Raw genomic sequence first — 144,179 nt, forward strand, 5'->3', positions numbered from 1 at the left:
TTGCCTATTTCAGTGTTTCGGAGAAACATAATATCAAACGGAGTCCAAACGGAATGAAACCTTTGGGAACACGATTTTCTCATCAGATAAGACCCAGGAGACTTGGACCCTCCGTCAAGAAAGCCAGGAGGCGGTCACGAGGGTGGAGGGCGCCCCCCTAGGGCGCGCCCCCTACCTCGTGGGCCCCTCGAACCTCCACCGACGTACTCCTTCCTCCTATATATACCTACGTACCCCCAAACAATCATATACAGAGCCAAAAACCTAATTCCACCGCCGCAACTTTCTATATCCACGAGAACCCATCTTGGGGCCTGTTTCGGAGCTCCGCCGGAGGGGGCATCGATTACGGAGGGCTTCTACATCATCATCCAAGCCCCTCCGATGAAGTGTGAGTAGTTTACTTCAGACCTACGGGTCCATAGTTAGTATCTAGATGGCTTCTTCTCTCTTTTTGGATCTCAATACAATGTTCTCCCCCTCTCTCGTGGAGATCTATTCGATGTAATCTTCTTTTTGCGGTGTGTTTGTTGAGACCAATGAATTGTGGGTTTATGATCCAGTCTATCTATGAATAATATTTGAATCTTCTCTGAATTCTTTTATGTATGATTGGTTATCTTTGCAAGTCTCTTCGAATTATCAGTTTGGTTTGGCCTACTAGATTGGTTTTTCTTGCCATGGGAGAAGTGCTTAGCTTTGGGTTCGATCTTGCGGTGTCCTTTCCCAGTGACAGAAGGGGCAGCAAGGCATGTATTGTATTGTTGCCATCGAGGATAACAAGATGGGGTTTTTATCATATTGCATGAAACTATCCCTCTACATCATGTCATCTTGCTTAAGGCGTTACTCTGTTTTTAACTTAATACTCTAGATGCATGCTGGATAGCGGTCGATGAGTGGAGTAATAGTAGTAGATACGGGCAGGAGTCGGTATACTTGTCTCGGACGTGATGCCTATATACATGATCATACCTAGATATTCTCATAACTATGCTCAATTTTGTCAATTGCTCAACAATAATTTGTTCACCCACCGTAGAATACTTATGCTCTTGAGAGAAGCCACTAGTGAAACCTATGGCCCCCGGGTCTCTTTCTCATCATATCAATCTCCATCACTTTATTATTGCTTTGTTTTTTTACTTTGCCTTTTACTTTTCACTTTGCATCTCTATACCAAAAATACCAAAAATATTATTTATCATCTCTATCAGATCTCACTTTTGTAAGTGACCGTGAAGGGATTGACAACCCCTAACCGCGTTGGTTGCGTTGAGCTATTTTTTTGTGTAGGTTCGAGGGACTCGCGCATAGCCTCCTACTGGATTGATACCTTGGTTCTCAAAAACTGAGGGAAATACTTACGCTACTTTGCTGCATCATCCTCTCCTCTTCGGGGAAATCCAATGCAGTGCTCAAGAGGTAGCAAGAAGAATTTCTGGCGCCGTTGCCGGGGAGTCTGCGCAAAAGTCAACATACCAAGTACCCATCACAATCCCTATCTCCCGCATTACATTATTTGCCATTTGCCTCTCGTTTTCCTCTCCCCCACTTCACCCTTGCCGTTTTATTCGCCCTCTCTCTCTATCCTCCCTCTCTATTTGCCTCTTTTGCACGTTTGCTTTTTGTTTGCTCGTGTGTTGGATTGCTTGTTTGTCGCGATGGCTCAAGATAATACCAAATTGTGTGACTTCACCAATACCAACAATAATGATTTCCTTAGCACTCCGATTGCTCCTCTTACCGATGCTGAATCTTGTGAAATTAATGTTGCTTTGCTGAATCTTGTCATGAAATCCATTCTCCGGCCTTCCTAGTGAAGATGTCGCTACCCATCTTATAGCTTCGTTGATTTGTGTGGCATGCAAAAGAAGAAATATGTCGATAATGATATTGTTAAATTGAAGCTATTTCCTTTTTCGCTTAGAGATCGTGCTAAAGCTTGGTTTTCATCTTTGCCTTAAAATAGTATTGATTCATGGAACAAGTGCAAAGATGCTTTTATCTCTAAGTATTTTCCTCCCAATAAGATCATCTCTCTTAGAAACAATATTATGAATTTTAAGCAACTTGATCATGAACATGTTTCACAAGCTTGGGAGAGAATGAAATTAATGATACGTAATCGCCCTACTCATGGTTTGAATTTGTGGATGATTATACAAAAAATTTATGCCGGATTGAATTTTGCTTCTAGAAATCTTTTAGATTCGGCCGCGGGAGGCACTTTTATGGAAATCACTTTAGGAGATGCTACTAAACTCCTAGATAATATTATGGTTAATTATTCTCAATGGCACACTGAAAGATCCACTAATAAAAAAGTGCATGCGATAGAAGAAATTAATGTTTTGAGTGGAAAGATGGATGAACTTATGAAATTATTTGCTACTAAGAGTGTTTCATCTGATCCTAATGATATGCCTTGATTGAGAATAATAATGAATCTATGGATGTGAATTTTTTTGGTAGGAATAATTTTGGTAACAACGCGTATAGAGGAAATTTCAACTCTAGGACTTATCCTAGTAATCCCTCTAATAATTATGGTAATTCCTATAACAATTCTTATGGAAATTATAATAAGATTCCCTCTGATTTTGAATCTAACATTAAAGAATTTATTTCTTTGCAAAAGAATTTTAATGCTATGATTGAAGAAAAATTGCTTAAGATTGATGATTTGGCTAGGAACGTTGATAGAATTTCTCTTGATGTTGATTCTTTAAAGCTTAGATCTATTCCTCCTAAGCATGATATCAATGAGTCTCTCAAATCCATGAGAATTTCCATTGATGAGTGCAAGGAAAGAACCGCTAGGACGCGTGCTATGAAAGATGCCTTTATTAAAGTGTGTTCTTCCAATTCCTATGAAAATAAAGATGAAGATCTAAAAGTTATTGATGTGTCCCCTATTAAATCTTTGTTTTGAAATATTAATCTTGATAATGATGGGACTGAATATGATCCACCTTTACCTAGAAGGCGTTCTAAAAATTCGGAGTATTTAGATCTTGATTGTGAAATTGATAAAAGTGGGATTAAAAGAAATAAAACCCTAGATGATGCTAAACCCACTATATTGGATTTCAAGGAATTTTATTATGAAAATTGCTCTTTAATTGATTGTATTTCCTTGTTGCAATCTGTGCTAAATTCTCCTCATGCTTATAGTCAAAATAAAGCCTTTACCGAACATATCGTTGATGCCTTGATGAAATCTTATGAAGAAAAACTTGAGTTGAAAGTTTCTATCCCTAGAAAACTTTATGATGAGTGGGAACATACTACTAAAATTAAAATTAAAGATTATGAGTTTTATGCTTTGTGTGATTTGGGTGCTAGTGTCTCTACTATTCCCAAAACTTTGTGTGATTTGCTAGATTTCCATGATTTTGATGATTGCTCTCTAAACTTGCATCTTGCGGATTCCACTATTAAGAAACCTATGGGAAGAATTAATGATGTTCTTATTGTTGCAAATAGTAATTATGTGCCCGTAGATTTTATCGTTCTTGATATAGATTGCAATCCTTCTTGCCCTATTATTCTCGGTAGACCTTTCCTTAGAACGGTTGGTGCAATTATTGATATGAAGGAAGGGAATATTAGATTTCAATTTCCATTAAAAAAGGGCATGGAACACTTCCATAGAAAGAAAATAAAATTACCATATGAATCTATCATGAGAGCCACTTATGGATTGCCTACCAAAGATGGCAATACCTAGATCTATTCTTGCTTGTTATGCCTAGCTAGGGGCGTTAAACGATAGCGCTTGTTGGGAGGCAACCCAATTTTATTTTTATTCCTTGCTTTATGCTCCTGTTTATTAATAAATAAATTATTTATCCTCTGTTTTGGTTGTGTTTTTTTGTGTTCAATTAGTGTTTGTGCCAAGTAGAACTGTTGGGAAGACTTGGGAAAAGTCTTGTTGAACTTGCTGTAAAAAACAGAAACTATAGCGCTCACGAGAAATGCTGTCATTTTTATTTGGAGAGTTCTATTTAGTTAATTATTTTTGCAGATGATTAATAGATAAATTAATCACGTCCAGAAATTTATTTTAGAATTTTTGGGGTTCCATATCTTGCGCTAGCTACAGATTACTACAGACTGTTCTGTTTTTGACAGATTCTGTTTTTCGTGTGTTGTTTGCTTATTTTGATGAATATATGGATAGTAAAATAGTTTATAAACCATAGAGAAGTTGGAATAAAGTAGGTTTAACACAAATATAAATAAATAATGAGTTCATTATAGTACCTTGAAGTGGTCTTTTGTTTGCTTTCGCTAACGGAGCTCACGAGATTTTCTACTTTAAGTTTTGTGTTGTGAAGTTTTCAAGTTTTGGGTAAAGATTTGATGGATTATGGAACAAGGAGTGGAAAGAGCCTAAGCTTGGGGATTCCCATGGCACCCCCAAGATAATACAAGGACACCAAAAAGTCAAAGCTTGGGGATGCCCCGGAAGGCATCCCCTCTTTCGTCTACTTCTATCGGTAACTTTACTTGGAGCTATATTTTTATTCACCACATGATATGTGTTTTGCTTGGAGCGTCTTTTATGATTTGAGTCTTTGCTTGTTAGTCTACCACAATCATCCTTGCTGTACACACCTTTTTAGAGAGCCATACATAATTTGGAATTTGATAGAATACTCTATGTGCTTCACTTATATCTTTTGAGCTCTATAGTTTTACTCTAGTGCTTCACTTATATCTTTTGAGTTTATAGTTTTGCTCTAGTGCTTCACTTATATCTTTTAGAGCACGGTGGTGGATTTGTTTTATAGAAACTATTGATCTCTCATGCTTCACTTAGATTATTTTGAGAGTCTTAATAGCATGGTAATTTGCTTAATAATAATATGCTTGGTATTCAAGATTTGTAAAACTTTCTTTTGAGTGTGTTGAATACTATGGAAAAAAATTGATGCTTGATAATTGTTTTGAGATATGAGGATGGTGATATTAGAGTCATGCTAGTTGAGTAGTTGTGAATTTGAGAAATGCTTGTGTTAAAGTTTGTGATTCCCGTAGCATGCACGTATGATGAACCGTTATGTGATGAAGTCGGGGCATGATTTATTTATTGATTGTCTTCCTTATGAGTGGCGGTCGGGGACGAGCGATGGCCTTTTCCTACCAATCTATCCCCTAGGAGCATGCGCGTAATACTTTGCTTTGATAACTTCTAGATTTTTGCAATAAGTATATGAGTTCTTTTTGACTAATGTTGAGTCCATGGATTATACGCACTTTCCTTCCTTCCACCATTGCTAGCCTCTCTAATACCGCGCACTTTTCGCCAGTATCATACACCCACCAAATACCTTCCTCAAAACAGCCACCATACCTACCTATCATGGCATTTGCATAGCCATTTAGAGATATATTGCCATGCAACTTTCCACCGTTCCGTTCATTATGACACGCTCCATCATTGTCATATTGCTAGCATGATCATGTAGTTGACATCGTATTTGTGGCAAAGCCACCATTCATAATTCTTTCATACATGTCACTCTTGATTCATTGCATATCCCGGTACACCGCCGGAGGCATTCATATAGAGTCATATTTTGTTCTAAGTATTGAGTTGTAATTGTTGAGTTGTAGGAAAAATAATAAGTGTGGTGATCATCATTTTTAGAGCATTGTCCCAAGTGAGGAAAGGATGATGGAGACTATGATTCCCCCACAAGTCGGGATGAGACTCCGGATGAAAAATAAATAAATAAATAAAAGAGGCCAAAAAAAAGATAAGGCCCAAACAAAAAAATGAGAGAAAAAGAGAGAAGGGACAATGTTACTATCCTTTTACCACACTTGTGCTTCAAAGTAGCACCATGATCTTCATGATAGAGAGTCTCTCATTCCGTCACTTTCATATACTAGTGGAATTTTTCATTATAGAACTTGGCTTGTATATTCCAATGATGGGCTTCCTCAAAATGCCCTAGGCCTTCGTGAGCAAGCGAGTTGGATGCACACCCACTTAGTTTCTTTTGTTGAGCTTTCATATACTTATAGCTCTAGTGCATCCGTTACATGGCAATCCCTACTCACTCACATTGATATCTATTGATGGGCATACCCATAGCTCGTTGATACGCCTAGTTGATGTGAGACTATCTTCCCCTCTTTTTGTCTTCTCCACAACCACCAATCTATTCCACATATAGTGCTATATCCATGGCTCACGCTCATGTATTGCATGAAGATCAAAAAAGTTTTGAAAATGTCAAAAGTATGAAACAATTGCTTGGCTTGTCATCGGGGTTGTGCATGATTTAAATACTTTGTGTGGTGAAGATAGAGAATAACCAGACTATATGATTTTGTAGGGATAGCTTTCTTTGGCCATGTTATTTTGAGAAGACATAATTGCTTTGTTAGTATGCTTGAACTATTATTATTTTTATGTCAACATGAACTTTTGTCTTGAATCTTTTGAATCTGAATATTCATACCACATTTAAGAAGATTTACATTGAAATTATGCCAAGTAGCACTCCGCATCAAAAATTCTGTTTTTATCATTTACCTACTCGAGGACGAGTAGGAATTAAGCTTGGGGATGCTTGATACGTCTCCAACTATCTATAATTTTTGATTGCTCCATGCTATATTACCTACTGTTTTGGACTATATTGGGCTTTATTTTCCACTTTTATATTATTTTTGGGACTAACCTATTAACCGGAGGCCCAGCCCAGAATTGCTAATTTTTTGCCTATTTCAGTGTTTCAGAGAAACAGAATATCAAACGGAGTCCAAGCGGAATGAAACCTTCGGGGACGCGATTTTCTTATTAGATAAGACCTAGGAGACTTGGACCCTCCATCAAGAAGCCACGAGGCGGTCAAGAGGGTGGAGGGCGCCCCCCCTAGGGCACGCCCCCTGCCTCGTGGGCCCCTCGAACCTCCACCGACGTACTCCTTCCTCCTATATATACCTACGTACCCCCAAACGATCAGATACGGAGCCAAAAACCTAATTCCACCGCCACAACTTTCTGTATCCACGAGATCCCATCTTGGGGCCTGTTCCGAAGCTCCGCCGGAGGGGGCATCGATCACGGAGGGCTTCTACATCATCATCCAAGCCCCTCCGATGAAGTGTGAGTAGTTTACTTCAGACCTACGGGTCCATAGTTAGTAGCTAGATGGCTTCTTCTCTCTTTTTGGATCTCAATACAATGTTCTCCCCCTCTCTCGTGGAGATGTATTCGATGTAATCTTCTTTTTGCGGTGTGTTTGTTGAGACCGATGAATTGTGGGTTTATGATCCAGTCTATCTATGAATAATATTTGAATCTTCTCTGAATTCTTTTATGTATGATTGGTTATCTTTGCAAGTCTCTTCGAATTATCAGTTTGGTTTGGCCTACTAGATTGGTTTTTCTTGCAATGGGAGAAGTGCTTAGCTTTGGGTTCGATCTTGCGGTGTCCTTTCCCAGTGATAGAAGGGGCAATAAGGCACGTATTGTATTGTTGCCATCGAGGATAACAAGATGGGGTTTTTATCATATTGCATGAAACTATCCCTCTACATCATGTCATCTTGCTTAAGGCGTTACTCTGTTTTTAACTTAATACTCTAGATGCATGCTGGATAGCGGTCGATGAGTGGAGTAATAGTAGTAGATACAGGCAGGATTCGGTATACTTGTCTCGGACGTGATGCCTATATACATGATCATACCTAGATATTCTCATAACTATGCTCAATTCTGTCAATTGCTCAACAGTAATTTGTTCACCCACCGTAGAATACTTATGCTCTTGAGAGAAGCCACTAGTGAAACCTATGGCCCCCGGGTCTCTTTCTCATCATATCAATCTCCATCACTTTATTATTGCTTTGCTTTTTTACTTTTCCTTTTACTTTTCACTTTGCATCTCTATACCAAAAATACCAAAAATATTATTTATCATCTCTATCAGATCTCACTTTCGTAAGTGACCGTGAAGGGATTGACAACCCCTAAGCGCGTTGGTTGCGTTGAGCTATTGTTTTTGTGTATGTACGAGGGACTCGCGCGTAGCCTCCTACTGGATTGATACCTTGGTTCTCAAAAACTGAGGGAAATACTTACGCTACTTTGCTGCATCATCATCTCCTCTTCGGGGAAATCCAACGCAGTGCTCAAGAGGTAGCAACGTCCACTCCAAGTCCCCTGGATCACGTTTGTTCCAAAAATAACGCTCCCGAAGGTTTCATTCCGTTTGGACTCCGTTTGATATTCCTTTTCTACGAAACACTAAAATAGGCAAAAAAAACAACAATTTGGGCTGGGCCTCCGGTTAATAGGTTAGTCCCAAAAATAATATAAAAGAGTAAAATAAAGCCCATTAACATCCAAAACAGATAATATAATATCATGGAGCAATCAAAAATTATAGATACGTTGGAGACGTATCAAGCATCCCCAAGCTTAATTCCCGCTCGTCCTCGAGTAGGTAAATGATAAAAATAGATTTTTTGATGTGGAATGCTTCCTAACATATTTCTCAATGTAATTTTCTTTATTGTGGCATGAATGTTCAGATCCAAAAGATTCAAGATAAAAGTTTAATATTGACATAAAAATAATAATACTTCAAGCATACTAACTAAGCAATCATGTCTTCTCAAAATAACATGGCCAAAGAAAGTTATCCCTACAAAATCATATAGTCTGGCTATGCTCTATCTTCATCACACAAGATATTAAATCATGCACAACCCCGATGACAAGCCAAGCAATTGTTTCATACTTTTGATGTTCTCAAACTTTTTCAACTTTCATGCAATATATGAGTGTGAGCCATGGACATAGCACTATGGGTGGAATAGAAGGTGGTTGTGGAGAAGACAAAAAGGAGAAGATAGTCTCACATCAACTAGGCGTATCAACGGGCTATGGAGATGCCCGTCAATAGATATCAATGTGAGTGAGTAGGGATTGCCATGCAACGGATGCACTAGAGCTATAAGTGTATGAAAGCTCAACAAAAGAAACTAAGTGGGTGTGCATCCAACTTGCTTGCTCACGAAGACCTAGGGCAATTTGAGGAAGCCCATCATTGGAATATACAAGCCAAGTTCTTTAATGTAAAATTCCCACTAGTTTATGAAAGTGACAACATAGGAGATTCTCTATCATGAAGATCATGGTGCTATTTTGAAGCACAAGTGTGGAAAAAGGATAGTAACATTGTCCCTTCTCTCTTTTTCTCTCATTTTTTTATTTGGGCCTTCTTTTTTTGGCCTCTTTTCTCTTTTTTCGTCCGGAGTCTCATCCCGAATTGTGGGGGAATCATAGTATCCATCATCCTTTCCTCACTGGGACAATGCTCTAATAATGATGATCATCACACTTCTTTTTACTTACAACTCAAGAATTACAACTCAATACTTAGAACAAAATATGACTCTATGTGAATGCCTCCGGCGGTGTACCGGGATGTGCAATGAATCAAGAGTGACATGTATGAAAAATTATGAAAGGTGGCTTTGCCACAAATACGATGTCAACTACATGATCATGCATGGCAATATGACAATGATGAAGCGTTGCATAACAAACAGGGCGGTGGAAAGTTGCATGGCAATATATCTCGGAATGGCTATGGAAATGCCATACTAGGTAGGTATGGTGGAAGTTTTGAGGAAGGTATATGGTGGGTGTATAATACCGGCGAAAAGTGCACGGTAATAGAGAGGCTAGCAAATGTGGAAGGGTGATGGTGCGTATAATCCATGGACTCAACATTAGTCATAAAGAACTCACATACTTATTGCAAAAATCTATTAGTTATCGAAACAAAGTACTACGCGCATGCTCCTAGGGGGATAGATTGGTAGGAAAAGACCATCGCTCGTCCCCGACCGCCACTCATAAGGAAGGCAATCAATAAATAAATCATGCTCTGACTTCATCACATAACGGTTCACCATACATCCATGCTACGGGAATCACAAACTTCAACACAAGTATTTCTCAAATTCACAACTACTCAACTAGCATGACTGAAATATCACCATCTCCATATCTCAAAACAATTATCAAGTATCAAACTTCTCATAGTATTCAATGCACTTATATGAAAGTTTTTATTATTCCTAAAAGCAAATTACCATGTTGTTCTAGAGGACTCTCAAAATAATATAAGTGAAGCACGAGAGATCAATTATTTCTGTAAAATAAAACCACCACCGTGCTCTAAAGATATAAGTGAAGCACTAGAGCAAAAACTATATAGCTCAAAAGATATTAGTGAAGCACATAGAGTATTCTAATAAATTCCAATTCATGTGTGTTTCTCTAAAAAGGTGTGTAAATCAAGGATGATTGTGGTAAAATAAAAAGCAAAGACTCAAATCATATAAGACTCTCCAAGCAAAACACATATCATGTGGTGAATAAAAATATAGCTCCAAGTAAAGTTACCGATGAACGAAGACAAAAGAGGGGATGCCTTCCGGGGCATCCCCAAGCTTAGGCTTTTTGGTGTCCTTGGATTTACCTTGGGGTGCCTTGGGCACCCCCAATATTAGGCTCTTGCCACTCCTTGTTCCATAATCCATCAAATCTTACCCAAAACTTGAAAACTTCACAACACAAAACTTAAAAGAAAATCTTCGTGAGCTCCGTTAGTAAAACAAAACAAACCATCAGTTCAAGGTACTGTAATGAACTCATTATTTATTTATATTGGTGTTAAACCTACTGTATTCCAAATTTTATATGGTTCATAAACTCTATTACTAGCCATAGATTTGTCAAAATAAGCAAACAACACACGAAAAACAGAATCTGTCAAAAACAGAACAGTCTGTAGTAATCTGTAGGTTTAGAACACTTCTGGAACCCCAAAAATTCTAAAATAAATTTCTGGACGTGAGGAATTTATCTATTAATCATCTTCAAAAAGAATTAACTAAATATCACTCTCCAATAAAAAAATGGAAGCAATTCTCGTGAGCGCTAAAGTTTCTGTTTTTTACAGCAAGATCAAAAAGACTTTCCCCAAGTCTTCCCAACGGTTCTACTTGGCACAAACACTAATTAAACACAAAAAACACAACCAAAACAGAGGTGCCGGGGTACTAATCCACGAGCACCTATGGGACCGGCGGACCGAGTCCCTTTCGGTTCGGCGGGGGCGAGGGTCGCACGAAGAGCGGATCGAGGCGAAGCACACGAGCAGTTTACCCAGGTTCGGGCCGCACGGATGCGTAAAACCCTACTCCTGCTTTGTGGTTTGTATTGAGTTCTTGCTCGGGAGCGCGGAGTGCTACAGTACACCCCAGCAGCTAACGAAACCGAGCGTGAGTGTTCTCTTTTTTTCCCTTCGTTGCGCATGGGCCTCCTTTTATATGCTCAAGGGGTCACCGACAGGTGGCAACGTAGACAAGGGTAAAAATGGAAAGGTGTTGCAGTTGGTACAGCTACCTGCTATAGTGTATCATACCTAACCCTGACGGTAGGGGACTAGGGCATTAAATGCCTGTCTGCGTCGCCTAAATAGTGCAAAAGGGACCATCAGGGACGCCACCGCTCGCCACGATGGCAATCTTGTCAGCGCCGCTTGCCACCGCGCACCGCTGGCTGCACAGCCTCCCGCCACGTACGCCTGGAAGGGTCCCAGAGCGACACGTTGGTGGATGTGCTGGAGCGCGGGCACAGAGTGGTGGCTTGCCGCGGCAAGCGCCTTGCCGCGGTCGTTGTCTTGTCACGTCCGGGAGCTTGTCTCTCACCGGGCCTTGCCGGGACGCGTGGCGCGTCGCGGCAAGTTCCTTGAGATGCCTTGGTTGGCCTTCCCGGCAAGCTCCTCTTGCCGGGGTCTTGAGATGCCTTGGTTGGCCTTCCCGGCAAGCTCCTCTTGCCGGGGTCTTGAGATGCCTTGGTTGGCCTTCCCGGCAAGCTCCTCTTGCCGGGGTCTTGTCTCCTTGGCTTGGATAGTTTGTCCTTGAATGGCTCCAAAGGAACCACGGAGGACCTTGGCGGTCACCCGGCAAGCCTTGCCGCGGGATGCTGCTACCGCCCGTGCACAAGTTCGGGATACTAGGGTACCCCTACTCTAGTACACCGACAGGAGCCCCCGGGCCTGGGCCATACACGGTACCGAGCGCTGTTGGGCCAGGCCCAAAACAGGGCACGGGCACGCGCGGCCTGGGTTACGCCGTATCTCTCCCCGTATCCACCGCGCCCTCCCCGAACGGCACGCGTTGAATGCAGCGTCGTGGGAGAGATCGTGGGTGGTTTCTTTATTCGGAAAGGCGGAACGTCCGCCCCTTCCCTCTTTATAAGCATGGGAAACAGGAGCAGTTCACCCATTCGCCGGTTGCTACTCCAATCTCGGAAATCTCTGCCGCTCCCTCGTCTTCCCAAAGCTGAAAGAGAGCAGCGCCCCGCCCCCCATCGCCACCAACACCACCAACACCGTCGACCTCCTCCACCACTTCCGCCATGGCTCCGAGAGCCGACAAAGGGATGGTTGTGAAGTCGACCGAGGCGCAGCGGCTTGCGGCGCTGCGAAAGGAGCGGGCAATCTTCCCCCCCAAGCTCGCCGCGAGGGAGCTGAGGGAGAATTACTACCTCTTCTGGTCGACGGAGACGCGAGCGCATCCGCGCACGAAGGTACTTCCAGCCGCCGCTTGGAAAATGGCTCCAAACGGATATCCTTTCTTCGCCTTGTTCTTCTACTGCGGGCTCTGCCCGCCCTTTTCTGAGTTTTTCTGCGATATTATGAACACCTACGGGTTCCACCTCCTTGACTTCACCCCCAATGCTGTTCTGACCATGGCAGTTTTCGCACATCTTTGCGAAAACTTTGTCGGAGTCTATCCCAATGTAGCCCTTTTTCGCCACTTCTTTATGCCCCGAGTAGAGAGAGGAGAGCCTTTATCCGGCGGAATCGCCTGGATCTCGAGGGCCGGCAAGAAGGACACTTATCTGGAGGGAGAGTTCCGCGGCAAGTGGGAGGAATGGAGAGCAGACTGGTGCTGGATTGCCGAGGAGAACCCGCAGCCGTTTACCGCCCAGCGCCAAGCCCCAGTAGCACGCGGCAGCGATTGGAGTGACGTGGCCCCGGAAGATGATAGGCTGAAGATTGCCGTCACCCAGATCCAACGCCTCAGGCATGCCGGGCTCACTGTAGGCGCTGTTGTCGCAGATTTTCTTTGCCGCCGCATCGCCCCCTTGCAGGAACGGGGGAGACCCGCCTGGGAATTCAAGAATGCGGCGGATATCATGAGGCTGCGTCCAGGCCTCAACTTCAACTTCACTGTTCTGGAGCTTAACATGATGCTCCAGGAGCTGTTCAAGTACGACCCTCAACATCCTGAAGTGTTCAGGTTGCCGAAGGGTGTCGTTCCGCTGTGCAACAACTCCGCGCTCGACCGCATCCGTGCAATGATGCCGCTGCGCGATTCGCATGGAATTGTCCCAACTTGGCAAGAGCCTGCAGACAACGTCGTGCAGGAGTTCTTTGACGGCTTTGTAGAAGTGCCGGTCCGCTCCGACAAAAAGAAGAGCCTCACCCGCGACACCACCGATGCGGAGATGACACGCATCGCCACTAGGCTGGAAGAGGCGGCGGCAGCCGCAGCCGCGGGCGAATTTGGATTCACCGTGGAGGAGGCAGAGGCAGCAGAGGCGGCAAGCCGTGCCGATCGAGAGGAGCTTGTTGGCGAGAAAGAGCTTGCCGGGCATGACGTCGAGTCGAGCGAGCCCGCCGAGGATACGAGCGGCTCGCTGGAGATCAACTCCTCTTCCTCCTCATCTTCAGACAGCTCGCCACAAGCAGAGCCTCCATCCCCACCAAGAAGGCGTCTCCGCAAGGCCGGGGACGCAGCGGGGCGGCAGGCGAGTGAACAGTCGCCGCGCCGCATGACACGCTCCACCGCGGCAAGCACTGTTGCCGCGGGAGCACCTCACGCTGCTGCGGCAACTAGAGCGGGGTCCACCCGGACCATCGCTTCTGCTCCTGCCGCTTCTCACGCCGCGGCGGCAGCCGGAGCGGGGTCGTCTCAGACTACCGCCACTGTTCCCGCCAAGCGGCCAAGGGAAACTACTCCTCCGCCTCCTCGCGCCGGACGTGAGCCGGACTTCGACTTCTCCGCGTTCAGCTCCGACGAGGAAGAAGAAGAGTAAGATTCTCTTGTTGTACTTGTAGTTCTTCAATTCTTGCTGTTTTGTCTTGTATCTCATTTGCTTTACTCTGAACTTATTCCTTTTTAGGACTCTGGCCCAGAGAGCAACGAAGAGGGCCAAGGTCCCGGTGATAATCATCGAGGACGAACCCACCGCGACAGCAGGGGGTGCGTCCGAGACAACCTTGCCGGACCCGGCAACTGTTCTCCAGAGCAGCCCCCAGCGTAAGTATATGGTTCACTTTCCGCTGTTAGGCGCGCATGGATACTCTTTCTTTGCTGACATCTGACTGTTGGTTTGTGTAGGAGCAGAGCAGCCCCACCAGGAGCGCCCAGAGGCCGCCCCCGAAATGCCAAGGGAGAGTCCTCCGGCAAGGGAGAGTTCTCCGGCAAGGGACAGCACCGGCGTCCCCCGGTGGCGGAGACTACGACTGCCGAACCCAGTACAGGTAATCTTCCCTTCAAAGCTTCCCTTGGGTTCTTCTTCTTTTGGGGTATTTGCTTGACTTTTCTCCCTTTCCCGGCCGTCAGACCCATCTGCTGCGGAGCCGATGGAGACCGAGGTTGCCGCCGACGACGCCGCTGCCACCGAAGAAGCAGCCGGTGCTGACGATCCCGCCGGCGCAGGGGCCGCCAAAGCTGCCGCCGCAGAAGCAGGCGGGGGGTCTGGCGATCGCACTGACGGCCCTGAGGCCGCAGGAGCGCCAGGCGCTACGCCGACCGCCGATCCCTCCGTCGCTGTCGCAGCGTCAGGCTCTGAAGAGCCCCAGCCAGGCGTCTACTTGAAGGCCGGCGATGGCGTCTTCATCAACCTCCCCTGGGCGTCGAGCTCCAGGGAGCCGGTCGAAGGAGAGAGCTTCAACGGAGAGGTGCTCGCCTCCACTGGGCTGACGCTGGTTGACGCGCCGAGTAGTAGCAGCAGCAAGCCTGAGGAGGAGCGGCTGCTGCGGAAGCTGGTGTCGCTCTATCGTGCCCGGCAAGCCAAGCTGGAATCCCGCGAGGCACTTGTTGCGAAGGCGGGAGTGGACATCGAAAAGCGCGCGGAGGAGCTCCGGGGTCTCAACCAAGAAGCTCTCCGGTCCCTGGCAGAGGAGCGGGAGCAACTCGCCGAGGAGCAGAAGGCCTTCCTTCTCGAGAAGGCTGAAGTCGAAGAGCAACAGCGGCATGCCGCTGAAAAGCTGTCTGCGCAGGAGGGCGAGCTGGTGCAGCGGAAGGTCAACCTTGACGCCCACGAGGAGGAGCTTGCCGCGCGTGAGCGGACATTCGGCGGAGCCCTCAAGCAAGCGGAGGATGCTGTCGCAGCCGCCGAGGCTGCCAAGAAGGAGCTGGAGACGAAGGTGGCGCAGCTGGAGGCCGATCTCAAGGCGAGTGGTGAAGAGCTTGCCGCCGCCAAGGACTCCAACGCAGATCTTGAGTTGAAGCTGACCACTTTGACCAAGACGCTGGACGGCGCCAGGGAGCAGGAGGTGGCCTTGAAGGAGGAGATCAAGGCCGACAAGGCGCTGCTGGCGAGTGCTGCCGCCGCCCAGAATGCTTTTAGGGAGAATGTGGAGCACTGGACGGAGGGCCTCGTGAATGTTGCCGCAGACATTGACAGGGAGCTGGCGCAGCTGGGGATGGAGGATCTCGGGTATCCCTCCGACGAGAACCTCCAACCCAGTGCCAAGCTCATCTTGTTCTTCAAAGGCGTGGCGACGGCCCTCCAGCGACTCCGGGAGAGGATCCCAAAGCAGCTGGCCGACGAGTCGCGCAAGATCTGTGCGGGAGCTCTTCAAAAGGTGTTGGTGAAGGTGGCCTTCCGCAACCCGGGCCTCAACCTCACCAACGTCCTCAAGACCCTGCCGCCGGATGCTGATCTGGAGGCGCTCAAGACCCTTGTCGCACCCATTGTGGACAAGGTGAGCGGGATCAAGAGGATTGAGGGCGATCGCGTAGACTAGGCCGCCCGTTTTCTTCTTTTCTTGTCGTTGCTGGTCATGTTATGAGAACAATCTGTTAGAGCCGCGACAAGGTACCTTGTAATATAACTCTATTCCGGGTAATGATTGCAATGTTATTCCCTTTACTTGATTCCTCCCTTTGTATGTTTTTGCCCTACGCTTTTAGGGAACTTGCCGGTGCAGGCACCTTAGCCGCGAGCGCTGAGTGCGGGACGTCAGCAGCCTGCTGGCGGTGCCGCTACGACAAGAAACCTTGTCGCAACTAGTCGCAGCTCACTTAAGTTGTTGAGCGGACTCGAAACAAAGTAAGGGCGCAACTAGCTACGAGTTGGTTCCTCCGCGCACAGGTTTTCCATACAAAGTGCGGTCGTTCAAGGGAGATAACTTAAAAATTTTAAAAATCTGATTGCTCAAACTTTGGCAACTTAGCTTTTCTGTTGTTTGCTTCCCGGTAAGGCGAAACTTTCTTGAACGACGCCTGGTCCATACCGTTATCTTCTCCTTTCCCCCCGGCAAACTTGTGGGCGAGGGAAACTTCCTTTCCTTGAGAAAAATGAAAGAGGGAAAAATAAAGATATGGAGCCTTACGGCTCGTTATTGCTTACCGGGGAGTAGGTGCTGCACAAAGTGTCAGATCACATATGCAAAAAATAGAAAGCATGAAATTGACAAGATGTGCGGAGCATATGAGCTTTACTTATGCACGGGGTCTACGCCCGGCTTTGTACAAAGGATTACATGCAACAGCGGCAAGACTTGTACAAAAGGTGGTTGCCGGAACAGGTTCCGGCAACCGCGCCTTACGGGTAAAACTTACGAAGATGCTCAATGTTCCAGGAATTGCTCACCGGAATGCTGTCTTCGGTCTCAAGGCGGACAGCGCCAGGCCTAGTGACTCATTTCACCCGGTAAGGGCCTTCCCACTTCGGCGTCAACTTGTTGGAATTCTTGGCGGACTGAACACGCCGAAGAACAAGGTCGCCTTCCTCGAGACTTCTGGCGTTAACTTTGCGGCTATGGTAGCGGCGCAAAGCTTGCTGGTAGCGAGCAGCTCGTACAGCAGCCTGAAGACAGTCTTCCTCAAGGAGTAGCGCGTCATCTTGTCGCAGCTGCTCTTGCTCAAGCTCATCATAAGCGAGCACTCGAGGTGACCCGTATACGAGTTCCGTGGGGAGAACTGCCTCTGCTCCATAGACTAGAGCGAAAGGTGTCTGGCCAGTGGCTCGATTTGGCGTCGTCCTGATCGACCAAAGAACCACCGGCAGCTCCTCGATCCAGTTTCTTCCGCACTTGTGCAGCCTGTCGAAAGTCCTGGTCTTGAGCCCACGCAGCACTTCAGCATTTGCCCTCTCCGCTTGACCGTTGCTTCTCGGGTGAGCAACAGAAGCGAAGCAGACCTTGGCGCCAAGATCTTGGACGTACTGCATGAAGGTGCGGCTCGTGAATTGCGTACCGTTGTTGGTGATTATCCTGTTAGGGATCCCGAAGCGGCAAACAATCGACCTGAAGAACTTGACTGCTGACTGTGCTGTCACCTTCCTCGCTGCTTCCACTTCTGGCCACTTTGTGAACTTGTCGATTGCAACGTACAAGTACTCAAAGCCCCCGACTGCTCGGGGAAAGGGGCCGAGGATGTCGAGCCCCCAGACCGAAAATGGCCAGGATAAAGGGATCGTCTGGAGAGCTTGAGCTGGTTGGTGTATCTGCTTGGAATGGAACTGGCACGCTTCACACTTGGTTACTTGTGCAGTTGCATCCTGGAGGGCTGTCGGCCAAAAGAAACCTTGCCGGAATGCTTTGCCAGCAAGTGCTCTTGCGCCAATGTGGTGACCACATATGCCTCCATGTATCTCTGCCAACAGCTTTTGTCCGTCTTCCCGGTGAATACACTTCAATTTCACACCATTGAGTCTTCTTCTGTACAGTGTGTTGTCGACAAACTGGTACATACTTGACTGTCGGGCTACTCTTTCCGCTTCTTCTTGCTCTTCGGGAAGTTCTCCTGTCTAAAGGAAACGGACAATCTGCTGTGTCCATGCTGGAGCTTGTGGCTCGACAGCAAGGACTAAAGGCAAATCTGCTGTTGCGGGAACATCCGCTTCTACGGCGAGAACCTGCGGCTCTGCCGGAGCTTGACGTTCCCCGGCAAGCTTGCCGGAGCAAAACTTGTCGGGATTTTCTGCTTCAACGGAACAAACCCTAGGGCTTGCCGGAGCAGACTGCTCCTCAGTGCTCTTGGCGTTGATCTTGGGGACCTTCTTGGCGGTAGCTTCGGGAAGCTCTGCCGGAAAATAGTCACCAGAAATCAACTTCCTCTTCTTGCTCTGTCCAGTTGATGGCGTTACGGACGGTTGAGTCAGCTTGAGCACAAAGATCCCTGGTTCCACAGGTAACTTAAGTGCGGCGCACTTTGATAGGCCATCGGCAATGGCGTTCTGAGCTCTTGGAACATGCTCCATCTGTAGGCCATCAAAGTGCTCTTCTAGCTTTCTCACTTCGTCGACGTAGGCTTCCATCAACGGACTCTGATAGCTCTTGTTCACTTGGCGGACGACAAGCTGCGAGTCACCCCTGACAATGAGCTTCTTGATCCCAAGGTCTGCCGCGATCCTGAGACCGGCAAGCAAGCCTTCATACTCTGCAGTATTGTTTGTTGCTTGCTCCTTGGGAAAGTGCATTTGGACTACGTACTTGAGGTGCTCTCCGGTGGGTGCGACAAGCAGCACGCCAGCGCCGGCGCCTTGCAGCGAAAAGGCACCATCAAAGTACATCAGCCATTCTTTGCTTGCTTCCTCGACGGGGATGCTCGTTTCTAGAATTTCTTCATCTGGTGTTGGCGTCCATTCTGCTATGAATTCTGCCAATGCTCTGCTTTGGATAGTTGAAGTACTCTCAAACTTGAGGCCAAAGCTTGACAGTTCCAGTGCCCACTCAACAATCCTGCCTGTCGCTTCTGGATTCTGTAGTATCCTCTTCAGCGGAAAACGAGTGACAACTGTGATATCATGTGCTTGGAAGTAATGGCGCAGCTTTCTCGAGGCCATGAGAAGGCCGAAAAGCAATTTCTGCACGCCAGAGTACCTTGACCTAGCCCCCTGCAGAAGGGAACTGACAAAGTAAACTGGGCGCTGTACCATTCTCTTCTGTATCTCCTCGCGCGTCTGCGTAGATCCATCCTTGTCGGGACCAGAGCTTGTCGGGGAAGCCCCCTGCTTGTCGTTGGATGCGCCTGCCGTGGTTGCTGGCTCATCATCTGCCTCCCTCTCTGCTACTAACGCAGCACTAACCACTTGATTGGCTGCCGCTATATACAGCAGCAACTTCTCTTGTGGCTTAGGTGTGACAAGTGTTGGAGTGGAGGACAGGTATCTCTTCAAGTCTTGCAGTGCAGCCTCCGCTTCCGGAGTCCATTTCATTGGACCTGCCTTTTTCAATATTTTGAAAAATGGCAGGGTGCGCTTAGCAGACCTAGAGATAAACCTGCTGAGAGCAGCCACGCAACCGGCAAGTCTTTGTACATCCTTGACGCGCTTTGGTGCTTCAATCTGCTCAATGGCCTTGATCTTGTCGGGATTGGCTTCGATTCCCCGCTGAGACACGAAGAACCCGAGAAGCTTGCCGGAGGGGACTCCAAACACACACTTCTCGGGGTTGAGCTTGAGGCTGATCTTGCGCAGATTTGCAAAGGTCTCGTCTAAATCTTGAATCAGAGTTGCCTTGTCCTTACTCTTGACCACTATGTCATCCATGTAGGCTTCCACATTTCTGTGTATTTGTGGCTCAAGAGCGACATGGACTACCCTTGCAAATGTTGAACCAGCATTTTTTAAACCGAAAGGCATCCGTACGAAACAGTACGTGCCACATGGAGTGATGAATGCGGTCTTCTCCTCATCCTCTTCTGCCATGAAGATCTGATGGTATCCTGAGTATGCGTCAAGAAATGAAAGCAAGTCACATCCGGCCGTGGAGTCAACAATATGGTCAATGCGCGGCAAAGGAAATGGGTCTTTGGGACAAGCTTTGTTAACATCGGTAAAGTCGATACAAAGTCTCCATTTCCCGCTCGCCTTGCGCACGACTACAGGATTGGCCAACCACGTAGGATGGAGCACTCCTCTGACAAGGCCTGCTGCTTCCAACTTCTTGATCTCTTCTGCGATGAATTCTTGGCGCTCCACTGCTTGCTTCCTGACCTTCTGCTTGACGGGCCGCGCATGAGGACAAACGGCAAGATGGTGCTCAATTACTTTCCTGGGTACACCGGGGATGTCAGACGGTTGCCACGCAAACACGTCGACGTTCGCCCGCATGAAAGCAATGAGCGCGCTTTCCTATTTAGGGTCGAGAGTGGCACTGATGGTGAAGGTACCACCAGTGCCGTCCTCCTTGGCGGACACCTTCTTGGTCTCTGGCGGAGCTGCCATTGTCTTCTTACACTTGTCGGTGGAGCTTGATGGTGCGTCCTCGACGGCAGCGCAGCACTCCGAAGAGGTGCGCTTGCCGGAGTGGGTATCAGAACTCTTGCCGGACTTGGTCTTCTTCTTCCCCCCGGGAGCTTCAACGGCAGGTGACTTGCGATCTGTTGCGGCTGCCGCTTCCCGGTAGATCTTGTCGGCGCAGATAAGAGCATCCTTCTTGTCGCCAGGGACAGAGATGACGCTTATCGGGCCTGGCATCTTCAGCATGTTGTATGCGTAGTGAGAGGCTGCCATGAACTTGGCAAGTGCTGGACGGCCAAGTATCCCATTGTAAGGCAATGGGATATCGGCAACGTCAAAAGTGACCCTCTCAGTCCTGAAGTTCAACTCGCTGCCAAATGTTACTGGCAACATGACCTTCCCCTTCGGCTTGCTCCTTCCCGGGTTGATTCCTTGGAATGTGCCGGTCTCTTCAAGCTCGCTGTCAGGGATCTGGAGTTTCTGGAGTACAGCGGAGGAGATCAGGTTCAAGCCGGCCCCGCCGTCAACTAACATCTTAGTGACCTTGAGGTTGCAGATAGTTGGTGAAACCAACATCGGCAAGCACCCGACCGCAGTTGTGCGATCAGGGTGGTCCTCAATGTCAAAGATGATAGGCGTGCTGGACCATTTCAGAAGCTTGCGTGACTCGACAGGTGGTTCCGCCGCATTGACTTCCCGCACCCACTGCTTGAGTTGGCGGTGCGAAGTATGCAGAGAAGCACCGCCGTCAACGCACAAGACCTCTGTGGCTTTCTGGAACTCCTGCTCACTGGTCTCGACACCATCCATGTCTTCGTCGTCGTCGTCTTCATCCTTGTCGCGGTCGCGGGGAGGTCTGTCTCCTTGCCGCTGCTTGGCCTTGCCGTGGCGTCCTCCCCGGCCGGCGCGCTTCTTGCCGGATTCTCCAGCACCTCCTTGGGCCCTCTCCTTGTCGCGTCGCTCATATTCAGCCTTTTGCTGCTGGACAAGCTGTTCGACCTTCTTGCAGCTCTGGAGGTCATGGCCCTTGGTGCGGTGGATCTTGCAGTACTGCTTGTCGGTGCTGTCCTGCTTGTTGGCGACCGCCACAGCCTGGCAGTTGGTGCATGCGGCAATCTCCTTGCCGGAGCTACCAGCTTTGGCTTTCTTGGCGCCACCTTCGTTGCCGGACTGCTCAATGACTAGCACATCTTTGCCTTTCTTCTTCCTGTTGTTCCGCCGCCGGTTTTTTTTTGCCGGGGCAGCATCCTCGCTGTCAGATCCTCCTGCTCCTGTATTCTCTCCGGGGAGTTTCCTCCCTTCCTCAGCACGTGCACACTTGTCGGCCAGGGCATACAGCTCACTGACGTCTCTGATCTTGCACATCGCCAACTCCTCCCGCATCCTGCGGTTACGCACGTTCTGATGGAACGCGCTGATGACCGCGGCAGGGTGGACATCTGGGATGTTGTGTTGTACACGGCTGAATCTCTGAATGTACTTGCGCAGGGGTTCTCCTTCCTTCTGGGCGAGCAGATGAAGGTCACTCTCTTGGCCATGAGGTTTGTGGCCGCCTGTAAAGGCACCGACAAACTGATGGCATAGGTCTGCCCAGGAGGATATGGAGTTGTCCGGCAAGTGCATGAGCCAGGACCTGACGTTGGGCTTGAGCACCAGCGGGAAGTAGTTGGCAAGGATCTTGTCGTCCCGCCCCCCGGCAGCCTGCACCGCGATGGTGTAGATGCTGAGGAACTCCGACGGATGCGACTTGCCGTCGTAATTCTCTGGTACGTCTGGCTTGAAATTCTTCGTGCTGGGCCACTGGACTTGCCGCAGCTCACGAGTAAACACAGGGCAACCTCCCGCGTACGGCAAGTCGCCTGGTTCCCCTGGCGCATGCATGTCGACAGAGGGCCCAGCGCACTGGTCCGATTGACGTCGCGCTTCTCTTTGGCGCTCGATGCGAGTACGAGCGTCTTCTTGCTGCCATTCGTGAAGAACTTGGCGCTGATCGCGACGAGCTCGTGGATCCGATGACGCGGTGGAGTCGCTGTTGAGGTGGATCCGGCGAGTCGGCGATCTTGGCCTTCGGGGCGGAGAGTGCACAGTGGTTGCACCCCCACCGGTCTTGTCGCCACCGGCTCGTGCCTGGCTGACTTGCCGCGGCTGCGACGTGCTCGGCTGCCGTTGAGTGTCGCCGTTGGCGAAGCCGATGAGACTCTGAATGGTGGCCCTCCAGTCGTCGATCTTGTCTGCCGTTGGAGGGTAGTCCAGGAGCAGTTGAGCTCGCGCCAAAGCTTCTGCTGTAGTGGCGGGTGGCGGTGGCGAACGGTGCGAGGAGCGGGATATGCTCGGACTTCTAACTATGTTAGAAGGAGCAGTATCCCGTCCAGGCGACCGTGCCTCGCTCATGCCAGCATGTTGGCGTGCATGCTGGTCTTGAGCACTCCGAGATCCACCAGCTCGATCTTGGTCCAGCAAACGCATGGTACCGTGAGTACCATGACGCTGCCGGTCCCGCGCCTCCTGAGATGGGCGCGGTGCATGTACGGATGCCGAGGTCTTGGAGTGCGCCCGGTCGTTGTGGGAGCCGGCTACGCCGCCGATGGGCAGCGCAGCCTTGTCCTTGGACCTGGCAGCACCGTGAGCTCCCTCGTCGACGCCCGTTCTTCCGCCGGCGTCTGCCCCATCAGCCGTTTGCTCCGGCGGTGGTGGGTTCGGCGCGGACGGAGCAGCCGCCTCCGAAGCCTTCTTCTTCGGCGGCATGTCGATGAAGATGATGAAGATCTAGCTCGCGTGAACGCCGGATCTGGTTCACACAACCTCGACGCCCCCTACCTGGCGCGCCAAAGATGCCGGGGGACTAATCCACGAGCACCTATGGGACCGGCGGACCGAGTCCCTTTCGGTTCGGTGGGGGCGAGGGTCGCACGAAGAGCGGATCGAGGCGAAGCACACGAGCAGTTTACCCAGGTTCGGGCCGCACGGATGCGTAAAACCCTACTCCTGCTTTATGGTTTGTATTGAGTTCTTGCTCGGGAGCGCGGAGTGCTATAGTACACCCCAGCAGCTAACGAGACTGAGCGTGAGTGTTCTCTTTTTTTCCCTTCGTTGCGCATGGGCCTCCTTTTATATGCTCAAGGGGTCACCGACAGGTGGCAACGTAGACAAGGGTAAAAATGGAAAGGTGTTGCGGTTGGTACAGCTACCTGCTACAGTGTATCATACCTAACCCTGACGGCAGGGGACAAGGGCATTAAATGCCTGTCTGCGTCGCCTAAATAGTGCAAAAGGGACCGTCAGGGACGCCACCGCTCGCCATGATGGCAATCTTGTCAGCGCCGCTTGCCACCGCGCACTGCTGGCTGCACAGCCTCCCGCCACGTACGCCTGGAAGGGTCCCAGAGCGACACGTTGGTGGATGTGCTGGAGCGCGGGCACAGAGTGGTGGCTTGCCGCGGCAAGCGCCTTGCCGCGATCGTTGTCTTGTCGCGTCCGGGAGCTTGTCGCTCACCGGGCCTTGCCGTGACGCGTGGCGCGTCGCGGCAAGTTCCTTGAGATGCCTTGGTTGGCCTTCCCGGCAAGCTCCTCTTGTCGGGGTCTTGAGATGCCTTGGTTGGCCTTCCCGACAAGCTCCTCTTGCCGGGGTCTTGAGATGCCTTGGTTGGCCTTCCCGGCAAGCTCCTCTTGCCGGGGTCTTGTCTCCTTGGCTTGGATACTTTGTCCTTGAATGGCTCCAAAGGAACCACGGAGGACCTTGGCGGTCACCCGACAAGCCTTGCCGCGGGATGCTGCAACCGCCCGTGCACAAGTTCGGGATACTAGGGTACCCCTACTCTAGTACACCGACAAGAGGATAGATAAATTATTTATTACTAAACAGGAACAAAAAGCAAGGAATAAAAATAAAATTGGGTTGCCTCCCAACAAGCGCTATCGTTTAACGCCCCTAGCTAGGCATAAAAGCGAGGATAGATCTAGGTATTGCCATCTTTGGTAGGCAATCCATAAGTGGCTCTCATAATAGATTCATATGGTAATTTAATTTTATTTATAGGGAAGTGTTCCATGCCTTTCCTTAACGGAAATTGGAATTTAATATTCCCTTCCTTCATATCAATAATTGCACCAATCTTTCTAAGGAAGGGTCTACCAAGAATAATAGGACATGAAGGATTGCAATCTATATCAAGAACAATGAAATCTATGGGCACATAATTCCTATTTGCAACAATAAGAACATCATTATTTTTTCCCATAGGTTTCTTAATAGTGGAATCCGCAAGGTGCAAGTTTAAAGAACAATCATCAAATTCACGGAAACCTAGCAAATCACACAAAGTTTTTGGGATCGTGGAAACACTAGCACCCAAATCACACAAAGCATAGCATTCATGATCTTTAATTTTAATGTTAATTGTAGGTTCCCACTCATCATAAAGTTTTCTAGGGATAGAAACTTCCAACTCAAGTTTTTCTTCATAAGATTGCATCAAAGCATCAACGATATGTTTAGTAAAAGCTTTATTTTGACTATAAGCATGAGGAGAATTTAGCACGGATTGCATCAAGGAAATAAAAACTATCAAAGAGCAATTATCATAATTAAATTCCTTGAAATCCAAGATAGTGGGTTCATTGCTATTTAAAGTTTTGACCTCTTTTTTTTGAAAGCTCACTGACAGTAGGAGAGGCTCCTACTGACTTTTAAATTAACACAACACCTGGATCAGGGGAGGTGTGGCCCCATAAATACAAGATAAGCTCTGGGGTACAAAAGGCAAGTTACAACTACAACAAGAGGTAACAAAACAGACTAGAAGAAAAGATTAGGGAGGGGTAGAGGTCAGATGGCCGCCACCAATGACCTCTTCAATCCCATTTTTATCAATTTTTGCATCAAGATCTAAAAACTCTGAATCATTGGGACGCCTTCTAACTAAAGTTGACTCATCTACAGTCCCATCATTATCAAGATTCATATTGAAAAACAAGGATTTAATAGGGGACACATCAATCACTTTTAGATCTTCATCTTTATTATCATGAAAACTAGAAGAACACGCTTTCACAAAGCAATCTTTTTTAGCACGCATCCTAGCGGTTCTTTCCTTGCACTCATCAATGGAAATTCTCATGGCTTTGAGAGACTCATTGATATCATGCTTAGTTGGAATAGATCTAAGTTTCAAAGAATCAACATCAAGAGAAATTCTATCCACGTTCCTAGCCAATTCAACAATCTTAGACAATTTTTCTTCAATCAAAGCATTGAAACTCTTTTGCGAACTAATAAATTCTTTAATATTAGATTCAAAATCAGAGGGCATATTATTATAATTTCCATAGGAATTATTGTAGGAATTACCATAATTATTAGAGGAATTACTAGGAAACGGCCTAGGATTAAAATTACCTCTATACGCGGTGTTACCAAAATTGTTCCTACCAACAAAATTCACATCCATAGATTCATTATTATTCTCAATCAAAGTAGACAAAGGCATATCATTAGGATCAGTAGGAGCACTCTTATTAGCAAACAATTTCATAAGTTCATCCATCTTTCCACTTAAAACATTAATCTCTTCAATTGCATGCACCTTTTTACTAGTAGATCTTTCCGTGTGCCATTGAGAATAATTAACCATAATATTATCTAGGAGTTTGGTAGCTTCTCCTAAAGTGATTTCCATAGAAGTACCTCCCGCGGCCGAATCTAAAAGATTTCTAGAAGCAAAATTCAATCCGGCATAAATTTTTTGTATAATCATCCATAAATTCAAACCATGTGTAGGGCAATTACGTATCATTAATTTCATCTTCTCCCAAGATTGTGCAACTTGTTCATGATCAAGTTGCTTAAAATTCATAATATCGTTTCTAAGAGAGATTATCTTAGCGGGAGGAAAATACTTAGAGATAAAAACATCTTTGCACTTATTCCATGAATCAATACTATTTTTAGGCAAAGACAAAAACCAAGCTTTAGCACGATCTCTAAGCGAAAATGAAAATAGCTTAAGTTTAACAATATCATTATCCACATCTTTCTTATTTTGCATGTCACACAAATCAACAAAGTTGTTTAGATGGATAGCGACGTCTTCACTAGGAAGGCCAGAGAACGGATCTTTAATGACAAGATTGAGCAAAGCAGTATTAATCTCGAAGATTCAACATCGGTAAGAGGAGCAATCGGAGTGCTAATAAAATTATTATTGTTGGTATTGGCAAAGTCACACCATTTAGTATTATCTTGAGCCATCATGACATGAAAGTAATCCAACACACAAGCAAACAAGCGAAGAAAAGGCGAACGGAAAGAGATGGCGAAAGGAAAAGAGGGCGAATAAAACGGCAAGGGTGAAGTGGGGGAGAGGAAAACGAGAGGCAAATGGAAAATAATGTAATGCGAAGGATAAGAGTTGTGATGGGTACTTGGTATGTCTTGACTTGGCGTAGATCTCCCCGGCAACGGCGCCAGAAATCCTTCTTGCTACCTCTTGAGCACTGCGTTGGTTTTCCCTTGAAAAGGAAAGGGTGATGTAGCAAAGCAGCATAAGTATTTCCCTCAGTTTTTGAGAACTAAGGTATCAATCCAGTAGGAGACCACGCATGAGTCACCTCGTACCTACACAAACAAATAAGAACCTCGCAACCAACGCGATAAAGGGGTTGTCAATCCCTTCACGGCCACTTGCAAGAGTGAGATCTGATAGAGATAATAATACTAAGATAAATATTTTGGTATTTTTATGATATAGACTGAAAGTAAAGATTGCAAAATAAAAACTTGTATGATGGAGAATAGACCTGGGGGCCATAGGTTTCACTAGTGGCTTCTCTCAAGATAGCATAAGTATTACGGTGGGTGAACAAATTACTATCGAGCAATTGATAGAGAAGCGAATAATTATGAGAATATCTAGGCATGATCATGTATATAGGCATCACGTCTGTGACAAGTAGACCGACTCCTGCCTGCATCTACTACTATTACTCCACACATCAACCGCTATCCAGCATGCATCTAGAGTATTAAGTTCATAAGAATAGAGTAACGCCTTAAGCAAGATGACATGATGTAGAGGGATAAACTCATGCAATATGATATAAACCCCATCTTTTTATCCTCGATGGCAACAATACAATATGTGTTGTTTCCCTTTCTGTCACTGGGATCGAGCACCGCAAGATTGAACCCAAAGCTAAGCACTTCTCCCATTTCAAGAAAGATCAATCTAGTAGGCCAAACCAAACTGATAATTCGAAGAGACTTGCAAAGAAAACCAATCATACATAAAAGAATTCAGAGAAGATTCAAATATTGTTCATAGATAAATTTGATCATAAACCCACAATTCATTGGATCTCGACAAACACATGGCAAAAAGAGTTACATCGAATAGATCTCCAAGAGAATCGAGGAGAACTTTGTATTGAGATCCAAAGAGAGAGAAGAAGCCATCTAGCTACTAGCTATGGACCCGAAGGTCTGAAGTAAACTACTCACACATCATCGGAGAGGCCATGGAGTTGATGCAGAGGCCCTCCGTGATCAATGCCCCCTCCGTCGGAGCTCCGGAAAAGGCCCCAAGATGGGATCTCTTGGGTACATAAGGTTGCGGCGGTGGAATTAGGTTTTCGTGGTGCTCCTGGATGTTTGCGGGGTATGTAGATATATATAGGAGGAAGAAGTAGGTCGGTGGAGCAACGAGGGGCCCACGAGGGTGGAGGGCGCGCCCAGGGGGTAGGCGTGCCCCCTGCCTCGTGGCCTCCTCGATTGTTTCTTGACGTCCACTCCAAGTCCCCTGGATCACGTTTGTTCCAAAAAAACACTTTCGAAGGTTTCATTCTTTTTGGACTCCGTTTGATATTCCTTTCCGCTGAAATAGGCAAAAAACAACAATTTGGGCTGGGCCTCCGGTTAATAGGTTAGTCCCAAAAATAATATAAAAGTGTAAAATAAAGCCCATTAACATCCAAAACAGATAATATAATAGCATGGAGCAATCAAAAATTATAGATACGTTGGAGACGTATCACATGTCAGGCCCTGCCGCCATCAACTCCACCTCCGGTGCCCTCACCTCTCCCAACGTCGGCGTCCTCGCCACCGCTGCTACCTCCTCCGCTCCTGTCTTGGTCTCCTCGATCAGCAATCTCATCACAGTCCATCTCACAAGGGACAACTTTCTCCTCTGGAAGACGCAGGTTGTCCCGGCGCTCCACTCCCATGAACTCTTTGGCTACGTCGATGGCTCGGTGCAGCCGCCGTCCTACACCATCACCACCGGCACCGGCGCCGATGCCAAGGAGGAGGCAAACCCGCTCTTCCTTCAGTGGTACCAGCAAGACCAGTTGGTGCTCATTGCACTGCTGGGCTCCATGATGGAGGATGTGCTCGGTCAGATGACACTCGTGACCACCTCCGCCGCCGTCTGGGCGGCCCTCCATGACATGTTCTCCTCGCAGAACAAGGCACGTCTCATGCAGATGCGTTTTCAGCTGTCGAACCTGAAGAAGAAGGACCTCACCGCTACTGAATACTTCAACAAGATGAAGGGCTTTGTTGATGCTATGGCGTCCATTGGCAAGCCTCTTAGCGATGACGAGATCCTCGGCTATAAGCTGGCCGGTCTTGGGTCTGAATTTGAACCTCTAGTGGCCTCCATCACCGCTCGCGAGGAGCCGATCAGCCTTGGCAGCTTTTACGCGTTCCTCACCAGCGCCGAGCTCTGCATGGAGCAGCAGGCATCCGTGGGCGAGCTCCACTCCTCCGCAAACTCTGCAGCACGCAACTCTGATGGCCAGTGCAATGGCGGGCGCGGTGGCCACGGAGGTCAAGTTGCAGGCCAAGGTGGTCAAGGCCGTGGCCGTGGCCAGGGGCGTGGTCGCGGCAAGTACATCAAGAGTCAGGTGTGTTCCAAGTTTGGCCATGATGCTCTGCACTGCAAGAACCGCTTCAACCATGCCTATCAGCCTGAAGACAACCGTGAGCGTTCCGACAACGCCGTGCACTCCGGCGGCGGCGAGTATCTGATGTCTACTACACAACCTTCTTCTTGTAGACGTTTTTGGGCCTCCAAGTGCAGAGGTTTGTAAGACAGTAGCAAATTTCCCTCAAGTAGATGACCTAAGGTTTATCAATCCGTGGGAGGCGTAGGATGAAGATGGTCTCTCTTAAGCGTGCAGCCAAATAACAAAGAGTCTCTTGTGTCCCCAACACACCCAATACAATGGTAAATTGTATAGGTGCACTAGTTCGGCGAAGAGATGGTGATACAAGTGCAATATGGATAGTAGATAATGGTTTTTCTAATTTGAAGATATAAAAACAGCAAGGTAGCAAGTGGTAAAAGTGAGCACAAACGGTATTGCAATGCTAGGAAACAAGGCCTAGGGTTCATACTTTCACTAGTCCAAGTTCTCTCAACAATAATAACATAATTGGATCATATAACTATCCCTCAACATGCAACAAAGAGTCACTCCAAAGTCACTAATAGCGGAGAACAAACGAAGAGATTATTGTAGGGTACGAAACCACATCAAAGTTATTCTTTCCGATTAATCCGTTGGGCTATTCCTATAAGTGTCACAAACAACCCTAGAGTTCGTAGTAAAATAACATCTTAAGACGCAAATCAACTAGAACCCTAATGTCACCTAGATACTCCAATGTCACCTCAAGTATCCGTGGGTATGATTATACGATATGCATCACACAATCTCAGATTCATCTATTCAACCAACACAAAGAACTTCAAAGAGTGCCACAAAGTTTCTACCGGAGAGTCAAGACGAAAACGTGTGCCAACCCCTATGCATAAGTTCACGAGGTCACGGAACTCGCAAGTTGATCACCAAAACATACATCAAGTGGATCACGTGATATCCCATTGTCACCACAGATAAGCACATGCAAGACATATATCAAGTGTTCTCAAATCCTTAAAGACTCAATCTGATAAGATAACTTCAAAGGGAAAACTCAATTCATCACAAGAGAGTAGAGGGGGAGAAACATCATAAGATCCAACTATAATAGCAAAGCTCGCGATACATCAAGATCGTACCACCTCAAGAACACGAGAGAGAGAGAGATCAAACACATAGCTACTGGTACATACCCTCAGCCCCGAGGGTGAACTACTCCCTCCTCGTCATGGAGAGCACCGGGATGATGAAGATGGCCACCGGAGAGGGATTCCCCCCTCCGGCAGGGTGCCGGAACGGGTCTAGATTGGTTTTCGGTGGCTATTGAGGCTTCTGGCGGCGAAACTCTCGATCTAGGTTTCTTTCTGGAAGTTTTGGGTTATATAAGAGGTGTTGGAGTCGGGAACAAGGCAGGGGGTTTCCGGGCTGTCCACGAGGCAGGGAGGCGTGCCCAGGAGGGTGGGCGCGCCCCCGCCCTCGTGGGCAGCCCGGGACTCTTCTAGTCCATCTCCGATGCTCTGTGGGCTTCTTCTGGTCCAAAAATAAGATCCGTCAAGTTTCAGGTCAATTGGACTCCATTTGGTTTTCCTTTTCTGCGATACTCAAAAACAAGGAAAAAAAGAAAATGACACTAGGCTCTAGGTTAATGGGTTAGCCCCAAAAATCATATAAAATAGCATATAAATGCATATAAAACATCCAAGGTTGATAATATAATAGCATGGAACAATCAAAAATTATAGATACATTGGAGACGTATCAAGCATCCCCAAACTTAATTCCTGCTCGTAGGGGGATAGATTGGTAGGCAAAGACCATCGCTTGTCCCCGACCGCCACTCATAAGGAAGACAATAAAAAAATCATGCTCCGACTTCATCACATAATGGTTCACCATACGTGCATGCTACGGGAATCACAAACTTTAACACAAGTATCTCTCAAATTCACAACTACTCAACTAGCAAGACTCTAATATTACCATGTTCATATCTCAAAACAATCATCAAGTATCAAACTTCTTGATACGTCCATTTTGCATCATGCTTTTATATCGATATTTATTGCATTATGGGATGTTATTACACATTATGTCACAATACTTATGCCCATTCTCTCTTATTTTACAAGGTTTACATAAAGAGGGAGAATGCCGGCAGTTGGAATTCTGGGCAGGAAAAGGAGCAAATATTAGAAACCTATTCTACACAGCTACAAAAGTCCTAAAACTGCACGGGGGCTATTTCTAGAATATGTAAAAAATACTGAGCACAAGAAGTTCCAGAGGGGGGCACAACATGGCCATGAGGGTGGGGGCGCACCCTACCCCTGGGCGCGCCGCCTCCCTCATGGGCCCCCCTGGTGGCCCTCCGATGCCCATCTTCTGCTGTATGGAGTCTTTCGTCGAGAAAAAGTTCAGAAGCAAGCTTTCGAGATGAGACTCCGCCGCCACGAGGCGGAACCTTGGCAAAACCAATCTAGGGCTCTGGCGGAGCTGTTCTGCCGGGGAAACTTCCCTCCGAGAGGGGGAAATCATCACCATCATCATCACCAACGATCCTCTCATCGGGAGGGGGTCAATCTCCATCAACATCTTCACCAGCACCATCTCATCTCAAACCCTAATTCATCTCTTGTATCCAATCTTTGTATCCAAACCTCAGATTGGTACCTGTGGGTTGCTAGTAGTGTTGATTACTCCTTGTAGTTGATGCTAGTTGGTTTACTTGGTGGAAGATCATATGTTTAGATCCATTATGCATATTAGTACCCCTCTGATTATGAACATGAATATGCTTTGTGAGTAGTTACGTTTGTTCCTGAGGACATGGGAGAAGTCTTGCTACTAGTAGTCATGTGAATTTGGTATTCATTCGATATTTTGATGAGATGTATGTTGTCATCCCTCTAGTGGTGTCATGTGAACGTCGACTACAGACACTTCACCATTGTTTGGGCCTAGAGGGAGGCATTGGGAAGTAATAAGTAGATGATGGGTTGCTAGAGTGACAGAAGCTTAAACCCTAGTTTATGCGTTGCTTCGTAAGGGGTTGATTTGGATCCATATGTTTCATGCTATGGCTAGGTTTACCTTAATACTTCTGTTGTAGTTGTGGATGCTTGCAATAGGGGTTAACCATAAGTGGGATGCTTGTCCAAGTAAGGGCAGTACCCAAGCACCGGTCCACCCACATATTAGATTATCAAAGTACCTAACGCGAATCATATGATCGTGATGAAAACTAGCTAGACGATAATTCCCATGTGTCCTCGGGAGCGCTTTACAACATATAAGAGTTTGTCCAGGCTTGTCCTTTGCTACAAAAAGGACTGAGCCATCTTGCTGCACCTTATTTACTTTTATTACTTGCTACTCGTTACCAATTACCTTATCACAAAACTATCTGTTACCGATAATTTCAGTGCTTGCAGAGAATACCTTGCTGAAAACCGCTTATCATTTCCTTCTGCTCCTCGTTGGGTTCGACACTCTTACTTATCGAAAGGACTACGATAGATCCTCTATACTTATGGGTCATCACTTCTCGTAGTATTCAATGCACTTTTTATGAAAGTTTTTATTATACCCATCTTGGATGCCCATCATATTAGGACTAGATTCATAACCAAAGCAAACTACCATGCTGTTCTAAAGACTCTCAAAATAATATAAGTTAAGCACGAGAGTTCATCTATTTCTTCAAAATAAAACCACCGCCATGCTCTAAAAGATATAAGTGAAGCACTAGAGCAAATGACAAACTACTCCGAAAAATATAAGTGAAGCTCAATGAGTAGTCGAATAATTATGCAACTATGTGAAGACTCCCTAACATCTAAGAATTTCAGATATTGGTATTTTATTCAAACAGCAAGAAAAACAAAACAAAATAAAACAATGCTCCAAGCAAAACACATATCATGTGGTGAATACAAATATAGCTCCAAGTAAAGTTACCGATGAACGAAGACGAAAGAGGGGATGCCTTCCGGGGCATCCCCAAGCTTAGGCTCTTGGTTATCCTTGAATATTACCTTGGGGTGCCTTGGGTATCCCCAAGCTTAGGCTCTTGCCACTCCTTATTCCATATTCCATCAAATCTTTACCCAAAACTTGAAAACTTCACAACACAAAACTTAACAGAAAACTCGTAAGCTCTGTTAGTATAAGAAAATAAATCACCACTTAGGTACTATTGTGAACTCATCCTAAATTCATATTGGTGTAATATCTAATGTATTCCAACTCATCTATGGTTCATACCCTCCGATACTACTCATAGATTCATCAAAATAAGCAAACAACACATAGAAAACAGAATCTGTCAAAAACAGAACAATCTGTAGTAATTTGGATCAAACATATACTTCTGGAACGCCAAAAATTCTAAAATAAATTTCTGAACTTGAGTAATTTGTCTATTAATCATCTTAAAAAAGAATAAACCTAATCACACTCTCTAGTAAAAAATGGCAGCTAATCTCGTGAGCGCAAAAGTTTCTGTTTTTTACAGCAAGATCGCAAAGACTTCACCCAAGTCTTCCCAAAGGTTCTACTTGGCACAAACACTAATTAAAACATAAAACCACATATAAATAGAGGCTAGATGAATTATTATTACTAAAGAGGAGCAAAAAGCAAGGAACATAAATAAAATTGGGTTGCCTCCCAACAAGCGCTATCGTTTAACTCCCCTAGCTAGGCATGATGATTTCAATTATGCTCACATAAAAGATAAGAATTGTACCATAAAGAGAACATCATGAAGAATATGACTAGCACATTTAAGTCTAACCCACTTCCTATGCATAGGGATTTTGTGAGCAAACAACTTGTGGGAACCATAATCAACCAGCATAGGAGGGCAAAACAAGCATAACTTCAAAACTTTAAGCACATAGGGAGGAAACTCGATATTATTGCAATTCCTACAAGCATATGTTCCTCCCTCATAGTAATTTTTGGTATCATCATGAATGAATTCAACAATATAACCAGCACCTAAAGTATTCTTTTCATGATCTACAAGCATAGAAATTTTATTACTCTCCACATGAGCAAAATTCTTCTCATTCGGAATAGTGGGAGTATCATAAGAAACTCGAATACTACAAATTGTTTCCACATTAAAAGATTAATGTTCAGAAAAAGGGTAATCATAATCATGACAAGTTTTATAAATATAATCATCACTACTTTTTATAGCATAAGTATCATCACAATAATTATCATAAGTAGCAACTTTGTTCTCATCATAATCGATTGAAACCTCTTCCAAGATAGTGGAATCATTACTAAATAAAGTCATGACCTCTCCAAATCCACTTTCATAATTGTCAAAATAAGATTCAACATCCTCCAAAATAGTGGGATCATTACTTCCTAAAGTTGACACTCTTCCAAACCCACTTTCATCAATATAATCATCATAAGTAGGAGGCATGCTATCATCATAATAAATTTGCATATCAAAACTTGGGAGACTAAAAATATCATCTTCATTAAACATAGCATCCCCAAGCTTGGTACAAACATTAATTGCAGCAAATACATTCTCAAACATGTCATCTTCATTAAACATAGCATCCTCAAGCTTGGCCCTTTTCATATCATAAGCATAATCACTCTCATCATTGATAGTATGGGTAGCACCAATAGTATAACAATTACCATCATCATAATGAGTAATAGGAGCAACATCATTTGGGAGGGATACCTCTTTACCTTTACTTCTCCGTCTTTTCTTTTTCTTCTTCACATTAAGTATGGGTTTATCCCTCCTTTTGGAGCTCCTTATTAATGAGGTTGGTTGAATAGAAGGCTCCTCATTGTTCCCTGATTCATCATAAGAAATAATAGGAGAATATTGGGAAGTCTCTTCCCTTTCATTAGTATTCTCTTCATCTTCTATTTGTTTTCTTGACTTTATGTAATTGGCAGTATAAGGATTTTCAATGCAATTCACCGCACAATACATAAAAATTTCTTCTAGATCAAAATCAAGAAATCTATCAACATTAAATTTTGGAATACCCTCAGTTATACATTTCATTTCTTCATACCCCAAAAGAATACTAAGCTCTTTATGATGCTCAAGGGTAATCAAGTTATCACAATTTTTGGACACGATTTGATCATGAAACAAATAGCATTGGAGCTTTAAATGACCATGTTCATTGCAAAGTTCACAAGGATGGTGATAAATATTAAATCTTTCAGCACAATCATCTAGCCTTTCTTGCAACCATTTAGTTTCCAAATACTTATGCCTCTTGCAAAATCTATCTTCCCTATTTGGTGTGTGCTTGCAAGCTCTATGTATTCCACAAAAGTTGACATGCTTATAAGAGACATTTTCATCATGACTAGTGCAATCATCATTAGTACTATGGATATTCAAAGAGTTCCTACTAATAACATTGCAATCATGCTCATCATTCAAAGATTTAGTGCCAAACATGCTAATGCATTCTTCTTATAACACTTTGGAACAATTATAGGAATCCTTATTTTCATGAAAGATATTAAAAAGATGAAGCATATGAGGCAACCTTAATTCCATTTTTTTGTAGTTTTCTTTTATAGACTAAACTAGTGATAAAACAAGAAACAAAAAGATTCGATTGCAAGATCTAAAGATATACCTTCAAGCGCTAACCTCCCCGGCAATGGCGCCAGAAAAGAGCTTGATGTCTACTACACAACCTTCTTCTTGTAGACGTTGTTGAGCCTCCAAGTGCAGAGGTTTGTAGGACAGTAGAAAATTTCCCTCAAGTGGATGACCTAAGGTTTATCAATCTGTGGGAGGCGTAGGATGAAGATGGTCTCTCTTAAGCGTGCAGCCAAATAACAAAGAGTCTCTTGTGTCCCCAACACACCTAATACAATGGTAAATTGTATAGGCGCACTAGTTCGGCGAAGAGATGGTGATACAAGTGCAATATGGATAGTAGATAATGGTTTTTGTAATCTGAAAATATAAAAACAGCAAGGTAGCAAGTGGTAAAAGTGAGCACAAACGGTATTGCAATGCTAGGAAACAAGGCCTAGGGTTCATACTTTCACTAGTGCAAGTTCTCTCAACAATAATAACATAATTGGATCATATAACTATCCCTCAACATGCAACAAAGAGTCACTCCAAAGTCACTAATAGCGGAGAACAAACGAAGAGATTATTGTAGGGTACGAAACCACCTCAAAGTTATTCTTTCCGATCAATCCGTTGGGCTATGCCTATAAGTGTCACAAACAACCCTAGAGTTCGTGGTAAAATAACACTTAAGATGCAAATCAACCAGAACCCTAATGTCACCTAGATACTCCAATGTCACCTCAATTATCCGTGGGTATGATTTACGATATGCATCACACAATCTCAGATTCATCTATTCAACCAACACAAAGAACTTCAAAGAGTGCCCCAAAGTTTCTACCGGAGAGTCAAGATGAAAATGTGTGCCAACCCCTATGCATAAGTTTACGAGGTCACGGAACTCGCATGTTGATCACCAAAACATACATCAAGTGGATCACATGATATCCCATTGTCACCACAGATAAGCACATGCAAGACATACATCAAGTGTTCTCAAATCCTTAAAGACTCGGTCTGATAAGATAACTTCAAAGGGAAAACTCAATTCATCACAAGAGAGTAGAGGGGAAGAAACATCATAAGATCCAACTATAATAGCAAAGCTCGCAATACATCAAGATCGTACCACCTCAAGAACACGAGAGAGAGAGAGAGAGAGATCAAACACATAGCTACTGGTACATACCCTCAGCCCCGAGGGTGAACTACTCCCTCATCATCATGGAGAGCGCCGGGATGATGAAGATGGCCACCGGAGAGGGATTCCCCCCTCCGGCAGGGTGCTGGAACGGGTATAGATTGGTTTTCGGTGGCTACGGAGGCTTCTGGCGACGGAACTCCCGATCTAGGTTTCTTTCTGGAAGTTTTGGGTTATATAAGAGGTGTTGGAGTCGGGAACAAGGCAGGGGGGTCTCCGGGCTGTCCACGGGGCAGGGAGGCGCGCCCAGGGGGTGGGCGTGCCCCCCGCCCTCGTGGGGAGCCCGGGACTCTTCTGGTCCAGCTCTGATGCTCCGTGGGCTTTTTCTGGTCCAAAAATAAGCTCCATCAAGTTTCAGGTCTATTGGACTCCGCTTGGTTTTCCTTTTCTGCGATACTCAAAAACAAGGAAAAAAACAGAAACTGACACTAGACTCTAGGTTAATAGGTTAGCCCCAAAAATCATATAAAATAGCATATAAATGCATATAAAACATCCAAGGTTGATAATATAATAGCATGGAACAATCAAAAATTATAGATACGTTGGAGACGTATCAGTATCCGAGCTGGTACATGGACTCGGGTGCCACCGATCATCTGATACGCGACCTCGACAGGCTCACCATCCAGGAGCGCTACAACGCCAAAGATCAAGTGCAAGTCGACAATCGTGCAGGTTTGTCTATTTCGCATATTGGTCAATCTGTTATTTCTGGCTCGTCACGCCCACTCTATCTTCGCAACATATTGCATGTTCCACATGTTAGCAAAGATCTTTTTATCCGTGCACAAGTTAACCTCTGATAATGATGCTATTGCTGAATTTCACCCTGATCGTTTCTATCTTAAGGACTGGGCAACGAGTGCAGTTCTTCTTCAAGGTAGATGTCGTGGCGGTCTCTACCCGGTGCCAAGCCTCAGGTTGTCCGTGTCCAGTCGTCGAGCGCTCTCCAGCATGAAGCTTTCTCATGATCTTTGGCATCGATGCTTAGGTCATCCCAGCAAAAGTGTCGTCGAGTCTGTTCTTAGGTTAAATGAATTTGCTTGTGCACCGTTTGTTGAATCTAGTGTCTGTGGTGCGTGTCAACGTGCTAAAGTCCATCAGTTGCCTTTTAGGGATTCTACTCATGTAACCCATGCACCTCTCAAACTTATTCATTCTGATGTATGGGGGCCAGCAACCACTTCGGTTGGGGTTTTTAAATATTATGTGAGTTTTCTTGATGATTATAGTCGCTTCACCTGGATATATCTTCTTAAACGCAAATCTGAAGTAGAGCAAATTTTCTACACTTTTCAGAAGCACGTTGAACGCATGTTAAACACCAAGATTAAAATAGTCCAGACCGATTGGGGTGGCGAGTACCGTCGTCTCTCTAAATATTTCCATCGTGAGGGAATCATCCATCGAGTAACTTGTCCACATACTTCCCAACAAAATGGCATCGCTGAACGGAAGCACCGCCACATCGTGGAAACCGGCATTGCTCTCCTTGCACACTCTTTTCTCCCTGTAAAATTCTGGGACGAAGCATTTGTGACTGCCTGTTATCTTATAAATCGCATGCCCACTCGTACACTGAAAAATTCTTCACCAGTCAAACGTCTCCTAAATGAACAGCCTGATTACACTTTCCTCCGTGCCTTCGGCCGTGGATGCTGGCCAAACTTGCGTCCATACAACAATAACAAGCTTGCATTCCGTTCTCGCCAATGTGTATTTCTTGGGTATAACTTCATGCACAAAGGCTATAAATGCTTAGATCGCTCGACGGGTCGTATCTACATTTATCGTGACGTTGTTTTCGACGAGCAAGTTTTTCCTTTTGCATGCACAACACCCACGCCACCACTCCTCCGCACGCCACCATCTATTTTTCCTCGTTCCGAGCCAGTTATTGCTAATGACCACATGCGGAATTATGACTTAACCTTTGCCTCCTGATGGTTCGTCTAGCCTTGATTCTTGTGCAGGTTCAGATCCCTTTGTCTCGTCTTCACCCTCGCGTGCAACGCCTGCAGCCAGCCGAGGGAAGAAAATCATGTACGACCAGGTTGCACATGCACAAACGGGAGACCCACCTCTCCATGCGACACGTGGCAAACCGAATCTCAAAGCAGCCATTAGTTCCTTTGCCAAATCCCAATTTGTAAAGATCAGACTCGATGTCCATCTCCAGCCGCCGCCGGTGTGATCCACCTCGGCTGCTCACCGCATCGTCGCCGGTGCGCTCCTCGAAGACAGGTGCAACTTCCTACCTCGGCGCGCTCCATCACCGCCGGCAACGTCCATGCTCGGCGACGGCGCAACTCGCGGCTTCGCCCCTGATGCTTTTCCCCGTCGGCGAGTTGTGCGCAGAGGACATCCGATGGGCAGGTTGTCATTTGTGTTCCTTGCTCCGGCGAATCGTTGCCGTTGTTGGGTTGTGCCAAATTCTGTGCCGTCGCCGGCAAGATGGGTAGAGATGACGATGGTTTGTCTGGTCGTGGAAGGTGGGCTGAAACTTGGAAACGATGAACGATGCTTTGTCTGCTCGTGGAAGGTGGGCTGAAACTTGGAAACGATGAACGATGCTTTGAGATTCGGTATGCCACGTGTCGCATGGAGAGGTGGATCTCCCGTTTGTGCATGTGCGACCTGGTCGTACATGATTTTCTTCCCCAGCCGAGGGACGTCCGCCACTGGATCAGCCTCGCCATGCACTCCACTTCAGTCACCTGCAGGCGGGTCGAGTCAGGACGATACGTCGCCAACCGAGCCCTCTGGTCGCTCCCTCGATTTTGGTCCGGCCTCCCTTGCATCTCCGGATGCGGCTGACGAGCCGACACAGGACTCAACTCCCATGGCGTCTCCTGAGCTACAGGCTGTTCAACGCCTGTGGCTGGTGCTCCTGCAGCTCCACATCGCATGCAGATGCGGCTTCGCGACAACATCGTCAAGAAGCTGGTGCCGACGGACAGCACTGTGCGCTACGATCCTCGGCGGCGCGCTTTTCATGTTGAACCACGGTCCTATCGACACGCGCTTGCCGACCACCAGTGGCGCGCCGCCATGGGAGCCCAATACTTTGCTCTCCAGCACAACCACACATGGACATTGGTTCCGCGTCCGCCTGGCAAGAATATCAATGGGTGCAAATGGGTGTTCAAAGTCAAGCATAAATCTGATGGATCGTTTGACAAGTTCAAGGCTCGCCTTGTCGCTCGTGGGTTTACTCAACAGTACATCATCGATTATTCAGATACTTTCTCTCCTGTTGTGAAGCCTGCTACAGTGCATTTGGTGCTCTTCCTGGCTGTTTCCCGTGGCTAGCAGCTTCGTCAAGTGGACATCAGCAACACATTTTTGTATGGAATTCTTGAGGAGGAGGCATACATGCAACAGCCACCGGGGTTCCAAGATCCGAGCCATCCGAACTATGTTTGCAAGCTTCAGAAGGCGTTGTATGGGTTGAAGCAGTCACCGCATGCTTGGTATGCTCGGCTTCATGATCGTCTTCAACAACTTGGTTTTGTGCCATCTGCAGCAGACACCTCGTTGTTCATCTTTCATGAAAATGGTGTCACTCTTTACATGCTGGTGTATGTTGACGACATGGTCATCGTTGGCTCTTCCACGAGGGCGGTTGAATGCCTGCTTCGCCAGCTCTCTGCTACCTTCCCTGTTAAGGATCTTGGTCCATTGAATTATTTCTTGGGCATTGAAGTGATCCGCAATTCCGGGGGAATCAACCTTGTTCAGAGAAGTATGCACTCGATCTACTGGAACGCTCAAACATGGCGAATTGCAGACCAGTTCCAACGCCGATGTGTACACATGAGAAGCTCACACATGAGTCTGGGCAAGCACTGAATGAGAATGATGCCTTCAAGTACAAGAGCACGGTAGGCGCGTTGCAATACTTGACACTGACAAGGCCAGACCTGTCGTTTGCAGTGAACAAAGTGTGCCAGTATTTGTCACGTCCCACTGATGTACATTGGGAAGCAGTGAAAAGAATCCTTCGCTTTGTTAGAGGAATAGTATTCATCGGCTTATCCATTCGGTGCTCACCATCAGTCCTCATGAGTGTGTTCACTGACGCGGATTGGGCCGGTTGCAGCGACGATCGTCGTTCCACGGGTGGCTTTGCGGTCTTCCTCAGGCAAAATCTTATATCTTGGAGCGCCAGAAAGCAACCAACGGTGTCTCGTTCCTCGACTGAAGCTGAATACAAGGCGCTGGCGAATGGCACCGCTGAAACTACATGGTTACAGTCTCTGCTGAAGGAGCTGCAGGTAGCTCAGCCTCGACCTCCTGTACTATGATGTGACAATCTCGGGGAGACGTATCTCACTGCGAACCCAGTTTTTTATGCACGCACAAAGCATATAGAGGTGGACTTTCATTTTGTGCGAGAAAAGGTTGCCATGGGTGCTTTGGACGTTCGGTTCGTCTCTTCAGCAGATCAAGTTGCCGACGCCTTCACTAAACCTCTCACCAAGCAGACACTCGAGCGACTTCGTTCCAATCTCAACCTCTGTACCGGCTGAGATTGCGGGGGAATGTTAAACGAGTCTATAGCCTAACCATAGGTTGTTAGGACCAGCTCGTGTGCTGTATCGATAATGATCAAGTTAGGTTGTTGTAGATAAAATCCTAACAGAATTGTATCTATCTTGTACCCTGCCTGAGTATAAATGGAAGGCAAGGCCTGACGCATAAGTCACGGCAATTCATTCCTTTTGACTTTCGCTATAGTGAACAAAGGGATATTGGGCTCACACCCCAAGTAGCCGGCCGGGCTGTCTGGGCCTGCCTCCACCGCTGAATGACGGTAGTGGTTCGTTCGGTGGTCCAAGGACCTTAGTGTGATTTTTATATTAAAGATGCTACTACTGATGAACTTTTCAAAATAGACCCGGATCCTTTTACGCAAAAGGAAAAACGCTTCCTACGGCTCCTAGGGTAGAGAGGTTGGCTTCTCCATCCATCACTTGTCGCGGACGGACGACAGATGAATGTGGCGCAGTACGTGCAAGCATCGGGTGCAGTTACCTCACCGTCGTGCATACTACACCGAAAAGGTCTTTTTCCACAGGGTCTCTCCCTGCAAAAGGTTAATCTCCGGTACAAAATTAAAAGCCAACCTAACAGAACAACCCAACAGCTCCGGCGATCTTCCAAGTCAATCTCACTCCAAAACAAGACCAAAAACCTGCTCTCGGAAAGCGGCAGCACGAGCAGGCCAAGAAACCAACCACCTCACGTACGTAGGTACTGCCCACGACGACGCCACCACTAACTCGCCCCGTCCGTCCTCTCCCCCTACTCGCGGCTCGCGCCAGCTTCAATTCATCGCCACTCACCACCAGCCACCGGCCACCACCACCACCACCACCACCACATTCGCCCAGGCCGCTGCCTGCCCCGCAGTGGTACCCTCCCCCCCGCCCGTGTCCGCCCTCCTAAAACGAGCGTCGGCCCCGAAATAGCCCGGCACCACGAGCACCGCCCACCGGCCACTCATTGAATCCATGCTGCCCTTGTCGTCGTTAACTCCTCTGCCTCCTCGCCTTGCCCGGGAGTGAGCGAGCGAGCGAGCGAGAGCGGCATGATGAAGCTGCGGTGGTGGCGGGTCGACGCGTCGGAGGTGGCCGCCGTCACGGCCATGGGCGTCTGGGAGGCCGTCCTGGCTGGCGGCGGCCGGCGCTTCATCAAGCGCAAGGACAGCGACGCCGGCGAGACCGGTCGGTACCGTCGCCCTCTTCCTCCTCCCCCCTTTATCTGCATGCGCGGTTGCTCTTCTGTTCCGTTCGTGCCAGTTTTTTTGGTCCAGAACCAGAAGTCAGGTCAGGGAGATTCTCCAGGCCGAGGAGAACTGCTCCCGTTTTGTTGCGAAATTTCGGCAGATTTTGGTGCGGGGGAACGGCACGATAGCTGCGCCCTTTCGCGGTTTGTTGGGCGCCATTTCCCTGGGAACGGCAAGGCCGTTGCTGGCTGCTTGTTGCTCGGCATGCCCGCTCCGTTTGGATCCTTTTCCGGTGCGGGGCTCCAGGGCATCATCGCCAAAGTGTGACGCTTTCTTATCCCTTTCTTCACGTACCTCTGAAATCTTTACTTAGCAATTTCTGCATCAGTGAGATTAGCAAGTTAATTTCATCCGTGGTGCCATTACTCTGCGTAGCTAGTTTAGTGTATTATTGTGTTCTTTAGCCCTAGCATTCCTCCCCAATGGATTCCACAAAATAGATATGATCTCACCATGGTTGGTGTCCACCATGGTGCCCCAGTATCTGCACATGCTCCTGCTGCACTCAATCTCTCACGAAATCCTGTGGAGTTGCTCTGGAAATCAACGTGTGAAAAACCTGATCCAGTTTACATCCACTGACTTAATGTCGCCCCGTCGTCCTGCATACAGGTCGGGCGCTGGAGGAGCTGCGGAGCTCCCTGTACAACGAGATGCACAGCTCGGAGGGGGCCAAGCGCCAGCAGCAGCGGTTCTGCGGCCCGTCCGTCGCGCTCACCTTCAACTTCGCCGTCGCCGTTGGGATCATCGTGGCCAACAAAATGGTACGTACAATCCCCACATCATCCACCTACATATGCCGCCTTCGTTAGTCCACGTACGAGTTCGTAGCAAGATTTCATTTACTCACGGATGAATCGTCTTGTAGGTGATGGGGAGTGTCGGGTTCAAGTACCCGATCGCGCTGTCGCTGATCCACTACGCGGTCGCGCTGGTTCTCATGGCGATCCTCAAGGCGCTGTCCCTGCTGCCGGTTGCGCCGCCTTCCAAGTCGACGCCCTTCTCCTCTCTGTTCGCTCTGGGCGCCGTGATGTCTCTCTCCACCGGGCTCGCGAACGTGAGCTTGAAACACAATAGGTAAACCGGATTCTGTCTAGACTTACATATGTTCAGTGATGTTGCTCCATGTGTTTCTCAGTATCTTTGCCATTCAGTGTAGGTTTCTACCAAATGGCTAAGATTGCCGTGACTCCGACGATCGTCGCGGCGGAGTTCATGCTTTTTAAGAAGAAGGTTTCCTGTCAGAAGGTAGGTTTACCTCCATAGTTACTGATGAGCTGCACATGTCTTTCCTGTACGTTGAACACAACTGTTGTCATATTTCTTCAGAGGAAGAAAGCCCAACAAATTGTGCTCTAAATACATGTCTTGTCGTCTCTCCACCGGACTACCACTCATGCCATATGTGTGCATGTGTTTGTTTGTTGTTGATAGTGCAAACCTGTTACGCTGTCAAATTTATTCAGTTGGTTTTAACTGGAAATCCTGTTCAACATTTACAGGTTATCACACTGGCAACGGTGTCAATCGGAGTGGCTGTGGCCACAGTCACGGACCTAGAGTTCAACTTCTTCGGCGCCTGCGTAGCACTGGCATGGATCGTCCCTAGCGCGGTAAACAAGATCCTGTGGTCGAATCTGCAGCAGACCGGAAACTGGACCGCCCTCGCGTAAGTTCCAAGCTCTGCATTTCGATCCGCGCATTGTTTTTCGGTTAAGTGACACGGATTGTTCGATCAACCAGGCTGATGTGGAAGACGACCCCCGTCACCATATTCTTCTTGCTGGCGCTGATGCCTCTGCTGGATCCGCCGGGCCTGCTGCTGTTCAACTGGAATTTCAGAAACAGCTGCGCCATTGTCATCTCTGCTCTGTTCGGCTTCCTCCTCCAGTGGTCCGGCGCTTTGGCACTTGGGTGAGACCATGGTTCCTCTCTTCACAAGAACATTCTTCCTTCTGAAATTTCATGCTGCTAATTGACTCCGTGTTGATTTGTTTGTGGCGTGCATTGCAGCGCGACCTCGGCACTGTCGCACGTGGTGCTGGGGCAGTTCAAGACCATCGTCATCATGCTCTCCGGCTACCTCATCTTCCGCTCCGACCCCGGGGTCACCAGCATCTGCGGCGCCGTCGTGGCCCTCGGCGGCATGTCCTTCTACACCTACCTGGGCCTCAAGAAGGAGACGGCGGCGCCCGGCGGCAAGAAGCCGCCGTCCAGATCGAACTCCTTCCTGGGCAAGCCCGCCGGCGATGGGGGCAGCTCGGACTACGAGGACTCCGTGTGAGTTGGGAGTTTTGCTTGGGGTGACTTTGGTGGCCGGTTGTGTTGTAAACCTCGTGGTAGACTCTCACTTCATCTGTTGTACATAGAAGAACTTTCCTTTTCCCTTTTGCTAGGTGACTTCTCAATGATTTTACACTTGAAGCTTTCTTAGTGCAGCTCTAGCTGATCCAAAAATGGTTAGAGGAGTAAATTTTTGAGTTTACTCCTCTAACTGGCACCTAGCCAGACTTGTATAATGGCTAGAGGAGAAAAAAAAATCATACTCCTCAACGCCACGGAATCCTATATTTTCTCGTCCGACCACCTTCCCGAGTAAAAATTGCCCCTTCTCCCCTCGGTCGGACCCACCCCACCCTGCGCCGCATCTACTCCGGCGCCTCACTTCTTGCTTTCGCCGCCCACCATGCGCCACCGATGTCGCTTAAATCGACAGATATACGACCCTTGCCGCCGACGCCGGATTCAACGCAGCCAGACCTCCAACGTTGTCGCGTTTTGGATGGATTTGATAGGGACCGAACCGCGCAACCGCCTCAACCACTCTGTGCCGCATCTCGGTTTGTCATCCTCCTTTCGACGCTCGAATCTCACCCGACAAACTGATCAATGACACAACCACGTCCATCTGTCGGCTGGGCTCAGCACTAGCCCAGCGGTTTGTCTGCTCATCACTGTCGGTCCTCAAGTGTGACCACTGCCCGTGTTTGGTGCTGCGTCGAGTTTTGAGCACGCCAAAACATCTCGAATGGGTGTTCTTCAAGTGTGAAAAGGACGAGATGAGTGGCTATTTTTATGTCTTTCTTCGAATTCCTCGCAGTTGGAACTTATTGTTTGCTCTAAGTTGTGTGTAGGAAGGATGCAAATTTTTGTATTGGAAAGAAGGGTACATTGATCAATTGTTAGGGAGAAAATTGCTAGATATTCGTGCACTATGTGTTAGAGTTGAGACGAGAGATGACACAATGTCCAATTATGTGGAGGCGGAGAAGAACGAAATGTGCAAGCTCAAGAAGCCAACAGAGAAAAGGCAACAATGTTGACAATAAAGACATAGAGAATGTATTACTTGAACTAATGGGAGCAGTTAGGACACTTGTGTTTCTATTAATAAAGTATCTAATTGTTCTTGTAGTTTTCTCTGGATCAATTCTCTTAGCGAAGAATCGGTGAAGTATTTAACCATGATGTCGTTTAATAAAGTAATACAAGAGAGAAGTTTATTTCGGTGGCCCAAAATAAAATGAAATTTGATAATATTTTTTTACTCCGCTAAGTTTAGGGGGTTGGCTAGAAATGACCAAAATTTAAAAGTGTAAAAATACATGAATTTTTTTCTTGAATTGTGCAAAATTTCTTTTACATTTTATAAAAATAATTTTTAAATATCACGAACTGTTTTTTGAAACACGTGAGCATTTTTAAATGCATTTTTTAAATTACATTAACATTTTTCTAAAAGTTGCGTTAACATTTTTTTACACTGTATGTACATTTTTTTAACTGCATGATTTTTTAATAAATTTCACTAACGCATTTTATATTTCACGAACATTTCTTTTAAAACATGCGCGTTTTTTACACTAGAGATATATGTATAGAGAAAAAGAAAATAAAGTGTCGCCATCCAGAAGGAGACGCGCGGCTCTCTGGTCGTGTCCATCGCGCCGTAGAAAGATGGGCCCTTTGAAAAGCCTGTCTGACCGGCCTGTTATCTCAAGCCTGCCTAACCGGGGCAGCGCCCACGACCAGGCCCGTGTTAAAACCAGCGTGTCTTCTCTCGCTTAGGGTTTTAGGTTTTCGCCAGCCACCCCCTACCGTCCCTCCCGTTCCCCCCACCCCATGGCCCGGAAGGTCGCGCAGCGCAGGCCGGCGGCGCCTCCCGCGCCGCCCGCGGCCAAGAAGGTGGTCAAGGTTCCCTCGAGGGCGGCCAAGAGCGCGGCGCCGAAGAAGCAGAAGCTTCCCGAGCCCTCCTCCGACGACGACTCCGAGGCGGAGCAGCAGCCGCTCCACGAGGAGGAGGAGGAGGATTCAGACGTCGACGCCCCCTCCGACTCCGACGCCGATGAGCTCTCTGGCTCGGAAGCCGGTAGCAGCGAGGAAGAGGAGGACGACGACGAGGAGGAGGAGGAGGACGACGACGACGAAGAAGAAGAGGACGACGACCCCCTCGCCGGCGACTTCCTTGCCGGCAGTGACGACGACAGTGGTAACTCTTCGATTGCTTGACGAGTAGAAGCGTACTAGTATTGAGTGGAATTAGCTTCAGCAGCTTCAGTTTTCTCCATCAAGCCATCCCATTGTAGAGTTCATGGCCGCTAGTTCAGTGCACGGCTATGCAAATCAGTGCTATGTTTTCTATCCAGGGAATCGAAATTGATGGGCTTTGTTGTGTTTCTTAGACGAGGGGGCCGACTCTGGAGAGGAATCAGATGGGTCTGATGACCTCGAGGCAAAGTCAGCAGCTCTTGATCGACAGAAGGAGCAGATTGAAGAAGATGCAGCTGCGGACCTTGCACTCAACATAAGATCAGAATCTGATGAATTCCGGTTGCCCACCAAGGAGGTTGCTTTTCCTTCTTCTGTTCACATTTTTTCTTTCTCAGTATTGTTTATGTGCTGCACATTGTAGGCTGCATGGACTTACCATGGTTTATAATTTAAAATCTGCAGGAGTTGGAAGAAGAGGCACTTGGACCACCTAACCTTCCAAATCTTAAAAGGAGGATCTCGGAAAGTAAGTTTATCCAATATCTTGTACTCCCTCCGTAAAGAAATACAAGTACAGAGGGAGTATTTATTAAAGTTCAGAAACCTTCAAAGATAGGTAGATAGATAAAGCTGAAATGGTGTTGGCGCAAAATTGATTCATGCTTTTGTAATTGAGGTGCATTTCTTAGCTCGTATAAAATTGCAAAGTCAGATTGTAACAAGAGGAGTGCATAGAGACCATATGCAATCTACTGATTTTCTATTTTTTTCCCTTAGCAGATTGCTATGATCAGGAATACCATTCAGTATACATTGAATTGATTTTCTGTGTTTGATCCACTTCAATCTATAGACCTTTCTGAGCTTGGTTTCTCTGTCTATTTGTTGGTTTCCTGTCTAGTTGTACGGGTACTCTCAAACTTTAGCAAGCTGAGGCAAGAAAATGTTGCCAGAAAAGATTATGTTGATCAGTTCAAGATGGACGTGATGGCGTACTATGGATACAATGAATTTCTCATTGAAGCATTTGTTGAGGTAAGCTGCCTATCCCAGCCAGTGATTGTCTGATATATCCGCTACCAGTATTTCTTTCAGTTTGAGTTGTGGTGATCCAGCTGTCTGATATTAGTAGTTGCAAATTGTCTGTCTGGCACGATTATTAATTTTTATAATGATTTAGCTGCTGTTGTTGTGAACATTCTGTGTGCCACATTGCAGATGTTCCCAGCTGTTGAGGTTGTTGAGCTACTTGAATCATTTGAAAAAAGACCCCCTGAGTGCTTGCGTACAAATACACTAAAGGTAATAACATATTAGCTCAATTTCTTGATGTATGTGTATGTCACCAAAGATTCTATAGCTGTTAGTCTCTAACTGTAGATTTATCACTGCTTCATTAAGTATGTCTCTCTTATCTTTGTGGGTTTGCAGACCCGTAGGAGGGATCTTGCTGCTGCTCTTATTCCTAGAGGGTTTAATCTGGATCCGATTGGAAAATGGTCAAAGGTTTGCTTTCTTTCAACTTATTTTCTTTTACTACTAAATAATATGGAATATTAAAGCAAGCCTTGTGGTTTGGACAATTTCAGGTAGGATTAGTTGTGTACGACTCCACTGTTTCGTCTGGCGCCACTGTTGAATATATGGCAGGACATTACATGGTATCTTCCTCTCCCTATTATTTGTTAGATTGTTTTCCTCACTATCCATCTACCAGCAATTCATCTTATCTTTTAATACTGTGATTACAGAAACAAGGCGCGAGTTCCTTTTTGCCAGTGATGGCTCTTGCTCCACAGGAGAAGGAGCGAATAGTTGATATGGCGTAAGATTTCCCCCCACTCTCATAATCCTTTTGCAATAATTCATTTGAACTAGTTTATAACTGTGTTTGCATGTATGTAAGCCTTCATATGCTATCCTATTGTGTCACATGCTTGCTTCTGCATTTGATATTAACCTTTAACGAATTATTCATGTCAGTACTTCCAAAGATAGAAACTGATTTTCTTCTTGGTTCCAGAGCTGCCCCAGGTGGCAAGACCACATACATTGGAGCTCTGATGAAAAATACTGGTTAGTTCATTATGCCTGTTTTGCCTTTTGACTATGTGGTCCTTCCTTCAAAGTGCCTGTTCTTTCTTTTTAGTAGCTGTTGAATGATATAATTATCCTGTATTTTTCTTCCTGCCTTACAGGAATAATCTATGCAAATGAGCTTAACGAGAAAAGGTTGCATGGACTGTTGGGGAACATACATCGCCTGGGTGTGACAAATACCATAGTTTGTAATTATGACGGTAAAGAGGTAAGCAGAAAATACGACCATTGTATGTTCTCAGGGGCACAGAGCATTCTTTAGGCCAAAGAACCAAAGGATAGTCAACTAATTGTATGCAACAAGTTAGCATAATAAATCATTACCAATATAACATAATGCTTTGTAGAGAACTTTTAGTATGAAGGCATTTCAATGCCAAGCTAATATTATCTGGTCCATTTCAATCATAAGAAAATGAATTTGGAATCCTAGTAATTGTCAGACACTTCAGTTTATTGCATCGTGTGCTCAATTGACATCAATTATTTTATGATCCAATTTATTTCAGCTCCCCAAAGTACTTGGAATGAACTCAGTTGACAGAGTACTGTTGGATGCGCCCTGCACAGGCACCGGAGTTAGTATAATCCAATTCATATTATTCTTCTGTACTCATTATACATCGTCTTGGCTATTTCATCTGATATGTACTCATTATACATTGTCTTGCCTATTTCATCTGATAGTCAATCTCACTCTGTTTCTGCAGACCGTTTGGAAGGATGCACAAATAAAAACATCTAAGGACATCGATGACATCAGGAATTGTGCTTTCGTACAAAAGGTGCATTTTATTCACAATTCAAAAATAAATACACGTTCTCCAATTCAAACCCATTCCCACTTTAAAATTAACGACAGTTATTAACCCAGTAATTCTCCAAATTAAATCTACTCACCTCCACATGAATTTATTTTTTTAGTTGGTTTTGAAGCAATTAGTATCGCTGTGTCTCTTATCTCTTGTAAAGTTGTCGTGTAAGTAAGTATCATATATTGTTATGTTCTACTTATCTGCTTAGCTATTACTCCCTCCGTAAAGAAATATAAGAGTGTTTAGATCTAAACGCTCTTATGTTTCTTTACGGAGGGAGTATTTTCAAAGTTATGTCTTATTATAATTTAAACCTTTCAACTTTACGGTTTCCATTAGAAGTTCTTAGGCTCATGATATAGTATGGTTAAACTATATTCGCAGTATGAGCCTCAATTACCTTATTTTTTAGCATACCAACTCCGAGAAGCTGATAAACTTGTTTTGCAGCAATTGCTTCTGGCTGCTATTGATTTGGTTGACGCCAACTCCAAAACTGGTGGTTACATTGTTTACTCTACTTGTTCGATGATGATTCCAGAAGTAAGTACATTTTTCTTGTTTGCTGGATAATGATTGAACTTCAGTAACTGAACCCTCCAACTTTGTGTAGAATGAAGCAGTCATCGACTATGCCCTTAAAAAGAGAGATGTAAAGGTTGTTCCTTGTGGATTAGATTTTGGACGCCCAGGGTATGTTAATCTTACTACCGCCTTCTCCTCTTTTAAGATCTGGTACTTTACTTATGTTTCCCTGTTTATTATCGTACAGATTCATCCGGTTCCGGGAGCATCGCTTCCATACGTCTTTAGACAAAACAAGGAGGTTTTATCCTCATGTCAACAACATGGATGGCTTTTTCGTAGCCAAGGTACATTTTATGATGTTTGGATTATTTACCAGGAGTGACGATAACTGAACCATATGATCACATGTTAGCTTCTTGAGGTGTCTTATCTTTCATAGCATGAATTTTCATCCAGGAACTTTATGTGAAAATCTAACTTCTGTTGGCAAATAGTTTGATGATCTCATTTACACATTGGACTGTTTAGAATGTATTTAAGTTATCACGTATAGTTGATTCTATAAAAGTAAAACTGCAAAATATAAAATAAAATCTGATAGGGTATTTCATTTCATACAGCTGAAGAAGATGAGCAACACAATTCCAGCCTCGTCCGAGTCATCTAAAGAGCCCGAAGAAGCAGCGGAGGGCGTTGTTGATCCAAACCAGGATGAGGAAGATGAGAAAGATGTTCCTGATGGGCAATCCACCAAGTCGAAGAATCATAAACAGGGAAAGAAGAAAAATGAACAAGCAAGTATCCCTGAAGGGGAGGGGGACCAGAGCCAGGCACCTGAAAGACCAGCAAAGCACCCCAAGAGCAACAAAGGAGTGAAGAAAAGTAGTGGCCCTAAAAGTGCTGAAATGAACGGAGATAAGAAAGGAACACGCGATGAACAAACAGAGCATGTCAAGAGTCAGAAGGGTTCCAAGAAAAGTAAAGGCCCTAAAAATGCTGGAATGGATGTAGATGAGAAAGAAACACCCAGTGAGCAAACAGAGGAGGTCAAGAGCCACAAGGGTGCGAAGAGAAGTAGTGGACCTAAAAGTGCTGGAATAAATGGAGAGAAGAAAGATGTGCCCGAGGAACAAACAGAGCAGACCAGCCACAAAAAGAAGCATGTGTCTGATAAAATTAAGAAGTCTGGTTCCAAGAGCACCTCAGGGACCAAAGAGAAGAAACTGGTGTCCAATGAAGGAAGCAAGAAGAGGAAAAGGAAATGGCAATTCAAGCTGAGGCGGGACTGGTGAGAAGCTTATCTTTGGCCTATTGCCCGTTTTTTCTCTTGCTTTGTGTGATTATTCTTGATCAACAATTTTACTATTGACAGGGAGGCAAAACAGAAGTCGGAGAAGAGGACGAAGGTATAAGAATTGATGGTTCAAGAGAGAGCCACATTAGCCTTAGAAGAGGAGATTTAAAGTGAAACATTGATGTGCTATGTATGAAGAAATGTAAAAGGAACGACTGTACACTCAATTTTGGTCTACGGTACAAGTTTGTGGTGAAGCAAAATTTTGTTGTACGCTGGAAGTGATTGTGTAATCTAATCACTGATATTTTATTTTCTGTGTTTAGAGAGTGTGACCAGTCTATTCTAGTTTTTCTCAGTGAAGTCGTCATGGACACCGAGGCTCCTATTACTAAATGTTGTTCTGGGCAACCTACCGTGTTTGATCGGATCATTGTGTGTGGCTGTAGCTGAAGTTCTATTGATGCATTGGCAACCTAAGGCTTTCACCGTGTTTGACCGAATTGTTCTTTGTGGGCTGTAGCTTAAGTTCTATTGATATACATGAGCAATGCTCTTGTTTTTTTTTTTGCTTAGATAGATGAGGCGCCTACAACGCTCTTCACGTGTTCTAACATTTGGAAACGTCTGTGTTTGTCTCTTTTGCACGTACCAAACATGAATTTAACTGTGATACATGCGTAAGCTACAACTTTGTAATCATATACTTTGGGACAACAACGTCTGGTCTGAAGGTAAGAAGAGATTGCTCATTTCTCACTATGCCCTTGTCTAAGAGGCATAGATCAGGATTTGTGCTGCACACACGATCCAGAAGAGTCCTAACGCTTCTGTGGACCAAGGCGGACGCAAATTTGGTCCTCTAGACGCAACATAATCAAACAGCTTCCAAAACTGGATGAACTCGAGTTCTTTAGGATTAGACCCAATCTGTGATGACCATTGGTGGGTCTTGAACCAATGCCATAGCTAGTCATGTTAGTGTTTGCCAAGGGATCTACAATGCAATGTTTTTTAACAGCCACCAGGTATCTCGAAAGCACATCAAATAAAATAACATCGAGCTGCTAAATGCAACAATTAGCAGAGGAAGTTTATCGGGCAGTTGATTCCGCAAGTAGCAGATACAGCTTGAGAGAGATTTTGTGCTTCCAAAATGCAAATAGCAGAAATGCACAATTTTTCAAATGCACATCTTTAAAACCCACATGCTCCAGAACATCCCAAATTCCAACCAACCGAGCATAACATCGTCATGTAGAACACCAGGGCCATAGCCTTGCTACAACACATATAGCCAAGGCGTCAAAAACTTTAAAACCTAGGAGTTTCACATGAGGACATTACGCATAACAGATTTTCGTCGCCATCTCCAGATCAGCTACTTTTTAAGTTCTAGCATTACCACTATGGACAAGTAGTATATTACTTGAGGTAGACTCTCCTTGGTGCACAAAACCTGGCATTGTTTTGAGGATTTGCTTCGCAGGCTTCAGTTCATGGTCTTGTAGGCCCTGAAAGCGACGAACACCGTTGCAGCAGCTCCAACAACAGCAAGAGTGGTGTAGGTGTCGGACCTATCCCAGGTCTCGAACCAGGTGGGCATCCGGCAAATCTTCATGCGACCCTTGCTGGCGGCAACACTTTCTTTGACACTCTCTGTCTTGGAGATCCTGCGGTTCTGCTCAGCTGGAATGCTCTCATCCTGTTTTCCTTCTGGCAGATCACTTTGGCAGCAGCTAAGGCCTCCTCCATTGCCCTGGCAGCATCCACCTGCAGGTGCACTGTCAGTTCCATTTGCTTCAGGGGATTCTTTGGCGCTTGATTCTTCCCCAGCCACGCCATTCGTCATGTGCCTAAGCTCCAGAGCTTGCTTCTGCTGCTCTTCAGACATACCCAACTGACCCCTGTATAACAGGATAGCATGTGTAAGAATCACACTTGGAAGAGGGGTATTTGGCTGTGGAGCAAACATAGGGCAAAGGTTCAATGAAACATGAACAAGACATATCAGGGCTTAAACAACATTTGCAAAACAAGATTGCATATCCTTTATTATTGGTTTCCTTGCAATGAGATTGACCACAGAAAGGTCATTTTTCAATTTCTGAAGTCACCGCAAATAAACAAATCAAGGTTATTTGAAAGTACAACACAGTATCCTCACATGGCATCACACGAACAGAATAAGTCGTACAAATGAGTGCTTAAACATAATTGACGAAAACTACACAGGCAGTACAAACAACCTACAACATGCTGTCTAGATGCTTATAGTCACAGTAGTCTTACTTTGCTATAATGCTCAAGTAAAGAAGCATCAGTGACAGACTTCCATCCCAGTATCTTCCCTCAAATCAAGATTAGACTACTTGAAGTAATCAAATCATTTCGAAATAGATTAACCAGTGCTATAGGCATACAAGTACTAGAGCACACACCAGGCAGTTTTTATAATATTATCAGATTATTGATTTAGGCTCAGAATCTATGATGTATAAGCACGGCCAAGTCCAGATAGAACAGCAAGAGAAAAGGACACAGATCTGAAAATGCTAATAGTACTCAATGACATGACACTACAACACTGATACAAATGATTGGTGAAACACTAACTAGATATCCTCTTTAGTCAAAATCAACACATGGAATGGATTAATTAAAAGAGGAAGCATACCTCCATAGACGGTCCACAATCGCTCCTCTTTGTCCAATTTGTTTGTGCAGTAACTCAGGCACATCATCAGGGGCAACATAACCATACCTAGAATTACAAATACAGTAAGCAATGACTGGGTTTTGACAAAGTAAAATTAAAACAGATAGCGCTACAGGAAGGTATTGAGATTCCTAGGGCACAAGAAGGTAGATTTATGATAGTTCCTGGTACATACCAATTACCAGTCACTTCTCCCTTAGCATCTGGACTGAATATGATGACATTTCCTGCATACTTATGACCTCCCACATGTGAGCATGCACTAACAGCCACGTGACCATCAAGACCTTCTGCTTCAATCTCTTCCTTGAACCTTGTAATCAAAGCAGGACCGCAAACACCACACCTTTTATCCCTGCTTCCATGGCAGCAGACAAAAACATAGGAACCTCTTATAGCCTCAGGAGATCCAGGAAGCCATTCAGTATCTTTCACGAGTACTTCTTCAACAAAGTTGTCAACATCAAAGTGGGTCAGCCCTCTGCAAAGATTACACCACGTATTGAAGAAAACAATCAGTTGACTTATGTATTCCTACCTAATAAATACTAGTAGTAGAAATGGGAAGACTGAATGTTTATTTCTTTGCAGCTTTCAGCTACCTGTATCGGATCATATCAGGAAAGATCAACACGTCTCCAAGAGATGACTCAGTGCCATCTTCTCCTTCACAAATGGTCAGTTTGGTCTGAGAAAGTAGAACAGACCACTCATTACCAATAAAAAATAACACATGGGAAAGTCTTGTCTATTCATCTATCTAGACAGTAGACAATATAAGGTGGATTGTCTGTAAGCACAAATCACATTGCTATCAGGTCAGACACACATGCACATCACAAAACTAATAAAAAAAGGCAGGAAAGCGACATGAACTAACAAAAATAATATGACAAATTCCAACAATAGACTAATAATAATGACACCAATCAAAGAATACTTGCTTGAATTTAGATGTGAATATGAAGAAAAGAACATAAGGCATAACTTAGGAAGATTAATATCACTGAGCAGTAACACTAGATTGCCAGAAGCTGCAAAATGCTCAACAGTGACAGTACCCTCAGAGGAATTGTAACTGCCATGTACCAATATAATTACTCCCTCCGCTCCAAAATATAAGATGTTTTGGATATTTCAATATGGTCCACATACATACTTAAATGAGTGAACAAACACATTAGAACATGTCTATATACATCCGATTCACAAAAAGTTAGAACATCTTATAATTGTGAACATAGGGAACATATGGGGTAACTACATTTTTTTCTGTTGCTTAGATCCTCTTTTACCAAGGAGCAAGACGGCCAAAACCCACACAGAGAAACAAGGCAGAGGATCTTCTGCCCTCAAATGCACCAAACAAATCATGCAAGGACATCTATACAAAAACAGAAGGAACCCACAGTACTTTTCTGGTTCTATTAATAACAACTCTATATATCACACAATCAATGTCCCCTAGCATATACTCTGTAGATCACGTGCTCAATGTTTCATAATATCAACCCCATGTACTGCACTATGTGGATGAAGACAAAAGGAGCAAGCTCCTAGTCCTAAAGGGTGAATAGAGACATTAATGCACATACCACCATATGATTTCAAAGGTTCAAAGGTGCATTATAAATGCTAACCAATACAGACGGCAAGCAAAGGACGCAATAATCAAATAATGAGAAAAACATCTAAACATGAACAAACAGAGCCTGGATTTGAACCAAACTACATCCCCCACCCCTTCAAAGATAGAATAACAGGATGTGAGCAAACCCCCCAAAAAGTATAGTGTGTGGATTTAAACAAAACCATATTATCAGAGCCAGATGGACCAGAAAACCATATGAAACAGTTACAAGGAGTCAAGGAACTGTACATCATAAATAAACTGAGAACCCACCGACTATATTAGCACTGGAAATGGAGCAAAATCCATTGAATGGAGCGAGAATCCAGCAATTGGACGGTGTGAGCCAAATAATTGGTAGAGTAATCCAATTATACCCAAACAATACCAGACACGTCCAAAACATATAAACACCAAATAACCACCAGAATTCGACACGCATGGCCAATATACACACGCTAGAATGTGGGGATTCGACACCAGTTCAAACCCCAAGAGCACTATTTACATGTCCCGTTGAAAGTTGAAACAACAATAACCTTAAAGGAGAGCACCAAGCGACCAGATCTTGCGTGAAGAAGCACCAAAACAAAGTGCGAACAAAATTAAGTACAGAGACACCGACCAATCTACAGACATAATTGGCACCAAATAGCAAGCATATCAACACCACTGACCACCATAATTAAGCGAGATTCTACTGCCCAATCAGAAACAATAAACTGAAGCAAAAGCAATTGGAACTACATCGTCCCCCAACACTGATCGGATCGACTGATTATAATATTTAAGGGTCGCGATCTCCTGCAGGAACCCAGCACCACCATATGCAGACAACCAAATCGAACTACATAACATAGTACAGTAACTCGAGCAAGTCGAAAACTAGTCGTCAGCTAAATCGTAAGCTCGGAGCAACCAGCAAACAGTTTCCACTGCGAACAACCACATACTAAAACAACACTAGCATACCAGAAGCATACGGATACCACATCACAGCACCAAATCAGCCACTCACAAAGCGAACCGAGAGGGGGACGGAGAAGAGATGCTCACGCTCTTCTTCAGGTCGGGCTTGCGGGCCTTGATGGCGGCGGCGAGGAGGCGGGGGAGGCGGTCGGACTCGGTGGCCTCGAGGTGGGACGGCCACTCCTCGGGGCCCTTGTAGCAGAGGAACACGTGGCGCTCGTGGAAGCCCACCGTCCCGGCGAGCTTCTCCGTGTGGAGCTCCTCGCGCTGGAACCCGAACTCCTTGTCCAGATCGGCGGCCGCGTCGGGGAGGGGCGCCTCCGGCGCGTCCGAGGCCGGCGGCGGGAGGAGGGCGTCCCCGGCGGCGGGGGAGGAGTGGGAGGGGTCGGCCATGGGGAGGAGGAGGGGGAGGAGGCGGTGCTGCAGCAGTCGCCGACGGCCTGCGGCGTGCTGGGGAGGGAGGAGCGGCTGAAATGGAAATTGCTTGGAGAGTTTGGGGGAAATGGAAAGCGCCTCGGGTTTTATGGTTGGGGGCGGGCTGTTCTTGCGGGAGGGGGAAAGGAAGGCCCCACTGACGAGCGTTTTGCGTGGGCCCGGCTGTCAGTGAGGTTTGGGTTTCGTTGCTTGATGCCGTGGGACCCACGCTAGAGGGAGGTAGCGGTCAGCTAGACAGCTGGAGTTCCGTCTTCACCCTTGCAAGTGCTGTTTCGCCACTAGTGTTTGCGAGTGGGGCACACCCGTCAGCGAGCGAGGCTAGTTTCCTTTCGAGGATGACAGTTTTAATTGTTTTTTCTTGGCGAATACGCTGTAGATCTGGCCATTTTGGGGGAGGGGGGTTGTAGGTTATTTTAATGAGTAGACACCGATCAGGAGAAAGTGAGCACGAAGTGATTGCAGTTACCAATATTTTTCTATGCTCGTTTCAACAAGCTAGGATGCGTAGCGTTGAGAGATCTACACCCACCCACAGTACGCAAATCCAATCCAAAGGGACGACGTTTTTGTCCGCCTGTTGTTCGTTTTGGTCGACCGGCAGACACAAACATCTGCTATCGTGTTTGGGTCGACGAAAGTGCCAAACGTTAACCCGATCCATTTTTATTGACGTGGAAAATAAAAAATGTTTGAGCATTTTAAAAATAAAACAAGCATTTAATTAAACATAAAAGCCGGTCAAGAAGGCCGGTGATAGTCCACATTACATTAATTAAATATATAAAACTAAAAACTAGAAGACGGCGCGCTGCCCTAGGCGTCCTTGTCCTCGTCGGCAGCGGCGTCTGCGTCGGGGCCGGTGAGGTCGATCAGCGTCGGCGCAGGGCCGACCCAGGGGAACGTCGTGTTCTAGAGGGCGGCGATGTCGGGCTATGCCACCGCGGGCTGCACGGCCGCTGCCTGGGCCTGGCGCGCCTCCTCCTCGACCTCGCGCTCGAGCAGCTGGAGGCGCTCGCCCTCCCGGCACTCCTCGGCCAGCCAAACGTTGCGCCAGTGGTTGAGGTAGGCCGACTCCCGTTCCTCCGTCGCCCCGAGCCAGATTGGCGGAGCGCTGACCCACTCGCGCACTACTCCGGTCCACGAGTAGCGCTCGAGGGGGGCGGCTCATCCGGCTCGGCTTTGGGCGGGAACGGCTGGGTCATTGGCAGCACGACACAGTCGCCCGCCGCGGAGAGGGCCATGGCCTCCGCCATAGCAGCTTGGAATGCCGCCTCCCTCCACCGCTCCTCCTCCTCGCTCTTAATGGCCGCCTGGTAGGCGCCTCGGCCTCATGATCCTCGTCGCAGACGACAAGCTGGGGCGGCGGCAGGTTGTGGTCGACGCCGCGTCGCCTTGCCTCCTCATGCTCGAAGGCAAACCAACAAGCCCAGTTCGGCGAGTTGAAGGCGTAGTCCGGGTCGGCGCGCTGCTTCGGTGTAAGCAACGCCCGTCGGCGCCGCACCTCCTTCGTATGGGCCCTCGCCGACCGCGGTGTGACCGGCACTAGGATCCTCTCCGGATCCAAATGCCAGTCATGCGATAGCATGGTGTTGGGGGGCAGAGGCGCGCGGTGCTGCCCCCCAACCCACACCCACTTGCCCCCCATCTCCAGCTACAGAAGCAGGGGTGGGCGTGGCGCTCATCCACCGGCACCATTGCCGGCGATGCACACGCCCGGCCATCTGCCGTCTCCCCCGGGGCTATAAGGCAGCCCCGACGCCCTCCTCTCTCCCTTGACGAACCCTAGATCGAGCCTGACCCACCTGGACATCACATTTCTCTCCCTCTCTCTCCTCGTCTTCTCTGCTTGCTCCCGAGTGGGGAGGTCGACGCGCCCCTGAAAGTGCGTTATATCGACTAGGGGGGGGGGTGAATAGGCGATTTTTATGAAAGTCTTCAGAACATAGAAGTTTTGAAGACAAACGATAGAATTAAACCTATTACCATGCAGCGGAAGGTAGACTACACTAGGCAAACCATAGTCAAGTATTCAATGAAGTGAAAGCACAAAGACTAATAGCAGCTAGGTAGTAAGGATCAGGTAGGAAGTTATTGTGAAGCCAAACAGAACACGCAGTCACTCAGTGAAGACAAATGATAGTGCAAACATACAATGACTTCACAATGAGTAACAGTAAGTAAAGTGAAGTGAAGATGAAACCAGTGACTCGTTGAAGACAATGATTTGTTGGACCAGTTCCAGTTGCTGTGACAACTGTACGTCTGGTTGGAGCGGCTAGGTATTTAAACCTTAGGACACACAGTCCCGGACACCCAGTCCTGAACACGCAGCTCAGGACACCCAGTCCTCACCGTATTCTCCTTGAGCTAAGGTCACATAGACCTCGCCCAATCACTCTGGTAAGTTTTCAAGGTAGACTCCCAAACCTTCACAAACTTCGTTCACTGGCAATCCACAATGTCTCTTGGATGCTCAGAACGCGACGCCTAACCGGCTGGAGGATGCACAGTCCTCAAGTGTAATAAGTCTTCAGATCACACAGACAAGAAGACTTAAGTGATGCCCAATTCTCTCTGGCTCTGGTGGTTAGGGCTTTTATCCTTGCAAGGAATTCTCTCTCAAAGGCTTCGAGGTGAGTTGCTCTCAAACGACAAAAGCCGTACTATCAATCTGAGCAGCCAACCGTTTATGGTTGAAGGGGGTGGGCTATTTATAGCCACTTGGCAACCTGACCTGATTTATCCGAAATGACCCTGGGTCACTAAGGAACTGACACGTGTTCCAACGGTCAGATTTCAGATTCACACGGCAACTTTACTTGGGCTACAAGCAAAGCTGACTTGTCCGACTCTGGACAAGATTCGCTCTCATAGTCTTCACTCGAAGACATAGGTTTTTGGTTTAGGCATCACTTCAGTCATTCTGACTGGTTCTCTTGGACCCCACTTAACAGTACGGTGGTTCCTATGACTCAACACAAAAAAGAAAAAGAACTACGAAAGATCTAAGTCTTCGAGCTCCATAGGCTTAATATAGTGTCTTCTCTTGTCATAGTCTTCAATGTGAATATCTTCATATACCACCTTTGACTTCAATGTCTTCATACATTTTTAGGGGTCATCTCTGGTAGTAAAAACGAATCAATGAGGGACTTCTACCTGTGTTATCCTGCAATTCTCACAAACACATTAGTCCCTCAACTAGGTTTGTTGTCAATACTCCAAAACCAACTAGGGGTGGCACTAGATGCACTTACAATCTCCCCCTTTTTGGTGATTGATGACAAACTAGTTGAAGTTTTCAATGGGGAATATAATCTGTGAAATTGTAAAGGATAAGGAATTGTCTTCATAAGTTGCAAGAGCTCCCCCTGAAGATGTGCATATAAGTTAATTTTCTTTTGGAATGCAAATGCACATGGCAGGTTGTACTTGTGGAGATCCACTTCAACTTATGATGACAATCCACTATGCATGTGAAAGTATATGAAGATAATGACATGCATAATGGAAAATGGACGTCTGCAGAATGAGCTAAGTGCGGAATTTATCGTCGCACATGCGGAATTTATCTTCTCAAAACAAGGTGGCAAATAAGTAGCAGACGACCATCTAGTTTAAGTGTTACAACTCATAAGAACCAAATGTAGCAAAAACGAGAGTTGTAAGCACGAAGCAAAATATAAAGCACCCGCCCATATGGACCCGCTTGAAGACTATCAATCTCATATGCTTCTCCCCCTTTTGTCAGTAATGACCAAAAAGGTTTGAAGACATAGAGCCTCTACTCGTTCCCATGAGGAGTAGGTGAAGTAGCAGGGTTGTTGGTGTTGTTTGGCGGTGCAGAAGAGCTTGGAGGTACTGAAGGAGGTGGCGGTGAAGTAGCATCGTCTTCTTCCTCAATAATCCTGGCAGTCACTGTGGCAGCAGATGAAGAGAACTCAGAGTCTTCAAGGGATGGAGTTCCTAGCAGCACAGCCCTTCGAGGAGGTGTGGAGTCAAACTTGAATCTCTCAGAGAAGCCATCCTCTTGAAGATCAGCTTCAGAACACATCATCGTGAGCCCTTTCCATGTGCGGCGACAGGTTTCATGGGCAACGAAAGCATTCTTGGTGGCAAGATTTCGAGTGCGATTAACATCCACCAAGAGGCTTTTCATCTGACGCTTCAGCCAGTCATGATGCCTATCCTGTTTCTGATGTAGAGCCACATGAAGCTCTCGGTCATTGAGAACATGAGTGCGCTTCTTGGGTCTTGGAGCAGTGGCACTGTCAGTGGCTTCAGTGGAAGTAGGGTGTGGTGCACGTGTAGTGCCAGCCAAAGGATACACCCGAGAAACTGCTTCAATGCCTTCAACATTCTGAGTAAAACTCTGATGGTCTGCATTCTGAAGACTTAGAGGTTGCTTGGCAGGCTCAGAATATATGGCTTCAGTAGACATGTCCACGTCAGGCAAGAAGATCCGATGGTTGCGGGCAGAGGGCTGATATGAGATGGCAGAGTGTAGCTTGATCAGCCGCATGACCCAAGGGGCGTAGAACTTCAAACCAAACAGATCAATGCCTGATGCAGCAAGTTGGCGTATGAAGAAGTCCTATGCATTGAAGCATTTGCCATGAAGTATATAGAAGACCAAAGTCTTCATTGCATCCTGAAGCTTGGCATTTGGAGAGTGCCCTTTGATAGGCCAGAGAGTTCGCCTGATGATGTGATAGATGGTTCTGGGCAGGTACTCAAGGTCTTCAACGAAGAACTCTGTGGGATACGCAACATCTTGGGGCAATGGCTTCATCATGCTGAGCATTTGACTCATATCAGGTTCTGGCCGCTGAAAGATGCTCTCAATAGCTTCAGCATGCAGCTGACAGCCTTGCTCGAAGAGATCACCAGGAGTGGGCAAGCCAGTGAGCTCAATGATGTCAAATGCATTGGCTTCGTGATGAACGTTGCCAGTCATCCACTCCAGGACCCAAGTCTTCGGATCTCTGCTGTACCCTTTGATGTGAAGTGTGGTATAGAATTGTAGTAGCAGCTCTTCATTCCAATGCTCTTCAGCAGTAACAAACTGCAGCAGACCCACTTTCTTGAAGCAATCTAACGCTTCCTCTAGACAGGGCAGACCAGCTATAGCTTCAACGTCAAGGCGCTTGTGTGGGAAGATGCGACCTTGGTTGTAAAGAATGCAAGAGTAATAGCTTTGCTGAGGATAGCTCCAGAACCGATCAGATGATATCCTTTCCCTTGAGTAGGGGTTCCCGGAGCTATTGAAGAACATGTTGTCTGCCCTGAAGCCATTGATGTTGAAGGAGCCAGGTGCTGATGCGGGACCTGGAAACCTTGGCAGTCTTGGGATTGGCTTCTGGACCAGAGGCCTGTGCTCAACATGATAGTTGAATTAGGGACCGGCAGCAGACTCAGGAACAGAAGTGGCGGGATCAGTGGCTTCGCTGTCTTCTGAAGCTTTTGCTGGGGAGGGCTCCACATTAGCTTCATTGTTGGTTGTGGCAGCCTCAAGATTTTCATCCTCCACTTGACTAGCTGGAGGGTCGGTCACAGGCACGTTCTCCTGGAGAACTGCTTCTTGGTGGAACAGGGGAGTGGGATCTTGTGGTACTTCTTCTTCTGCGGCTGATGCAGCCGGAATGTCTTCAGCAGAGACTTGAGGCCTTGGACCTTTGTGAAGCCTGCGTAACGCAGACGATGCTTGTGGAGTTGGAGTGGGCTGGGCCTCATAGTATTCTTCCTCTTGTGGGCGATCCGCCCATGAAGCATCCTGTGCAATTGGCGTCAGTGGACGACCAATGCTGATGAGTTTGCTGTTTTCAAACTGAGGAAGGACTGCATCATCTTCTACATTGTCATGATGACCAATGTCTTTAGCAGCGATGGGATCAGCTGTTGGAATGTCTTCAGCTTTAGGAGCCTCTGTGGAAGCAGGCTCATGAACTGTCAGTTGACGTTCTGCGTCAGGATGAACCATAGAAATGGGTTCAACTATCAAGGGCTCTGTGGGAGCAGCCCGAGCTTTCTTGGTCTTTCTCTTTTTCTTAGTGGGGCAGTAGGAGAGGCTTCAGAGTGTTTCCTCTTCCTGGCTTCAGCCTCAGCAGTCCTTGTCTTCTTGAGCTCTGAAGCTGTTGACCGACTTTTTGGCTTCGAGCCAGTCAGTCTAGTTGGGAAGACAATCGGAACTGCTTCTTGCCTTGGTGCATCAGGTTCAGCCGTAGCAGGCTTCTTCTTCTTCTTTGCGGCCATCCTGGGGTCGATGCCAGGACGCTTTCTGGAGGTCTCACCAGGACGCTTTGCGGCCATCCTGGGGTCCACAGATCAGAACCGAAAGAACCGAAGGATTCCTCTTCTGGCAGATCTCTGGAGGTCTCACCACGACGCTTTCTGCCACCCTTCCTTGCTGCTTTCTCTGAAGCCATAAACTTTAACCTGAAAGGCTTCAAGACGTTCAAAGGCTTCAAAGGTTTTCGTTTGCTGGACCAACAGGAACTGGCTTCGGGAGAATTTATGTGATGCTGTAAGAATTCTGCAAATGAATGCAGACTATGAGAACCGAAGGATTCTCCCACGGACATGTACCTGTGACAGCATTAAGGTGCGAGGGAAGGGGAAGAGGTCATATGCATTCTCAGAAGATTTTGAAGATAAATCAGTTTAGAAGACATTGACCTCATCGTGCGAAGACATTCACTCACAGATAAGAAGTTGGTTCCAGATTTGTACGAATCCACAGATCAGTACAAGTGAGGAATCTAACTACTTTGTGAAGCACAAGTGAATATACTAGGCATGTTATGAGATGCAGTATGAGAGAGATCTAGCTTGTGTGAACAGAAACTGCTTGTGGTAGTAAGTGACAAATCCATAGGATCAATGGTGCTGTAAAAGAGGAAGTTTTATTTACCACACTAAGAACTGCTAGACGGAGTGTAAGATGAGGCCGAGCAGTTCGATCTTCCGTGCCCTAACTTGGCGACGGAGGACACCTACGGCGACGACGGAGAGGACGATGTCCGCGGTCGGCGTGAAGACGGCGTCGGAGAGGTTGCGGCAGCGAAGCGCTTCGTCGTCGGTGTCGTCGAGGGCTAGCGGTGGTGCTAGGGTTCGTGCGAGGGTGGAAGAAGAGATAATGACCGTTGTGAGTGTGTATTTATAGGCACAGGGGCGACACTGTGCTATTACACAGGTGCCCCTGGCGATTCGCATCTGAGGAACACGTGGCCATTATGCGGAATTTTGGGGTTTGTTCCACGTCCCACGCACGCCTGGATTGTCGGGTGGTCGTTCCTACTTCTCCGGATTTTATGTGGAGGAATGAGCATTGAAAACGGACTTAATGGTTGTCTCTGTATCTTCTGCTGACAAGGACGCAGAGAAGACATTCGACAGTTTCAATAGAATGCATATGACTTGGGGAGATAGAGTTTGAGATAGAAAGCATAGAGAGGTTAGGGTCCGATCACATTCACTTAGTTCAAAAGATTCAACACGAAGACATAGCTATAAGTGAATGTTGTAGAGGACAGAACACTAGTATATATATATATATATCTATAATCAACATAGTGAAGATAATCATGAATATATGTTGAGATCGAAGCCAAACCAAATGTGAAGACATTGCAAGGTAACGCCATGAGTGAAACACTTCAAAATAGAACGTTTGGTGGTGGCGTTACCCACCGTATAGGAAGTATTAGACCCAGACACGGCGCACAATTATCGTGACGCTCCGAAGTCAAATTCCACATTAGTGTATTCACACTTAGAATGTATGTCTTCATTGATTGAAGATATACTCTACTTCGTGTGTTGCACATCTAAGTCATCAATATGCATAAGGGTTAGGATGTGTGCCTGATCACAGGACATTTGAGGATTCCAGGATATTTAGCTCACACCGTAACTTGCAAAATCTCTTCTCATCCAAGGGCCTGCAAGGTTGTAGAAAGGACCGATGACATTTGGTTCTGCATCTCGTGTGCCATCTGCCCTTGGTGCTGAGGGACCAGGGTTCTTGTTCTGCTTCGCTGAGTTCTGGGCAAACTAGAAGTTACGCTTGAACAGATTTTCGTCACGACACCATAGTAGTGACGATGGGTGTGCATCATCAGGCTGTGGTCCACAGACCATGCATGGATAGAAGCCTTGTTCAATGGCTTCATCTCTGGACCTGGGTAGAAGATTCTTGTATAGGATGTCTCCCCATGGTCTCTTGATGGCGTTTTTCTCAGCATATTCCTGGGTTACAAATCGGTATTTGAACCATTGTTCTGCCCAATATCTTCGAATCCATTGGATTCGGGTCTTGCGCTGACCGTAATCCTCTTCAGGATCTGTCTTGTACAGTTCTGAGAGTTCATCTGGCACATCTCTGGATGTTTCTCCACGACGCTTTCTGCCACCCTTCCTTGCTGCTTTCTCTGAAGCCATAAACTTTAACTTGAAAGGCTTCAACACGTTCAACGGCTTCAAAGGTTTTCGCTTGCTGGACCAACAGGAACTGGCTTCGGGAGAATTAATGTGATGTTGTAAGAATTTTGCAAATGAATGCAGACTATGAGAACCAAAGGATTCTCCCACGGACATGTACCTGTGACAGCATTAAGGTGCGAGGGAAGGGGAAGAGGTCATATGCATTCTCAGAAGATTTTGAAGATAAATCAGTTTAGAAGACATTGACCTCATCGTGCAAAGACATTCACTCATAGATAAGGAGTTGGTTCCAGATTTGTACGAATCCACAGATCAGTACAAGTGAGGAATCTAACTACTTTGTGAAGCACAAGTGAATATACTAGGCATGTTATGAGATGCAGTATGAGAAAGATCTAGCTTGTGTGAACAGAAACTGCTTGTGGTAGAAAGTGACAAATCCATAGGATCAACAGTGCTGTAAAAAGGAAGTTTTATTTACCACACTAAGAACTGCAAGATGGAGTGGAAGATGAGGCCGAGCAGTTCGATCTTCCGTGCCCTAACTTGACGACGGAGGACACCTACGGCAACGGCGGAAAGGACGATGTCCGCGGTCGGCGTGAAGACGGCGTCGGACAAGTTGCGGCAGCGAAGCGCTTCGTCGCTGGCGTCATCGAGGGCTACCGGTGGCGCTAGGGTTCGTGCGAGAGTGGAAGAAGATATAATGACCGCTATGAAGTGTGTATTTATAGGTACATGGGCGGCACTGTGCTATTACACAGGTGCCCCTGGCGATTCGCATCTGAGGAACACGTGGCCATTATGCGGAATTTTGGGGTTTGTTCCACGTCCCACGCACGCCTGGATTGTCGGGTGGTCGTTCCTACTTCTCCGGATTTTATGTGGAGGAATGAGCATTGAAAACGGACTTAATGGTTGTCTCTGTATCTTCTGCTGACAAGGACGCAGAGAAGACATTCGACAGTTTCAATAGAATGCATATGACTTGGAGAGATAGAATTTGAGATAGAAAGCATAAAGAGGTTAGGGTCCGATCACATTCACTTAGTTCAAAAGATTCAACAAGAAGACATAGCTATAAGTGAATGCTGTAGAGGACAGAACACTAGTAGATATATATATCTGTATAATCAACATAGTGAATATAATCATGAAGACATGTTGAGATTGAAGCCAAACCAAATGTGAAGACATAGCAAATGTAACGCCATGAGAGAAACACTTCAAAATAAAACATTTGGTGGTGGCATTACCCACCGTATAGGAAGTATTAGACCCAGACACGGCGCACAATTATCGTGGCGCTCCGAAGTCAAATTCCATATTAATGTATTCACACATAGAATGTATGTCTTCATTGATTGAAGAGATACTCTACTTCGTGTGTTGCACATCTAAGTCATCAATATGCATAAGGGTTAGGATGTGTGCCTGATCACAGGACATTTGAGGATTCCAGGATATTTAGCTCACACCGTAACTTGCAAAATCTCTTCTCATCCAAGGGCTTGGTGAAGATATCTGCCAATTGCTCTTCAGTGTTGACGTGTATGATATCAATATATTCCTTCACAACATGATCTCTGAGAAAGTGATGACGAATTTCAATGTGCTTTGTCTTTGAGTGCTGAACTGGGTTGTTGGCAATCTTGATGGCGCTTTCGTTGTCGCAGTAAAGTGGCACTTGCTTCAGATGAATGCCATAGTCCTTGAGTGTTTGCTTCATCCACAGAAGCTGAGCGCAGCAAGATCCAGCAGCAATGTATTCAGATTCAGCAGTGGAGAGAGATATACAGTTCTGCTTCTTTGAAGACCAACATACAAGTGATCGTCCCAGAAAGTGACATGTGCCTGATGTAGACTTGCGATCAACTTTGTCACCAGCATAATCAGCATCAGAGAATCCAACCAGATCAAACTCTGAGCCCTTTGGATACCATAATCCTAGAGTTGGGGTGTGAGCCAAATATCGAAGAATTCGCTTCACAGCCAAGTGATGCGACTCCTTTGGTGCCGCTTGAAATCGAGCACACATGCAAACACTAAGCATAATATCTGGCCTAGATGCACATAGATAAAGTAAAGAACCAATCATGGAGCGGTATACCTTTTGATCGAACTCTTTACCATTGTCGTCAGGACCCAGATGATGTTTGGCTGGCATTGGTGTTGTGAAGCCTTTGCAGTCTTGCATACCGAACTTCTTCAGGCAATCTTTGAGATACTTCTCTTGAGATATGGAGATGCCATTGCGTTGTTGTCGTATTTGAAGACCGAGGAAGAACTTCAGCTCCCCCATCATGGACATCTGATATTGCTCTTGCATCATATATCCAAACTCTTCACTGTACTTCTGATTGGTGCAGCCGAACATAATGTCATCCACATATATTTGGCACACAAACAGTTCACCATCATATGTCTTCGCGAAAAGAGTGGGATCTAGGGAACCAGGTATGAAGCCTTTGCTCTTCAGGAAGTATTTGAGTGTGTCATACCAGGCCCGAGGGGCTTGTTTGAGGCCATACAGTGCCTTGTTGAGCTTGTATACCATGTCAGGATGTTTTGGATCTTCAAAGCCAAGCGGTTGTGCAACATACACTTCTTCTTCAATCTTGCCATTGAGAAAGGCACTCTTCACATCCATTTGATATAGAAGTATGTTATGATGATTTGCATAGGCCAGCAGTATGCGTATGGCTTCAAGTCTAGCCACAGGAGCAAATGTTTCATCGAAGTCAATGCCTTCCACTTGAGTATATCCTTGAGCAACGAGACGAGCCTTGTTTCTGACAACTTGACCATGCTCATCTTGCTTTTTGCGGTATATCCATTTGGTGCCTATTATATTGTGCTTCCGTGGATCAGGACGCTTAACCAGTTCCCATACATTATTCAGCTCAAACTGTTGAAGCTCTTCTTGCATAGCTTGAATCCATTCAGGTTCCATGAAGGCTTCTTCAACTTTCTTGGATCCTGCTATTGAGATGAATGCGAAGTGCCCACAGAAATTTGCTAGCTGAGTTTCCCTTGAACGAGTGAGTGGACCAGGTGCATTGATGCTATCAATTATTCTTTCAATCTGCACTTCATTGGCAACGCGAGGATGTACAGGGTGAAGACTTTGCTCTTGCTGTTCATTGTCGTTGTTGGAAGGAATGTCTTCAGGCTGAGCATTGTCTTCATGTTGATCAGGTGCTGAAATGATAAGTTCCTCTTCAGGATGAGCTTCAGAAGGTATAATTTCTCCAGTTCCCATTAGCTTGATTGATTCACTGGATGGAACTTCATCTAGCACATTTGGCAGCTGCTCTCTTTGTGAACTGTTGGTCTCATCGAACCGCACAATCCACTGTTTCAACCACTTTGTAATGAAAGAGATTGAAGACTCTGTAGGAGTGCGAATCCTTTCCATATCCAAGTATAAAACCCTCATGTGCTTTTGGTGCAAATTTTGAGGTGTGATGTGGGTCCTTGATCCAACACCTTGCGCCAAATAGTCTGAAGTAACTGACATTTGGCTTCTTGACAGTAAGGAGATCATAAGATGTCTTGTTCAGTAGCTTGTGAAGATAAACACGATTGATTGTATGGCATGCAGTATCAATGGCTACGGGCCAGAATTTTCTTGGGGTCTTGTATTCATCTAACATCGTTCTGGCCATCTCAATTAGTGTTCTGTTCTTGCGTTCGACGATGCCATTCTGCTGTGGCGTGTACGGGGCTGAGAATTCATGTGTGATGCCCAAGGTATCAAGATATGTATCAAGGCCAGTGTTCTTGAATTCAGTGCCATTGTCACTTCTGATGTGCTTTATCTTGGCGCCAAAATTGTTCATAGCTCGATTGGCGAAGCGTCTGAAGACATCCTGCACTTCAGTCTTGTAAAGGATTATGTGCACCCAAGTATATCTAGAATAATCATCAACAATAACGAAGCCATAGAGGCAAGCAGTAGTAGTTAGAGTTGAGTAATGAGTGGGACCGAAAAGATCCATGTGAAGCAGTTCGAAGGGTCGAGTAGTGGTCATGATTGTCTTCGAGGGATGTTTGGCCCTCGTCATCTTCCCTGCTTCACAGGCACCGCATAAGTGGTATTTCTTGAACTTGATGCCCTCGATGCCTATGACATGCTTCTTCTTCGCAAGGGTGTGGAGGTTCCTCATGCCAGCATGTCCAGGCCTCCGATGCCAGAGCCAGCATTCTGAAGCCTTTGCTAGAAGACATACTGCAAGCTGTGGCCCTGCTGAGAAATCTACCACGTACAAATCATCTTTTCGATACCCTTCAAACACTAGAGACTTGTCAGATTCCATTAGTACAAGGCAACGATATTTTCAAACATTACGATCATGTTCAAATCGCAAAGCATTGAGACAGACATTAAGTTGAAGCCACGGGATTCAACAAGCATGACTTTATCCATGTGTTGATCCCTTGAGATTGCAACTCTACCTAGACCCAATACCTTACTTTTACCAGTGTCAGCAAATGTGATGTGGCTCTTGTCGGATGGACGTAAGGTTCAGTCCATAAGAAGACTTCTTTTGCCAGTCATGTGATTTGTACACCCACTGTCAATAATCCATTCTGAAGACGCTGGTGTCGTACCATACAGTGCAGTTAGGGGGATAGGCTTCACCAAGAGCATTGTGAAGCAAAAACATTTGACGAACCAGTGGGTTATGAAAGCTTAGATCCAGGTTAGGACTAATAGGGAGAGTAGCAAGCGATTCAAGTACGAAGTACATAGTAAGACCATTTGGGCATTTGATCTTGCGCCCTACAAGATGTTTAAGGTCCCCAGCAATAGCGTCAGACGATTTTGGTTTTCTGCTGGAGACCTTTCCCTGCAAAAGAGAGTTAAGCTTTCTTAGCCACCCACATCTTCAAGGATGGCTTAGAAGCAATAAGTCTAAGTGCAGCATCTGAGAATTTTGGCTTTAAAGCCTTAGCAAACTGTCTTGCAGGCGGACAATAGTACTCATAAGAATAATCAGAATAGTTCTTGGTCTTATGAACATGGCGGTTTGATGAACCGCTCTCATATTCATATGCCTTAGTATGGTTTCCCTGCAAAACATTTGCGTTAGTGCGACTCAGGTGAGTCCTCTGTCTGTATGAAGCCTTTGGACCGTATGATGCCTTTGGTCTGAGGTTTGTCTTCTTCACGTGAGGTGTCATGAAGACAATCACAGGAAGTTTTTACAGACACCTTTTTGGAACCCATATCTTCTTCATAGGCGGTCCATTCCTGCAGTTAGTACCAATGTACCTGGCAAACACTTCACCATTCTGATTCTTAAACAGTATATAGTTTGCATCAAAGGATTCATCAATGATAATGGGGTTAGCACAAGTGAAGCCAGTTAGATTGGATGGATCTGCTGAAGGTTCCTTTGCAGCAACCCACATGGTTTTGGGGTACTGCTCAGGTTTCCAGTAAGAGCCATCTGCATTCATTTTCCTTACTAACCCAACACCCTCTTTCCTAGGGTTTCGGTTCAGAATCTGCTTTTTGAGGACATCACATAGTGTCTGATGCCCTTGAAGACTTTTGTACATCCCTGTTTCAAGCAATGTCTTCAACCTAGCATTCTCATCAGCAATAGCGGTGGTATCCTCAGTAGAGGGGTTAGTTACCACATCAACAGTTGAAGATATTGCAACAGCAGTAGCAGTAGAACATTCAGCAACAGAAGTAGCATTATCACGCTCAATGCATTTAAGACATGGTGGTTCAAATCCTTCCTGAGCGGGACTGATCTGTTTGGCGCGAAGTGACTCGTTTTCCGTTTGAAGATCTTCATGAACCGCTCTCAATTTCTCAAGATCTTGCTTCCTTTGAAGATAATCATAGGAAAGCTTTTCATGAGTTGTTGAGAGAGTTTCATGACGACTTTCAAGTTCCTGATACTTAACGTGAAGATTTTTTATGTCTTCAATTAAGGATTCCGATCGAGTCATTTCAGCACCTAACAGATCATCGCTTCTGTCTAACAGTTTTTGAATATGTTCCATAGCTTTCTGTTGTTCAGTTGCAATTTTAGCAAGTGTTTTGTAGCTAGGTTTTGAACCACAATCAGAGTCATCGTCACTAGATGTTTGATAGTGAGTAGTGCGTGTGTTTACCTTGGCACCGCGTGCCATGAAGCAGTAGGTAGAAGCGGAGCAGTCCTTGTCATTTGCATCGGTGTCGGTGATGAAGTCATTGTCTTCAGTGTTGAAGATGGGCTTGGCAACGTATGCTGTAGCCAGACTTGCGACGCCTGAGTCGGATTCCTCCTCAGACTCCACCTCCGCCTCCTCAGACGCAGACTCCTCCTCTGAATCCATTTCCTTACCAACAAACGCACATGCCTTGCCAGATGAGCTCTTCTTGTGTGATGAAGACTTTGAGGAAGACTTGGAAGAAGACTTTGAGTATTTCTTCTTCTTCTTGTCGTCAGAGTCATATTCCTTGCTCTTCTTCTTCTTTTTGTTCTCATTGTCCCACTGTGGACACTCAGAGATGAAGTGGCCAAGTTTCTTGCACCTGTGACATGTTTTCCTCTTGTAGTCATGAGCAGGAGCTTCATCATTCCTTGAACTTGATCGGGAAGACTTTCTGAAGACTTTCTTCTTGGTGAATTTTTGGAACTTCTTGACAAGCATAGCAAGTTCCCTTCCAATGTCTTCAGGATCATCAGAACTGCTGTCAGATTCTTCTTCAGATGAGGAGACAGCTTTTGCCTTCAAGGCACGAGTTCGCTCATAGTTTGGACCGTAGATATCTCTTTTCTCCGAAAGCTGAAACTCATGTGTGTTGAGCCTCTCAAGTATGTCAGACGGATCGAGTGTCTTGAAATCAGGACGTTCTTGAATCATCAGGGCCAGGATGTCAAACGAACTATCAAGTGATCTCAGCAGCGTCTTGACGGCTTCATGTTTGGTAATCTCAGTGGCGCCGAGGGCTTGAAGCTCATTTGTGATATCAGTGAGTCGGTCAAATGTGTGCTGGACATTCTCATTGTCATTTCGCTTGAAGCGGTTGAAGAGGTTGCGAAGGACACTAATTCTCTGATCTCTGGGTTGAGATGCCTTCATTGACCTTGGAGAGCCAGTCCCAGACCAGCTTGGATGTCTTCAAAGCACTCACACGGCCATACTGTCCTTTGGTCAGATGACCACAGATGATATTCTTGGCAGTAGAGTCCAGTTGAACGAATTTCTTGACATCAGCAGCAGTGACACCTTCTCCAGCCTTGGGAACGCCGTTCTCGACGACATACCATAGGTCGACGTCAATGGCTTCAAGATGCATGCACATCTTATTCTTCTAGTAGGGATATTCAGTTCCATCGAAGACGGGGCACGCAGCGGAGACTTTAATTATCCCTGCAGTCGACATAGCTAAAACTCCAGGTGGTTAAACCGAATCACACAGAACAAGGGAGCACCTTGCTCTGATACCAATCGAAAGTGCATTATATCGACTAGAGGGGGGGGGGTGAATAGGCGATTTTTATGAAAGTCTTCAGAACATAGAAGTTTTGAAGACAAACGATAGAATTAAACCTATTACCATGCAGCGGAAGGTAGACTACACTAGGCAAACCATAGTCAAGTATTCAATGAAGTGAAAGCACAAAGACTAATATCAGCTAGGTAGTAAGGATCAGGTAGGAAGTTATTGTGAAGCCAAACAGAACACGCAGTCACTCAGTGAAGACAAATGATAGTGCAAACATACAATGACTTCACAATGAGTAACAATAAGTAAAGTGAAGTGAAGATGAAACCAGTGACTCGTTGAAGACAATGATTTGTTGGACCAGTTCCAGTTGCTGTGACAACTGTACGTCTGGTTGGAGCGGCTAGGTATTTAAACCTTAGGACACACAGTCCCGGACACCCAGTCCTGAACACGCAGCTCAAGACAACCAGTCCTCACCGTATTCTCCTTGAGCTAAGGTCACATAGACCTCGCCCAATCACTCTGGTAAGTCTTCAAGGTAGACTCCCAAACCTTCACAGACTTCGTTCACTGGCAATCCACAATGTCTCTTGGATGCTCAGAACGCAACGCCTAACCGGCTGGAGGATGCACAATCCTCAAGTGTAATAAGTCTTCAGATCACACAGACAAGAAGACTTAAGTGATGCCCAATTCTCTCTGGCTCTGGTGGTTAGGGCTTTTATCCTCGCAAGGAATTCTCTCTCAAAGGCTTCGAGGTGGGTTGCTCTCAAACGACAAAAGCCGTACTATCAATCTGAGCAGCCAACCGTTTATGGTTGAAGGGGGTGGGCTATTTATAGCCACTTGGCAACCCGACCTGATTTGTCCGAAATGACCCTGGGTCACTAAGGAACTGACACGTGTTCCAACGGTCAGATTTCAAACTCACACGGCAACTTTACTTGGGCTACAAGCAAAGCTGACTTGTCCGACTCTGGACAAGATTCGCTCTCATAGTCTTCACTTGAAGACATAGGTTTTTGGTTTAGGCATCACTTCAGTCATTCTGACTGGTTCTCTTGGACCCCACTTAACAGTACGGTGGTTCCTATGACTCAACACAAAAAAGAAAAAGAACTACGAAAGATCTAAGTCTTCGAGCTCCATAGGCTTCATATAGTGTCTTCTCTTGTCATAGTCTTCAATGTGAATATCTTCATATACCACCTTTGACTTCAATGTCTTCATACATTTTTAGGGGTCATCTCTGGTAGTAAAACCGAATCAATGAGGGACTTCTACCTGTGTTATCCTGCAATTCTCACAAACACATTAGTCCCTCAACTAGGTTTGTCGTCAATACTCCAAAACCAACTAGGGGTGGCACTAGATGCACTTACAGCCCCGCCGTCGGCGCACTCCAGCGCCACCCCGAACTGCGCCACGACGTCCGGCTGCTCCACCGCTGTCGTACACGTCTCCTCGTCCCGTTGGATGGAGTCGAGCCGCCTCATCGACGACGCCCACCTTCGTCTTCTTCCCCTACAGCCGTCGTCGAACGTCGCCTCGATTCGCCATCGTCGAGCCTCCCCAAGCACACTCTAGCACACCTACAGGACCGCGGTGAGCCCCCTCACGTCGATCCCCTCCTCTCCCTGCCCTTTGCCGCGCCTAAAACGCCATCATCATTGATGGCCGAGCTATGTTCTGCCGTGTCCGATGTCGATGTTTTAGCCAACCCCGAGACGCGCCCGTGCCACCGTTGAGTTTGTAGGGCCTCTAGGGCGTCGCTTGGCTTGTCAAACATCTCAATCCGTCCTTGCATCACCTGGCCGCGCTCGTCGCGAGCTCCTAGCCGCCACGGCCGCGCTCCCCTGCCACTCCCGCTGCTACTGTTGCTGCTACGTGCTACTGCTTTGTAACACCCCGGATGTAACTTTCCCAATTTGTACTCCAACTCTTGCCGTTTCTGGCGTTAAGTTATTTTATTTTCTCGGGTTCGGGTCTTTGTCTCCATGTGTTGTTGTCGTTGTCATGCATCTCATATCATGGCATCATGTGCATTGCATTTGCATACGTGTTCGTCTCATGCATTCGAGCATTTTCCCCGTTGTCCGTTTTGCATTCCGGCGCTTCGTCCTCCTCCGGTGGTCATTTCTAGCTTTCTTTCATGTGTGGGGATTAAACATTTCTGGATTGGACCGAGACTTGCCAAGCGGCCTTGGTTTACTACCGGTAGACCGCCTGTCAAGTTTCGTATCATTTGGACTTCGTTTGATACTCCAACGGTTAACCGAGGGACCGGAAATGCCTCGTGTGTGTTGCAGCCCAACACCCTTCCAATTTGGCCCAAAACCCACCTAAACCTTCTCCATCATCTAGATCGTTCGATCACGATTGCGTGGCCAAAAACCGCACCTCTTTTGGACTCTCCTAGCTTCCCCTATGCCTATATATAGATCTCCTTCCAAAAATCCTGGGTCTCCCCTTCCCCTAACCCTAGATCCACCCCTCGCGCGCGCCGAACATTGTCCGCCGGCGCCGGACACGCCGCCGCCAGCCACCCACGCGCCGCCACGTGTCCACGCCGCCGCCACTCCCACCGCGGCCCGCGGGAGCCCAGGGCAGGCCCCCAGGCCCGCGCGCGCCGCCCGCCTCGTCCGTCTGCCCCGCCGCCCGATCCACCGTGTCGCCGCCACCGCGCCGCCTCCGCCGCCGTCGCCGACTTCGCCGGCCGCCGCGCTACCGTACCGGCCCGACCACCAACTGCGCCGCCCCGACGCGCCCGGCCGCTTGCCGCCTCCTCAACGCCGCGCCCGCCGCCCCCGTCGCTCCGGCGACCCGCGCCGGCCGGAAGCCGCTCTGGAAGCCGCCTCCCCGCCGCCGCCTCGTTTCACGTGCCACCGAAACCCTAGATCCGGAGGTTGAAATTTCATCTAAGTCCCAAAATTCCAAGTCCAAATGCTCCTGTTCATAGCCTCGTAACTTTGCATCCGTAGTTCCGATTCATGCATATAGCATATCAAAATGTTCATCTCGGAGAGTACATCATTTCATTCCATTGCATCATTTTCATTTGAGTTCATCTTGATGCCCGAAATGCTGTTAGAAGAGGGCTACTTGAGATAATTGTCAGATCTGCTACTCCGATTAGCTTTTTGTCATTTTTGCCATGATTAATGTGTGCATGATATGCCCATGAGTTCTACATATGTTTTGTTAAGGGTTTTGCCATCTTTCCAGAGGTGCAACCCATGTATTTTTGTGATGTGTGTGGTGACTAGTACAAGCATGCAAAATGGTGCACTTGTTAATTCTGTTTTCAGGGACTTAACAATTCCACTAAGTCCTTGGGCTGTTTATCTCATATTGCCATATGTTCATGTTGTTTCCTAGTGATCCGTGCCTATTTTGAGGATGATCAGTAAGGATGTTTTGTTAATCTTGTAGTGATCTATCCATCCATGTCTTGTTTGCAATTATGGAGCACCCTAGCTCGAGTCAATCGAGCTCTACTTTTGCTACTTTGTGAATCTGGGCAGATTGTCAACTTGTTTGCAATTTTGCCGATGATGTTGTAGTTGATCCGTGCATGCTATGCTATTGTTCTTGCCATGTCTAGCTTGAATTTTGTGTGTTCTTGATGGATGTATGCTTAGATTTTCATGACTTGCCCCATAGTGAGTGCATGGAGCTCGTAAACATGCCTACTTGAGTTATGTTTCAGCGTGTGCCAGTTTTCACTGTCTGAAAACTGATTATGTTTTTGCTATGTTCACATGCTTGCAATTGTATTTTCTGATCCCTTTTGGCTCAAGGTCACTAAGGGACTTTTGTTAAGCTCTTTGAGTAGCTCCATGCCATGCTTTACTTTGCCATGTTCAGGTCCTGTAACATGTAGTTTTGTTGCTCCGAAGAGGGCTTCCTGATCTGAAATTCCAAACAAGTGTTAATTTCACTAAGTCTGAGATCTGTTTGTCATATGCATTTTTGCCATGCTTGTTTGAACCTGTTAATGGATGAATTGGCCGTAGCTCAGTGCTAGACTTTTGTTAAGCATCTTGTATGCATCCCTGCCATGTATTTTGTTGTCATGTTTGGGTGCTGTAGCATGTTCATCTCATTGCATTTAGAAGGCTACTTGCTGCAAATCGCAGAACGTGGTCATATTTGAATCGCTTGCCATTTCCAAACTGTAACTCCGATTCCGGCGTTCTTTATATCATTTTCGAGCGATTTCATCTCATCTTTCCAGTTGCTCCCTTGGATTTCCAAGTTGAGGCCAGGTTCATGCTTTCCCTGTCATATCTTGCATATGCATCCTGCATCGCATCCCGGATAGCATACCATCTTAGCATCATCTTTTTTGATCCTTGCACGTGGTTGATTGTGTCCTTGTTGCTTGTTTTTCTTGTTTAGGTAGAGCCGGGAGATGAGTTTGCTAACGAGGAGCCCGTTGAGTTTGCTTTCGAGGATCCAGTCAACTCTGACAACTGTGCAGGCAAGATGATCATACCCTCGAAATCACTACTATCTTTGCTATGCTAGTTTGCTCGCTCTTTTGCTATGCCAATGCTACGATGCCTACCACTTGCTTTCAAGCCTCCCAAATTGCCATGTCAAACCTCTAACCCACCATGTCCTAGCAAACCATTGATTGGCTATGTTACCGCTTTGCTCAGCCCCTCTTATAGCGTTGCTAGTTGCAGGTGAAGATTGGAGGCCGTTCCTTGTTGGAACATTTATTTACTTGTTGGGATATCATTATATTGCCATGTTATCTTAATGCATCTATATACTTGGTAAAGGGTGGAAGGCTCGGCCTCTCGCCTAGTGTTTTGTTCCACTCTTGCTGCCCTAGTTTCCGTCATATCGGTGTTATGTTCCCGGATTTTGCGTTCCTTACGCGGTTGGGTTATAATGGGAACCCCTTGATATTTCGCCTTGATTAAAGCTTTTCCAGCAATGCCCAACCTTGGTTTTACCTTTTGCCACCTAGCCTCTTTTTCCCTTGGGTTTCCGGAGCCCGAGGGTCATCTTATTTAAACCCCCCCGGGCCAGTGCTCCTCTGAGTGTTGGTCCACCTGTCAGCTGCCGGTGGCCACCAGGGGCAACTCTGGGCTGGCCTACCCGTACCTAAGACAATCTGAGTGTGCCCTGAGAAAGAGATATGTGCAGCTCCTATCGGGATTTGTCGGCACATTAGGGCGGTGTTGCTGGTCTTGTTTTAACCTGTCGAAGTGTCTTGAAGAACCGAGATACCGAGTCTGATCGGAACGTCTTGGGAGGAGGTCTATTCCTTCGTTGACCATGAGAGCTTGTCATGGGCTAAGTTGGGACTCCCCTGCAGGGATTTGAACTTTCGAAAGCCGTGCCCGCGGTTATGGGCAGATGGGAATTTTTTAATGTCCGGTTGTAGATAACATGAACCTTAATTAATTAAAATGAATCAACTAAGTGTGTAACCGTGATGGCCTCTTCTCGGCGGAGTCCGGGAAGTGGACACGGTGTTGGAGTAATGTTTGCGTAGGTTGTTCTCTAGTTTCTCGCTCGCGCTTTGCCTCCTCTTCTCGCTCTCTTTTGCGAACAGGATAGCCACCATATTTTGCTAGTCGCTTGCTGCAGCTCCACATATGTTTACCTTGCCTCACCTTTAAGCTTAAATAGTCTTGATCGCGAGGGTGCGAGATTGCTGAGTCCCTGTGGCTCACAGATTACTATTACACCAGATGCAGGGCCTGATGATTCCGCTCCAGCAGACGCGTATGAGCTCAAGTGGGAGTTCGACGAAGACTCTCAACGTTACTATGTTTCCTTTCCTGATGATCAGTAGTGGTGCCCAGTTGGGGGTGATCGGGACCGTGTCGCTTGTTGGGTTCTCTTTTATTTTGGCGCCGTAGTCGGGCCATGAGTGTTTGGATGATGTAATGTTATTTATGTACTTGATTGACGTGGCGAGTGTATGCCAACTATGTTATCTCCCCTTTATTATTATATTACATGGGATGTTGTGAAGATTGCCTACCTTGCGACATATGCCTTCAATGCGATTATGCCTCTAAGTCGTGCCTCGACACGTGGGAGATATAGTCGCATCGAGGGTGTTACATGCTTCTACTGCTACGTGCTACTGCTTCTACTGCTACGTGCTACTTCTTCTACTGTTAGCCTTTGTCATAAGCTCACGTCTACAGGCTAGATAGTTTTCCGTTTAAAATAATCGGTGCAGCTGGGTCGGATGTGACCCAGGCATGCACATTGGTTGTGGAGGCGCATGTACCGAGCCCTCCTCGTTTCCTTTCTGTTTTCTGTTACTCCCTCCTGGTCGCCCGGCTCTCGCTATGGACGTGATCGCGGGGCAGCGCGATCTACGCGGATCATGGCGGCCGGACCGGGAGGGCAGACTAGCGATTGTAATGAGATAATAAGGAAAGAGAAAAAACAGAAAAGCTACGCAGTTATGGCAGCACAAAATACCCTTCCAAGTTCGCCCGTGTTCATCTCGCCCTCAAGCTAGTTCCTCTCTCTCTCGTTCGATCGTTCAGCGACGACATTTGGCATCAGAGCCTGGTGTTTGATCCTGCTCCGGTGGCCGGCGGTGTTTGATCCGTGGTGGCGCACATGTCGGGCGACGAGTCAGATGGGAAGAACAAGAGCGGGACAAAGTCGCCGTCGAAGACGCCTTCATCCAAGGCGCCACTCGCGCGCCTCACCGGCAGCGGCAGCGGCGAGTACCGGGTGGTGGAGCGCGTCGTGCGAGAGGAGTTGGGGGCGTCCATGATGCTCACACGCACGAACTATCAGGAGTGGGCACTCGTGATGCAAGTCAAGCTGCAAGTCGCCCGCGTCTGGTCCGCGGTGACCGACGACACCGCTGACGAGAACGACGATCGGCACGCACTGCAGATCATTCTCACTGGCGTTCCGCCGGAGATGTTGCATGTGCTGGCTGCAAAGGACACGGCGAAGACGGCGTGGGAGACCATCAAGATGATGCGGATGGGCAGTGAGCGCGCCCGTGAAGCCAAGGCGCAGGTGCACCGGCGGGAGTTCGAGGATCTCCGTTTCAGAGATGGGGAGTCCGTCGAGGACTTCGGGCTGCGGCTCGCTGCCCTTGTCGCCAATCTGGAGCTGTACGATGACCCCGTCACCGAGCACAAGGCAGTCCAAATTTTTTTCCGAGTGGTGCCACGTCGGTACCGCCCAATGGCCATGGCAATCGAGTCCTTGCTTGATTTGAAAACCATATCCATCGAGGAGCTTGTCGGCCGCTTCTCTGCATGTGAGGATCACTACGACCTTGACGACGGCGCACATACCACCGGGCGCCTCCTGCTCACTCATGAGGAGTGGCTGGCCCGGGAGAAGCTGGGCGGCGGCGGCGGTTCATAGTCCAGTAGCGGCGGCGGCAAGAACAAGTCGCCGGGCAAGCCCAAACCTCATGGCAGCGGCGGTGGCAGACCTGTGCCGGGCAGCGGCGGCGTGGGAGGATCCGGCGGCTCAGGCGGCAAGAATAAAGGCAAATGCCATTATTGCGGCAAGGTCGGACACTGGAAAAAGGACTATTGGTCATGGCTGGAGAAGCAAAAGGAACAAGGGAAGAAGGAACAGGCTAACCTCGTCCGCGAAGATCGCGACGAACACGATCAGGGCCTGCTCATGGCCGTGGTCACCAACGTCTCTACACCTGAGCTAGTGGTGCCCCAAGCTGTGTTCTTGAATGAGGAGAAAGTAATTCCCGTGCCTTCACCCGATGGCCTTTGGTACTATGATACAGGGGCGTCCAGCCATATGACTGGGGAGAGGAACATGTTTTCCTCACTTGATGAAGGTGTACACGGCACAGTGAAATTCGGAGACGGCTCTCTGGTGGCTATCAAGGGCAGGGGCGCTGTTGTGTTTCGCTGCCAGAATGGTGATCAACGTGCTCTCTCTGAAGTCTATTTCATTCCCAGCTTACGCAGCAATATCATCTCAGTAGGGCAGTTGGATGAGGGTGGATGCAGGATAGGGATTGAAGATGGGATCATGACCATCCAAGATCCGGGCCGACGCATCCTGGCTCGCGTCAAACTGACGGCGAGCAGATTGTACACGGGCGTACTGAGCATTGACTCCCTGGCCTGTCTCCTCACCAAGACTGAAGATGTCACCTGGCGCTGGCATGCTAGGATGGGACACCTGCACTTCAGAGCTTTGCGAGCCATGTCTTCGAAGGAAATGGTACGTGGGATGCCGGTCATTGACCGCGTCGAGGAGTATTTGATGGTTGTGCATTGGGTAAACAACACCGTGCCCCTTTTCCTCAAGTGGCCGGATACAGAGCAGAGAAAGGCCTTGAGCTTGTTCATACAGACTTGTGTGGGCCAATCACACCAACCACACCGGGGGCAGTAAGTATTTCTTGCTGATAGTTGACGATTACAGTCGATACATGTGGTTGGAGTTACTGAAATCCAAGGATGAAGCTCATCAGAAGTTCAAGAAAGTGCAGGCAATGGCTGAGAACGAGGGAAAATGCAGGCTTCACGCATTCCGGTCTGACCGAGGCGGTGAGTTCAACTCCATTGAGTTCAGAGGATACTGCGAGCAGCTAGGCATCAAACACTACACGACCACCCCGTACTCCCCTCAGCAAAACAGAGTGGTTGAACGCCGGAATCAGACCATCATCGAGATGGCGCGTTGCCTGCTCAAAAGCATGGCCGTGCCGTCGTATTTCTGGGCTGAAGCAGTAAAGACTGCGGTGTACCTGCTCAACAGAGCTCCCACACGTAGCTTGGACGGGGTAACGCCGTATGAGGCTTGGCACGGCCACAAGCCAAGTGTGCTGCACCTACGTGTGTTTGGGTGTGTGGCGCATGTCAAGAAGCTTGGCCCTGGAGTGACTAAGCTCTCAAATCGATCGACCCCAATGATCTTCATTGGCTACGAGGAAGGAACCAAAGGCTATCGTGTGTACAATCCGGCTACACAAAAGGTACAAGTCACACGTGATGTTTTATTTGAGGAGAGCAGGCCATGGACCTGGAATGCACAGGGCGCGGTCACGGCGCCCGCGCTGACGACGTTCACTGTGGTCTATGCAAATGACCATGGTGTGCACGAGCTGGACACGGGCTGCTCGCCTACGCCTGCATCGAGGAGCGCAGCACCACCACCCTCTACGCCACCATTGGGGTCGCCGCTGAACTCCATCGACACGCCGGCTGCATCGGCGCCCGGCATGTCGCGGACTGAGCCTTGCACGCCGGCTGTGGCGAGGGAGATGCGTTGGGCCACGCCGCCCACGCATGATGATGGGCGCGACGTTGACTCCGGACCTATACGGTACCGACGCCTCTCCGATGTTCTCGACGAGACAGAACATGAGGCTGTATGGGAGGAGCCCGACCAGTGCTTGCTCACGGCAGAGGAGCCACGCGACATCACTGAGGCGCTGAGCGACGAGGCCTGGAAGGCGGCAATGGATGCGGAGATGGACTCCATAGGCGAGAACAAGACCTGGGAGCTCGCCCACTTGCCGGCCGGCCACAAAGCCATTAGCTTGAAGTGGGTGTACCGCGTCCAGCGCGATCCTGACGGCAACATCGTCAAGTACAAGGCCCGCTTGGTGGCGAAAGGCTATGTTCAGCATGAAGGCGTGGACTTCGAGGAAGTTTTTGCGCCAGTGGCACGGATGAAGACCGTGCGGCTGCTTCTCGCGCTCGCCGCACACTCCGGCTGGGAGGTGCACCATATGGATGTAAAATCCGCCTTTCTCAATGGTGACCTCGCCGAGGAAGTGTACGTGGCGCAACCGCCGGGGTACGTCACCGTTGGCAAGGAGCAACAGGTTTTGCGGCTTCGGAAGGCGCTCTACGGGCTACGGCAAGCTCCGAGGGCCTGGTACGCGAAGCTGGCCGAGACCATGAGCACGCTGGGGTTCACGCGTAGCCCACTGGAGCATGCTGTGTATCGCCGCGGTGATGCACACTCATTTCTGCTAGTGGGTGTGTATGTAGACGACCTCATCATCACCCGCACCAGCAAGACTTCCATTGGCGAGTTCAAGAATCAAATGCAAGAGCTATTCAAAATGAGTGATCTCGGTCTCTTGAGCTACTATCTGGGCATCGAGGTAACTCAATCCAATGATTCTATAACCCTGTGTCAGAGGAGCTATGTAGAGAAAATTCTTGAAGCTGCTGGAATGGAAGGGTGCCATGGATGTCAGACACCAATGGAATGTCGGCTCAAACTGAGGAAGAATGACGATGTAAAACTTGTCGACCCTTCTCTGTACCGCAGCATAATTGGTAGCCTAAGGTACCTGGTGCACTCAAGGCCGGACATCACTCATGCAGTTGGAATAGTGAGCAGATACATGGAAAGGCCTACAGTCACTCACTGGACAGCCGTGAAGGAGATACTTAGGTACGTGCGCAGTACTTTGAGCTATGTGTGCTGCTATGGGCGTGGTTCAGGGAAAAGTGAGCTGCTGGGCTATAGTGACAGTGACCACGCCGGCGACGTTGAGGATCGTAAGAGCACATCTGGTCAGATTTTCTTCCTTGGCAGTGTTGGAAATATGCCCTAGAGGCAATAATAAATTAGTTATTATTATATTTCCTTGTTCATGATAATCGTTTATTATCCATGCTAGAATTGTATTGATAGGAAACTCAGATACATGTGTGGATACATGGACAACACCATGTCCCTAGTAAGCCTCTAGTTGACTAGCTCGTTGATCAATAGATGGTTACGGTTTCCTGACCATGGACATTGGATGTCATTGATAACGGGATCACGTCATTAGGAGAATGATGTGATGGACAAAGACCCAATCCTAAGCCTAGCACAAGATCATGTAGTTCGTATGCTAAAGCTTTTCTAATGTCAAGTATCATTTCCTTAGACCATGAGATTGTGCAACTCCCAGATATCGTAGGAGTACTTTGGGTGTGCCAAACGTCACAACGTAACTGGGTGGCTATAAAGGTACACTACAGGTATCTCCGAAAGTGTCTGTTGGGTTGGCACGAATCGAGACTGGGATTTGTCACTCCGCGTAAACGGAGAGGTATCTCTGGGCCCACTCGGTAGGACATCATCATAATGTGCACAATGTAATCAAGGAGTTGATCACGGGATGATGTGTTACGAAACGAGTAAAGAGACTTGCCGGTAACGAGATTGAACAAGGTATCGGGATACCGACGATCGAATCTCGGGCAAGTATCGTACCGCTAGACAAAGGGAATTGTATACGGGATTGATTAAGTCCTTGACATCATGGTTCATCTGATGAGATCATCGTGGAACATGTGGGAGCCAACATGGGTATCCAGATCCCGCTGATGGTTATTGACCGGAGAGTCATCTCGGTCATGTCTGCATGTCTCCCGAACCCGTAGGGTCTACACACTTAAGGTTCGGTGACGCTAGGGTTATAGAGATATTAGTATGCGGTAACCCGAAAGTTGTTCAGAGTCCCGGATGAGATCCCGGACGTCACGAGGAGTTCCGAAATGGTCCGGAGGTAAAGATTTATATATGGGAAGTCTTGTTTTGGTCGCCGGAAAAGTTTCGCGCATTATCGGTATTTTACCGGGAGTGCCGAAAGGGGTCCGGGGGTCCACCAAGGGGGTCCACCTGCCACGGGGGGCCACATGGGCTGTAGGGGTGTGCGCCTTGGCCTATATGGGCCAAGGGCACCAGCCCCAAGAGGCCCATGCGCCAAGAGATAAGGGAAAGAAAGAGTCCTAAAAGGGGAAGGCACCTCCTAGGTGCCTTGGGGAGGATGGACTCCTCCCTGGCCGCACCCTTCCTTGGAGGAAGGGCCAAGGCTGCGCCCCCCTCTCCCTTGGCCCTATATATAGTGGGGGGAAGGGAGGGCAGCCGCACCTAAGCCCTGGCGCCTCCCTCTCCTTCCATGACACATCTCCCTCCTCCCGCAGCGCTTGGCGAAGCCCTGTTGGAATCCCGCTACTTCCACCACCACGCCGTCGTGCTGCTGGATCTCCATCAACCTCTCCTCCCCCCTTGCTGGATCAATAAGGAGGAGACGTCACTGCTCCGTACGTGTGTTGAACGCGGAGGTGCCGTCCGTTCGGCGCTAGGATCATCGGTGATTTGGATCACGACGAGTACGACTCCATCAACCCCGTTCTCTTGAACGCTTCCGCGCGCGATCTACAAGGGTATGTAGATCCACTCCTCCCTCGTTGCTAGATGACTCCATAGATAGATCTTGGTGACACGTAGGAAAATTTCGAATTTATGCTACGTTCCCCAACAGTAGCATCATGAGCTAGGTCTATGCGTAGTTTCTATGCACGAGTAGAACACAAAGTAGTTGTGGGCGTTGATATTGTTCAATATGCTTACCGTTACTAGTCCAATATTGATTCGGTGGCATTGTGGGATGAAGCGGCCCGGACCGACCTTACACGTACTCTTACGTGAGACTGGTTCCACCGACTGACATGCACTAGTTGCATAAGGTGGCTAGCGGGTGTCTGTCTCTCCCACTTTAGTCGGATCGGATTCAATGAAAAGGGTCCTTATGAAGGGTAAATAGCAATTGGCATATCACGTTGTGGTTTTTGCGTAGGTAAGAGACGTTCTTGATAGAAACCCATAGCATCCACGTAAAACATGCAAACAACAATTAGAGGACGTCTAACTTGTTTTTGCAGGGTATGCTATGTGATGTGATATGGCCAAGAAGTATGTGATGAATGATATGTGATGTATGAGATTGATCATGTTCTTGTAATAGGAATCACGACTTGCATGTCGATGAGTATGACAACCGGCAGGAGCCATAGGAGTTGTCTTTATTTATTTATGACCTGCGTGTCAACATAAACGTCATGTAATTACTTTACTTTATTGCTAACCGTTAGCTGTAGTAGTAGTAGAAGTAATAGTTGGCGAGACAACTTCATGAAGACACGATGATGGAGATCATGATGATGGAGATCATGGTGTCATGCCGGTGACGATAATTATCATGGAGCCCCGAAGATGGAGATCAAAAGGAGCAATATGATATTGGCCATATCATGTCACTATTTGATTGCATGTGATGTTTATCATGTTTTTGCATCTTGTTTACTTAGAACAACGGTAGTAAATAAGATGATCCCTCATAATAATTTCAAGAAAGTGTTCCCCCTAACCGTGCACCGTTGCGACAGTTCGTTGTTTTGAAGCACCACATGATGATCGGGTGTGATAGATTCTAATGTTCACATACAACGGGTGTAAGACAGATTTACACACGCGAAACACTTAGGTTGACTTGACGAGCCTAGCATGTACATACATGGCCTCGGAACACAAGAGACCGAAAGGTCGAGCATGAGTCGTATGGTAGATACGATCAACATGAAGATGTTCACCGATGATGACTAGTCCGTCTCACGTGATGATCGGACACGGCCTAGTTGACTCGGATCATGTAATCACTTAGATGACTAGAGGGATGTCTATCTGAGTGGGAGTTCATAAGATGAACTTAATTATCCTGAACATAGTCAAAAGGTCTTCGCAAATTATGTCGTAGCTCGCGCTTCAGTTCTACTGTTTAGATATGTTCCTAGAGAAAATTTAGTTGAAAGTTGATAGTAGTAATTATGCGGACTAGGTCCGTAAACTGAGGTTTGTCCTCATTGCTTCATAGAAGGCTTATGTCCTTAATGCACCGCTCAGTGTGATGAACCTCGAACGTTGTCTATGGATGTTGCGAACATCTGACATACACATTTTGATAACTACGTGATAGTTCAGTTAAACGGCTTAGAGTTGAGGCACCGAAGATGTTTTGAAACGTCGCGAAACATATGAGATGTTTCGAGGGCTGAAATTGGGATTTCAGGCTCGTGCCCACGTCAAGAGGTATAAGACCTCCGATGATTTTCTTAGCCTGCAAACTAAGGGAGAAAAGCTCAATTGTTGAGCTTGTGCTCAGATTGTCTGAGTACAACAATCATTTGAATCGAGTGGGAGTTGATCTTCCAGATGAGAAAGTGATGTTTCTCCGAAGTCATTACCACCAAGCTGCTAGAGCTTCATGATGAACTATAATATATCAGGGACATATATGATGATCCTTGAGATATTCGCGATGTTTGACACCACAAAAGTAGAAATCAAGGAGCATCAATTGTTGATGGTTGGTGAAACCACTAGTTTCAAGAAGGGCAAGGGCACGAAGGGATACTTCATGAAACGGCAATTCAGCTGCTGCTCTAGTGAAGAAACCCAAGGTTGAACCCAAACCCGAGACTAAGTGCTTCTGTAATAAGGGGAACAACCACTGGAGCAGAATTACCCTAGATACTTGGTAGATGAGAAGGCTGGTAAGGTCGATAGAAGTATATTGGATATGCATTGTGTTGATGTGTACTTTACTAGTACTCCTAGTAGCACCAGGGTATTAGATACCGGTTCGGTTGCTAAGTGTTAGTAACTCGAAATAAAAGCTACGGAATAAACGGAGACTAGCTAAAGGTGAGCTGACGATATGTGTTGGAAGTGTTTCCAATGTTGATATGATCAAGCATCGCACGCTCCCTCTACCATCGAGATTGGTGTTTGCATTGAGAATAGACATGATTGGATTATGTCTATCGCAATACAGTTATTCATTTAAGGAGAATAACGGTTACTCTGTTTATTTGAATAATACCTTCAATGGTCTTGCACCTAAAATGAATGGTTCGTTGAATCTCGATCATAGTGATACACATGTTCATGCCAAAAGATATAAGATAGTAATGATAGTACCACCTACTTGTGGCACTGCCACTTAAGTCTTATCGGTATAAAACGCATGAAGAGGCTCCATGTTGATGGATCTTTGGACTCACTCATTTTTGAAAAGTTTGAGACATGCGAACCATGTCTATTGGTGTATATGCATGAAGAAACTCCATGCAAATGGACCGTTTGGACTCACTTGATTTTGAATCACTTGAGACATGCAAATCATACCACATGGGCAAGATGACTGAAAGCCTCGTTTTCAGTAAAATGGAACTAGAAAGCAACTTGTTGGAAGAAATACATTTTGATGTGTGCAGTCCAATGAGTGCTGAGGCGTGTAGTGGATATCGTTATGTTCTTACTTCACAAATGATTTGAGTAGATGTTGAGTACATTTACTTGATAAATCACGAGTCTGAATTATTGAAAGGTTCAAGTAATTTCAGGGTGAAGTTGAAAGATCGTCGTGACAAGAGGATAAAATATCTATGATATGATCATAGAGATGAATATCTGAATTACGAGTTTGGCACAGAATTAAGACATTGTGGAAATTGTTTCACAACTAATACAGCCTGGAACACTATAGTGTGATGGTGTGTCCGAACATCATAACTGTACCCTATTGGATATGATGCATACCATGATGTCTCTTATCGAATTACCACGATAGTTTATGGGTTAGGCATTAGAGACAACCACATTCACTTTAAATAGGGCACCACGTAATTCCGATGAGATGACACCGTATGAACTATGGTTTAGAGAAACCTAAGCTGTCATTTCTTAAAAGTTTGGGGCTGCGGCGCTTATGTGAAAAAAGTTTCAGGGTGATAAGCTCGAACCCAAAGCGGATAAATGCATCTTCATAGGACACCCAAAACAGTTGGGTATACCTCCTGTCTCAGATCCGAAAGCAATAAGGGATTGTTTCTAGAATCGGGTCCTTTCTCGAGGAAAAGTTTCTCTCGAAAGAATTGAGTGGGAGGATGGTGGAGACTTGATGAGGTTATTGAACCGTCTCTTCAACTAGTGTGTGGCAGGGCACAGGAGTTATTCCTGTGGCACCTACACCAATTGAAGTGGAAGCTTATGATAGTGATCATGAAACTTCAGATCAAGTCACTACCAAACCTCGTGGGATGACAAGGATGCGTACTACTTCAGAGTGGTACGTAATCCTGTCTTGGAAGTCATGTTGCTAGACAACAATGAACCTACGAGCTATGGAGAAGCGATGGTGGGCCTGGATTCCAAAATGGCTCGAGGCCATATAATCCGAGAGAGGATCCATATATGAAAACAAAGTGTAGACTTTGGGAGAACTACTTGATGGTCGTAAGGCTGTTAGGTACATATGGATTTTAAAAGGAAGACGGACAATGATGGTAGGTATCACCATTAAGAAAGCTCGACTTGTCGTTAAGATGTTTTCCGACAAGTTCAAGGAGTTGACTGCGATGAGACTTTCTCACTCGTAGCGATGCTAAGAGTCTGTTGGAATTACATTAGCAATTACTGCATTATTTGTGAAATCTTGCAGATAGGATGCCAAAAACCATTGTTTCCTCGACGATTTTTGAGGAAAGGTTGTATGTGATACAACCGAAAGGTTTTGTTAATCCTGAAAGATGCTAATAAGTATGCAAAGCTCCGGCAATCCTTCTAGGGACTGGAGTAAGCATCTCGGAGTTGGAATGTATGCTTTGATAATGATCAAAGATTTTGGGTTTATACAAAGTTTATGAGAAACTTGTATTTCCAAAGAAGTGAGTGGGAGCACTATAGAATTTCTGATAAATATATGTTGACATATTGTTGATCAGAAATGACATAGAATTTCTGGAAAGCATATAGGGTTATTTGGAAAGTATTTTTCAATGGAAAGCCTGGATTAAGCTACTTGAACATTGAGCATCAAGATCTATAAGGATAGATCAAAACGCTTAATGGTACTTTCAAACGAGCACATACCTTGACATGATCTTGAAGGTGTTCAAGATGGATCAGTCAAAGAAGGAGTTCTTTCCTGAGTTGTAAGGTATGAAGTTAAGACTTAAAGCTCGACCACGACAGAATAGAGAGAAAGGACGAAGGTCGTCCCCTATGCTTAAGACATAGGCCCTACAGTATGCTATGCTGTGTACTGCACCTGAAATGTGCCTTGCCATGAGTCAGTCAAGGGGTACAAGAGTGATCCAAGAATGGACCACAAGACAGCGGTCAAAGTTATCCTTAGTAACTAGTGGACTAAGGAATTTTCTCGATTATGGAGGTGGTAAAAGAGTTCGTCGTGAAGGGTTACGCGATGCAAACTTTGACACTAATCCAGATTATTCTGAGTAGTAAACTGGATTCGTATAGTAGAACAGTTATTTGGAATAGCTCCAAATATAGCGTAGTAGCTGCATCTACAAGATGACATTGAGATTTGCGAAGTACATACGGATCTGAAAGATTCAGACCCGTTGACTATAACATCTCTCACAAGCATAACATGTTCAAACCCAGAACTCATCGAGTGTTAATCACATGGTAATGTGAACTAGATTATTGACTCTAGTAAACTCTTTGGGTGTTAGTCACATGAGGATGTGACCTTGAGTGTTAATCACATATCGATGTGAACTGGATTATTAACTCTAGTGCAAGTGGGAGACTGTTGGAAATATGCCCTAGAGGCAATAATAAATTAGTTATTATTATATTTCCTTGTTCATGATAATCGTTTATTATCCATGCTAGAATTGTATTGATAGGAAACTCAGATACATGTGTGGATACATGGACAACACCATGTCCCTAGTAAGCCTCTAGTTGACTAGCTCGTTGATCAATAGATGGTTACGGTTTCCTGACCATGGACATTGGATGTCATTGATAACGGGATCACGTCATTAGGAGAATGATGTGATGGACAAAGACCCAATCCTAAGCCTAGCACAAGATCATGTAGTTCGTATGCTAAAGCTTTTCTAATGTCAAGTATCATTTCCTTAGACCATGAGATTGTGCAACTCCCGGATACCGTAGGAGTACTTTGGGTGTGCCAAACGTCACAACGTAACTGGGTGGCTATAAAGGTACACTACAGGTATCTCCGAAAGTGTCTGTTGGGTTGGCACGAATCGAGACTGGGATTTGTCACTCCGCGTAAACGGAGAGGTATCTCTGGGCCCACTCGGTAGGACATCATCATAATGTGCGCAATGTAATCAAGGAGTTGATCACGGGATGATGTGTTACGAAACGAGTAAAGAGACTTGCCGGTAACGAGATTGAACAAGGTATCGGGATACCGACGATCGAATCTCGGGCAAGTATCGTACCGCTAGACAAAGGGAATTGTATACGGGATTGATTAAGTCCTTGACATCATGGTTCATCCGATGAGATCATCGTGGAACATGTGGGAGCCAACATGGGTATCCAGATCCCGCTGATGGTTATTGACCGGAGAGTCATCTCGGTCATGTCTGCATGTCTCCCGAACCCGTAGGGTCTACACACTTAAGGTTCGGTGACGCTAGGGTTATAGAGATATTAGTATGCGATAACCCGAAAGTTGTTCGGAGTCCCGGATGAGATCCCGGACGTCAGGAGGAGTTCCGGAATGGTCCGGAGGTAAAGATTTATATATGGGAAGTCTTGTTTTGGTCGCCGGAAATGTTTCGCGCATTATCGATATTGTACCGGGAGTGCCGAAAGGGGTCCGGGGGTCCACCTGCCCCGGGGGGCCACATGGGCTGTAGGGGTGTGCGCCTTGGCCTATATGGGCCAAGGGCACCAGCCCCAAGAGGCCCATGCGCCAAGAGATAAGGGAAAGAAAGAGTCCTAAAAGGGGAAGGCACCTCCTAGGTGCCTTGGGGAGGATGGACTCCTCCCTGGCCGCACCCTTCCTTGGAGGAAGGGCCAAGGCTGCGCCCCCGTCTACCTTGGCCCTATATATAGTGGGGGGAAGGGAGGGCAGCCGCACCTAAGCCCTGGCGCCTCCCTCTCCCTTCCATGACACATCTCCCTCCTCCCGCAGCGCTTGGCGAAGCCCTGTTGGAATCCCGCTACTTCCACCACCACGCCGTCGTGCTGCTGGATCTCCATCAACCTCTCCTCCCCCCTTGCTGGATCAAGAAGGAGGAGACGTCGCTGCTCCGTACGTGTGTTGAACGCGGAGGTGCCGTCCGTTCGGCGCTAGGATCATCGGTGATTTGGATCAGGACGAGTACGACTCCATCAACCCCGTTCTCTTGAACGCTTCCGCGCGCGATCTACAAGGGTATGTAGATCCACTCCTCCCTCGTTGCTAGATGACTCCATAGATAGATCTTGGTGACACGTAGGAAAATTTTCAATTTATGCTACGTTCCCCAACAGGCAGCAATCCTGTTACATGGGCTTCCCAAAAGCAAAAGATTGTGGCAATCAGCTCCTGTGAGGCAGAGTACGTGGCTGCGGCATCTGCTACTTGCCAGGGCCTATGGCTGAATCGTCTGCTTGCTGAAATGAAGGGAGAAAAAGCTGGTGCGTTCAGGCTCTTGATTGACAATAAGTCTGCAATAGCGCTGGCGAAGAATCCCGTTCATCATGATCGAAGCAAACATATCGATGTCAAGTTCCATTTCATCCGAGACTGTGTTGAACATGGAGAGGTGCAGCTTGATCATGTGGGATCTGATGACCAGGTGGCCGATGCATTGACAAAAGCACTTGGGCGTGTGAAGTTCAGTGAGCTGCGTCAGAAGCTTGGTGTCAAGGAAATCAGCAAAGGACGTTGAGCTTAGAGGGGAGAATGTTAGCCTTTGTCATAAGCTCACGTCTACAGGCTAGATAGTTTTCCGTTTAAAATAATCGGTGCAGCTGGGTCGGATGTGACCCAGGCATGCACGTTGGTTGTGGAGGCGCATGTACCGAGCCCTCCTCGTTTCCTTTCTGTTTTCTGTTACTCCCTCCTAGTCGCCCGGCTCTCGCTATGGACGTGATTGCGGGGCAGCGCGATCTACGCGGATCATGGCGGCCGGACCGGGAGGGCAGACTAGCGGTTGTAATCAGATAATAAGGAAAGAGAAAAAATGGAAAAGCTGCGCAGTTACGGCAGCACAAAATACCCTTCCAAGTTTGTCCGTGTTCATCTCGCCCTCAAGCTAGTTCCTCTCTCTCTCTCTCGTTCGCTCGTTCAGCGACGGCATTTGGCATCAGAGCCTGGTGTTTGATCCTGCTCCGGTGGCCGACGGTGTTTGATCCGTGGCGGCGCACATGTCGGGCGACGAGTCGGATGGGAAGAACAAGAGCGGGACAAAGTCGCCATCGAAGACGTCTTCATCCAAGGCACCGCTCGCATGCCTCACCGGCAGCGGCAGCGGCGAGTATCGGGTGGTGGAGCGCGTCGTGCGAGAGGAGTCAGGGGCGTCCATGATGCTCACACGCACGAACTATCAGGAGTGGGCACTCGTGATGCAAGTCAAGCTGCAAGTCGCCCGCGTCTGGTCCGCGGTGACCGACGACACCACTGACGAGAACGACGACTGGTGGCGCTGCAGATCATTCCCACTGGCGTTCCGCCGGAGATGTTGCGTGTGCTAGCTGCGAAGGACACGACGAAGACGGTGTGGGAGACCATCAAGATGATGCGGATGGGCAGTGAGCGCGCCCGTGAAGCCATGGTGCAGGTGCGCCGACGGGAGTTCGAGGATCTCCGTTTCAGAGATGGGGAGTCCGTCAAGGACTTCGGGCTGCGGCTCGCTGCCCTTGTCGCCGATCTGGAGCTGTACGGCGACCCCGTCACCGAGCACAAGGCAGTCCAAAAATTTCTCCGAGTGGTGCCGCGTCGGTACCGCCCAATGGCCATGGCGATTGAGTCCTTGCTTGATCTGAAAACCATATCCATCGAGGAGCTTGTCGGCCGCTTCTCTGCATGTGAGGATCACTACGACCTTGACGACGGCGCGCATACTGCCGGGCGCCTCCTGCTCACTCATGAGGAGTGGTTGGCCCGGGAGAAGCTGGGCGGCAGCGGTGGTTCATCGTCCGGTAGCGGCGGCGGCAAGAACAAGTCGCCAGGCAAGCCCAAACCTCACGGCGGCGGCAGTGGCAGACCTGTGCCGGGTAGCGGAGGCGTGGGTGTAAGTGCATCTAGTGCCACCCCTAGCTGGTTTTGGAGTATTGACGACAAACCTAGTTGAGGGACTAATGTGTTTGTGAGAATTGCAGGATAACACAGGTAGAAGTCCCTCGTTGATTCGGTTTTCTTACCAGAGATGACCCCTAAAAATGTATGAAGACATTGAAGTCAAAGGTTGTATATGAAGATATTCACATTGAAGACTATGACAAGAGAAGACACCACATGAAGCCTATGGAGCTCGAAGACTTAGATCTTTCGTAGTTCTTTTTTTCTTTTGTGTTGAGTCATAGGAACCACCGTACTGTTAAGTGGGGTCCAAGAGAACCAGTCAGATTGACTGAAGTGATGCCTAACCAAAACCTATGTCTTCGAGTGAAGACTATGAGAGCGAATCTTGTCCAGAGTCGGACAAGTCAGCTTTGCTTATAGCCCAAGTAAAGTTGCCGTGCGAGTTTGAAATCTGACCATTGGAACACGTGTCAGTTCCTTAGTGACCCAGGGTCATTTCGGACAAATCAGGTCGGGTTGCCAAGTGGCTATAAATAGCCCACCCCCTACAACCATAAACGGTTGGCTGCTCAGATTGAGAGTACGACTTTTGTCATTTGAGAGCAACCCACCTCGAAGCCTTTGAGAGAGAATTCCTTGCGAGGATAAAGCCCTAACCACCCAGAGCCAAGGAGAATTGGGCCTCACTTAAGTCTTTTTGTCTGTGTGATCTGAAGACTTATTACACTTGGGGACTGTGCATCCTCCAGCCGGTTAGGCGTCGCGTTCTGAGCATCCAAGAGACATTGCGGATTGCCGGTGAACGAAGTCTGTGAAGGTTTGGAAATCTACCTTGAAGACTTACCAGAGTGATTGGGCGAGGTCTGTGTGACCTTAGCTCAAAGAGAATACGGTGAGGACTGGGTGTCCTGAGCTGCGTGTTCAGGACTGTGTGTCCTAAGGTTTAAATACCTAGCCGCTCCAACCAGACGTACAGTTGTCACAGCAACTGGAACTGGTCCAAAAAATCATTGTCTTCAACGAGTCACTGGTTTCATCTTCACTTCCTTTACTTACTGTTACTCCTTGTGAAGTCATTGTATGTTTGCACTATCTTTTGTCTTCACTGAGTGACTGCATGTTCTGTATGGCTTCATAATATCTTCCTACCTGATCCATACTACATTGCTGCTATTAAGTCATTGTGCTTTCACTCTATTGAATACTTGACTATGGCCTGTCTAGTGTAGTCTACCTTCCGCTGCAAGGTAATAGGTTTATTTCCATCGTTTGTCTTCATAACCTCCACGTTTTGAAGACTTTGATAAAAATCGCCTATTCACCCCCCCTCTAGTCGATATAACGCACTTTCAATTCGTATCAGAGCAAGGTGCTCCCTTGTTCTGTGTGATTCGGTTTAACCACCTGGAGTTTTAGCTATGTCGACTGCAGGGATAATTAAAGTCTCCGCTGCGTGCCCCGTCTTCAATGGAACTGAATATCCCTACTGGAAGAATAAGATGCGCATGCATCTTGAAGCCATTGACGTCGACCTACGGTATGTCATCGAACACGGCGTTCCCAAGGCTGGAGAAGGTGTCACTGCTGCTGATGTCAAGAAATTCATTCAACTGGACACTACTGCCAAGAATATCATCTGTGGTCATCTGACCAAAGGACAGTATGGCCGTGTGAGTGCTTTGAAGACATCTAAGCTGGTCTGGGACTGGCTCTCCAAGGTCAATGAAGGCGTCTCAACACAGAGAGATCAGAGAATCAGTGTCCTTCACAACCTCTTCAACCGCTTCAAGCGAAATGACAATGAGAATGTCCAGCACACATTTGACCGACTCACTGACATCACAAATGAGCTTCAAGCCCTCAGCGCTACTGAGATCACCAAACATGAAGTCGTCAAGACACTACTGAGATCACTTGATAGTTCGTTTGACATCCTAGCCCTGATGATTCAAGAACGTCCTGATTTCAAGACACTCGATCCGTCTGACATACTTGAGAGGCTCAACACACATGAGTTTCAGCTTTCTGAGAAAAGAGATATCTACGGTCCAAACTATGGGCGAACTCGTGCCTTGAAGGCAAAAGCTATCTCCTCATCTGAAGAAGAATCTGACAGCAGTTCTGATGATCCTAAAGACATTGGAAGGGAACTTGCTATGCTTGTCAAGAAGTTCCAAAAATTCACCAAGAAGAAAGGCTTCAGAAAGTCTTCCCGATCAAGCTCAAGGAATGATGAAGCTTCTGCTCATTACTACAAGAAGAAAACATGTCACAAGTGCAAGAAACTTGGCCACTTCATCTCTGAGTGTCCACAGTGGAACAATGAGAACAAAAAGAAGAAGAAGAGCAAGGAACATGACTCTGACGACAAGAAGAAGAAGAAATACTCAAAGTCTTCTTCCAAGTCTTCCTCAAAGTCTTCATCACACAAGAAGAGCTCATCTGGCAAGGCACGTGCGTTTGTTGGCAAGGAAATGGATTCAGAGGAGGAGTCTGCTTCTGAGGAGGCGGAGGTGGAGTCTGAGGAGGAGTCCGACTCAGGCGTCGCAAGTCTGGCTACAGCATACGTTGCCAAGTCCATCTTCAACACTGAAGACAATGACTTCATCACCGACACCGATGCAAATGACAAGGACTACTCCGCTTCTACCTACTGCTTCATGGCACGCGGTGCCAAGGTAAACACACGCACTACTCACTATCAAACATCTAGTGACGATGACTCTGATTGTGGTTCAAAACCTAGCTACAAAACACTTTCTAAAATTGCAACTGAACAACAGAAAGCTATGGAACATATTCAAAAACTGTTAGACAGAAGCGATGATTTGTTAGGTGCTGAAATGACTCGATCTGAATCCTTAATTGAAGACATAAAAAATCTTCACGTTAAGTATCAGGAACTTGAAAGTCGTCATGAAACTCTCTCAACAACTCATGAAAAGCTTTCCTATGATTATCTTCAAAGGAAGCAAGATCTTGAGAAATTGAGAGCGGTTCATGAAGATCTTCAAAAGGAAAACGAGTCACTTCGCGCCAAACAGACCAGTCCCGCTCAGGAAGGATTTGAACCACCATGTCTTAAATGCATTGAGCGTGACAATGCTACTTATGTTGCTGAATGTTCTACTGGTACTACTGTTGCAATATCTTCAACTGTTGATGTGGTAACTAACCCCTCTGCTGAGGATACCACTGCTATTGCTAATGAGAATGCTAGGTTGAAGACATTGCTGGAAACAAGGATGTACAAAAGTCTTAAAGGGCATCAGACACTATGTGATGTCCTCAAAAAGCAGATTCTGAACCGAAACCCTAGAAAAGAGGGTGTTGGGTTCGTAAGGAAAATGAATGCAGATGGCTCTTACTGGAAACCTGAGTAGTACCCCAAAACCATGTGGGTTGCTGCATAGGAACCTTCACCAGATCCATCCAATCTATCTGGCTTCACTTGTGCTAATCCCATTATCATTGATGAATCCTTTGATGCAAACTATATACTGTTTAAGAATCAGAATGGTGAAGCATTTTCCAGGTACATTGGTACTAACTGCAGGAATGGACCAACTATGAAGAAGATCTGGGTTCCGAAAAGGTGTTTGGAGAATCTTCCTGTGAATGTCATCATGACACCTCACGTGAAGAAGACAAACCTCAGACCAAAGGCTTCATACGGTCCAAAGGCTTCATACAGACAAAGGACTCACCTGAGTCGCACTAACGCAAATGTTTTGCAGGGAAACCATACTCAGGCATATGAATATGAGAGCGGTTCATCAAACCGCCATGTTCATAAGACCAAGAACTATTCTGCTTATTCTTATGAGTACTATTGTTCGCCTGCAAGACTGTTTGCTAGGGCTTCAAAGCCAAAATTCTCAGATGCTGCACTTAGACTTATTGCTTCTAAGCCACCCTTGAAGATGTGGGTGGCTAAGAAAGCTTAACTCTCTTTTGCAGGGAAAGGTCTCCAACAGAAAACCAAAATCGTCTGATGCTATTGCTGGGGACCTTAAACATCTTGTAGGGCGCAAGATCAAATGCCCGAATGGTCTTACTATGTACTTCGTTCCTGAATCGCTTGCTACTCTCCCTATTAGTCCTAATCTGGATCTAAGCTTTTGATAACCCATTGGTTCGTCAAATGTTTTTGCTTCACAATGCTCTTGGTGAAGCCTATCCCCCTAACTGCACTGTACGGTACGACACCAGCGTCTTCAGAATGGATTATTGATAGTGGGTGTACAAATCACATGACTGGCAAAAGAAGTCTTCTTATGGACTCAACCTTACGTCCATCCGACAAGAGCCACATCACATTTGCGGACACTGGTAAAAGTAAGGTATTGGGTCTAGGTAGAGTTGCAATCTCAAGGGATCAACACATGGATAAAGTCATGCTTGTTGAATCCCCTGGCTTCAACTTAATGTCTGTCTCAATGCTTTGCAATTTGAACATGATCGTAATATTTGGAAAATATCGTTGCCTTGTACTAATGGAATCTGACAAGTCTCTAGTGTTTGAAGGGTATCAAAAAGATGATTTATACGTGGTAGATTTCTCAGCAGGGCCACAGCTTGCAGTGTGTCTTCTAGCAAAGGCTTCAGAATGCTGGCTCTGGCATCGGAGGCTTGGGCATGCTGGCATGAGGAACCTCCACACCCTTGCGAAGAAGAAGCATGTCATAGGCATCGAGGGTGTCAAGTTCAAGAAAGACCACTTATGCGGTGCCTGTGAAGCAGGGAAGATGACGAGGGCCAAACATCCCTCGAAGACAATCATGACCACTACTCGACCCTTCGAACTGCTTCACATGGATCTTTTCGGTCCCACTCATTACTCAACTCTTACCACTACTGCTTGCCTCTATGGCTTCGTTATTGTTGTTGATTATTCTAGATATACTTGGGTGCACATAATCCTTTACAAGACTGAAGTGCAGGATGTCTTCAGACGCTTCGCCAATCGAGCTATGAACAATTTTGGCGCCAAGATAAAGCACATTAGAAGTGACAATGGCACTGAATTCAAGAACACTGGCCTTGATACATATCTTGATACCTTGGGCATCACACATGAATTCTCAGCCCCGTACACGCCACAGCAGAATGGCGTCGTCGAACGCAAGAACAGAACACTAATTGAGATGGCCGGAACGATGTTAGATGAATACAAGACCCCAAGAAAATTCTGGCCCGAAGCCATTGATACTGCATGCCATACAATCAATCGTGTTTATCTTCACAAGCTACTGAACAAGACATCTTATGAGCTCCTTACCGGCAAGAAGCCAAATGTCAGTTACTTCAGACTATTTGGCACAAGGTGCTGGATCAAGGACCCACATCACACCTCAAAATTTGCACCAAAAGCACATGAGGGTTTTATACTTGGATATGGAAAGGATTCGCACTCCTACAGAGTCTTCAATCTCTTTCATTACAAAGTGGTTGAAACAGTGGATTGTGCGGTTCGATGAGACCAATAGTTCACAAAGAGAGCAGCTGCCAAATGTGCTAGATGAAGTTCCATCCAGTGAATCAATGAAGCTAATGGGAACTGGAGAAATTATACCTTCTGAAGATCATTCTGAAGAAGAACTTATCATCTCAGCACCTGATCAACATGAAGACAATGCTCAGCCTGAAGACATTCCTTCTAACAACGACAATGATCAGCAAGAGCAAAGTCTTCGCCCTATACATCCTCGCGTTGCCAATGAAGTGCAGATTGAAAGAATAATTGATAGCATCAATGCACCTGGTCCACTCACTCGTTCAAGGGCAACTCAGCTAGCAAATTTCTGTGGGCACTTCGCATTCGTCTCAATAACAGAACCCAAGAAAGTTGAAGAAGCCTTCATGGAACCTAATGGATTCAAGCTATGCAAGAAGAGCTTCAACAGTTTGAGCTGAATAATGTATGGGAACTGGTTAAACGTCCTGATCCACGGAAGGACAATATAATAGGCACCAAATGGATATACCGCAACAAGCAAGATGAGCATGGTCAAGTTGTCAGAAACAAGGCTCGTCTCGTTGCTCAAGGATATACTCAAGTGGAAGGCATTGACTTCGATGAAACATTTGCTCCTGTGGCTAGACTTGAAGCCATACGCATACTGCTGGCCTATGCAAATCATCATAACATACTTCTATATCAAATGGATGTGAAGAGTGCCTTTCTCAATGGCAAGATTGAAGAAGAAGTGTATGTTGCACAACCGCCTAGCTTTGAAGATCCAAAACATCCTGACATGGTATACAAGCTCAACAAGGCACTGTATGGCCTCAAACAAGCCCCTCGGGCCTGGTATGACACACTCAAATACTTCCTGAAGAGCAAAGGCTTCATACCTGGTTCCCTAGATCCCACTCTTTTCACGAAGACATATGATGGTGAACTGTTTGTGTGCCAAATATATGTGGATGACATTATCTTCGGCTGCACCAATCAGAAGTACAGTGAAGAGTTTGGATATATGATGCAAGAGCAATATCAGATGTCCATGATGGGGGAGCTGAAGTTCTTCCTCGGTCTTCAAATACGAAAACAACGCAATGGCATCTCCATATCTCAAGAGAAGTATCTCAAAAATTGCCTGAAGAAGTTCGGTATGCAAGACTGCAAAGGCTTCACAACACCAATGGCAGCCAAACATCATCTGGGTCCTGACGACAATGGTAAAGAGTTTGATCAAAAGGTATACCACTCCATGATTGGTTCTTTACTTTATCTATGTGCATCTAGGCCAGATATTATGCTTAGTGTTTGCATGTGTGCTCGATTTCAAGCGGCACCAAAGGAGTCGCATCACTTAGCTGTGAAGCGAATTCTTTGATATTTGGCTCACACCCCAACTCTAGGATTATGGTATCCAAAGGGCTCAGAGTTTGATCTAGTTGGATTCTCGAATGCTGATTATGCTGGTGACAAAGTTGATCGCAAGTCTACATCAGGCACATGTCACTTTCTGGGACGATCACTTGTATGTTGGTCTTCAAAGAAGCAGAACTGTGTATCTCTCTCCACTGCTGAATCTGAATACATTGCTGCTGGATCTTGCTGCGCTCAGCTTCTGTGGATGAAGCAAACACTCAAGGACTATGGCATTCATCTGAAGCAAGTGCCACTTTACTGTGACAACGAAAGCGCCATCAAGATTGCCAACAACCCAGTTCAGCACTCGAAGACAAAGCACATTGAAATTCGTCATCACTTTCTCAGAGATCATGTTGTGAAGGAATATATTGATATCATACACGTCAACACTGAAGAGCAATTTGCAGATATCTTCACCAAGCCCTTGGATGAGAAGAGATTTTGCAAGTTACGATGTGAGCTAAATATCCTGGAATCCTCAAATGTCCTGTGATCAGGCACACATCCTAACCCTTATGCATATTGATGACTTAGATGTGCAACACACGAAGTAGAGTATCTCTTCAATCAATGAATACATACATTCTATGTGTGAATACATTAATATGGAATTTGACTTCGGAGCGCCACGATAATTGTGCGCCGTGTCTGGGTCTAATACTTCCTATACGGTGGGTAACGCCACCACCAAATGTTTTATTTTGAAGTGTTTCTCTCATGGCGTTACATTTGCTATGTCTTCACATTTGGTTTGGCTTCAATCTCAACATGTCTTCATGATTATCTTCACTATGTTGATTATACAGATATATATATCTACTAGTGTTCTGTCCTCTACAGCATTCACTTATAGCTATGTCTTCTTGTTGAATCTTTTGAACTAAGTGAATGTGATCGGACCCTAACCTCTCTATGCTTTCTATCTCAAATTCTATCTCTCCAAGTCATATGCATTCTATTAAAACTGTCAAATGTCTTCTCTGCGTCCTTGTCAGCAGAAGATACAGAGACAACCATTAAGTCCGTTTTCAATGCTCATTCCTCCACATAAAATCCGGAGAAGTAGGAACGACCACCCGACAATCCAGGCGTGCGTGGGACGTGGAACAAACCCCAAAATTCCGCATAATGGCCACGTGTTCCTCAGATGCGAATCGCCAGGGGCACCTGAGTAATAGCACAGTGCCGCCCATGTACCTATAAATACACACTTCACAGCGGTCATTATATCTTCTTCCACTCTCGCACGAACCCTAGCGCCACCGCTAGCCCTCAATGACGCCAGCGACGAAGCGCTTCGCTGCTGCAACCTCTCCAACGCCGTCTTCACGCCGACCGCGGACATCGTCCTTTCCGCCGTCGCCGTAGGTGTCCTCCGTCGCCAAGTTAGGGCACGGAAGATCGAACTGCTCGGCCTCATCTTACACTCCATCTTGCAGTTCTTAGTGTGGTAAATAAAACTTCCTTTTTACAGCACCGTTGATCCTATGGATTTGTCACTTTCTACCACAAGCAGTTTCTGTTCACACAAGTTAGATCTTTCTCATACTGCATCTCATAACATGCCTAGTATATTCACTTGTGCTTCACAAAGTAGTTAGATTCCTCACTTGTACTGATCTGTGGATTCGTACAAATCTAGAACCAACTCCTTATCTATGAGTGAATGTCTTCGCACGATGAGGTCAATGTCTTCTAAACTGATTTATTTTCAAAATCTTCTGAGAATGCATATGACCTCTTCCCCTTCCCTCGCACCTTAATGCTGTCACAGGTACATGTCCGTGGGAGAATCCTTTGGTTCTCATAGTCTGCATTCATTTGCAGAATTCTTACAACATCACATTAATTCTCCCGAAGCCAGTTCCTGTTGGTCCAGCAAGCGAAAACCTTTGAAGCCATTGAACGTGTTGAAGCCTTTCAAGTTAAAGTTTATGGCTTCAGAGAAAGCAGCAAGGAAGGGTGGCAGAAAGCGTCGTGGAGAAACATCCAGAGATGTGCCAGATGAACTCTCAGAACTGTACAAGACAGATCCTGAGGAGGATTACGGTCAGCGCAAGACCCGAATCCAATGGATTCGAAGATATTGGGCAGAACAATGGTTCAAATACCGATTTGTAACCCAGGAATATGCTGAGAAAAACGCCATCAAGAGACCGTGGGGAGACATCCTATACAAGAATCTTCTACCCAGGTCCAGAGATGAAGCCATTGAACAAGGCTTCTATCCATGCATGGTCTGTGGACCACAGCCTGATGATGCACACCCATCGTCACTACTATGGTGTCGTGATGAAAATCTGTTCAAGCGCAACTTCCAGTTTGCCCAGAACTCAGCGAAGCAGAACAAGAACCCTGGTCCCTCAGCACCAAGGGCAGATGGCACACGAGATGCAGAACCAAATGTCATCGGTCCTTTCTACAACCTTGCAGGCCTCATCACCCACATCTTGGTTCAAGGGACTGTAGTGAATGAGCCTGCCGCTGTCGCTGAATCAGATGAAGCGCCTGCAGTACCGAAGCCAAAGCAGTTGAAGAAGCCTAAGGCTTCAAAGCCGGCCCCTTCACCAAAAATCTCATGGGCGAAGCCACTGGCAACTGCACCTCCTGAAGACAGCGTGCAGTCCGAAGACTTATCTCGTATCTCTAAGCCCCAGAAGGCCAAGATGGCTTTGCCTCACACTGGCCAAGAGCTAACTGCTGCTGCCATTCTGCGCAATGACGCCATAGATCTGTCAAGTGATGAAGATCTTGCTGATGACGCTCTTGAGCAACTCATCAAGAGCAAAGAAGAAGCAGAAATCTTCAATGATCTACCTCTCTTTGATGTAACCATCATCCACAACTTCATTGATGAGTGGTTTGACACACCAAATATCAGCTTTGAAGATCCGCAACTACCCATTGGCCTCAGTGTCGCCTTCCAAGGCGCCATTGCTTCAGAGCTAGCTGTCGCCCAGCGCATTGTTGAACTGAAGCAAAAGATTGACTATGAAAAGGCTCAGTTCAAGAAGCATATGGCCAAGCTCAGTGTGCAAGAAGTGAAGAACTTCAAGATCATGATGCACGAGCTCAAAGAAGCCTTTCTGAAGAAACGTGCAGAAGCTCAGGGTTCACGTGAGCGCATGAAGGCTCTGGCTGACAAATGTGTGCAAGCCTATAATGAGGCTGAGAAGCGCAAGGCCCTTGGGCGTCCTGGCATCGACCCCAGGATGGCTGCAAAGAAGAAGAAGAAGCCTGCTACGGCTGAACCCGACGCACCAAGGCAGGAAGCAGTTCCGATTGTCTTCCCAACAAGAATGACTGGCTCGAAGCCAAAGAGCCGGTCAACCGCTTCAGAGCTCAAGAAGATGAGGACTGCTGAGGCTGAAGCCAGGAAGAGGAAATACCCTGAAGCCTCTCCTACTGCCCCCCAAGAAAAAGAGAAAGACCAAGAAAGATCAGGCTGCTCCCACAGAGCCTTTGATAGTTGAACCTATTTCCATGGTTCGTCCTGACACAGAATGTCAATTGACTATTCATGAGCCTGCTTCCACAGAGGCTCATGGAGCTGAAGACTTTCCAGCAGTTGATCCCATCGCTGCTGAAGACATTGGTCAGCATGACCATGTAGTAGATGGTGCAGTCCTTCCTCAGCTTGAAAATAGCAAACTCATCAGCATTGGTCGTCCACTGACGCCAATCGCACAGGATGCTTCATGGGCGGATCGCCCACAAGAGGAAGAAGACTATGAGGCCCAGCCCACTCCAACTCCACAGGCATCGTCTGCGTTCCGCAGGCTTCGCAAAGGTCCAAGGCCTCAAGTCTCTGCTGAAGACATTCCGGCTGCATCAGCCACGGAAGAAGAAGTACCACAAGTTGCCACTTCCCCGTCCCACCAAGAAGCAGTTCTCTAGGAGAACGTGCATGTGACTGACCCTCCAGCTCGTCAAGTGGAGGATGAAAATCTTGAGGCTGCCACAACCACCAATGAAGCTGATGTGGAGCTCTCCCCAACAAAAGCTTCAGAAGACAGCGAAGCCACTGATCCCGCCACTTCTGTTCCTGAGTCTGCTGCAGGTCCCCAGTTCGACTATCATGTTGAGCACAGGCCTCAGGTACAGAAGCCAATCCCAAGATTGCCAAGGTTCCCAGGTCCTGCATCAGCACCTGGCTCCTTCAACATCAATGGCTTCAGGGCAGACAACACATTCTTCAATAGCTCCAGGAACCCCTACTCAAGGGAAAGGATATCCTCTGATCGGTTCTGGAGCTATCCTCAGCGAAGCTATTACTCATGCATTCTTTACAACCAAGGTCGCATCTTCCCGCACAAGCGCCTTGACATTGAAGCTATAGCTGGTCTGCCTTGTCTGGAAGAAGCTTTGGATTGCTTCAAGCAAGTTGGACTGCTGCAGTTCATTACCGACCAAGAGCATTGGAATGAAGAGCTGCTGCTCCAATTCTATGCCACACTTCACATCCACAGGTACAACAGAGATCCGAAGACTTGGGTCCTGGAGTGGATGACTGGAAACGTCCATCACGAAGCTAATGCATTTGACATCATTGAGCTCACTGGCTTGCCCACTCCTGGCGATCTCTATGAGCATGGCTGTCAGCTGCACAGTGAAGCTATTGAGAGCATCTTTCAGAGGCCAGAACCTGATATGAGTCAGATGCTCAGCATGATGAAGCCATTGCCCCAAGATGCTGCTTATCCCATGGAGTTCTTCGTTGAAGACCTTGAGTATCTGCCAAGAACCATTTATCACATCATCAGGAGAACTCTCTGGCCCATCAAAGGGCACTCTCCAAATGCCAAGCTTGAGGGCGCAATGAAGACTTTGATATTCTATATTCTTCATGGAAAATGCTTTAATGCACAGGACTTCTTCATACGCCAACTTGCTGCATCAAGCACTGATCTGTTTGGTTTGAAATTCTACGCCCCTTGGGTCATGCGGCTGATCAAGCTACACTCCGCTATCTCATATCAGCCCCCAGCCCGCAACCACCGGATCTTCTTGCCTGATGTGGACATGTCTACTAAAGCCATATATTCTGAGCCTGCCAAGGAACCTCTAAGTCTTCAGAATGCAGAACATTAGAGCTTCACTCAGAACATTGAAGGAGTTGAAGTAGTCTCTCGGGTGTATCCTTTGGCTGGCACTACACGTGCACCACACCCTGCTTCCACTGAAGCCACTGATAGTACAACTGCTCCAAGACCCAAGAAGCGCACTCGTGTTCTCAATGACCGAGAGCTTCTTGTGGCTCTTCATCAGAAACAGGATAGGCATCATGACTGGCTGAAGCGTCAGATGAAAAGCCTCTTGGTGGATGTTAATCGCATTCGCAATCTTGCCACCAAGAATGCTTTCGTTGCCCATGAAACCTGTCGCCGCACATGGAAAGGGCTAAAGATGATGTGTTCTGAAGCTGATCTTCAAGAGGATGGCTTCACTGAGCGATTCAAGTTTGACTCCACACCTCCTCGAAGGGCTGTGCTGCTAGGAACTCTATCCCTTGAAGACTCTGAGTTCTCTTCCTCTGCTGCAACAGTGACTGCCAGAATTATCGAAGACGAAGACGATGCTACTTCACCGCCACCTCCTTCAGCACCGCCAAGCTCTTCAGCACCGCCAAACACCACCAACGACCCTGCTACTTCACCTACTCCTCATGGGAACGAGTAGAGACTCTATGTCTTCAAACCTTTTTGGTCCTTACTGACAAAAGGGGGAGAAGCATATGAGGTTGATAGTCTTCAAGCGGGTCCATATGGGGGGGTGCTTTATATTTTTGCTTTGTGATTACAACTTTCGTTTTGCTACATTTGGTTCTTTGAGATAGTCGTCTGCTACTTATTTGCCACCTTGTTTTTGCGATGATAAATTCTGCATGTGCTATGATAAATTCCGCACTTAGATCATTCTGCAGACGTCCATTTTCCATTATGCATATCATTATCTTCATATACTTTCACATGCATAGTGGATTGTCATCATAAGTTGAAGTGGATCTCCACAAGTACAACCTGCCATGTGCATTCGCATTCCAAAAGCAAATTACTTATATGCACATCTTCAGGGGGAGCCCTTGCAACTTATGAAGACAATTACTTATCCTTTACAATTCCATAGATTATATTCCTGTTGAAAACTTCAACTAGTTTGTCATCAATCACCAAAAAGGGGGAGATTGTAAGTGCATCTAGTGCCACCCCTAGCTGGTATTGGAGTATTGACGACAAACCTAGTTGAGGGACTAATGTGTTTGTGAGAATTGTAGGATAACACAGGTAGAAGTCCCTCGTTGATTCGGTTTTCTTACCAGAGATGACCCCTAAAAATGTATGAAGACATTGAAGTCAAAGGTTGTATATGAAGATATTCACATTGAAGACTATGACAAGAGAAGACACCACATGAAGCCTATGGAGCTCGAAGACTTAGATCTTTCGTAGTTCTTTTTCTTTTGTGTTGAGTCATAGGAACCACCGTACTGTTAAGTGGGGTCCAAGAGAACCAGTCAGATTGACTGAAGTGATGCCTAACCAAAACCTATGTCTTCGAGTGAAGACTATGAGAGCGAATCTTGTCCAGAGTCGGACAAGTCAGCTTTGCTTGTAGCCCAAGTAAAGTTGCCGTGTGAGTTTGAAATCTGACCGTTGGAACACGTGTCAGTTCCTTAGTGACCCAGGGTCATTTCGGACAAATCAGGTCGGGTTGCCAAGTGGCTATAAATAGCCCACCCCCTACAACCATAAATGGTTGGCTGCTCAGATTGAGAGTACGACTTTTGTCGTTTGAGAGCAACCCACCTCGAAGCCTTTGAGAGAGAATTCCTTGCGAGGATAAAGCCCTAACCACCCAGAGCCAAAGAGAATTGGGCATCACTTAATTCTTTTTGTCTGTGTGATCTGAAGACTTATTACACTTGGGGACTGTGCATCCTCCAGCCAGTTAGGCGTCGCGTTCTGAGCATCCAAGAGACATTGTGGATTGCCGGTGAATGAAGTTTGTGAAGGTTTGGAAGTCTACCTTGAAGACTTACTAGAGTGATTGGGCGAGGTCTATGTGACCTTAGCTCAAGGAGAATACGGTGAGGACTGGGTGTCCTGGGCTGCGTGTTCAGGACTGGGTGTCCGGGACTGTGTGTCCTAAGGTTTAAATACCTAGCCGCTCCAACCAGACATACAGTTGTCACAGCAACTGGAACTGGTCCAACAAATCATTGTCTTCAACGAGTCACTGGTTTCATCTTCACTTCCTTTACTTACTGTTACTCCTTGTGAAGTCATTGTATGTTTGCACTATATTTTGTCTTCACTGAGTGACTGCATGTTCCGTATGGCTTCATAATATCTTCCTACCTGATCCTTACTACATTGCTGCTATTAAGTCATTGTGCTTTCACTCTATTGAATACTTGACTATGGCTTGTCTAGTGTAGTCTACCTTCCACTGCATGGTAATAGGTTTATTTCTATCGTTTGTCTTCATAACCTCCACGTTTTGAAGACTTTCATAAAAATCGCCTATTCACCCCCCCTCTAGTCGATATAACGCACTTTCAGTGGGAGGATCCGGCGGCTCAGGCGGCAAGAAGAAAGGCAAATGCCATTATTGCGGCAAGGTCGGACACTGGAAAAAGGACTGTTGGTCATGGCTGGAGAAGCAAAAGGAACAAGGGAAGAAGGAACAGGCTAACCTCGTCCGCGAAGATCGCGACGAACAAGATCAGGGCCTGCTCATGGCCGTGGTCACCAACGTCTCTACACTTGAGCTAGTGGTGCCCCAAGCTGTGTTCTTGAATGAGGAGAAAGTAATTCCCGTGCCTTCACCCGATGGCCTTTGGTACTATGATACAGGGGCGTCCAGCCATATGACTGGGGAGAGGAACATGTTTTCCACACTAGATGAAGGTGTACACGGCACAGTGAAATTCGGAGACGGCTCTCTGGTGGCTATCAAGGGCAGGGGCGCTGTTGTGTTTCGCTGCCAGAATGGTGATCAACGTGCTCTCTCTGAAGTCTATTTCATTCCCAGCTTACGCACCAATATCATCTTAGTAGGGCAGTTGGATGAGGGTGGATGCAGGATAGGGATTGAAGATGGGATCATGACCATCCAAGATCCGGGCCGATGCATTCTGGCTCGCGTCAAACGGACGGCGAGCAGATTGTACACGGGCGTACTGAGCATTGACTCCCTGGCCTGTCTCATCACCAAGACTGAAGATGTCACCTGGCGCTGGCATGCTATGATGGGACACCTGCACTTCAGAGCTTTGCGAGCCATGTCTTCGAAGGAAATGGTACGTGGGATGCCGGTCATTGACCGCGTCGAGGAGTATTGTGATGGTTGTGCATTGGGCAAACAACACCGTGCCCCTTTTCCTCAAGTGGCCGGATACAGAGCAGAGAAAGGCCTTGAGCTTGTTCATACAGACTTGTGTGGGCCAATCACACCAACCACACCGGGGGGCAGTAAGTATTTCTTGCTGATAGTTGACGATTACAGTCGATACATGTGGTTGGAGTTACTGAAATCCAGGGATGAAGCTCATCAGAAGTTCAAGAAAGTGCAGGCAATGGCTGAGAACGAGGGAAAATGTAGGCTTCGCGCATTCCGGTCTGACCGAGGCGGTGAGTTCAACTCCATTGAGTTCAGAGGATACTGCGAGCAGCTAGGCATCAAACACTACACGACCACCCTGTACTCCCCTCAGCAAGATGGAGTGGTTGAACGTCGGAATCAGACCGTCATCGAGATGGCGCGTTGCCTGCTCAAAAGCATGGCCGTGCCGTCGTATTTCTGGGCTGAAGCAGTAAAGACTGCGGTGTACCTGCTCAACAGAGCTCCCACACGCAGCTTGGACGGGGTAACGCCGTATGAGGCTTGGCATGGCCACAAGCCAAGTGTGCTGCACCTACATGTGTTTGGGTGTGTGGCGCATGTCAAGAAGCTTGGCCCTGGAGTGACTAAGCTCTCAGATCGATCAACCCCAATGATCTTCGTTGGCTACAGGAAGGAACCAAAGGCTATCGTGTGTACAATCCGGCTACACAAAAGGTACAAGTCACACGTGATGTTTTATTTGAGGAGAGCAGGCCATGGACTTGGAATGCACAGGGCGCGGTCACGGCGCCCGCGCCGACGACGTTCACTGTGGTCTATGCAAATGACCATGGTGTGCACGAGCTGGACACGGGATGCTCACCTACGCCTGCACCGAGGAGCGCAGCACCACCACCCTCTACGCCACCATTGGGGTCGTCGCTGAACTCCGTCGACACGCCGGCCGCATCGGCGCCCGGCATGTCGCGGACTGAGCCTTGCACGCCGGCTGCAGCGAGGGAGATGCGTTGGGCCACGCCGCCCACGCATGATGATGGGCGCGATGTTGACTCCGGACCTATACGGTACCGGCGCCTCTCCGATGTTCTCGACGAGACAGAACATGAGGCTGTATGGGAGGAGCCTGACTAGTGCTTTCTCACGGCAGAGGAGCCGCGCGACATCACTGAGGCGCTGAGCGACGGGGCCTATAAGGCGGCAATGGATGCGGAGATGGACTCCATAGGCGAGAACAACACCTGGGAGCTCGCCCACTTGCCGGCCGGCCACAAAGCCATTGGCTTGAAGTGGGTGTACCGCGTCAAGCGCGATCCCGAGGGCAACATCGTCAAGTACAAGGCCCGCTTGGTGGCGAAAGGCTATGTTCAGCGTGAAGGCGTGGACTTCAAGGAAGTTTTTGCGCCAGTGGCACGGATGGAGACCGTGCGGCTGCTTCTCGCGCTCGCCGCGCACTCCGGCTGGGAGGTGCACCATATGGATGTAAAATCCGCCTTTCTCAATGGTGACCTCGCCGAGGAAGTGTACGTGGTGCAGCCGCCGGGGTACGTCACCGTCGGCAAGGAGCAACAGGTTTTGCGGCTTCGGAAGGCGCTCTACGGGCTACGGCAAGCTCCAAGGGCCTGGTACGCGAAGCTGGATGAGACCATGAGCACGCTGGGGTTCACGCGCAGCCCACTGGAGCATGCTGTGTATCGCCGCGGTGATGCACACTCATTTCTGCTAGTGGGTGTGTATGTAGACGACCTCATCATCACCGGCACCAGCAAGACTTCCATCGGCGATTTCAAGAATCAAATGCAAGAGCTATTCAAAATGAGTGATCTCGGTCTCTTGAGCTACTATCTGGGCATCGAGGTAACTCAATCCAATGATTCTATAACCCTGTGTCAGAGGAGCTATGTAGAGAAAATTCTTGAAGCTGCTGGAATGGAAGGGTGCCATGAATGTCAGACACCCATGGAGTGTCGGCTCAAACTGAGGAAGAATGACGATGCAAAACTTGTCGACCCTTCTCTGTACCGCATCATAATTGGTAGCCTAAGGTACCTGGTGCACTCAAGACCGGACATCACTCATGCAGTTGGAATGGTGAGCAGATACATGGAAAGGCCTACAGTCACTCACTGGACAGCCGTGAAGCAGATACTTAGGTACGTGCGCAGTACTTTGAGCTATGGGTGCTGCTATGGGCGTGGTTCAGGGAAAAGTGAGCTGCTGGGCTATAGTGACAGTGACCACGCGGGCGACGTTGAGGATCGTAAGAGCACATCTGGTCAGATTTTCTTCCTTGGCAGCAATCCTGTTACATGGGCTTCCCAAAAGCAAAAGATTGTGGCAATCAGCTCCTGTGAGGCAGAGTACGTGGCTGCGGTGTCTGCTACTTGCCAGGGCCTATGGCTGAATCGTCTGCTTGCTGAAATGAAGGGAGAAAAAGCTGGTGTGTTCAGGCTCTTGATTGACAATAAGTCTGCAATAGCGCTAGCGAAGAATCCCGTTCATCATGATCGAAGCAAACATATCGATGTCAAGTTCCATTTCATCCGAGACTATGTTGAACATGGAGAGGTGCAGCTTGATCATGTGGGATCTGATGACCAGGTGGCCGATGCATTGACAAAAGCACTTGGGCGTGTGAAGTTCATTGAGCTGCGTCAGAAGCTTGGTGTCAAGGAAATCAGCAAAGGACGTTGAGCTTAGAGGGGAGAATGTTAGCCTTTGTCATAAGCTCACGTCTACAGGCTAGATAGTTTTCCGTTTAAAATAATTGGTGCAGCTGGGTCGGATGTGACCCAGGCATGCACGTTGGTTGTGGAGGCGCATGTACCGAGCCCTCCTCGTTTCCTTTCTATTTTCTGTTACTCCCTCCTGGTTGCCCGGCTCTCGCTATGGACGTGATCGCGGGGCAGCGCGATCTACGCGGATCATGGCGGCCGGACCGGGAGGGCAGACTAGCGATTGTAATCAGATAATAAGGAAAGAGAAAAAACGGAAAAGCTGCGCAGTTACGACAACACAAAATACCCTTCCAAGTTCGTCCGTGTTCATCTCGCCCTCAAGCTAGTTCCTCTCTCTCTCGTTCGATCGTTGGGCAATGACATCTACTGCTACGTGCTGCTTGCTGCTCGTCCCTTCCCGTGTCGTGCCTCTGCGACCTGGTGCCCACTCGCGCGCCGTGCTGCTGCAACTCACTGCCCCGCGATCTGCCATTGACGCTGCTACCGTCGCCGTGCGCCGCGCCCGCGCTGCCCATTCGCCGGTGTAGCCCTCACCCAGCCACCATGTAGACTGTTGCTGCGCCGCTCCCTTTGCTGCTGTTGCTCTGCTGCTGCACTTCTACTGCTACTAGCCGCTGCCGTCCGCGCGCGTTGCCGCTTGCTACTGCATTCCGCCGCTACTACCCTGCTACAGTAACTGAATGTTACTGTAGCAGTAGCTAGCTTTGCTACGATTACACTGACTACCCCTCTGTACTGTAGCAAAACAACATCAAAATGACTTCTAATGTGGGTAAAGATAATACGCGTAGAAAGTACACTTCATAAACTCCGTTTTATCCCTTTGGTACAAATTCAAAATATGTAAGGATTAAATCCTATGAAAATCACAAAATCCCATGTTCATATATTTTAACAGCTTCTGGAATTAACTTCAAGTGGCACTTTTCAAATACAGTTTCGATCAAGCAATTGAACTCTAACATGGAAATCAATGATACTGTCATGTAGATCACAGAAAGATGATAAAAATTGGTAAAAGGCACTAATTCATAGGATGTACAAAACACTAGCTTTAGCCTCTGAAAAACAGCTAAGTGATGTTCAAAAACTGAACAATTCTCGGACTTAGTCAATTTTCAGGAAGTTCCATAATATTGAATAAAACTTTGATAAATCATATAAAATAAACCGTAGCTCGGATCGAAAAACTTTGTACATGAAAGTTGATCAGAAAGACGAGACGAAACCGGATACGCTAACCACATGCTTGTCGGGTGCCCCTAACTACCTGGACATGGAACCGTCCCCCTCCGGTTCATCTGTCTGACAGACGTCCGGAACCGGGAAAACTTTCCCGTTAAATTCCCGCTCCGTCTGTAGCACTTAGCATTGCACTAGGGCACCCTTGCAGTGCGTATTACCATGCCTTGCTATGTGATTTCTTTTATTGTCGTGTATTTATTTGTTTCCTCCCCTCTTCTCTATCGGTAGATCCCGGTACCAACTTAGTCCCCGAGACCGATGCACCTCCGGAGTACGACTACACAGTTGACGACCAGGCCTTTGCCGCAGAGCTTCCAGGCAAGCCCCCCCTTTGATCATCCTGATATCGCCCATTCCATTCTCTCATGCTTGCATTAGATTTTGCTACTGTTATTATTGGCTCCTATTCTGATGCATAGCCTGCTTTTGTAACCTGCTTATTGTTACCTACCTACTTATCCTAAACTGTTTAGTATAGGTTGGGTAGAGACCCATCAGAGACCCCCCACTTTGTCCCGACTGCCCCGTTGGATTATCAGAAGACCCGATCAACGGGATCAAAGACCAGGCCCCGACACCACACATCACTTTCCCCTTAGTTGCTCGACACTACTGGGCTACTATCGAGTGCCGAGGGTGAGACCTCTACAACACTTTTGATGTTAACCCTGTAGTGTAGCTATTCGGTCATGGTCATCGAGGGTGATTTCGCCTTAACCACTTCCGATACGACGCTGTCGTGCAACTCCTCAAGTGTGAACCTCGGGGGTGGTTCCTCTTATTACGTTCACATTAATGATTACATCGAGTGGAATTCACCAGGGGTGATTCCTCGGGTTTTCCCCTTGATGTTTGGACACACGGATACTTGGACTTTACCAGTGTTACTTGAAAAGGCGGGTCGACCCTGAGGGGTACCCGCGAGTGATGTGGAGACGGGTTGACCTGGAGGGTGCCCGCGAGATAATTACGAGGCGTGGTCGGGCATTCCTAGCCCTTGTCGCAAGTCCTCGAGACGGGGCAACGGGGTCACATCTTTCGTGAGTCTCTGCTTGTTACCGCACATTCCTAATCCACTACGATTTGGATATTTGATCCGAGGGGCCTCTGGCCTGATAGCACTAACCCTCACGTGGGCATAGTATGGGCGTTCTGCGTCGTATGCATCGGCCGAAGCTTAATAGACGTCAGCGACTGAGCGGCGCACGCTGGGTTGGACTGCGTAAGCACCTGCCTTTTTGAAGGAGGTAGCTAGGTCTGCTCACCGGCCGCCCACACAACGTGAAGGAGTTCCCGGGGCGATGGCCCATGACCCCTGGGGGCATAGGTTTAGTCCGGCGTGCTGACCTCTCTATTAAGCCTAGGTCGGGTTGCGGCGTATTGTTTTGCCGAGGCCGGGCATGACCTAGGAAAGTGTGTCCGGCCGGAGTTAATCGAGCGTGGTGGGTAAGTTGGTGCACCCCTGCAGGGAAGAAAACATCTATCGATAGCCTATCCTACGGTAACGGACACTTGGAGTTGTATCCCGATCGATACAACTAAAACTGGATACTTATGATGAGAATTGGATTGTGATGACAATTGGATAGTATGGCTCTGGGATTGCTTTCTCGCAGGGGGTCGAGAAAGGATCTCTGGCCGAGGTTGATAACACTATTACTACTTTACTTTATGCTACTCTACTCCCTCCTGTTTGCTGCAAGATGGTGGTTTCCAGAAGATGCTAGTCTTCGATAGGACTAGGCCTTCTCTCTATTCTGGCATTTCTGCACCCCAGTCCACATATACAGCCTTCCTTTGATATTGTTGCATATGTAGTGTAGATCCTTGCTTGCGAGTACTTCGGATGAGTACTCACGGTTGCTTTGCTTCCCCCTTTCCCCTTTCTCCTTCTTTCCGGTTGATGCAACCAGATGTCGAAGCCCAGGAGCCAGTTGCCACCGCCGATGCCTACTACTACGTGGAGACCGCCGACGACCAGGAGTAGTTAGGAGGAGGCATGAGGCCTTGCCTTTTCGATTGTTGTTGATTTTGATCTAGACTTCTTAAGGCAAACTTGTCTAACTTATGTATGTACTCAGATATTGTTGCTTCTGCTGACTCTTGTGTATTCGAGCTTATGTATTCGAGCCCTCGAGGCCCCTGGCTTGTAATATAAAGCTTGTATTATTTTAAATTGTGTCTAGAGTTGTGTTGTGATATCTTCCCGTGAGTCCTTGATCTTGATCGTACACATTTGCGTGTATGATTAGTGTACGATTGAATCGAGGGCGTCACAGCATGGGCCCGTGGTCATAAATTAAGCTGACCGTGTGGGCAGCGGGTAGTTGGGCGGCTGCTAGGTGGGGATGCGACGGACAGCGATAAGTGAGAAGGCGCACGTGGCGTCCGCGCCGACGCATTTGGGGCACAAATTTGGGCCACAAATGCATCGGCGTGGACGTGAAACGGACGTGATTTGGGTTTGGGTCGGCGCGTTGGGCCGCCACTTTTGTCCGCGCCGACCCAAACGGACGCAGACGGACAAAACGGGTCGGCCCTTTGGAGTTGCTCTAACTCCACAGACGCGTATTGAACAACCTGTGAACCTTAGAGCATCTCCAACCGAGTCCCCAACAGGTCTTCTTAGGTCATTTTTTAGCGCCAACGTCTAAAAAAGGCCCACTCGCGTTTCAGGAGGCCGTTTTTCGTCGGTTTGGGTTGAAACTGGCGCCTGCGGACCCAGGACGAACCCGACGTGCTGGGGGCGCCAGGGAAACCGATTTTGGCACGAAGGGGAATGGGTCCACCGAGTCAGCGACACACCGCTTTGTCGTTCTCATCACCTTGGTTCCTGTTGGAATCAATGCCAAGGCTGCTGCGCTACCGCGCTGGTCAGCCTCCATTGATGCCTCAAGGGTGGAACAGTGAAGGCACCGCGACGCGCGTCCCGCCCGCTCCCGCCACGCGTCGCCCGACATGTAGGTTCTCACCGCCCCGCTTCGGCTATAAAAGCCGACCTCGCCGCCTGTGAATGCCACAACTCGCCTCAGTCGCCACAACTTGCCTTCTTTCGCCTCGTCTCGCCACAGAAGCAACTCTCCCCCCTCTTCCCCTGCCGACGAGCAATGGTTGGGCGATACCCCAGCGACTCCACGACGGCTAACGGCTTCGGCCGACGCCATCTCCACGAGGACGAGGTGCACCTTCTCTACGAGGCCGACTATCCGGCACCCCTAGACATGCCGGTGTCGGGCTCGTGGAAGTTGAGCGCCGGCGGCGTCCCGGTATCCCCGATGCCCTGATGTCTACTACACAACCTTCTTCTTGTAGACGTTGTTGGGCCTCCAAGTGTAGAAGTTTGCAGGACAGTAGCAAATTTCCCTCAAGTGGATGACCTAAGGTTTATCAATCCGTGGGAGGCGTGGGATGAAGATGGTCTCTCTCAAACAACCCTGCAACCAAATAACAAAGAGTCTCTTGTGTCCCCAACACACCCAATACAATGGTAAATTGTATAGGTGCACTAGTTCGGCGAAGAGATGGTGATACAAGTGCAATATGGATGGTAGATATAGGTTTTTGTAATCTGAAAATATAAAAACAGCAAGGTAACTAATGATAAAAGTGAGCGAAAACAGTATTACAATGCGTTGAAACAAGGCCTAGGGTTCATACTCTCACTAGTGCAAGTTCTGTCAACAATAATAACATAATTGGATCATATAACTATCCCTCAACATGCAACAAAGAGTCACTCCAAAGTCACTAATAGCAGAGAACAAACGAAGAGATTATTGTAGGGTATAAAACCACCGCAAAGTTATCCTTTCTGATCGATCTATTCAAGAGTCCGTAGTAAAATAACACGAAGCTATTCTTTCCGTTCGATCTATCCTAGAGTTCGTACTAGAATAACACCTTAAGACGCAAATCAACCAAAACCCTAATGTCACCTACATACTCCAATGTCACCTCAAGTTTCCGTGGGTATGATTATACAATATGCATCACACAATCTCAGATTCATCTATTCAACCAACACAAAGAACTTCAAAGAGAGCCCCAAAGTTTCTACCGGAGAGTCAAGACGAAAACGTGTGCCAACTGATAACCCACAAGTATAGGGATCGCAACAGCTTTCGAGGGTAGAGTATTCAACCCAAATTTATTGATTCGACACAAGGGGAGCCAAAGAATATTCTCAAGTATTAGTAGCTGAGTTGTCAATTCAACCACACCTGTAAACTTAGTATCTACAGCAAAGTGTTTAGTAGCAAAGTAATATGATAGTGATGGTAACGGTAACAAAAGAGTAACGAAATCAAAGTAATATTTTTGGTATTTTGTAGTGATTGTAACAAAAGTAACGGGAAAGTAAATAAGCGTAAACCAGTATATGGAAAGCTCGTAGGCATCAGATCAGTGATGGATAATTATGCCGGATGCGGTTCATCATGTAACAGTCATAACATAGGGTGACACAGAACTAGCTCCAATTCTTCAATGTAATGTAGGCATATATTCTGAATATCGTCATACGTGCTTATGGAAAAGAACTTGCATGACATCTTTTGTCCTACCCTCCCGTGGCAGCGGGGTCCTAATGGAAACTAAGGGATATTAAGGCCTCCTTTTAATAGAGAACCGGAGCAAAGCATTAGCACATAGTGAATACATGAACTCCTCAAACTACGGTCATCACCGGTAAGTATCCAGATTATTGTCACTTCGGGGTTAACGGATCATGACACATAATAGGTGACTATAGACTTGCAAGATAGGATCAAGAACTCTCATATATTGATGAAAACATAATAGGTTCAGATCTGAAATCATGGCACTCGGGCCCTAGTGACAAGCATTAAGCATAGCAAAGTCATAGCAACATCAATCTCAGAACATAGTGGATACTAGGGATCAAACCCTAACAAAACTAACTCGATTACATGATAAATCTCATCCAACCTATCACCGTCCAGCAAGCCTACGATGGAATTACTCATGCACGACGGTGAACATCATGAAATTGGTGATGGAGGATGGTTGATGATGACGACGGCGACGAATCCCCCTCTCCGGAGCCCCGAACGGACTCCAGATCAGCCCTCCCGAGAGGTTTTAGGGCTTGGCGGCGGCTCCGTATCATAAAACGCGATGAAATCTTTTCTCCTATTTTTTCTCCCCGAAAGCAGTTATGTAGAGTTGGAGTTGGAGTTGGGAGGTCTCCAGGGGGCCCACGAGGTAGGGGGGCGCGCCCTAGGGGGGGGCGCCCCCCACCCTCGTGGCAAGGGTGTGGCCCCCCTGGTCTTCATCTTTGGCGGGGATTTTTTATTATTTATTGTAAGATATTCCATGGAGTTTCAGGTCATTCCGAGAACTTTTGTTTTCTGCACATAAAACAACATCATGGCAATTCTGCTGAAAACAACGTCAGTCCGGGTTAGTTCCATTCAAATCATACAAGTTAGAGTCCAAAACAAGGGCAAAAGTGTTTGGAAAAGTAGATACGACGGAGACGTATCAACTCCCCCAAGCTTAAACCCTTGCTTGTCCTCAAGCAATTCAGTTGACAAACTAAAAGAAATAAAGAAAAACTTTTACAAACTCTGTTTGCTCTTGTTGTTGTAAATATGTCAAGCTAGCATTCAAGTTTTCAGCAAAGATTATAACTAACCATATTTGCAATAATTCTCAGGTCTCATGATTACCCATATCAATAGCATAATCAACTAGCAAGCCATAATAATAAATCTCGGATGACAACACTTTCTCAAAACACTCATAATATGATATACCAAGATGGTATCTCGCTAGCCCTTTCTGAGACCGCAAAACATAAATGCAGAGCACCTTTAAAGATCAAGGACTGACTAGACATTGTAATTCATGGTAAAAGAGATCCAATCATAGTCACACCCAATGTAAACTAACAATAATGAATGCAAATGACAGCGGTGCTCTCTAACTGGTGCTTTTAATAAGAGGATGATGACTCAGCGTAAAAGTAAATAGATAGGCCCTTCGCAGAGGGAAGCAAGGATTTGTAGAGGTGCCAGAGCTTAGTTTTGAAATAGAGGTGAATAATATTTTGAGCGGTATACTTTCATTGTCAACATAACAACCGAAAGATGGCGATATCCTCCATGCTACACACATTATAGGCGGTTCCCAAACAGAATGGTCAAGTTTATACTCCCCCTCCACCAACAAACATCAATCCATGGCTTGCTCGAAACAACGAGTGCCTCCAACATACATCAGGTCCCAGGGGGAGTTTTGTTTTGCAATTATTTTGATTTAGTTTGCATAAAGCATGAGACTAGGCATCCCGGCGACCAGCCATTTTCTCATGAGTGAGGAGCAGAGTCCACTCCTCTTGAGAATAACCTGCCTAACATGGAAGATACAGACAACCCTAGTTGATACATGAGCTATTCGAGCATACAAAACAGGATGATTATTTGAAGGTTTAGAGTTTGGCACATACAAATTTACTTGGAACGGCAGGTAGATACCGCCTATAGGAAGGTATAGTGGACTCATCTGGAATAACTTTGGGGTTTAAGGGATTGGATGCACATGCAGTATTCCCGCTTAGTACAGGTGAAGGCTAGCAAAAGACTGGGAAGCGACCAACTAGAGAGCGACAACAGCCATGTACATGCATTAAAATTAATAAACATTGGATGCAAGCATGAGTAGGATATAATTCACCATGAACATAAATATCGTGAAGGCTATGTTGATTTGTTTCAACTACATGCGTGAACATGTGCCAAGTCAAGTCACTTAAATCATTCAGAGGAGGATACCACCCTATCATACCACATCATAACCATTTTAATAGCATGTTGGCACACAAGGTAAACCATTATAACTCATAGCTAATCAAGCATGTCACAAGCAACTATGATCTCTAGTTGTCATTGCGAACATGTTTATTCATAACAAGCTGAATCAAGAACGATGAACTCATCATATTTACAAAAACAAAAGAGGTCGATTTTGTACCAGCTTTTCTCATCTCAATCAGTCCATCATATATCATCATAATTGCCTTTCACTTGCACGACCGAACGATGTGAATAATAATAAGAGTGCACGTGCATTGGACTAAGCTGGAATCTGCGAGCATTCAATAAACAGAAGACAAAGCAATATGGGCTCTTGGTTAAATCAACAATAAAGCATATAGGAGCCACTTCAAAAATTTAATCATGGTCTTCTCCTACTGACCCCAAAGAAAGAAAAGAAGTAAAACTATTTATACGGGAAAGCTCCCAACAAGCAAAAGAAGAACAGGAAATATTTTTGGGTTTTCTTAGTAACTACTACAAGCATGGAAATTAAACTGATTAAAAGTTACAACTAATTTTTTTGGTTTTTCTTAAGGTTTATTAAACACACAAGAAGAAAGCATAGAAGGAAATAAACTAGCATGGATGATACAATGAAAAAGTATGAACACCGACATCTAGCAATGAGTGTGTGTGAACATAAATGTAATGTCGGTGAGAAATACTTACTCCCACAAGCTTAGGCTTTTGGCCTAAGTTGGTCTATGGCCACGGCTGGCCTGGCTGATATCCATAATAATGTTGGGGTCGTACTGTGATGAGGAAGAAGAAGGCTCCGATTGCCACTGGCTGGCAATCATCTCCGGATCCCACTGATAGTTAGACTGTCGTGAAGGATCAAATTGTGGTTCCGGTTCTGGCTCCTCAGCTGGTGCAGGGTTCCGGTAGGCGTGGATAGCCGTCAACGGAACAAGGTACGTGCCTACAGTCAAATCAAACAAAGAAGGAGCAGGCAAGGTAATAGTCTCAGGATGATGTTTATTAAAGAACAATTGATATTTAAGCTCTCCTGCCCTATCCTTAATAATAAAATCATGTGCCACCATACTTTTATAATCTAGATAAACACGAGGCATCACTTTTTCTTCCTTCTCAGCATGCCTAATAGGTATGTTAAAATGTGCAGCTAGGCGTGTAGCATAGATGCCTTCAAAGATGGGGCCCTTTGTACGGTTCAGACTTAACCGTTTAGCAATAATACCGCCCATACTAAAAGTGTTATCACTGTATAAACTGTGGAGCAGAATAATTATATCAGGGATACTAAGGTTTCCACAGTTCCTGCATCCAATTAAGCAACGACTAGCAAATAATGCAAAGTAACGTAAAACAGGAAAATGTATGCTAGTGATTCGTGCATCAGAAACCTTCCTAGTTTCTCCTACAGTGATAGTATCAATAAACCCCTCCACATCATCATGATGTGGTTCTTCTGTCTTGCCCCCAAAAGGGACTAAACAAATCCGATAGAAATCATAAAGTGACATCTCCTTATGCTCATCATATAAATGAAACTCCACCGTAGGTGGTGAGTTTCTAGAATGAAAATGAAAGTTTGGCACAAAGGTATTTGTGAGTAAGAGATACTGATTGCATTGGTCGTGGAGGAAAGCGGCGAGGCCTACATTATGATCCAATTCATGAAAATCTTCATAAATCCCGGCTGCTCTCAAGAAATCCTCGGAAGGCCATTCACACGCCCGAACCTCCGCGGTGCGCGGCAAATTATACTTAGGCTTCGGTGCCTTTTTCCTTCGAGCTTTGGCTCGATGAGCCCCTCAATAATCTCCTCATCATTTTCTGAAAAATTCTGAATTTTTTAGCAACTTCAAAATAAAAGTAAACCAAACTCAATAATATTGATAGCAACCACTCCTACAAGTGCCTAGGGCCTATATCATGCATCAAAACTACTTTTGACCATATAAATTTGACATGCAAGCTCAAGAACATGGTCACCTAAGCAGCAAAAATTTGCAATGAATAAAGCACTAGAACAAAAACTAATTGGACCAATGGAGGAGTCACATACCAAGGAACAATCTCCCCAAGCAGTTTTGTGAGAGGTGCTTTGAGCAAGGAGATCAAAAATGGTAGCAAAGAGGGCTAGAACTCGTGCTTGAGTTGGTTTTTCGTGTTGGTGGGAGGAAGCAGAGGAGGATGGGTGCAGGAATAAGTGGAGGAGGGCCACCGTGGGCCCACGAGGCAGGGGGGCGCGCCCTAGGGGGGTGGGCGCGCCCTCCACCCTCGTGGCAAGGTGGTTGGCCCCCCTGGTGTGTTCTTTGTTCCATAAATCCTCAAATATTCTAGAAAAAAATCATATTTAATTTTCAGGGCATTTCGAGAACTTTTATTTTCGAGGTATTTTTATATTGCACGGATAATCAGATAACAGACAGAAAATTATTTATTTTTACTTTATTTCAACTAAATAACAGAAAGTATAGAGAGGGTACAGAAGGTTGTGCTTCTAGTTTCATCCATCTCATGCTCGTCAAAAGGAATCCACTAACAAGGTTGATCAAGTCTTGTTAACAAACTCATTCCGATTAACATGAAACCAGAGAAATTTCGAATAACACTAGGTTACCTCAACGGGGATATGCACATCCCCAATAATAAGTATATCATATTTCTTCTTGACAGTAGGAAGAGGAAATTCAAAACCTCCAAATATAATCGATGGAATTTTTCCGATAGAATTGATACTGTGAACTTGAGGTTGTTTCCTCGGAAAGTGTACCGTATGCTCATTACCATTAACATAAAAAGTGACATTGCCTTTAGTGCAATCAATAACAGCCCCTGCATTATTCAAAAAGGGTCTTCCAAGAATAATAGACACACTATTGTCCTCGGGAATATCAAGAATAACAAAGTCCGTTAAAATAGTAACGTTTGCAACTACAACAGGAACATCCTCACAAATACCGACAGGTATAGCAGTTGATTTATCAGCCATTTGCAAGGATATTTCAGTAGGTGTCAACTTATTCAAGTCAAGTCTACGATATAAAGAGAGAGGCATAACACTAACACCGGCTCCAAGATCACATAAAGCAGTTTTAACATAGTTTCTTTTAGTTGAGTATGGTATAGTGGGTACACCGGGATCTCCAAGTTTCTTTGGTATTCCACCCTTAAAAGTATAATTAGCAAGGATGGTGGAAATTTCAGCTTCCGGTATCTTTCTTTTATTTGTAACAATATATTTCATATACTTAGCATAAGGATTCATTTTGAGCATATCAGTTAATCGCATACGCAAAAAGATAGGTCTAATCATTTCAGCAAAGCGCTCAAAATCCTCATCATCCTTTTTATTGAATGGTTTGGGAGGAAAAGGCATGGGTTTCTGAACCCAAGGCTCTCTTTCTTTACCATGTTTCCTAGCAACAAAATCTTTCTTATCATAACGTTGATTCTTTGATTGTGGCTTATCAAGATCAACAGCAGGTTCAATTTCTACATCATTATCATGACTAGGTTGAGCATTATTATGAACATCATCATTAACATTTTCATTAGGTTCATGTTCATTGCCAGATTGTGTTTCAGCATCAGACATAGAGATATCATTTGGATTATCAGGTGGTTCAGCAATAGGCTCACTAGAAGTTTGCACAGTTCTATCATTTTTCTTTTTCTTCTTTTTAGAAGAACTAGGTGCATCAATATTATTTCTCTGAGAATCTTGCTCAATTCTCTTAGGGTGGCCTTTAGGATACAAAGGTTCCTAAGTCATTCTACCAGTTCTAGTAGCCACTTTAACAGCATAATCATTTTTCTTACTATTCATCTCATTGGGCAATTCCTTTTGAGCTTTAAGTACTTGTTCTACTTGAGTGGTAACCATAGAAGCATGTTTGCTAACAAGTTTAAGTTCATCTCTAATATTAGCCATATAATCATCCAAGTATTTAATCATATCAGCATCTTGTTTTAATTTTCTACCAAAATAAGCATTGAAGTCTTCTTGCTTAAACATAAAATTATCAAACTCATCCAAGAATTGACTAGCATTTTTAGTAGGAGGGATTTCAGCTTTATCATATCTATAGAGAGAATTTACCTTTACTACCTGTGTTGGGTTATCGGGGTCTGGAGGTTCTTCAATAAATAAAGGATCAAGATCATATGTTTCTTCGACAGGCGGTAAATTAAGACCATGTATTTCTTCAATAGGAGGTAAATTCTTAACATCTTCAGCTTTAATACCTTTTTCTTTCATAGATTTCTTTGCCTCTTGCATATCTTCGGGACTGAGAAATAGAACACCTCTCTTCTTCGGAGTTGGTTTAGGAATAGGATCATTAATTGGAGCAGGAGCTGGCTCAGGAGGTGCCCAATTATTTTCATTTGTCAACATATTATTCAATAAGATTTCAGCTTCATCCGGTGTTCTTTCCCTGAAAAGAGAACCAGCACAACTATCCAGATAATCTATGGAAGCATCGGTTAGTCCATTATAAAAGATATCAAGTATTTCATTTTTCTTAAGAGGATGATCAGGCAAAGCATTAAGTAACTTGAGAAGCCTCCCCCAAGCTTGTGGGAGACTCTCTTCTTTAATTTGCACAAAGTTGTATATTTCCTTTAAAGCAGCTTGTTTCTTATGAGCAGGGAAATATTTAGCAGAGAAGTAGTAAATCATATCCTGGGGACTACGCACACAACCAGGATCAAGAGAATTAAACCATATCTTAGCATCACCCTTTAATGAGAACGGAAATATTTTAAGGATATAAAAGTAGCGAGATCTCTCATCATTAGTGAACAGGGTAGCTATATAATTTAATTTAGTAAGATGTGCCACAACAGTTTCAGATTCATAGCCATGAAAAGGATCAGATTCAACCAAAGTAATTATAACAGGATCAACAGAGAATTCATAATCCTTATCAGTAACACAGATAGGCGAAGTAGCAAAAGCAGGGTCAGGTCTCATCCTAGCATTTAGAAATTGCTTATTCCATTTAGCTAATAACCTTTTGAGTTCATATCTATCTTTGCAAGCTAAAATAGCTAAAGAAGCTTCTTGATCAAATAAATAACCCTCAGGAATAACAAGTGATTCTTCATCATCACTTTCATCTTCATAATCAGATTCAATATTTTCAATCTCTCTAGCCCCAGCAAGTTATTCCTCGAGAAAATCACCAAGTGGCACAGTAGTATCAAGCATAGAAGTAGTTTCATCATAAGTATCATGTATAGCAGAAGTAGCATCATCAATAACATGCGACATATCAGAACGAATAGCAGAAGCAGGTTTAGGTGTCGCAAGCTTACTCATAACAGAAGGTGAATCAAGTGCAGAGCTAGATGGCAGTTCCTTACCTCCCCTCGTAGTTGAGGGATAAATCTTGGTTCTTGGATCTTTCAAGTTCTTCATAATGATAAGCAGATATAAATCCCAAGTGACTCAAAGAATAGAGCTATGCTCCCCAGCAATGGCGGCAGAAATTAGTCTTGATAACCCACAAGCATAGGGGATCGCAACAGCTTTCGAGGGTAGAGTATTCAACCCAAATTTATTGATTCGACACAAGGGGAGCCAAAGAATATTCTCAAGTATTAGCAGCCGAGTTGTCAATTCAACCACACCTGGAAACTTAGTATCTATAGCGAAGTGTTTAGTAGCAAAGTAATATGATAGTGATGGTAACGGTAACAAAAGAGTAACGAAAGCAAAGTAATATTTTTGGTATTTTGTAGTGATTGTAACAATAGCAACGGGAAAGTAAATAAGCGTAAACCAGTATATGGAAAGCTCGTAGGCATCGGATCAGTGATGGATAATTATGCCGGATGCGGTTCATCATGTAACAGTCATAACATAGGGTGACACAGAACTAGCTCCAATTCGTTAATGTAATGTAGGCATGTATTCCGAATATAGTCATACGTGCTTATGGAAAAGAACTTGCATGACATCTTTTGTCCTACCCTCCCGTGGCAGCGGGGTCCTAATGGAAACTAAGGGATATTAAGGCCTCCTTTTAATAGAGAACCGGAGCAAAGCATTAGCACATAGTGAATACATGAACTCCTCAAACTACGGTCATCACCGGTAAGTATCCCGATTATAGTCACTTCGGGGTTAACGGATCATAACACATAATAGGTGACTATATACTTGCAAGATAGGATCAAGAACTCTCATATATAGATGAAAACATAATACGTTCAGATCTGAAATCATGGCAGTCAGGCCCTAGTGACAAGCATTAAGCATAGCAAAGTCATAGCAACATCAATCTCAGTACATAGTGGATACTAGGGATCAAACCCTAACAAAACTAACTCGATTACATGATAAATCTCATCCAACCCATCACCGTCCAGCAAGCCTACGATGGAATTACTCACGCACGACGGTGAGCATCATGAAATTGGTGATGGAGTGAAAGTGCTAGTGATCGACTAGAAGGGGGGGGTGAATAGGCGATTTTTATGAAAGTCTTCAAAACATGTAAGTTTCGAAGACAAACGATAGAAATAAACCTATTACCATGCAGCGGAAGGTAGACTACACTAGGCAAACCATAGTCACGTATTCAATGAAGTGAAAGCACAATGGCTAATAGCAGCTAGGCAGTAAGGATCAGGTAGGAAGATATTGAGAAGCCAATCAGTACACGTAATCACTTAGTGAAGTCGAATGGTGATGCTATCATACAATGACTTCACAAGAACCAACAGTAAGTAAAGGGAAGGGAAGGATGAAACCAGTGACTCGTTGAAGACAATGATTTGTTGGACCAGTTCCAGTTGCTGTGACAACTGTACGTCTAGTTAGGGAGGCTGAGATTCAACTCAGAAGACCTCGTCTTCACCTTATTCCCCTTGAGCTAAGGACACCCAGTCCTCGCCCAATCACGCTGGTAAGTCTTCAAGGTAGACTTCCAAACCTTCACAGACTTCATTCACCGGCGATCCACAATGACTCTTGGATGCTCAGAATGCGACGCCTAACCAGCTGGAGGATTCACAGTCCTCAAGTGTAATAAGTCTTCAAATCACACAGACAATAAGACTTTAGTGATGCCTAACACTCTTTGGCTCTGGGTGGTTAGGGCTTTATCCTCTCAAGGAATTCTCTCTCAAAGGCTTCGAGGTGGGTTGCTCTCAAACGACAAAAGTCGTACTTTAACTCTAAGCAGCCAACCGTTTATGGTTGTAGGGGGTGGGCTATTTATAGCCACTAGGCAACCCGACCTGATTTGTCCGAAATGACCATGGGTCACTGAGGGAGTCCTGGATTAGGGGGTGTTCGGGTAGCCAGACTATACCTTCAGCCGGACTCCTAGACTATGAAGATACAAGATTGAAGACTTCGTCCCGTGTCCGGATGGGACTTTCCTTGGCGTGGAAGGCAAGCTTGGCGATGTGGATATTCAAGATCTCCTACCATTGTAACCGACTCTGTGTAACCCTAACCCTATCCGGTGTCTATATAAACCGGAGGGTTGTAGTCCGTAGGCAATCAACTCCATATACAACAATCATACCATAGGCTAGCTTCTAGGGTTTAGCCTCCTTGATCTCGTGGTAGATCTACTCTTGTACTACCCATATCATCAATATTAATCAAGCAGGAGTAGGGTATTACCTCCATCGAGAGGGCCCGAACCTAGGTAAAAAACACCGTGTCCCTTGTCTCCTGTTACCATCCGGCCTTGACGCACAGTTCGGGACCCCCTACCCGAGATCCGCCGGTTTTGACACCGACATTGGTGCTTTCATTGAGAGTTCCTCTGTGTCGTCGGCTTTAGGCCCGATGGCTCCTTTGATCATCAACAATGATACGGTCCAGGGTGAGACTTTTCTCCCCGGACAGATCTTCGTCTTCGGCGGCTTCGCTCTACGGGCCAATTCGCTCGGCCACCTGGAGCAGATCGAAAGCTACGCTCCTGGCCATCAAGTTAGGTTTGGAAGCTTAAACTACACGGCTGACATCCGTGGAGACTTGATCTTCGACGGGTTCGAGCCACGGCCAAGTGCGCCGCACTATCTCGAGGGGCATGATCTAGCTCTGCCTCCGGACAGTGTCCTGGATGCCGCACACGCATCGGTTCCGACCCCTAACTCGGAGCCTATTGCGGCAATCGAGGATGAGCGGTTGGACGTCACCTCGGGGGCTTCGATCTCAAAGGCGATCGAGCCGAACGCTAGCCCCACACTTTGCATGATCCGTGACTCTGAGGATCCGGACTCCTTCCCGGACTCCGAACCCCCCCGCGCCCCTGCCAATCGAATCCGATTGGGCGCCGATAATGGAGTTCACTGCCGCAGACATCTTTCAGCATTCGCCTTTTGGCGACATCCTGAATTCTCTTAAGTCTCTCTCTTTCTCAGGAGAGCCCTGGCCGGACTACGGTCAGCGAGGATGGGATACAGACGATGAAGAAATTCAAAGCCCACCCACCACCCACTTGGTAGCCACTGTCGACAATTTAAACGATGTGCTCAACTTCGACTCCGGAGACATCGACAGCATGGATGACGATGCAGGAGATACCGACGAACCAACGCCATAGGGCATTGGATAGCCACCTCATCTCACGATGTGTACATGGTGGATACCCCTAAAGGAAGCGACAACGAGGAAAAAGGGGACGGGACGGGAGATCGACCCCCCGAAAAGCAATCAAAGCGTCAGCGTAAACGCCGACCCAAGCCCCGCCTCGACAAAAACCCAGCCATAGAGCAGGACAAGCCGGTAGACGACGAGCAAGCCTTAGAGCAACCGTCCGAACAGGGCAACACGGATAGAGAAACTGAACATCCCTCCTCCGGCGAAAACGGCATTCCGGATGACCTCATGCCGAATAAACCTATGGAGCAGAAGAATCTCCACGAGAGGCTCGTTGCAACTGCACGCAGCCTAAAAAAGCAGAAGCGGAAGCTAAAAACAGTGGAAGAAGCACTCCAGATTAGATGGAGCAAAGTAATCAATAACACAGATAAGTACGGCGACAGTCGCCGCACTAAAAGCTATCCGAAAAGAAAGCTACTGCCTGAATTCAACGAAGAGGCCCTAGAGCCCTCGCATTCAAAAAATGAAAAAGCCACACGGTCGGATAGACGACCCCATAAAGCGGCAAGCGGCGCCGCACCTAAATCGGCATGCGACCCACTTAAGGATTCACATCATGGCCCAGTCAGGTCCATTTATGGGCCAAGAAAGCAAGCTCTCGCAAGCAACGCTATGAAGCCATCGTCAGAATCCGGCACACCCAAATACAGGGGCGCCGCACACCCCCTATGTTTCACCGATGAGGTCCTGTACTATGAATTTCCAGAGGGATTCAAACCCGTAAACATAGAGGCATATGATGGAACAACAGACCCTGGAGTTTGGATCGAGGATTATATCCTCCACATACACATGGCTAGAGGAGATGATCTCCACGCCATAAAATATCTACCCCTTAAGCTTAAAGGGCCAGCCCGGCATTGGCTTAAAAGCCTTCCCGAAATACAATTGGAAGCTGGGAAGAGCTCGAGGATGCTTTCCGAGCAAACTTTCAAGGGACCTATGTCCGCCCTCCGGATGCAGACGATCTTAGTCACATAACTCAACAACCCGGAGAATCAGCTCGGCAGTTCTGGAATAGATTCCTCACTAAAAAGAATCAGATAGTCGACTATCTGGACGCCGAAGCCTTAGCAGCTTTCAGGCATAACGTCCGAGACGAATGGCTCGCTAGACACCTCGGCCAAGAAAAGCCAAGAACAATGGCCGCACTAACAAGCCTCATGACCCGCTTTTGTGCAGGGGAGGACAGGTGGTTGGCAAGGTGCAGCCCCAGCAACCCAAGTACATCCGAAACTAGGGATGGAAACGGAAAACCGCGACGCAACAAGGACCGTCGCTGGACTAAGGACAAAAGTTCGAAGAGCACGGCAGTCAATGCCGGATTCAAAGGCTCATGACAAAATCAGGACAAATCTCCCCCAGGATAACAGGGACGATCCATCCAACCTAAATAAAATCCTGGACAGGATATGTCAGATACACAGTACTCCCAGGAAGCCTGCTAACCATACCCATAGAGACTGTTGGGTTTTCAAACAATCCGGCAGACTCAATGCCGAACACAAGGGGCTCGACACACCAAGCGAAGACGAGGACGAACCCCAAAAGTAGAGCACCAGGAAACAAAAGAACTTCCCACAAGAAGTAAAAACAGTGAACTCACTTCACATAACAAAACATGCGGCGCCCGTAAAGGTACGCACCACACGGCCCATCCCCAAAGGGTCCTGCCACTGGTTGTCAAAACCGATCATCTTCGATCAACTAGATTATTCTAGGAATATCAAGAATGTAGGCTGGACTGCCTTGATACTCGATCCAATAATTGGCGGACTCCAGTTTTCAAATGTCCTTATGGACGGCGGTAGTGGACTAAACCTGATATATCAGGATACAATCCAGCACATGGGGATAAACCCAGCAAGAATCCGCCGCAGCAAAACCTCCTTTCAAGGAGTAATACCTGGTCCGGACACCCATTATATGGGTTTTCTCCGGCTCGAAGTCATATTCGGTTCTGCCGATAACCTCCGCCGCAAAAAACTTACCTTCCATATCGTCCTGTTCTCAAGTCGCTATCAAGCACTACTGGGACGCGAAGCTTTCGCTCGCTTTAACGCAATACCGCATTATGCATCTCTTACACTCAAGATGCCCGGTCCACGAGGCATCATCTCTTTGAAGGGGAAGCACTAAAGTGTGCCTCCCCAAGCGGAGGATTGTGCGGCCACTTTGACAGCCCCACAGCAAAACGGCCTCACCGGCCAAAAAACTTCGAAATAGGTCATTCAAGACCATGAACGCGGATAGACGAGTTCGGTGCAAAATCATCATTGATGTAGGCCTAGAAGCCATATACCCCCGCACTAGGGGCTCCACGCATATACAATAAGAGACAATAAAGCTCAATCTTATATATCTTACTTTATACTTTGCTTATTTTAAACTTTTTCGGCACGACCCGTTTTCAACTCAGTTCCTCTCTTTTACAGATGAACGTCGTGCGGCGCCCGTCCAGGATACGGCACAACAGAGACACAGGCGCAGACGTGCAGTAGGGACCCGTCCTAAAGGATTCTTTTTAGATTAAGACCCTGCGTAAACCTTTTTTACTATCTCTTGTTGCTACACATCCCCTGGTTTTTTCTTTCTGATATAACCAAGGAGGAGGCTGGCGTCTTGGCATGTGGCCACATCAGAATTTTTGCACGTACCTGGACACTAGGGGCTTTTTTAATAAAGAGTGTTGTTTCGCCCGCACTCATAAAGACCGAACACCTTAGGGAGTGTTCGGCTTCGCGAGTTTTGGCATTATATGCATCAGCTCCGAATCATGTCTTTGGTCAAATGTTGGGTTGCCCGGCTCCTGAGTTCGGCTACCTTACGTTCCGCTCTATCGGCTAAGGTAGCACCAGGAGAACTACTGCGATTGTGCCCCGGTTCGGCCGGGCGAGCACCTCAGTAGAGAAAGCCGAAAACTGACTGTCATGATGTAGCGTGAGACTGGTCAGCCACTCGATGACCTATCGGAATCTATCGGATTCCTTTGCTTTAACGAAGGGCCGCTTCCCGGTCAGGCACATACTCGCCCCGAACTCGGACGAGCGCAGTTGCCACCAAGGAGCTACCTAAATAGTCTCACTGTCAAACTCCTATGGCTAAATGAAAGTGTTAAAGCATTATAGTCCGGTTGCCTGGCCCGCTGCGCTATCACCTCCTTTGTAGGACCAAGACGTTGGGTTAAGTGTGAAAATGCGTCTTCTGCGAGCACCCCCGCACTATGTGCGTGGGGGCTGAAGCCAACGACTGTCATCTTTCAGATTCTATATATATATATATATACATATCTTAAAACGGCCGCACAGGAGGTGTTCCCAATACTTGGAGGCTCAAGTATAAAAAAGGCCGCTACAGTTTATCAAAATATTACTTTATAATTACATATGCTATCATAACATAGCATCTTTCGGGCACTGCGTCTCTATTACACGAGCGCCTTCAAGAACTTCCTGAAAATAGTGCTTGGAGGGTACTCGGCTTTTGTCCGAATCTCGGGACGCAACAACGGTGGTCTCCATCTCTGCCCAGTATGTCTTAACACGGGCAAGAGCCATCCTAGCGCCCTCTATGCATGCTGACCTCTTCATTGCATTTATACGCGGCACCGCATCAAGGAATTGCTGCACCAAGTTGAAATAACTATTCGGCTCCGATCTCCCCGGCCACAGGTGACCCATGGCGTACTTCATGGCGAGTCCAGACAACCTATTCAGTTCGGCCCATTGAGCCAAACGATCATCCACTGCCAGTGGACGCTCTGGATTATGAAACTGCGACCAGAAAAGCTTTTCCACTTCGCGATCTTTCTGATCTCGAAAGTGTTCGGTCGCATCAGCAGCACTCGCTGCCAAGTCTAGATAGGTGTCCTCCGCACTCCACATCCAGTCCAACGGAGCAAACTTTGGATCACAAAACTTCCTCCGCAGCATAAAGGGCTTTCCAGCCGCAATCTGTTCGGCCTGATGCAACTCCTCCTTCGCAGCTCTCATCGCAGAGCGAGCGTCCTTGGCATCGGCAACGGCCTTCTCTAAGTCCGTCTGTCTCGCCCGGTCTTCTTTGTCAAGAAGTTTGCAATGGTCTACAGCGCTCTTTAACTTCTCGGCCATCTCGGCCATCTCTTCTTTGCTTCGGCAGTGAGCAGCCTGTTCGGCTCTCAGCTCTTCAAGGGCCTTCTCGGCAGCCGCATCGCTTTTTCTGGCTTGCTCCTTAGCTCGGGCAAGTTCAGCCCTAAGATTCTCCACGGCGGCCGTACCATCTGCGTCAAACACACACATTGTAAGACACTGGCATGAAGCTCCTTTTACCTGATGCCGTCCGAAGAATTACATACCTTGAGCCTCATCAAGCCGCTTGTTGACAAGCACGATGTCGGCATCTGCCACGTCCAGTTGCCGCTTTAGTTCGGCCACATCATCAGTTCGGCTTGATACCGGACACCTCGCCACCTACATTCAAAGGCGACATCTTAGACCTGGGATTATGATCCTCTGCGTGCCGTCATTTCTTGACAACGCGCAGAGTCTCAGGGGCTACTATCTACACAGGGCGCATCTTACTTATGCGCAACTGACAAAAGTGTACATTATCTAACGTACCTCAAAACCCGTCAGTAAACTTTTGACGGCCTCATGCTATCCGCTTTCTGCGGATGAAATCCTTTCAATCACCATGCCCATCAATGCATGGTGCTCCTCTGAGATAGAAGCTCGCCCCAGCAGAATCTTTAGCTCCTCCGACCGAGCACCAGACGGTGCCGGACTTGTCCTATGGCCTCTTTCGAAGGCCGGACGCGGAGAGCCTTGGGGGGCCACATAGCTATCTTCCGCCCTTGCCGGGTTCAGAGAAACCCTCCGCGACGACACCTCAGGGTCGCCTGCCTCGCTAGGCGGTACGGCAGGGGGAGGCGTCCCACTCTCCATCATCTCCGGAAGAAGATCCGCCGAAGACGAGCTCTGCTGAGAAGGGCTAAGGTCCGAGCTACAAGGTAAAATTTCGGTTAATCTTCTCAGATATAAATCAAGGAGTTCTCTCATCCCTCAAAAGGGCGTAGTTCGGCCGAGGAACTCCCCGGTGTCGGACCCTCTGACGAGGATTTTCTCCCCCGCTTCGGGGCCATGGTCTCCGGGTTGTCAGAGGCGGCCCCCTTCTTCCCCTTGGGAGAGGAATTGTCGGTTCCTCCCTTCGGAGCAGCCTCCTTCGGGGAGGCCATAGTTCCCTTGTCCTTCCCCTTACTTCCCTCCAAAGGCATTATCTGCAACATCCTGACAAGCACGGGATCTGGCCTGGTTTTAGGAAGGGGAGCTGGACACCTGATCAACTTTGCCTTCGCTATCCACTCCTGTTTAAAAGGACAGCTCTTTTAGGGGCAAGTTTATGACGATTATATGGATAGTAGGTACGGGCAGAAGGTTACTTACTTGGGTATCCGGGCGATTGCAGCTTAGGCCTGCGTCCTCGGTCAAATCCGGACACATTATTTGTGATCCGAAGAGCAGTTTATACATCTCCACGGGCGTTGCGCCCATAAAATGATGGAGAGCTCATGGTACCTCCGGATTAAACTCCCACAGACGAAGGGAGTGACGTTTGCCGGGCAGTGTTCGGCGAATCAGCATGACCTGCGTCACCTTGACCAGGTTGAGGTCTCTTTCTAAGAGATCCCTGATGCGGCCTTGCAACAAGGGCACGTCTTTGGATAACCCCCAATCTAATCCTTTGTTGATCCATGATGCTAGCCGTGATGGGGGACCCGAGCGAAAGGCAGGAGGCGCCGCCCACTTGGCGCTCCTAGGAGTGGTGATATAGAACCATTCTCGTTGCCACAAGCCGAGCTCCTCTTGAAAGGAGCCCTCGGGCCATGGAGCATCAGCATTCTTACTTATGACAGCGCCTCCGCACTCTGCGTGCCGTCCCTCGATCATCTTCGGCTCCACTCCAAAAGTCTTGAGCCATAATCCGAAGTGAGGAGTAACACGGAGGAACGCTTCGCACACAACGATGAATGAGGAAATGTGGAGGATGGACTCCGGAGCTAAGTCATGAAGTTCTAGCCCGTAATAAAATAGCAGCCCCCTCACGAAGGGATCCATCAGGAAGCCTAACCCCCGAAGGAAGTGAGACATGAACACTACGCTCTCACCGGGCTGGGGACTGGGAATAGCCTGCCTTTGAGCAGGCAACCTATGCGAAATTTCGGCGGTCAAGAACTTAGCCTCTCTCAACTTTAGCACGTCCTCCTCCGTGACGGAGGAGGGCATCCATCGGCCTTGAAGGTCGGAACCGGACATTGTCGAAGGTCCGAAGCGCCTGGAATCTGGAGCCTAGGGTGTTGGAACTCGAGGCGACGGGCGAACTCATTTGAGATTGGAAAAAGGAGTAAGGCCTTGGTCTCTTTATAATAGGTTGAATACCAGGAGCCCTCCCCGTAACCGTTTGGGACTCGCCTTTAATCGAGAAAACATGCTAACGGGCACGATTGGGTTACCCACGTCCGTATTGATGAGAATCCCGTAAAAGGGGGGCACACGATCTCTGCTTTGACAAGACGTGCCAAGGAAACCGCCTCGCAAAACATGCTGAGGTGGAAAAGTGAAAACGATTCGAGTAAAGGACTTGGCTGTAGTGTGATGACGCACTGCGGAATACGTCAGCAGATTTGATTTGTGTTAATATTATTCTCTCTATGGAAATATGTGGAAGCTTATTTTGCAGAGCCGGACACTACTCTTGGTGTTTACAATCTTCTATGAAGGACTTGGAGGAGGAACCCTCCTTGCAATGCCGAAGACAATTTGCGCGCCGGACTCGTCGTCATTGAAGCCTGGTTCAGGGGCTACTGAGGGAGTCCTGGATTAGGGGGTGTTCGGGTAGCCGGACTATACCTTCAGCCGGACTCCTGGACTATGAAGATACTAGATTGAAGACTTTGTCCCGTGTCCGGATGGGACTTTCCTTGGCATGGAAGGCAAGCTTGGCGATGCGGATATTCAAGATCTCCTACCATTGTAACCGACTCTGTGTAACCCTAACCCTATCCGGTGTATATATAAACCAGAGGGTTGTAGTCCGTAGGCAATCAACTCCATATACAACAATCATACCATAGGCTAGCTTCTAGGGTTTAGCCTCCTTGATCTCGTGGTGGATCTACTCTTGTACTACCCATATCATCAATATTAATCAAGCAGGAGTAGGGTATTACCTCCATCAAGAGGGCCCGAACCTGGGTAAAAAACATCGTGTCCCTTGTCTCCTGTTACCATCCGGCCTTGACGCACAGTTTGGGACCCCCTACCCGAGATCCTCCGGTTTTGACACCGACAGTCACTAAGGAACTGACACGTGTTCCAACAGTCAGATTTCAAACACACACGGCAACTTTACTTGGGCTACAAGCAAAGCTGACTTGTTCAACTCTGAACAAGATTCGCTCTCATAGTCTTCACTCGAAGACATAGGATTTTGGTTAAGCATCACTTCAGTCATTCTGACTGGTTCTCTTGGACCCCACTTAACAGTACGGTGGTTCCTATGACTCAACAAAGAAGAACTACGAAAGATCTAAGTCTTCGCGCTCCATAGTCTTCATGCGATGTCTTCTCTTGTCATAGTCTTCAATGTGAATGTCTTCACATACCACCTTTGACTTCAATGTCTTCATACATTTTTAGGGGTCATCTCTCGTAGGAAAACCGAATCAATGAGGGACTTCTACCTGTGTTATCCTGCAATTCTCACAAACAGATTAGTCCCTCAACTAGGTTTGTCGTCAATACTCCAAAACCAACTAGGGGTGGCACTAGATGCACTTACAATCTCCCCCTTTTTGGTGATTGATGACAAACTAGTTGAAGTTTTCAACGGGGAATATAATATGTGAAATTGTAAAGGATAAGGAATTGTCTTCATAAGTTGCAAGGGCTCCCCCTGAAGATGTGCATATAAGTAATTTGCTTTTGGAATGCAAATGCACATGGCAGGTTGTACTTGTGGAGATCCTCTTCAACTTATGATGACAATTCATCATGCATGAAAAGTATGTGAAGATAATGACATGCATAATGAAAAATGGACGTCTGCAAAATGATCTAAGTGCGGAATTTATCGTCGCACATGCGGAATTTATCATCGCATCACAGAATAGCAAATAAGTAGCAGACGACCATCGAGTTTAAGTGTTACAACTCAAAGAACCAAATGTATCAAAACGAGAGTTGTAAACACTAGGCAAAACATAAAATAACCGCCCATATGGACCCGCTTGAAGACTATCAAACTCATATGCTTCTCCCCCTTTTGTCAGTAAGGACCAAAAATGTTTGAAGACATAGAGCATCTACTCGTTCCCATGAGGAGTAGACGAAGCAGCAAGGTCGTCGGTGGTGTTCGGCGGTGCAGAAGAACTCGGAGTAGTGTCGATGCGTGCAGAAGTAGGGGGCGGTGAAGTGGCATCATCTTCATCCTCGATCACTCTGGCATTCACAGTTGCCGCAGAGGAAGAGAACTCAGAGTCTTCAAGAGATGGAGTTCGTCGCAGCACAGTCCTTCTTGGAGGTGTGGAGTCAAACTTGAAACGTTCAGAGAAGCCATCCTCTTGAAGATCATCCTCAGAACACATAAGCGTCAGCCCTTTCCAGGTACGCCGACAGGTTTCATGGGCAACAAAGGCATTCTTGGTGGCAAGATTGCGAATGTGGTTGACATCCACCAAGAGGCTTTGCATTTGGCGCTTCAGCCAGTCATGATGCCTATCCTGTTTCTGATGAAGAGCAACTAGAAGCTCTCAGTCATTGAGAACACGAGATCGCTTCTTGGGCCGTTGGGTAATGGTGATTTCAGTGGCTTCAGTGAGGGCACGATGAGGTGCACGTGTAGTACCAGCCAGAGGATAAACACGAGTGACTGCTTCAACTCCTTCAATGTTCTGAGAGAAACTTTGATGCTCAGCATTTTGAAGACTAAGAGGCTCCTTGGCAGGCTCTGGATAAATGGCTTCAACAGACATATCCACGTCAGGCAGAAAGATCCGATGATTGCGAGCAGATGGCTGATATGAGATAGCTAAGTGGAGTTTGATCAGCCGCATTATCCATTGAGCATAGAACTTCAAGCCAAAAAGATCAAATCCTGATACAACAAGTTGGCGGATGAAGAAGTCTTGTGTGTTGAAGCATTTGCCGTCAAGAATATAGAAGACCAAAGTCTTCATTGCACCTTCCAGCTTTGCATGTGGAGAATGTCCTTTGATGGGCCAGAGAGTTTGCCTTATAATGTGATAGATAGTCCGTGGCAGATACTCAAGGTCTTCAACAAAGAACTCCTTAGGATATGCAGCATCTGGAGGCAAAGGCTTCATCATACTGAGCATCTGACTCATGTTCGGTTCAGGCTTCTGAAAGATGCTCTCCATAGCTTCACTGTGAAGCTGACAGCCAGGTTTATAGAGATCTCCAGGAGTGGGCAGACCAGTGAGCTCAATGATATCAAAGGCTTTGGCTTCATGATGAACATTTCCAGTCATCCACTCAAGGACCCAAGTCTTTGGATCTCTGTTGTAGCCTCGTATGTGAAGAGTGGCATAAAATTGGAGCAGCAACTCTTCATTCCAGTGCTCTTGGTCGGTGACGAAGGGCAACAATCCAGCCTCTTTGAAGCAATCCAGAGCTTCTTCCAAGCAGGACAGACCAGTTATTGCTTCGGTGTCAAGACGCATATGAGGGAAGATGCGACCTTGATTGTACAGAATGCATGAGTAATAACTTTGCTGTGGATAGCTCCAGAACCGATCAGAAGATATTCTTTCCCTTGAGTAGGGGTTCTTGGAGCTATTGAAGAAGGTGTTGTCTCCTTTGAAGCCGTTGACATTAAAGGATCCAGGTGCTGATGCAGGACCTGGAAACCTGGGCAATCTTGGCATTGGCTTCTGTACCTGAGGCCCGTGCTCAACATGATAATCAAACTGAGGACCAGCAGCAGGTGCAGGAAAAGGAGCAGTTGCATCAATGGCTTCATGGACTTCTGGCATTGGTGCAGGCTCTACATTTTCTTCAGCCATGACAACGTCATTGGCTTTAGTTGTGTTGGTGGTGGCAGCCTCAAGATTTTCTACCTCCACTTGATGAGCTGGAGGGTCGGGCACAGACACGTTCTCCTCGAGAACAACTTCTTCAGTAGTTGGGGGAGTAGGGACACGTTTTTCTTCTAGGGTGTCGTCGGCTGATGCAGCCGAAATGTCTTCAGCAGCTTTAGCCTCAGACTCGGAGACATTCACAGTAGAGTGGCATCTGGAAACACTTGACGTGCAACAGATTGGTGGGGCACTTCTCCTTCTGGAACGCTCGAAAGAGGGACTTGAGACCCTGGTCCTTTGCGAAGCCTGCGTAACACTGGCGACGCCTCTGGAGACGGAGTTGGCTGGGCCTCAAAGTCATCTTCTTCTTCTTGCCGGGGTGGTGTGACTTGTTGTTGTGGGTGATCAGCCCATGATGCATCCTGAGCAATTGGTGTCAGAGGACGACCAATGCTGATGAGTTCGTTGTGCGTAAGCACAGGCGATGATACCTGTTGGTGCTCGATCTGAGGAAGAACTACATCATCTTCAACATTGTCATGGTGACCAATGTCTTCAGCAGCGGTGGGATCAACTGCTGGAATGTCGTCAGCTATATGAGCCTCTGTGGAAGAAAGCTCATGGACAATCAGTTGGCGCTCTTGGTGTGTAGATGCAGGGCGAACCATTGAGATAGGTTCAACAACTAAGGGCTTTGTGGGAGCAGCCCGTTCCTTCTTGATCTTCCGCTTCTTCTTGGAGGGAGCAGCATCCGAGGCTTCAGGATGTTTCCTCTTTCTAGCTTCAGCCTCAACAGTCCTCGCCTTCTTCATTTCTGAAGTGGTTGACCTGGCCTTTGGCTTCGAGCCAGTCATGCTGGCTAGGAAGACAATGGGATGTGCTTCCTACCTTGGTGCATCGGGTTCGGCCACAGCTGGCTTCTTCTTTTTCTTGGCAGCCATCCTGGGATCGATGCCAGGACGACCAAGGGCCTTGCGCTTCTCAGCTTCATTGTAGGCTTGCACACACTTGTTAGCCAGGCTCTTCATGCGCTCACGAGAGCCTTGAGCTTCTTCACGCTTCTTGAGAAAGGCTTCTTTGAGCTCGTGCATCATGATCTAGAAGTTCCTGACCTCTTGCACGCTGAGCTTGGCCATATGCTTCTTAAACTGAGCTTTCTCAAAGTTGATCTTTTGCTTCAGTTCAACGATGCGCTGGGCTATAGCTAGCTCTGAAGCAATGGCGCCATGGAAGGCAACACTGAGGCCAATCGGAAGTTGCAGATCTTCAAAGCTGAGGTTGGGCGTGTCAAACCACTCATCAATGAAGTTATGGATGATTGCCACATCAAAGAGAGGCAAATCATTGAAGATTTCTGCTTCTTCTTTGCTCTTGATGAGTTGCTCAAGAGCGTCATCTGCTAGATCTTCATCGCTGGACAGATCAATGGCATCGTTGCGCAGAATAGCAGCAACAGTCAGTTCTTGGCTGGTGTGTTGCAGAGGCATCTTGACTTTCAAGGGCTTGGAGATGCGTGACAAATCTTCAGACTACACACTGTCTTTAGGAGGCGCAGTAGCCAGTGGCTTCGCCCGTGATATTTTTGGTGCTGAGGCAGGCTTTGAAGCTTTAGGCTGCTTCAGTTTCTTTGGCTTCGGCGGTGCAGGCGCTTCATCAGATTCAGCGTCATCTGCAGGCTCATCCACGGCTGTCCCTTGAACCATGATACGAGTGATAAGACTATCCAGGTTGTAGAAGGGCCCAACAATATTGGGTTCAGCTTCGCGGGTGCCATCGGCACGGGGAGCAGAGGGACCAGGGTTGAAGTCTAGTCCCAATGACTTCTTGTTCTGCTTCGCCGAATTCTGGGCAAACTGGAAGTTGTGCTTGAACAGATTGTCATCACGACACCATAGCAATGACGATGGGTCAGCATCCGCAGGCTGTGGTCCACGGACCATGCAGGGATAGAAGCCTTGTTCAATGGCTTCATCTCTGGACCTGGGTTGAAGATTTCTGTATAGGATGTCTCCCCATGGTCGCTTGATGGCATTCTTCTCAGCATATTCCTTGGTCACAAACCTGTACTTGAACCACTGTTTTGCCCAATATCGTCGAATCCATTGGATTCGTGTCTTGCGCTGATTATAATCCTCTTCAGGATCTGTCTTGTACAGCTCTGAGAGGTCATCGGGCAGATCTCTTGATGTTTCTCCTCGATGCTTTCTGCCACCCTTCCTTGCTGATTTCTCTGAAGCCATGAACTTTAAACTGAATGGCTTCAATACGTTCAAAGGCTTTCGCTTGCTGGACAAACAGGAACTGGCTTCGGGAGAATTTATGTGATCCTGTAAGAACTCTACAAATGAATGCAGACTATGAGAACCAAGGGATTCTCCTACGGACATGTACCTGTGACAGCATTAAGGTGCGACGGAAGGGGAAGGGGTCATATGCATTCTCAGAAGATTTTGAAGATAAATCAGTTTAGAAGACATTGACCTCATCGTGCGAAGACATTCACTCATAGATAAGGAGTTGGTTCCAGATTTGTACGAATCCACGGATCAGTACAAGTGAGGAATCTAACTACTTTGTGAAGCATAAGTGAACATAATAGGCATATTATGAGATGCAGTGTGAAATAGATCCAACTTGTGTGAACAGAAACTACTTGTGGTAGAAAGTGACGAATCTATAGGATCAAAGGGGCCGTAAAAAGGAAGTTTTATTTACCACACGAAGAACTGCTAGACGGAGTGGTAGAGGAGGCCGAGCAGTTCGATCGTCCGTGCCCTAACTTGGCGACGGAGGACACCTACGGCGATGGCGGAGAAGACGATGTCCGCGGTCGGCGTGAAGACGGCGTCGGAGAGGTCGCGGCAGCTAAGTGCTTCGTCGCCGGCGTCATCGAGGGCTAGCTGTGGCGCTAGGGTTTGAGCGAGAGTGGAAGAAAGGATAATGACTGTGGTGAGGCGTGTATTTATAGGGACAGGGACGACACAGTGTTATTACACAGGTGCCCCTGGCGCTTCACATCTGAAGGACACGTGGCCATCATGCAACATATCGGAGGTTGTTCCACATTCCCACGCACGCCTAGATTGTCGGGTGGTCGTTCCTACTTCTCCGGGTTTCATGTGAAGGAATTAGCATTGAGAACAGACTTAATGTTTGTCTCTGTATGTTCTGCTGACAAGGACGTAGAGAAGACATTCGACAGTTTCAAGAGAATGCATATGATTTGGAGAGATAGAGTTTGAGATAGAAAGCATAGAGAGGTTAGGGTCCGATCACATTCACTTAGTTCAAAAGATTCAACAAGAAGACATAGCTATAAGTGAATGCTGTAGAGGACAAAACACTAGTATATATATATGTATATATATATATGTGAAAAAGACAATCAAACCAACATAGTGAAGATAATCATGAGGACAAGTTGAGAATGAAGACAAACAAAATGTGAAGACATAGCAAATGTAACGCCATGGGTAAAACACTTCAAACAGAAGAATTTGGTGGTGGCGTTACCCACCGTATAGGAAGTATTAGACCCAGACACGGCGCACAATTATCGTGGCGCTCCGAAGTCAAATTCCACATTAATGTATTCACACTTAGAATGTATGTCTTCATTGATTGAAGATATACTTTACTTCGTGTGTTGCACATCTAAGTCATCAATATGCATAAGTGTTAGGATGTGTGCCTGATCACAGGACATTTGAGGATTCCAAGATATTTAGCTCACACCGTAACTTGCAAAATCTCATCTCATCCAAGGGCTTGGTGAAGATATCTGCCAATTGCTCTTCAGTGTTGATGTGTATGATATAAATATCTTCCTTCACAACATGATCTCTAAGAAACTGATGACGAATTTCAATGTGCTTTGTCTTCGAGTGTTGAACTGGGTTGTTAGCAATCTTGATGGCGCTTTCGTTGTCGCAGTAGAGTGGCACTTGCTTCAGATGAATGCCATAGTCTTTGAGTGTTTGCTTCATCCACAGAAGCTGAGCGCAGCAAGATCTAGCAGCAATGTATTCAGATTCAGCAGTGGAGAAAGATACACAGTTCTGCTTCTTTGAAGACCAACATACAAGTGATCGTCCCAGAAAATGACATGTGCCTGATGTAGACTTGTGATCCACCTTGTCACCAGCATAATCAGCATCCGAGAATCCAACCAGATCAAACTCTGAGCCCTTTGGATACCATAATCCTAGAGTTGGGGTGTAAGCCAAATATCGAAGAATTCGCTTCACAGCTAAGTGATGCGATTCCTTTGGTGCCGCTTGGAATCGAGCACACATGCAAACACTAAGCATAATATCTGGCCTAGATGCACATAGATAAAGTAAAGAACCAATCATGGAGCGGCATACCTTTTGATCGAACTCTTTACCATTATCGTCGGGACCCAGATGAAGTTTGGCTGGCATTGGCGTCGTGAAGCCTTTGCAGTCTTGCATACCAAATTTCTTCAGGCAATCTTTGAGATACTTCTCTTGAGATATAAAGATGCCGTTGCGTTGCTGACGTATTTGAAGACCAAGGAAGAACTTCAGCTCACCCATCATGGACATCTGCTATTTCTCTTGCATCATATATCCAAACTCTTCACTGTATTTCTGATTGGTGCAGCCGAAGATAATGTCATCCACATATATTTGGCACACAAA

General features: G+C 46.8%; 5 protein-coding genes across 5 annotated transcripts; 4 read left to right on the forward strand and 1 right to left on the reverse strand.

Moving 5' to 3' along the window:
• The first annotated feature begins 28,561 nt into the window (after positions 1-28,561).
• LOC147965917 (uncharacterized) lies at positions 28,562-40,566 on the forward strand. Its single transcript, XM_087530658.1, has 3 exons — positions 28,562-29,510; positions 37,792-37,929; positions 40,151-40,566. The coding sequence occupies exons 1-3, from the start codon at positions 28,562-28,564 to the stop codon at positions 40,564-40,566; spliced, it is 1,503 nt and encodes a 500-aa protein (XP_087386784.1).
• Positions 40,567-42,579: 2,013 nt separating this feature from the next.
• Positions 42,580-45,549, forward strand: LOC125514444 (nucleotide-sugar uncharacterized transporter 2). The gene is made up of 7 exons (XM_048679783.2): positions 42,580-42,983; positions 43,658-43,809; positions 43,914-44,122; positions 44,200-44,293; positions 44,548-44,714; positions 44,789-44,959; positions 45,059-45,549. Exons 1-7 carry the CDS (start codon positions 42,848-42,850, stop codon positions 45,327-45,329), a joined length of 1,200 nt encoding a protein of 399 aa, XP_048535740.1. The 5' UTR covers positions 42,580-42,847; the 3' UTR covers positions 45,330-45,549.
• Positions 45,550-47,113: 1,564 nt separating this feature from the next.
• On the forward strand, positions 47,114-52,598 carry LOC125514443 (26S rRNA (cytosine-C(5))-methyltransferase NOP2B). Its single transcript, XM_048679782.2, has 17 exons — positions 47,114-47,534; positions 47,728-47,891; positions 47,999-48,062; positions 48,438-48,571; positions 48,755-48,838; positions 48,968-49,042; positions 49,126-49,197; positions 49,288-49,361; positions 49,560-49,612; positions 49,735-49,844; positions 50,146-50,214; positions 50,347-50,421; positions 50,902-50,994; positions 51,065-51,144; positions 51,224-51,323; positions 51,600-52,267; positions 52,352-52,598. Exons 1-17 carry the CDS (start codon positions 47,168-47,170, stop codon positions 52,389-52,391), a joined length of 2,322 nt encoding a protein of 773 aa, XP_048535739.1. The 5' UTR covers positions 47,114-47,167; the 3' UTR covers positions 52,392-52,598.
• Positions 52,599-53,452: 854 nt separating this feature from the next.
• LOC125514445 (altered inheritance of mitochondria protein 32) lies at positions 53,453-58,088 on the reverse strand. The gene is made up of 5 exons (XM_048679784.2): positions 57,679-58,088; positions 55,595-55,680; positions 55,168-55,473; positions 54,951-55,037; positions 53,453-54,180 (listed from the first exon to the last, which is right to left on the reverse strand). The coding sequence occupies exons 1-5, from the start codon at positions 57,982-57,984 to the stop codon at positions 53,766-53,768; spliced, it is 1,200 nt and encodes a 399-aa protein (XP_048535741.1). The 5' UTR covers positions 57,985-58,088; the 3' UTR covers positions 53,453-53,765.
• Positions 58,089-80,530: 22,442 nt separating this feature from the next.
• On the forward strand, positions 80,531-81,301 carry LOC147965918 (uncharacterized). Its single transcript, XM_087530659.1, has one exon. The coding sequence runs from the start codon at positions 80,531-80,533 to the stop codon at positions 81,299-81,301; it is 771 nt and encodes a 256-aa protein (XP_087386785.1).
• Positions 81,302-144,179: the final 62,878 nt, after the last annotated feature.

This window comes from Triticum urartu, chromosome 6A (assembly GCF_056163025.1).
Source record: "Triticum urartu cultivar PI428250 chromosome 6A, HENAU_Tu73, whole genome shotgun sequence".
In the NCBI taxonomy this organism is placed as follows: Eukaryota; Viridiplantae; Streptophyta; class Magnoliopsida; order Poales; family Poaceae; genus Triticum; species Triticum urartu.

Coding starts and splice junctions, on each gene's coding strand:
- LOC147965917 (XM_087530658.1), top strand. CDS start 28,562: ATGTCAGGCCCTGCCGCCATCAACTCCACCTCCGGTGCCCTCACCTCT. Junction 29,511..37,791: donor CTATCAGCCTGAAGACAACC/GTGAGCGTTCCG, acceptor CAAAAATTATAG/ATACGTTGGAGACGTATCAG. Junction 37,930..40,150: donor GCAAGTCGACAATCGTGCAG/GTTTGTCTATTT, acceptor GTGCTCCTGCAG/CTCCACATCGCATGCAGATG.
- LOC125514444 (XM_048679783.2), top strand. CDS start 42,848: ATGATGAAGCTGCGGTGGTGGCGGGTCGACGCGTCGGAGGTGGCCGCC. Junction 42,984..43,657: donor CAGCGACGCCGGCGAGACCG/GTCGGTACCGTC, acceptor TCCTGCATACAG/GTCGGGCGCTGGAGGAGCTG. Junction 44,715..44,788: donor GGAAACTGGACCGCCCTCGC/GTAAGTTCCAAG, acceptor TCGATCAACCAG/GCTGATGTGGAAGACGACCC.
- LOC125514443 (XM_048679782.2), top strand. CDS start 47,168: ATGGCCCGGAAGGTCGCGCAGCGCAGGCCGGCGGCGCCTCCCGCGCCG. Junction 49,043..49,125: donor CGATTGGAAAATGGTCAAAG/GTTTGCTTTCTT, acceptor GGACAATTTCAG/GTAGGATTAGTTGTGTACGA. Junction 51,324..51,599: donor ATGGCTTTTTCGTAGCCAAG/GTACATTTTATG, acceptor CATTTCATACAG/CTGAAGAAGATGAGCAACAC.
- LOC125514445 (XM_048679784.2), bottom strand. CDS start 57,984: ATGGCCGACCCCTCCCACTCCTCCCCCGCCGCCGGGGACGCCCTCCTC. Junction 55,474..55,594: donor CCTGATATGATCCGATACAG/GTAGCTGAAAGC, acceptor TAATCTTTGCAG/AGGGCTGACCCACTTTGATG. Junction 54,181..54,950: donor ATTGTGGACCGTCTATGGAG/GTATGCTTCCTC, acceptor CCTGTTATACAG/GGGTCAGTTGGGTATGTCTG.
- LOC147965918 (XM_087530659.1), top strand. CDS start 80,531: ATGTCGGGCGACGAGTCAGATGGGAAGAACAAGAGCGGGACAAAGTCG.